Source organism: Anser anser (assembly GCF_964211835.1).
Source record: "Anser anser genome assembly, chromosome: 3".
Taxonomy (NCBI): domain Eukaryota; kingdom Metazoa; phylum Chordata; class Aves; order Anseriformes; family Anatidae; genus Anser; species Anser anser.
Genome location: NC_139722.1, coordinates 79,204,156 through 79,345,503, shown reverse-complemented (window position 1 = coordinate 79,345,503; position 141,348 = coordinate 79,204,156). Strand labels below are relative to the sequence as shown.

The 141,348-nt window shown below is 44.6% G+C and overlaps 7 protein-coding genes and 1 long non-coding RNA gene across 18 annotated transcripts in view; 2 read left to right on the top strand and 6 right to left on the bottom strand.

The window, feature by feature from the left end:
* Positions 1-1,242, bottom strand: part of LOC310897446 — a 16,424-nt gene extending 15,182 nt beyond the window's left edge. For both annotated transcript variants that reach the window (XR_014582331.1, XR_014582332.1), the window contains exon 1: positions 1-1,242. This exon is cut by the window's left edge and continues 4,964 nt beyond it. This is a non-coding gene — a long non-coding RNA (uncharacterized lncRNA).
* LOC310897445 (disrupted in schizophrenia 1 protein-like) overlaps positions 1-4,053 on the bottom strand; it is a 228,033-nt gene extending 223,980 nt beyond the window's left edge. The window contains 2 exon segments of the mRNA XM_083831104.1: positions 3,518-3,620; positions 3,623-4,053. Of these exon segments, the coding sequence (XP_083687230.1) occupies positions 3,518-3,620; positions 3,623-3,766 (247 nt within the window). The 5' untranslated portion in view covers positions 3,767-4,053.
* An 18,710-nt stretch (positions 4,054-22,763) lies between these two features.
* On the bottom strand, positions 22,764-72,301 carry TSNAX (translin associated factor X). Of its 9 annotated transcripts, none has more exons than XM_083831097.1 (8): positions 71,078-72,301; positions 52,579-52,644; positions 51,539-51,694; positions 43,468-43,575; positions 40,749-40,863; positions 39,034-39,164; positions 25,744-25,871; positions 22,764-24,579 (listed from the first exon to the last, which is right to left on the bottom strand). In XM_083831097.1, the coding sequence occupies exons 3-8, from the start codon at positions 51,663-51,665 to the stop codon at positions 24,205-24,207; spliced, it is 984 nt and encodes a 327-aa protein (XP_083687223.1). In that variant the 5' UTR covers positions 51,666-51,694; positions 52,579-52,644; positions 71,078-72,301; the 3' UTR covers positions 22,764-24,204. The 9 variants fall into 9 exon arrangements, with proteins under 9 accessions (XP_083687223.1, XP_083687220.1, XP_083687221.1 ...); XM_083831094.1 differs by lacking the exon at positions 71,078-72,301 and adding an exon at positions 53,209-53,281; XM_083831095.1 differs by lacking the exon at positions 52,579-52,644.
* Positions 72,302-72,661: 360 nt separating this feature from the next.
* On the top strand, positions 72,662-106,729 carry EGLN1 (egl-9 family hypoxia inducible factor 1). Its single transcript, XM_083831090.1, has 5 exons — positions 72,662-73,759; positions 98,600-98,719; positions 100,417-100,553; positions 102,031-102,098; positions 104,013-106,729. Exons 1-5 carry the CDS (start codon positions 72,839-72,841, stop codon positions 104,075-104,077), a joined length of 1,311 nt encoding a protein of 436 aa, XP_083687216.1. The 5' UTR covers positions 72,662-72,838; the 3' UTR covers positions 104,078-106,729.
* A 6,395-nt stretch (positions 106,730-113,124) lies between these two features.
* Positions 113,125-118,357, bottom strand: LOC310897444 (uncharacterized protein). The gene is made up of 3 exons (XM_083831103.1): positions 114,980-118,357; positions 114,351-114,631; positions 113,125-114,043 (listed from the first exon to the last, which is right to left on the bottom strand). The coding sequence occupies exons 1-2, from the start codon at positions 115,391-115,393 to the stop codon at positions 114,395-114,397; spliced, it is 651 nt and encodes a 216-aa protein (XP_083687229.1). The 5' UTR covers positions 115,394-118,357; the 3' UTR covers positions 113,125-114,043; positions 114,351-114,394.
* Positions 118,358-118,814: 457 nt separating this feature from the next.
* On the bottom strand, positions 118,815-125,789 carry LOC310897441 (uncharacterized protein). 2 transcript variants are annotated; one of them, XM_083831092.1, is made up of 4 exons: positions 123,501-125,789; positions 121,639-122,063; positions 121,010-121,290; positions 118,815-120,702 (listed from the first exon to the last, which is right to left on the bottom strand). In XM_083831092.1, exons 2-3 carry the CDS (start codon positions 122,050-122,052, stop codon positions 121,054-121,056), a joined length of 651 nt encoding a protein of 216 aa, XP_083687218.1. In that variant the 5' UTR covers positions 122,053-122,063; positions 123,501-125,789; the 3' UTR covers positions 118,815-120,702; positions 121,010-121,053. The 2 variants fall into 2 exon arrangements, with proteins under 2 accessions (XP_083687218.1, XP_083687217.1); XM_083831091.1 differs by having other exon boundaries at positions 118,816-120,702; positions 121,639-125,789.
* Positions 125,790-125,929: 140 nt separating this feature from the next.
* On the bottom strand, positions 125,930-131,719 carry SPRTN (SprT-like N-terminal domain). The gene is made up of 5 exons (XM_083831089.1): positions 131,383-131,719; positions 130,577-130,676; positions 129,690-129,818; positions 128,360-128,627; positions 125,930-128,090 (listed from the first exon to the last, which is right to left on the bottom strand). Exons 1-5 carry the CDS (start codon positions 131,658-131,660, stop codon positions 127,357-127,359), a joined length of 1,509 nt encoding a protein of 502 aa, XP_083687215.1. The 5' UTR covers positions 131,661-131,719; the 3' UTR covers positions 125,930-127,356.
* A 43-nt stretch (positions 131,720-131,762) lies between these two features.
* EXOC8 (exocyst complex component 8) lies at positions 131,763-137,418 on the top strand. The gene is made up of 2 exons (XM_083831088.1): positions 131,763-133,433; positions 134,087-137,418. Exons 1-2 carry the CDS (start codon positions 131,910-131,912, stop codon positions 134,693-134,695), a joined length of 2,133 nt encoding a protein of 710 aa, XP_083687214.1. The 5' UTR covers positions 131,763-131,909; the 3' UTR covers positions 134,696-137,418.
* The last annotated feature ends 3,930 nt before the right edge of the window (positions 137,419-141,348 follow it).

The window sequence follows — 141,348 nt, the reverse complement described above, 5'->3', positions numbered from 1 at the left end:
GAGCATATACACACATACCTTCCTTAGCAAACTACTGTTCCACTTGCAGTTCTGACTTGCGTGGTATTTGATCTGATCTAGAAGTGCAGGTGACGCATATACCTTTGAAATGGAGCTAGCTAAGCACTATTAAGAAAATGCATTTTCCAGCCCTAATTCTGAGAACACAACTGTTTATGCAGTAAATATTGACTTTTCGATGTGAAATCTAAATGTTTTCACACTTGGTGTGCCTAGGTGTTGTTACAAATAAACATACTGAGAGAAGGCAAAAAGAGCAGAGTAACTAGATAATCTCCTCTGACATCAGGGTCGCGCAACAAACAAACATTTGTAAGACAGCAAGAAAGGACGGAAAGGGAAGAGGGAGTGGGAAAGAATAGTAAGTACCACCAATCATACTCATTAGGCAACAGGGTCCCTGTTAGTAATTTATCATATAGAGATAATAAGAGACGTGCATGTTGGAAGGATGCAGGGCTGTTAAATGAAGGAGGGTCTGAAATAAAGACTGCAGTACTGTACTGTATGCAGATGCAGCACGTCACACAAAGGGGAGACGGAATCCAAATTTGGTGTGCCCCAAAGGAATCACAAAGAACAAAGAAACCATACTTCAGGCACGCACATGATCTCACGGCTCTGTCTACAGACTTCAGATTAGTCATTAAGCCACTTTACATCGCAGCATCAATAAACAGAGAAATAACTCCACATCAATAGCTAATTCAATTTTCATACAGCAAACTCGCGTTTAACAAAGTATGTCAATAGCTGATCTCTGCTTCCACAGCATCAATAGCTCGGAGGCTGAGAAAATAAATGTCTCTCCCCAAAATCATATTTCAGGTGAGCAGTTAATGGGATCTTTTAGCCTATATGCTAAAAGAAGAAAAAAATAACTTTAATGGAGTGTTAAATAGTTAACATTACCCAGAATTAAGTAAACAGCTCCAAATAAGAATACTACAGTACTTAACATAGGCGCAGTAGCCTTTGTTCAGTGCCAGAGAGCCAAGTTTTTCCTCGTGTGACTGCTGATTTACAAAGGCCACATTCATCCCTCATACATAAGGGTTTTGCAGCAGTTTTCCTTCAAGAATATTGAATAGTATTACAACATACCCTGGGCTCAATCCTAATCTAAGTGACACAGCATGAAAGGGCTGCTCTCTGGAAAAAGACACAACATGCTAAGGATGAACTTGGAAATCACTATGGCAACTCCACAGGTTCCTCTCTGTTTACCTTTAAGCCTGATACTCCAAAGGTGGTGTGAAAAGCTGTTTTCACACGAGTTGTTAATATGTATTATGTCCAAAACCAGGAAAGGCTGCAGACTGCCTGCCGCTCAATTAGGAAGAACGTTTGCTCGAGGAAGCCAAATGCTGAAATGAAAAAAATCATAACTCCTGATGAGCGCTCAGGAGGTGCTGCACACTCCAGTAGATCTCATTTGAAAGGTCAGGTAGTTCAGTAGCTGTAGGAGGCCCAAGTTATGGCGAGCAAAAAAAACCTAACCAAGTGTGCCTAATTTGCGAACAAAGTCGGAATTAACCTTTAGGGTTCTTTGCTTTAGTGAGTACAAAACATTGTTTGCAGTGCTTTCTGTCTTTCCGTTCTTTACAATTAATTTATACTGGTGCTAATAAATCCTCTTTTCTTACACAACCCCACTACAATTCCAGAAGCAGCAGCTTAGCCCAAACTTAGGCCCAAACTTTTGACTTCATTTTACTTCAAGAGAACAAAGGCTGATTTATCTGAATTTAAAGAGGGAGGAAGCCAGTGGCAATATAGTACTTGCCTGTGACCACACTTTCATGCTGCTGGATAAGTCAGTAGTATAGTGTACAGGAACAGGTTATTTTCACTGCCCAGTCTCAAAGAACTGTAGAGAAAATTTATAACTTTCATAGTATAAGTACTGGGAAGTAAGAAAAAAAAAGGCATAAATGGACATAGTCTTAATCTCAAATGTACAAAATATCAGGGGGTTCACATTCCCTCACCCTGCATTTTAGGGGACCACAAACCTCTAAACTCTACTATTTTTCTTTTTAAACCACATATTTAATTTAAACATCCCTTCTTAAGTGCCTAAAAACGCTATCAATGGAAAAAAAAATGTACTAAAACTTCAGCCTTAAAGCACTGTTAATCTCTTCCTAGAAGAAACTACAACTTTAACTTCAGCAATGAGAGGGGGGAACACCAACACAACGTAATTAAAGGGACTTACCACTTAGACAACATGAAAGTTTTAATACAGTAGAACTTCTCCCATTTTTGAGTTACTGTAAGGCCAATTGCAAATTAGCAAGTAAATGAACAAACGCAAAAGGACAAAAACAGAGAATGCATCCCAAGGTACTTTATTCATTTCTTTGAAAACTCTAATTTGCTTTTAATTGTCGGCAGTGCTTGCTGGTATATGGTCTGTAGTATATTTTGGAGAAGCCTTTATAACACAGGCACTTCACTGCAGAGCTCTTAACTCGCTATTCGGAAGCATACCAAAAAGTCACTCAACCACTTGTACACAAAGATTAGTGTGGATTACCAAACCATGAATGAGCTGCTTTCTACTGAAACGTTGGCACAGACAACCAACGTGTTTGCAGAAAGTTTCGCTCGGCTACCAGCCCTTGGAGAACCGCACATCCGAAAAACCAGAAAGGCAGCTGACACACCCCAAGAGCGATCCGCCTTTCTTCCTGCACTCTCCTGGGAAAGGTGAGCTATATTTTTCCAGAATTTCCCCACGGCTGCAGCCCTTCACCAGCACCGGCGTGGGTAACGTGGGCAGCCCCCGCTCAGCCTGACAGCTTCCTGACGGCTGCTGCTCCGCGGGAGGAGGCGAAGAGCGGCTCACCTATGCTAGAAATCACACTGTTTTAACACTCGGTTACTCACACAAGCGCAGACACATGAAGTTGGCTTCTCTGAAGATGGCAGTTTCTTTTTTGTCCTTTAGAGTGAGTTAGGACAGACGCGACTGTTGACTTCTGAGAGTACAGTTATTTCCCTCTTTAAAGTCAGTTAGTTAAAAATACATATATACAAACACATACCTACACATATGTATCTTTACAGCAATATAACTCCTTCCACGCCGGCAGAGGCGAAATTATGCAGTTTTCAGAGTTTAAAAACTGAAGGTTACTTCAGCGCTATAACAAAGTTTCCTAGGCAGCACTCGCTGCGCTCACCCTCCCTGCGAAACAAACGCGAAAATCGCTGGGGCCTAACGGACCAAAAATCAAAACTTTAAAATAAATAAATAAAAATCGACAAAACCGGCTTGGCGCTGAGAAGCGGGAGCGGAACGCTCCGCATGCCGCAGCCCTGACCCCTTCCCTGCCCCACGCAGCCCCCCGACCCCGACCCGGCCGGCACTGCTCGGGGCCGACGCGGAACCCCTAAAACCCACCCCAAACCCCCCCGGGGCCCGGATCCCCGCGGGGGAAGCTGCCGGCTGCAGGCCGGGCCCCCCGGGGCTTCGCCACCCGCTCACCTGGGCTCACCGCCTCACTCCCACCGCGGCGCCGCCTGTCGGTGCCGCTGGGCCGGGGCTGCGGCCGCCACATGCCGACCCCGGCGGGGCCCCCCCCGCCTCGCTCCGAGCCGGGCGGAAAGCGGCGGCCACGGCCACTCCCCTGCCGGGGAGCCCCGGCCCCGCCGCCGCCCCTCCTCCGGCCCGGCCTCCAGCGGCCGCCGGGGAGGGCCCGGGGGCCTGCCGAGCGCGGCGGGTCGCTGCCGGCATGGCCGCAGGGGGACGGAGGGAGGCGGCGGACCGGGCTGAGTAAAGCGCTGGGAGAGCGGCCTCGGCCACTCGGGCAGGGTGTGAGCGCCCACGAGCCTAATTTCTGCTAAAATCCCTTCCCCAGTTTTGTGTTGTAGATAGTTCAGTCCTCCGTCATTTATCTTATCTGCCCTAGTTAACACAGTCCTCCATCATTTATGAAGTATCTTCTCTTCCCTAGTTGACACGTGCATCATCTTTTGCTCTCACTAGTATTTCTATACTTACAGTTCTATTTCTTTTGATAGCCATAATTATGAGCTTTATATAGACTTAGGACTATCCACTGACTGGCTTGGCACCAAGTCTGCTAAAATAACGCCTGCTTCAGTCACATACCATCACAACCTCTCAATTAACCCTGTACATGGAATCAGCATTTTTCAAGGTGCCCTTCCATCCTCGTCTTCAAGACGCTCTTGCCTTTTCAAAAACATTAAATGCTATTATAAGTTAAAAATACCACTTTGTGTACTGAGAAGTTTTCACAGCATTCAGAAAAGTTGCTACGAAAAACGCCTGGGTTTAGTTAACAGCTGACAGCCTACTGACGTTCTTGGGTTTCAGTCCGTTTATTAAGAAACACAGGACTTGCTAAAGGAGATTTGACCTCATATTCCAGTCTGTGCCCTTCCTGACTTGTGAGAGAAAATAACGAGCAGCTGCGCCTCACGTGCCAAAAATAGCCACACATCCTTCTTTCTTCAAGTTTGCCGTGCTGCTGCTGATTCAGATGATGTCAGCTTATATCAGTCCCAGCTCCCAACACTCAGAGATAAATTTGTTCTAAGAGAACAGCTGTACTGGTGCAGACAAAAGGCTCAGCCAGCACAGTCTTGCCTCCAACTCGAGCCCAAGGCAGCTCCTCAAGGGAAGGAACAAGGCAAGCACACAAAACACTTCCTCTTTGGACTCTCCCACCCTCTGAGCGATGTCAGCTTAGGGGTTTCCTCTGCTCAGTTCGTTTTGTTGAGTCGGTAACTTGCAGTGGGTCTCACCATCTCCCTGTTGCTTGTCCAACCTCCTTTGAACCCACTTCAGTTTGGTGTCCACAGCATCCTTCGGTGAGGGCTTCCCCGGCTCTCCTCCCACTGCACGTGGCGCCAGCTCTTGATGTTTGTTTTGAGCCTGGCTATGGCTAGCTTCCTTTGACAGCTGCCAGGTTTTTACGCTTGAAGAAACAGATTTTTCCCAAAGTGTCCATGCCTCTGATGCTTTTCATATGTGTTATCACATCGTGTGATCCTTTTTCCAAACTGCCTGGTGCAAAGCTGCTCAGACCTACCTTGTACAGAAACTGCTCCATATCTTGGAGTGTCGCTGTTGCCCACCTCTAAACCTTTTCTATTACTGCTTTTTTGGGGGTGAGGGGGTACGTAAGGGTGCAGGTTAGCCATGGATTTCTACAGTGGTGGCATCTTCATGTTTCCTGTTGTATTCTGTGTTCCTTTACCAAAAGTTTGTAACATTTGTTTTGTTTTGTTTTGTTTTTCTGACTCTTGGCATACACTTAGCTGATACTTTCTGATATTTAACTAATCCCCAGTTTCCTGCTCAGTGATAGTGATCATCTAATAGCTTTTCATCTAATATGAGAAGCTAAGATTGTTCTTACCAGTAGGTACCAATTCAGTTTATACACGGTGAATTTCATCTGTTGTTTGATTCCCCAGTCATTCAGCCTTGTAAGTTCCTCCTGCAGTTCTTTGTAGTCAGCCCTTGTTCACACTACCACAGATAAATCAGTATCGTCAGCAGACTTGCTTCAGCAGCTCCTATGTAGAACAACAAATGTTCCAGAGGAGCTAATCTGTCCAAAGCTACCAAAAAGTAGCTGTTCTGCAAGTTAATATTCATAAAAATCACGGCATGACCTGTTCTCAGAAAGAAGCCCTTTCTAATGATTTTTTTTTTGCTGCTACTCTGAATCTTCTCCAAGAGTTAAAGTTTAACCCAAACTTCAACACTTCACCTGAAGTGGCTTTGCCGTAACTTGTGTGTACCTATATCACTACAAATAAATAAACAAAATACACCATATTAGAATACCAAGCAGACTGTAATTCATTAGCTGGGTAGATAATCACCAGTATTTGTCTAATAGAGAGAACATGGCAATCTATTATTTTTTAAAATGAGCAGCTTTCCAACAAACACCCTTGTTCAAATGTCCGGCCGTCAGAAAGGGCTTGGAGAGAGATGGCAGGTAGGTTCCACAGAACACTTTATACATAACCAGAGAAAAAAGCAAAGGATGTAGACACTTATGAAGCATATACTAGTAGCTGAGAACAGCATTTTGGTTTTTAGTGCTCTTTGAATTGCATCCTTTAGGGAAGGTCTGATCCAAATGACTGGATGAGACATCCGGAGCTTACAAAAGAAGCTTCCCACCTACAGTTTAGCCCTGATGAGCTTACAGATGCTACTTAGGTGTTTAGTAAGATGGGTGCTGCAAGAAATTGCACAGAAGAGCATACTTATCAGTGGGTATGGTACGGCTGCCTTCTATTTTAGATTAGAGTGGAGGGAGTTGGAGTGTTTCGCTATTTCTTAATCTCAAGTTTTCATTAAGCTGGTATATACAGGCACAGCTGCCAAAAGACATGGTCCTGCCTGTTCCCCCCACTAGCCCTTCTCCAGTTGTGCCTTCCTTCCCTTCCCCCCCTGCTACTGTCTGCTTTGTGCTGGCAAGAGCATTTGTTTAGCTCTACAGTAAACTGGGAACAGATGTGGATTTAAACCTCCTTTTTTTTTTTTTCCACCAAAAGCCTTTCTCCAGTTGAAAGTGCCCATGAAACTACAGCATTAGATGCTGCACTAGAAATCCTGACAAATTTTAACAATCACTCCTGTGTAGTGAGTGCAGTGCTGCCGCCTCTTTCCTTCCCAGACCACTTCCTGAGCTCTCGTGCCAGTTCAGAATTGCCCTCTCTGTTTCCTATTCCTTGTCTCAGCCTCTGGTTCTCATCGTCTACACATGGCTGCTTCTTTGTATGGTACCTTCGCATCAAATCGACATCAGTGTATGAGAACTCCCCTCTGCACCTGCTGCCATCATGAACAGATTTCCTGTAGCTCTGTCCTTTATGACCCCTGTTTCGTCTCATAGCTCAGCTGCAAAATCTCCTTTTCTTCTTCTTGCATTCATCTTTGTGGTTTTTTTGTTTGTTTGTTTGTTTTTTTATTCTCCACCCAATCACTGCTGTACCAGAGACCTTTTCTATTTCAGTGGTAAATAACGTATTCATCAAAACATGCTGCTGCAGAAAAGCCAGCTCTATTTGCAAATTCAAGTCAAACCAAGGAAAAAAAAAATGTTTGCCCAGCATAAAAATTAGAAAAGCCCAGAAATCAGAAATCTTAGAGCTATTTATTTTGATTTTTCAGGATCAAGACATCTCGATTTTTTTAAGCTAGGTTCACAGATGGCACGTTTGCTGCCCTCTGCATAAGCCAGAACCCGATGGGTACCTTTCCATGGCATGGTCCTGCCAGAGCCACAACCTCCGAGCTGCTTCCTTTCCATCCATGCACCCTCGTGACTCAGCACACCACCATTCCTCTTCCCTCAGCAACATCCTTTGCATGGAAAGCTAACTCTTTCTGCCATGCTTCATTTTCATGTCCAAAACCAGAAGAACTGATTTCAATTTCAGTGCTGAAGTTCACTACCAAACATGTTTCTTCTGCCCCCCAAAAAACAGTAAAAATAAGTGCATTTTGGGTTTATCTGAAATAAACTTCAAATCATATGTATTTTTAGCTCATCCACTGATCTGAAGCATAATTTTTTGCACAGCTTTAATCAGTGTTGAGCTCAGATATATTACCATGCCCTATCCAAAATGAGACGTTTTCTATTTGATTATGCATTAGCTAACTCTGCAGGTACTTGCAGTAACTCTGGAACATGCTTTGTGATGAGATTTGCATAAAGATCATTTTCATAACAAATAAATAAATAAACAGAATCAGGGTCCTTAATGCGAAAGATGAAAGTCCCAGTTATTAAACCACAGAACTCCTGGAGACTTCAGCAAAGTCAGGATATTGTTAAAAAAAAAAATTGTAATATTTTAAAACCAATCCATGAAAATCCAAAAGAAACTGGTAGGATTTTAATGTTATTTTTGTTACAGGTGATTACATTTCAGTTTCCAAAATCTTCTTTTTCATTGTTCATCTACAGCTGTAAGGGAGCAGCAGCTGGTTGTCTTTACTGGCATCATTTTCTGAGTCTTTTCCAAAGACAGTGACTCAACTGTATGGGATTTTTTCTGGTGTCAGGGTAGACTTCAAAACAAGACTAAGGCTGATAGCAAATTACCAGTTAGTTCAAAATATTTATGGGATTAAGAGCCATGTATTATAGATAACTCAAAAATGTTTTAAGCCCTAATCTGGTGGATATACAAATCTAAAGAGCTAAGCCTTCGACTGTTTATTTTGACCAAATGCCTTCCTATAAACTTAAATTATTACAAGAAAAGATTTAGTTTCCCTAAAAGCACCTGATCAGTAGCCAGCAAAATGAGGATTCATATTGCTGTCCTCTAGGCTTCAAAAACGGATTTCAGGGACCTTCTGTCCATAGTACAGTATAGCCAATAAATAACCAACCATTTCTGCATTCACCTTTTTACATCTGGATATACAATTATTTTCTGTTGAACTGTCATTATTATGTGGTTGTTTTTTTTTGTTTGGTTGGTTGGTTTTTTTTGGTTGTTTTGGTTTGTTTTATAGCAATGTATAATTGGATTTGAACTTACTATTATTTGACTGTAGCATTCATTTTAATAGACCTTATAGATGATACATTCCCCTTTAAATAGCTCCTTACTGGGCACCGTATCTGCCTCAGCACTATCACTCAGTCGCAAAAAGGTTTCTGAAAGCTGCACAGGACAGCAAGGTCTCAGCAGAGGTGGAAGGAGCCAGACGATGGGCAGGAGGTGAGGGGAAGGGATCAGAGGGGGATCTGGCATAGGTTCCTCTCGTGGGAGCATGTAATAGCATCAGGGCATAGTGGCTGGCTAAAACTGTGTGGGAGCATCCAAAATGTGCTCACACATGGGTAGCTGCATACATACTCTCCTGTAATCGGCCTGGGCATGCTGGTGGGATTTCTGAGGAGATCAGTACTTCCCATAGTTGAGCTTCTGGTATCACAGAGCGATGATCCTGCCCCTTGCACATAGCTGGTCAATGCAGCTGCTGTGCCTGAAGGGACAGCAGGCACTGGAGGGTGAGCATCCTGGATTGTACCCTCAAGGTACCCACGTACCCAGCCGTGAAGAGCATATAAACATTCCAGCTTTGCCATCAAGCTCCTGATGCCTTTGTTTTTCCCATTCGCGTGCCAATATGCCTTATGTGTGTAGGAGCATTTAAACGATTTAAGCAAAAATACATGATATTAAAAGTGCAGACATGTAAAGCAACACAAGACACATCTTCCCTGCCAGACAAGGATCTGAATGCCAGAAATGCAAGGAGTACAAGTTTGGGACTACAGAGTCGTGATAAAGCCCAGCGTATTTCATCTCTAGCTGGATGAGGCAGCATGGCTTGAAATCCAGCCTGAAGCACTTGATCCCTGTATGACTGTACTGGGACCATCCTTACACTAGAGCCTGCAGGTTATCCTCTGACTGAATGTGACTGTGTTAGCAATAACTGCAATTTGTTTGTTTGGGCTTTGTTTGCTGCTCTGCCTTTCAGGGAACTCACTGACAGAGGAAGATTGAAGGGCTTTGTACAGGGAGCGCAGGCAGTGCCTAACTGTGAGCTTGTGGCATATCCAGCAGACTCCTGGGCGCAAGATTGGCATTTATTTAATCTTTCCCTCTGCCCAGAGGAGAAGGGAGGCACAGTTCTGGCATCTAACATGCTGTAAGTGACCACATTTAGGCAATCAAATCCCACGCTGGAATTTTACCTCAATAGCCATGTTTATACTCCTGGTGATGAAGACTAATATCTTCTTCCTCCACCTAAATAAAGTGAACTCTACAGCTGCTGCTGAAAGGCCTTTTTTACTAGTTCTTGAATTACTTCTGTGAGTCTTTGATGTGCTGTCAGAAAACTCTTCAGTGCTCTTTTTAAATGGGAACACTCCAGCGGGATACGTATTCCAGCAATGGTTTCATGTAGGGCTTTTGATCCCTACCCACTTCTCACCAATTGTGTTTCCAAAGACAGTCAACACCTTGTCTTCCACCACACTGGGAGCTCCTACTAAGTCGCTTCTCTGTTCTGACCTTTCTAAAGTGTTTCAGAGTCACTGCTTACCCTCCAAAACTCACTTCCTGTAAGTACAGCCTCTATTCCTTCTCTTCAGGTATCTAATTTATCGAGGGATCTTAGAGCTGCACTGGGACATCACTTGCCTGGATGGGCTCCCTACGGAGCAGGCCTGGCCACTCTGTGTGATTCTTGTTCTCATCATTATTTGCTACCTGGCAAGTGTTTTCACCATCCAGTTTCTCAGCAGAAATGTTGTGTTTACTCTCAGATATTGATAAAAACGTTGAATAGCAGTAAGTCTAACACTGCACCGTGCAGACTTCAGTAACTCTCATTCTTTAATAGCTCTCCTTGGATATCTGCATTTTTTCAATTCACTAGGTCTCACTAAATATATTGATTGAATATATCACTGAATATATTGATTTTATGTAGTGCTACCTTTTCTTTATACAACAACAAAGTCAGACGGTGGTGTGATACTTCTTCAAATACCTGACAGAAAGCTCTTATGTTAATAATGGTCCATGCCCACCAAACTTGTGCTCTCACCAAAGATGAGTACTGAACCTCAGCTCTGAAGATGCTTGTTTTCATTAATGCCAGCGAGCAGTGGCTACATCGGCAAGTTCGGTTCACTGCTGGCTGGGTTCCTTACCAGTAGTTCAATGATTTTTAATGACTTTGCCCAGGGCAGAGGTTGAGCTGACCCACCTGGAGCAGGCAACCCAGGCCAACCAATTTCTTAATATTCATGACGTCTCTTCCTAAGTTACCAAAGGCCTAGAAAGCACCTTAGATATCTTCATGAAGCCCACACACCATCCTCCCACTTTCTTATTCCTTGTCCTCACCGGCAGATGGAAGAGCTACGTCGAGAAATGAGCCCGTCCCATCACTAAGACTCGTCTGTGCCTATAATCCCTAAAACAATACCGTTAAGTCTCCCTGACTGCTGACTTCACATCCTCACTACTCCAGCGCTTGCCTGAGAATGTGCTGTGGGCGGTGTAGCAGGCATCCAGACATTTCTGAGGCAACAGGAAAAAACACATTCTCTTCTGTGACCTCCATGTGCCTTGTTGGTCACAGGTATTTTTCTGGCTGGGCTAAACCAAGAGCCAGTGCTGCTAGCAATGCTGTTGTTTCTGCCTGATTAGAATCGTAAAGGAAATATTTCTCTGTTCGGTGGTACAAACCACATGTAACAATTCTGGGAAGCCTGCTTGTTGAAAACAGATCTTTACTTTTTAAGAAATAAACTATATGAATTAAAAAATCCTCTGCATTTTGTTCACAAATTCAGGAAATGCCGTGAGATGACACAAAGATTGTCATTTGTTAATGCCTGGAAATAGGAAAGCTGGTTCCATTTCAGACGCCATCAGATAATACCTTTGCCAGAGGATGTTATTACAGTTTTAGGCTAAATATATAATATAAATAACCTGTCTTCTGCAGTACAAAAAAATGTCCACTGGCTGGAAGCAATTATTGTGAGATAATACATGGAAGTCTGCCAGCGGGGCTTGTTAGGTTTTCAAACTCTGCATTTATAATATACATTAATGCACAGCACTATCTCCTAGCATAGCCAAGGTCCAGCTCTATCACTGTATTTATGAACCTAATTTATGTATCACTGGTAAAATAATAGGGCTCAAGTAAACCATGCAGTGAACTAATCTAAACCAAACCCTTAGAAGGGATTCATTTCCATTCAGGAAATAAACAACACCTTTAAATGGACCGCTTTCCATGGGAGTGAATTATTATTCCAATTATTTGGCCAGCTTTACAACTTGCCAATGGCTCAGTGCCAGCATTTTGCTTAACAGGCTAATAAAAAAATTGATTACCAAAGCCACCAGGGCAGCTGCACACGGGATGGCAATCGGGGGGCAGAGAGGGAGAGCTGTGCATCCATGCCAGAACAGCCCCCTTGGTCAGACGTGAGGCTGTGTCACATCATTTCCTGCGGTCAGTAATAAAATTAACCAAAATTACTCCCAAGAGCTATCTATCCGCGCCAAGGAACATGGGGATGTGGACCCAGACTTCCCCCCACCAGTGACCTGCAGAGAAGGGATAAGGGTCCCACCGAGCCGCGCCTGCCCTGCGGACAAGGGGCCTCATCCTGTGCCCCCAGGTGGTCCCTCTCGTATTTAAATGGGATGGGAGGGCAGAGATGCACAGGGAAGGAAGGGGGATGTGACTTTGACAGATTTTTGTGTTGCTGGGCCAGCTGGTAACAAAAGCTGTGACCCAGACTCAGGGTGAAATCCTTGGAAAGCCACTGGCAACATCTCACGGGCAGGTGGTGGGACCAGATTCCTACCTACAGAAGGGACCTTTACCACAGAACAGCTTGTCTGCAACCTCGGGATACAGCAGTGTGCCTGCACAGACACTCTGGGAGGGTTGTTATAGTGTCTCGTGTAGTTTCTTGGTCTGATCACAGTGAACAGAAAAAGTCTCTCTGGGAATGAATGTTTGGATGGAGATAAGGCTGTATTTGGAGTTCAGTGCCTGAGTGATTTGCTAAGGAAAAGGCTAAACATGGCTCCATTTAAAATGTGGAAGCCAGCCCCTGGGAGACCTTCTGGTGAAGTGCAAGCCACTGAAGCTGTGCAGAAGCCTGCTTTTAAAGCGGCTGAGTAAGAATCAAAGTTGTGCTTCCCTTTTCACTTTTATTTCCCTATTCCTTACACTAGGCCTATTTTTAGAGCGAAAACAGAACAGGGCTGAAAATTCTCATCTGAATTTGGTCCTGAACGTAGGGCCAAATGCCACATCTGTAGCACAGAGACGAGACTTTGGGGTGGGGGAAAGTCGCTACAAGGTGCTGACAGCAAGTCTGCCGCTCCTCTACAGGTGCAAACTCCTAATTTGTCTGTGTTACTGTCAGACCGTGTCAGGAGAGCAGAGACTTCGCGAGTTCCTTCAACACCCTTAGGGGCTGAGGCACCTTCTGGAGGCTCCTGTCCATCCCCAAGGACCACAGATGGAGCCAGGGAAGATCACGTTCCTCAGCCCAGCACCCCATGCTGTAGGAGATGACTCTGGGCCATGCAAATGTCCATGCAAACAGAGCTGCTGTGGTTCAGCCCTTGGAAAATGATCTGCAAGGGAAAATGTGGTGAGTGGTTGGGCAGCAAGAGGGAAAAGCAAGAGAAACAGGGAAGTCAAAAAAGGGGAGAAATGGAACGAAATGAAGAAGAGTGGTAAGAGCAAAAGCAACTGCAGAAGGGAAAGAGCAAAGAGACTGCGAGAGAAAGTGTCTGAGAGAGAAGGTCAAGCAAGGGGAAGTCAAAAGCAGACAAGTAAGAAACCTGGGCATCACATGGAGAAGCCCTCACCACAAAACTCTCCCAGAGGAGCAGCGGCTGCCTGTGGCCACAGGAGCCCCTGCCTCGTCCATCCTGGGGCTGGAGGGAGCTCTCTGTGAAGGAGGCAGCAGCTCACCCCGTCCAGGCAACTCCTGCAATGGCCCCTTCTGCTGCTTCTGTTCACAGCATCAGCTTAGCCCCTGGGAGCCAGTGAAATAACCTCTCCACCATTACAGCATCTTTTGATGGACACAGGGCAAGGTTTCTGACGTGCGGTACCAGTGGTACACCACGGTTTTATGGTTTCGTTCTCTTTAAGATATGAAAAAGTTGGCAAATTATTGAGGGCGTTTTCCTTGCTCTGCTGCCAAAATTATCACAGCGTGACCAAGGCAAGGTAAGCACAGGGAAGCCTCCAAACACACTCTGTGGGTGCTGGGAATCTCTGGAAACACTTTTATTTTAATTGCTGAAGAGTCCTTCGTATCTACCATGTACTTGGAAAGTTACACAAGTGTGTATGTTATGGGAAGCGATTAAAAATCACTTACTACTTCGTAACAGTAAATATGCTGTTAACTGGCAGAGCTGAATATGGTTAACAGAAAGGAGTGTGGGAGACATTAGCAGGTATAATCACTTTAATAGAGCCTATTACCTTTAATGGGGCTTTTGCAAGTATGCACACGCACACAGATGTGCACACAAAGAAGATATACGGGTGGAAATAAGAGTCTACCAGAGCCAAGCCACAGCGTAACTGCTACAGACCATTGACAAAAGTAGTGTACGTGCAAGCCTGATTGCAAAGTCCTGTAAACACAGTGAAATGCTTTTTCTCTCTGACAGACCTTCCTGATCACTAATGCCATGAAGAAGCACTGCCTGAAGGGTGAGCCGGCACATGTGAGATGCAAACATCCACCCTGCGAGTGCATGGCGCTGCAATGTAACATGCCACAGAATCAGAGGAAATTCTCACAATTGCCTGTTTCCCTGCGCTGCGTTAAGCGATTGGGTGATCACAAACCACAGCTGAATTACAGGAGTGAGTCACGGAGTTCAAAACAAGAGCATCCACTAATTGTTCCGTGGAAGAGGCTCAGAGAAGTATAAAGGAGGATTTTGTGGGATATTCTTTTGCTCATTGTGAGCTTTGTATCCCCTTATGGCAAAGCTGGCTATTCTGATCTGGGAGTTTATGATTCATTGCGCAGGGGAGGCACATGTGAGGGTGGTGAGGCCCTGGCACAGGCTGCCCAGAGAAGGTGTGGATGCCCCATCCCTGGAGGTGCTCAAGGCCAGGTTGGATGGGGCTTTGGGCAGCCTGGTCTGGCAGGAGGTGTCCCTGCCCATGGCACAGAGCAGAACCAGGTGATCCTTAAGGTCCCTTCCAGCCCAAACTGTTCTGTGATCTCATGATTCTCTGTTCTAGGGTACGGCATCCCTCATGGACAGGGTTTTATGGTGTGAGCCTAGAACAACTTTGAAGTGGTCTGGAAGGAGCTCAGATACCACCTGATGGCAAACCAGGAGGATAAATAGGCTTACTCCTAATGCAGATTCCTGGCCTGCAATTGGTATCCTAAAGGCAGCCCTCAACTTTCCTCTGAGGCATGGAGTCTCCCCTCATTCTTGCCACAGGCTTTCTTCTTGAGGTTTCATAATATTCTCTGCCTAAAACAGAAAAAGGTCACAGCTGACATGCTGCGCTGGGATTTTCTGAGCAAAGGCTTATTCTATATCTCAGTAGGCTTCCCTGCAAATCAAGGATAGCCAACGTGCAGTTACCAATGGACTGGAGTCCTGTGCTGTTCACATTTCAGCCCCAACCTGGAGTCAGAAACATCAACAAAGAAAGCAGATGAATCACTAATGCCAAATGGGATTTGCACTTTGGTACAGAAAAGACCTGTGAAGGCAGATTTACTTGGCAGAAGCTCAGGCAGCTGGTTCAGAGGCAGATAGGAGACATTTTATGCAGAGATGGGGTTTTCTTCCCATTGAGATGGTACAGGGCATGAAAGATTTAATGACCAAGGACTAACCTCACCCTTGTCCCTTCTTGAATGAAGAAAACAGTGGCTGCTCCTGAACCTGTTCTCCTCACAGGTCTCATCTGGGAAAAAGGTTCTCTGGTGTTGGCAGGAAGTGACATCAGTTACATTTTTTTTCAAACCATCTGAATTGTTATAAAAAATGAAAACAAACTCTTTTTTTTTCCATTTGCAGAAATGTGAAAATATTAGCAGGCTGGGAAGGTGAACAAAAATTAGAGAACCTTGACAAAGAATGGAAATTTCCCATGTTTTACATTTGGATTCAATCCAAAATCCATTTATATTGAGAGTACTTGTCAAATTCTTGTCAGAAAAGTAAGAGTCAGTAAAGAGATTTGCCAGGAGCCCAACTTGGTGGAAAACTTTCCTGTTTGGGGACAATTTACCGGAATAGTAACACTTACGGTCTTAGATTTAAAACAACAGCTTGGTCTCAGCTGTCTAAAAAAGCCTTGTTGTATTACTGCCAAGTCATTAGCTTACAAAGCTCCAGGCCCTGTCTACACACCAGCCTGCCATCAGTTTAACAGAAATCACAATTTAATCCATTTAGAGCAATCAGCGCAACCCTTTTTTGGTAACCAAATTAACCTAAATCAATACAAGCCTGTTGCAAACAGAGACAAACAATTTAAGGACATTGACATCAAAATCTGCGTTGACTCAAGCAGTCCAAGTTTTGTGGGGAGAGAAAATCTTGGGTAAAGCCTGGGAGTTGCTGGGATGGTTCCACTCGTGCCATAGAGCTGTGCCTAAATCGCTTTGTGTTGAGGTGCCCCTGGGCATGATCCCGTTTGCTAACACTGTGTTTTCCTTTTAATTCCTAACATTTGGCTGTCTTTTTTGCTTGCTGACAAGCACTGAGTTGATATTTCCATGAAAGCAATCCCAGCATGTTGGTGGTGAAGCGGGGACACCGAGGCTATTTTTCCCCCCGAGTACCACATCACATCTACCTACGCTCAGCCTGGTTCCTCTCCTGCCTGCAGTCTCATAATCCACTTCTCCATTTTTTCAGTCGTCTGTTGTCTTTACTGCGGTGGGTCCCCTGTCATTAACAAACTCACTCACCTCACCGCTCACCTCCTGTCCCACACCTCTACGGACAGGCTCAGTGTGAGTGCACCTAGCAGGGGGAAGTGCCCAGGAAATAAACCCAAAACACAAAAACGTCCCCGTGCCCCTGCTGTTCTGTTTTCAGGTGCTGCATCAGCAAACCCTGGTGGTCACATTTTACAGCAAAACACAATTCCCAAAAGCAGAGGAGGCCAGCATCAGCAATGAGGCAGGGCCTCCCATGAGCCAGGGACAGGCTGCCGAGGTGCGGACACCCCTCATAGCTGCCTGTCGCGGGGTTTTCCTCATGCCCAGTGGCAGCATCAGGTTCAGAGCACAGATCCTGATGACTTCGGGGAGAGCTTTGACCTGAAGCAGAGCTACGGGATGTAGCCGCTGAGTTTCCCACCAGAGCCAGGGATTTCAAAATGTTTTTACAGAGGACACCAGCTGGAATTTCACTTGAATTATCCAAAAGACTCAGAGGACTCCAGCTCTCTCCTTCCTTTACACATGGTGTGAGTTTCATCCTATAAATTCAGAGGCTCGTACAAGATCTCAGCCTTTGTTAAGCTGCGGTGGAAAAAGACGGAAATCCCTCTGAAACCTGTGATCTTCCAAAGGCAAAGGAACTGCTCTAAAACAAACTAGCATCTCCTTCCTCCTGTGGCTGTAATCCAGAAAGCAGTTTACATGAATGGGGTATCTGGCCCCCAGCTAAGCTTAGCCAAAGATGCTCAGATATGACTGTGACAATATAACATAAAACAGGGACAATTTTGCATTGCAGAGAGTGCCTGGACAGCAATAGCTGTCTGCAGCCACGTGCCCAGGCGCACCAGTCTTGCCCAGTGCAAATAATGACTTGGGTTGTGTTATCCTGTTTCAAAGCTTGCTGTGTCGTCTCATGATGCCCCCCGCTATGGTGTGTGCCGGGTCTCTCCTTGTGGAGGAGAACGGGGCAAGAGAGAGCTGCTGGGCCATGCCAGGACAGTGAGGAGGTCCCACTCACCTGTAACATCAATGAGCAGCGTCCCAGGGCTGGAACAACCAGCCCCAGCCCCGCTCATCCACAGGGTGCAGCACAGCCCCTGCTTCCATGCTACAGACACAGTCTCACGGTTGTGAAGCCACTTGTGCTGTCTACCTGAGGGGTTTCTGTGGCAAACACGGTCACCGTAGGCGAGTAAACAGCTGCATTCACACATGCAGAAGCGTTTGATTTTATACCAGAAGTTCAGCAGCTAAAAGAGACTTGCGTTTTCTTATATGGGTAGCATGATTATAATACATATTAAGGAATTAGGACTCAAGTTTATGAGTCCTCATTAGCACCAGTACTCCTTAATGTACTACTTCAAATAAAAGTATTTGTATAATTCACAAGTCTGCAAGTACATGTCTAGTCAAACTTTCTCATGGATTTTTATTTACTTGTCTTCAAAACACCATGCACACATGAGGGGATACAAAATAATTTAGGGAATACCAGAGAATAGCATGTTTTCCACATAGCAGAAGGAGCCGAGTATAATTTATCACAATCCGAGACCTACCTGAGCCTAAAAATGAATCTTGCACTGCACCACTAATTGTGTTTATAAGAACTTGTGTTTATAAGAACTTAAATAGAAAACAAAAAATAATTTGTAACTCAAAAAAAAAAAAAAGCCTGTTTCAGTTATTTCTAGAGCTAGACACTAGGTGGCAGAACAAATATACGTTCTCTAATAATTCACAAACACATCCTTCTAGTAACAGGGCAGGACCAGATAAACTAAAATTAAGTATATATTTAAAATAATCTGAAATCTTGCAGCTGGTCTACTTTTCCTGACCAGTTCCTGTAGAGCACAGGCCCTGCTAAGACTGGATTTAAACCTTTTATGTTATTTACCATGAGCATTACTTTCAATTTAGTGATTTAGGCACAAACTCGTGTCTCTCTGCACAAATGCCCACAGCTCCCCCTTTCCTATACAACACAGTTTTAAAGTAGGATTTAGGAAAACTCTACCTCATAATTTAATGGATGACAGAAGTTTTATATGCAGATACGGACCTCAAATGTGCCCAGGTGATTTAGGAACATCGGTGTAACTGCTAATCGGTAGAATGAGCTGCACGGGTAGATACAATTAAGAAATGAGATTGTAAATTGTTCGCTCATCATTTCTTTGTTCCTGCAAAGCCACATTTCTTCCAGAGGAAGAGTATACCTGTCCAAATAGCTAATAAACTAAGAGTCACTGTGGGTAAATGCTGAGGTGAAAATGCTGGAAAAAAGGTCTGGAACAACGAAGCGGGAATGCTTTGCACCACGAGATGTCAGCAGGCACCCAAGGCCCGGAGCCGGGCCCCAGCCATGGCTTCGCCTTTGTGCTGCAGGGAGCAGGAGGCAAAGTGCCGGGCCTGGGGCCTGGAGGTGCAGGGGCAGCTTGATAAGCAAGGAAACTGCTAGGAAAAGAGGTTCCACCAAGAAAATAACACACGAGAGGAGTTTATTAAAGCTGGCTGGAAGTTCGGCGTGAGTGCTTGTGACGCAGTTGTCTGCCTGTGGGACGTTGTGCGTGCTTTGCACATGACAGAACCGCATGTAAGCAACCTTTGCATTTCAGTCCCATAAAAGGGGACTAAAAAAAGAGCTGCTCCTTGTGCTGGCTGGCTCTGGAGTGCAGCAAGAGCTCAGATTAGCAGCGGTGAGAGATGGAATGGAAGCTGAAAGAGCTGAACCTAATTCCAGGCTCCTGACCAATTTGCTGTACGGCCTTACACTGCCTCATCTTACTCATTTGTCCTCACAGTTTTGGCATCTCCTGTCTGTCATATTCCCCTTTAGGCGTGAGGTATGCAAAGGAAGACCTACCTACCACCAGCTTTGAGGAGAGAACCCCTCACACCCCTCAACACTTCTAAATCTGTCAGTGCTTAACAGCATTCCCATGACATTGAAACACCAAGGGCTGTCTATGCAAGGGCATCCTTCACCTATCTGGTTCCTGTCCCCAAGCATACAGAAGTTCATTTCAACAAAACCTGGGCTATTTCCAGATCCACTTATGCACAGGTTAGTTTTGTCAGCTATTTTTTCCTAAAGCCATGACAGGAGAGGACCTTGAGAAAGAACTAAATGGAAGCGGTAGGACCCTTCTAGAGCAGGATCTGATGATGGACTCAGGAGGTCATCTGGCCTGATGTGGCAGCGGAGGAGCAGAGCCTACACAACAACAGCCCCTTTCTTTGGGAGGAGTAAACATCTGAATGAAAACAACAGTAGGATAAACGTGGATGAACCCACTTGTCACTGGCCCGCAAAATCCAGCGGGGGGGCTGGGAGCTCAGGAGGCAGCAGGAGGAACACCAGAGCCAGCTGCAGGCCCGAGGGAGGAGCCATGAGAGGAGCCATCACCGCGCCTCTGGCCTGCGCTCAGGGAGGCACTGACTGGCTCCTGAAGAAGTCATAGGCAAGCCTCTTCTGCTACACCCTGCCAACAGGCCTTTCCAAGGGATAATGAGTCAGGTAAAGGGAGGTAGAATTGGTAGGAAATTATATTCCTCAAAGACAACCTTCCTCAGAACTGGAAAAGAAGCTTCTTTCATGTTTGTAGACAATTTGCCTTGGCTTGTGACGATCACAAACCTCAAAATAACTAAGGTTTGCTCACCTGCAAAGATCACCATGAGATCTGCGCGCCCATCCATCCTGACACATGGTGCCATGGCTGCTGTAGGACATGCACTCCGGGCCTTCAGACTGCAGGAGTACCAGACCTCTCTCCCCTCCCAGGCAGAGCGCCGTTTTCAAATTTGGAGGTGCAAGTAGACCAACCTACCTAAGAAACCAACAGACTCCTCTTCCTGCACTGAGATGGTTTACCTCACGATGCCAGCTAGATGCAGAAAGGACCAAACCATGCGATGGACGTGAGCAATGGCTCAACATAACTGTACAGCCTAAGAAAGGATAAGTAAACATAGGAAAGAAACAGATGGGGTTGAATGAAGCAATGACAACAAAATGGACATGCAAACAGCATACAAAGGGGATACAGTGGTCACCGTAAACATTCCTTTATGTCACAGGATATACCTAACCTTGATTCCAACAGTTGCAAACGCTGGCAGTTCGCACATCAAGGATTGTGCCTACTGATACAGGAGTGAAGGTAACGTGTGGGAAATGGGGTGGTATGGGAACGAAGAGCTTGTGGTTGATTTGTGGCAGCACCGCTGAGAGCCTGCAACCCCTGCTCAATGCAGGACCTGTTGGCTCTCAGCAGCTCTGAAAACCAAGTTCCCCTTATTTATTACCCAAGAAGATAGATGCTTTGGGGACCTTGTGGTCATTTAAAATTCAGTTCCTACAGCCTACTCCAAGTCTCTTTTATAGTCGAGTCACTCAGTTTCAAAGCGTTGTTTCTAAATTCTTGCAGGGCTCTCTTCCTGTCCCATGTCCTCCCCAAGTCCCACCCTACTTGCATATGTACCCTCTGTCCCACAGCTCATCCTGCTCTTCCTCCACGCTCTCCCACTCCTTGCCACTCTTCCCCCCTTTGTCTCTACCTCACTTCCTTCCATTTTGCCGCTGTACTGCCTTCGCCCTTCACAACTAACCCTTTACTGTCACACTTGAGACTTTGCGAAGCTTTGAAAAGTTCCCTTTCCAGAATGGGAAGTGGTAAACCAAACTGCTATCCCACACAGTCTTCTGGTAAAAATCCCATCCTCCCCATTTCTCTTCATCTCCCTCTACCATCTGCCTTTTGTTTGTCTTGGCTACTCCTTTGTCTGCTCTTAAATTAGAAACTCTTTGAGGGCAGTGCCAGAATCTGGTCCAGAGAAATCCATAAGGCACCTAACATGTTATATATTACAGAGGGTCTAGTCTAATTTTTTTGATTTTGGATAAACTCACTGAAAACCCAAGCAAGTAGGACTACATAGACACACGTGTCCTGTCAACAGGAAGTTTCTCTTACATAACTTCACTGGCAGTTCTGGAAAGCTAAATGTGGTTGGGCTGATTTTCCTCACTGCAAATTAATAGCCAGGACAAAAGTCAACCCACAAAGAAAAATCATTTCTGAGAAAGGAGGCTTTAAAAAAGCAGATGATTTTTAGCACGCAGAGCTGCCCTCGTGAAACATCTGCTATGACGTAGCCTTGTTCTGGCCCTAGACCAAGCATATCAATAGCTCCACAGAGTAATGGGATAAGAAATGGGAAAACTGCCATTGCTTGTTTAGCAGCTTGTTTTGCTGATAAATGTCTGTCATTTTTCAAATAGCTACAGTGTAATTGTTTGGGGGGGAAAATATTTCCTTGAGCAGGAGGTTTGCAGGCCATTACCTATTTCCCATCTGTGCTGGTGTTCTAATACACCACACATACACTTTGCTCCCTATTAGAAATTATTCACAGCTTTTGATTACAAACAGGCAGCCTGAATAAGTTTAGAAATCATGTCTGCCATTAAAAAATTTGTTCTGGGCATACAGAAAATTCAGATTTCAGAATCATTAGAATCAAAATGTAATTTCTGAAGGAATCCCTACTTAAAAGTCTGCTAGAAAAAAATACTTTTCACATATCTGTCTTTTTAAAATAATGAATGACTGTACAAAAGCAATAGTTATTTGACTAAAGCAGTGGCTCATTTCATGGCTACAGAGGCTCTAGTATGTCGCTCATCCCATCATCCCTTTTCAAACTGTGCCATGAAAATGTTCAATTTTTACCTGATAGCTGCTAGGACTGTTTAATACCACACAATACCTCTAATAACTATAGGCTTTCACTTCACACACATCATCCTAATATGCAATTACTTCAAGCAAATCTAGCTGCACTAAAAGACAGCACTATTCTCTCTCTTACCTGCGTCAACTCAAATACTAATGCATTAAAAAAAAAAAAGCATTCCTTATCAAATAGGTAACCCTCTCCTTTCTTTCCCCTCGTCCCATCAGGAAAAAAAAAGAGGAAAAACAAGGGGAAGAACGTGGGTACCACTGCAGATTTATTCCAGTGATAAACTTCTGTCATTTGAATCCCTTGAATTTAAAAGAGAAAAAGAAAAATTAAATAAAATGCAAGACGATTACACAAAGTTTCAAACCTAGCTACTTTTTAGACTTCACTGAATAAAATTAGTGAAAAAGAGAAAAGTTATTTGTGATTAGAAAGCGCATCAGTGGGAAACTCGCACATTTATTTACTACTAGGACTGACAGGCAAAAGAACCAACACACAGGCAGTGACTGCTTTTCAGAATTTATTGTAAAAAAAGTAATAAACAATAGGAAAAACTCTCCTTTTTAAACCCACCACATATTGCTTTATATGGAAACAATGGAAAAATGTGACAGAAATGTATTTACCCATTTCTGTCCATATATCAGATGATCCAAGCTACTCAGGACACACTCATGGGAAAAATATTGGCAGTATCACAGCATATGGAAGTGGAAATAAAAAACATGCAGTATTTTCAATTGCAGTTGGGAGGCCTATTTCCTGGAGTCTAAAGATCATGTTGTTTTATCTGCTTTCCTTTAGCATAACGTACATTATCAGACTTCCATAACTTCAGACACCGGCAGAAAGCCCTGATTTTTTGCCAATAGTGACATACCCACCTCAAAGATAAATGTGGAAGTCAGAATGTCTGCCTTATTTCTGTTTGCAATTTCCTTTCCATAGGAACATGCACATGATATAGTTCCTGCTAACAGATATTTACAGCTTGGCTAGCCCTTGTTCATTTATACCAGTTCAACCCCACTGGAGGTCCTCAGGGCAGCACAAACAACAGAGAACAGACTTCCCACACCACACTTGTTTTGACCAAGAAGTGCTTGCCCTAACACCAGATTATGCACGTTAACCATACTTGGCAGGTATTCTGCTTTTGTCTACAAAGATGGCAGATTCTGCATTAGAAGGTGTTACAGAAAATGTAAATAAATAAATTCCACTATTTCTAATGGATTTTCTAGTTCATATCAAAACATCTAAAGAACCTGCGTAACCTAAAGAGAGCTCAATTTAAACAGAGCCCCAGAATAATGAGTGCAAGGTAATATTTACCTGGTGTAATTAGCTTCACTACCAACTAGTGAAAAGTTGACTTAGCTTCAGTTTCATGCTTAAAAGCATTAATCAGAGAAAACTTACGTTACATGGCACCTGTGACACCACCTCAGCTTCAAGTCAAGGGATGAATTTACACATACATAGGTGTGTTGTTTTAGATATTATTTGGGGATAGAAACCAAATACTCAGAAAACAGGGCTCAGCAGAAACCTATGGATAGTGCTGAAAAAACAGTACCTAACCATTTTTTTTTCACTGCTGTGGTTGCTGGAAACTTATTGTAGTGACCACACCAGTTCGAGGTGACTCACACAACTGACAGCCACTGGTGCAGACCACTGTGGAACATTTGGTCATTCTGAGAGGAGATACAATGGAGCAATACAGGAAATTCCATGCTGAGAGGACAAAGTCAAACATTTGTTCTCTTGCACATCATAAAAAGTATTTTTGGTTACAAATTACTATTGCAAACAATCTTCTCATAGATAAAATTAAAATGTCTCTAACTAGAAAGCTTTGGGAGTCAAAACCCCGCAAACCATAACTAATAAGCTCTCTCTATGCAAGTCCTCTCCCCTTCTGGGCTGTGACAGTCTCCTTATTTTAAGAAAGACCTTCCTCTTGGTCAATCAATTCTGCTTTGGAGGAGAACACATCAGCCAGCATGTGCTTTGGGATTTCAGATCCCCGTACTTTTAACGTGTAGCAGGCATTCTCTACCTTTGCCAGACTCTGTTTCAAGGTATACAGCTTCTTCGATACTTCATAAGGTCCAGTGTTGCCAATAAAAGTAAAACCATCATAGATCTGACGTAAGAACTGGCTCAGTTCAAAAGGCGTGTCAATGTCACCATTTCCAACACTGCTGATGCACAGCCGCATCAGCTCTCCAGTTAGATCAGCCACTCCCAGCAGGTAATCTACGGGTGTTACCTTCAGGCTCCAAGTGTGTGGTTGCTTATCCTGGGAATTGGAAGTCTGAGGAGAGATCAGAACAAAGTCCAGTAAAGACAAGTAGGCAAAAAGCAGCATAAAATGGTTCAAATATACACTAGTTTATCTAATGCAACTGTAAAGCAATGGTAATTACAAACATTCTGGGGACTGAAATTGCGTGGCACTTGACAGTCTGATTTTAGAAGTATCATTTACTAATCTCCCTCCAGTATGCTGTAAGGTATGAAAGCATTCCTTCCATCTGAGATGTGATTTCCATTCTGACAAGCATGATAAACACACCATGCTTCTACCACCTTTATTTGCAGAGTAAATGCATCTTTGTACCCATGTTTATTTGCATTTGCTTTTTTTTTTTTTGCTCAGATCTCAGCCTAATAGATTTAAATTTTCATTGAATAGTCTGTCCAAAGCTACCAAAGCAACCAAGAATCAAGAAGAGAGTCTGTTACAAAAACAAGTCATATCATTTTGTAATAGCATCTTGAATTTCAAAACATTTTCTAGAAGAAGCTGATAGGTATAGTTCTCTCAGATCTATTTCATATCAACCAAATTCATTAAAGTATCTAAATAAATATTTCATGAAAAGTCATCACAAAGTGACAAGTTTGCTTTCCAAGTTTCCAATACTTTTTATTTCCAAAATAGTGGTGGATGGGAGATTTCTATTTCTGTTTCTATTCCTTTGCTCCCACAGTTTAACATCCACTCAAATTCAGCCATCTGGTCTGCAGGGTGTGCGCGGAAGTTAACAACTTCACAGTTTGTGAAAATAACTGTACCACTACTGGTAAGAACAAGAGAACATAAGCTAAAAGCCTGTCCTATTTGCAAATATCTTACTAAGAGAATGAAGAAGGAAAAGCCCTGTGTTTGGCCATTAAAAATCCCTCTTCTGTACTAGTTTCCTAGTATTTTGCTATCCTGGATGGTTCTCCCTACCAGGTGTTCAATTTGCCCTAAATAAAGGGGATGTGAAATGAATAAACTTGTATCCCACTGATTTAGTTTACTACTAAACTAAATAAGGTTTGAATACGTGAGTCAAAGCCCTCACGTGTATCTAACACCGTACCAGTCACTGGCCTTATTTAATCAGATGCCAAAAATGTGGCTGAGCCTAGTCATCACATTAACCATTTCTGAAAGATATTTGTCACGTGAGAAAAGAAAAACTTTTACCGTGTTTGTTGTTTCTTCCCTGTCTTCCGCTGTAAATATTAGTTGTTTATTGATCTCTTCAACACTAATTAAAGATCGTGTTTTAATAAAATACTGAAATGAAGCTGCCTCAACATACTCTTGAAGTCCTGCAAAAACAGCATAATTAAGCTAACAATTCAAACTTTACAGCAATGATCCATCCTTCATTTTTTTCAGAAATCTTTTAAGTAACACTATTTAAAGGTTACTAGCAGAAAGAGAACACACTCCAGAAATAACACTGAATCATTATTTAACATAGCACACTTTTGAAGTACAAACATCAGACCAAAAACAGAGCAGATAAACATCTTCAAGTTTTTACTCCAAGCAAACTTTTCATTCAGATCCTTCTGTAATATCAGTACAAAGCATCATGTTACTCTCAGAAACATACTGAACAGCAGCTCCCCATAGCGAAGCCTGTAAAATACAGCATTTTTATGATGGAGAGTGCAAATTACTGTTTCACAAGGTCACAGACACAGGACACAGTGCTGAGAGACTGCAAGTAAGTCAAAGGCACGGCAGCTGATTTACAAAAAAAAAACACAAATAAAATTTTCCTTTAATTCATGTTATTAGTAACAGTAAATACTTGTTTTAAAATTAATTTCCCAATTGTTTTGTAGGAATTAGTGAATAAGCTCCTTAAAACGTGCATGATAGGTGAAATTCACGTTCAGGACAAAGCATATGTTGTTACAAATAACTCCAGACTGAAAAAAAGAAAAAAAAACCCACCAGACAAGGCTGTGATGTTCAGCAAGATGAGTAACAGCTCTGTCCAAAAGAACTTACACTCTAAAAATAAGGCATGCAGGAGGAACAAAAGGTGTACTGGCAAGGAAATAAAAGATAGGATAACAAATATAGCTTGTACCAGCTTTATATGCCATCTGCAGCCACCTGTCACAACTGCCTCTCACTACCTACTTGACAGATGGTGATTTTCAGTATGCATTATAGCACAGGTGAGATCTATAAAAGAGCTTGAATGTTCAGACAGTGATTTCACAGGTTCTGTCAATTTTTCCTTCTGTGCACAGGGCAGACTTGGGGGAAGCATGCGGGAAAAGTTCATGGGCAGAAAATTGATGTTGGCACTGTTGGTGGAAAAAAAAGCAGAAATGAACCTGGAGCAAACAGCCATGGCAGGATGAAGCTAAAAAGTTTTGAAGACAAAAACAATACATGTGTATCTGACCTAGGGACAGAGAGAGAGCCAAAAGAGGAAGTTAAAGGAACAGACTGTAACGTGACAGATCTTAGCAGAAGAACAATTCTGAACAATTTTAAGGGGATAGTTTCACTTTGAGAGAAGCAGAGAGGTGACACTGCTGTATCATGCTGCAAGAAGGCTAGGCTTAGACAGTAGCTTTGCCAGTATGTATAGTGAGAAAATTTGGAGGTACGCAAGGGTACCAGAAGTAGAATCCTGGTTCCATTAGAATAACAATAAAAAGCAGATAATTTGTTCTTCAATGGGATTAAAGTAAAAGTCTAAATCAAAAAGAAGGGAACAGCAATTTGAATAAAAGAGGAAAGTGGAAATGCCCAGGAAAACTGGAGGAGACCTCCAGGGAAAATGTGATTGTAGGCCTTTCACATTACAATCACAAAGGTATGTTGAATGACCTGCATTTTCTCTTTTTAAATATGTATTTGCAAGGTGAGTGGATGCAATTCAGTATACGCCCCTTATGCTTCTATACAGCAGCAGTGGGAAAAGCAGAACAACCAACCAGAGCCACACTCAACACTGCTGTTCCCAAATGAGAACATCCTACTACAACCATTTGTTGTACACATGGAGCTGTAAGGGCAAATAAATGCAGCTGAATTCAAGTAAGGCACTCCGGGCACAATTCATAGAAGAATACTGGAGAAAAACTATTCAGTATCAATTATTCTAAGATTAATAACTTCAGAAGTTGCAGAGAGGTAGATTCATCACCCATTCTTCTCCTGACTTACCCTGCTGATATAACACGACCAGTAATTCATTATGACATTTTGGCTTTTCCTGTGGATAAACTATAAGCCACCAGACACTGCAGCACTTAACATGACAACATCTGTGAGAATCTCTCTGCCATCCGTGGAGATGATTATCAGCTATGAAGAACCAACTTTGCATTTACCCAAGTTCTCAAAGAGATCAAATCAAACTTTTCGATATATGCTCTCGAGCAATGTTAACTCCCATCTTTCACTCATTCCACTTTAACTCCTCCACACATATTTAGTCTTTTCCCAGGGTGTTTGGCTCCTTCTTTTCAGTTCATTTCATTTCTTATATATTTATGTAGACATACATATACCTGCATTTTCTGCCTTCTCTCTTCCCATCCAATCTGCTTTGACCCACTATTCTCCTCACTCCTGTTTAAGGCCACCACACAGAAGTTACGCACGCATTATGGTTTGTCATTTGCTTTCACCTTTCACAATTAGCAGCTCTACCTCCCTCCCAGGATTTACAAGCAAGCCTTACAAAACTTTATTTGACATTGTTACCATTACAAACAGACTGGTAACAACTTCCCTGAAAAAAATATTAATATTTTAAGCCCTTCTTCCAGACATAGCTACAACATAACTTCCTAATGACCCCAGACCTTGAAATAAGGTGTTTTCATGTGCAGGTAGAAGGATGTTTAAACATGGTATGTTTTAGCTTAACGGAAGGACATCCGCTAATTTCAGCAAATAATCCCCAAGGTGAAAAACCCCATCCCATTTCACTACACCATCCAACAATACCTTCCCCTTGTGCTCGTTTTGGATTTATTCCAAAGTTGGCTTCTTTACAGATTGAGTTGCCAGTAATAGAATAATTTGTAAGGCTACTTTTATGCATTTTTTTCTAGCATGCACACAAAAAATCCCAATTAAAAGTGTTGTATTATTTCCACTAGCATTTCTTAATATTACAAATGTAAGGTAGCACTTAAATATTTTATTATTTTACTACATTTACACGAACAGCTTGTACTAGTGATAAGCTACAGACACACAGTATCTCTTCCATATTTTCAAAATGTATTTTCTACGTAAGAATTGGGACGTTACATTGAGGTATCCTCTGAGCACCTATTTATAACGGAGGAGGTTTTGTGCCTGAAAATTTGTGCAATTTTTTTTCCATCTGAATCATCTGATATCAAAGATATTTACTCTTCTCTGCATATACAAACTCTGGGAAATATTAGTTAAGCAGTTTCTCTAAGAAACTCAGTATTGTACTAGCAAGAAATCAGGATTCTTTCAAAAACCTAAGTCATTGGAGCACTCAATGCAAGAGTCAAATTAATGTGTAAGGGGTAGGAAAAGATAGCTCTACTTTAAAAATGGGTAAAGAATTCCTTAACTGGAGGAGTCAGGTAAGGGAATCTAATTCTACCTGAGATATATGTGCCTGTATGCACTGAAATTTTAACTTTGAATGACAGATCAAACAAGAGGTGAGAGTTTCCTCCTACCATTTGATTTACTTGTTTCTTCCTCGAGATGATTAAGGGATTGGAGCATCTGTCCTATGAGGAAAGACTAATCAAAATACCTGAGGGGACAATGTGAAGTGGATGGGGCCAAACTCTTCTCAGTGGTGGCCAGCGATAGGACAAGTGGTAATGGGCATAAATTGAACCACAGGAGGTTTCATCGCCACATGAGGAAGAACTTCTTTTGAGTTCGGGTGACAGAACACTGGAACAGGCTGCCCAGAGAGGTTGTAGAGTCTCCTTCTTTGGAGATATTCAAAACCCGCTAGGATGCCATCCTGTGTAACGTGCTCTAGGTGACCCTGCTTGAGCAGGGGGGTTGGACTAGATGATCTCTGGAGGTCCCTTCCAACCTCAACCATCCTGTGATTCTCATTTAAACATCAGTTCAACAGTTAAAAGTGGGTTAAAATGGATTTCATGCCTCTCAGTTCTTGAAGTCAACAATGTCAACACTGTTAGCTTCCTGAATGACCTTCATCTCTGTATTTCTTAAGCTATTCTCCTTCTCTCCTTTCAACCCTTTGCTTTCCTCTTTCTCTACTTATTTTTACCCAAACTTGCAGTCTCTGTTGAGGGATAGGAAACAAGTACATGACAGCCTGTGTTACCTTCCCCTGCTCCTCCACTAAACCATGCACTAATCACGAATCACAGGCCAAAAGCAGCCACCAGAAAGACGGTAGGAAAATATATAGTTAGTTACAACTATTTTCTTCTGGCATCACAATATGATGGGTGAGGTACATTATTTACGAGGAGAGTCACATGAAATTACCAATTGCAAATTCATTCCAAAATCAAAACAGTCACAACTCTACCTTATCACATTTAAGATGCTAGGTTACCCTCTCTTAAAAATGAAAGAAAAAAAAAAGGGAAAAAAGGAGTCACATTCTTGTGGAAATCCCAAACTGAGAAAAAAAAGTTAAGCTGAAGCCTTTATTACTCAACTCTGCAGACCATGGGGAAGATGGTAGATTTAAAGAACCCACTGCTACAAGCCTGTTGATCAATGAATAGGAGAACTGGTAAAATAAGTAATTAATTAACCAAGTATATCAACTGAAATAAGTACAAGCAATAAATTTTAAAGTATTAATATACGAATTAAATCGTTATGCTTTAAAGTTAGCACTCTATTAAGATGAAGCTGACAATTAACACCTCAGTCATTTTAATTTGTCTGCAGCTTTGGCAACAATTCCCAGATTCACAGTTCTCTTTCCACACACAAGTGGTAAAAACTGAAGTAATTAAACTAAAACTGCGGCTGTGAAACAATCCAACAGCTGCTTAGTTGATCGTGAGTGTGAAGTCAAAGGTTAATTTTATAACAGCATACAGAAGAGTATGAAGCCAGCTATCCTCTGAGAGACTCACAACATAGACATCCTGTTGTGAAAAAGGCTTAGAAGAATTTTAATTCCACTCAGGAACAGATTTTATACAATGGGAATAACTAGCAAATACAAATAAAAGCACAAGAGCAAATGTCCATAAAAGGTTACAAACTTAAATAACAACTCTGCTATTTCTATTCACTGAGTAATACTTCAAAACCTGAGTCACTATGACAGGTAGACCGATGCAGAGTCCTTGAATTTTAAAAGGATCTGGGAAAGAGAAAAACACAGTTAAAACCATATTGGCAAAAACAAACTGCTCCATTGTAACAATTCAGTTTTGAAATCACCTTGGCAATCAGTGCAAACAGAGATGGGAAAGTTTGACAGAGAAATATATTCTGTATTACCTTAAATTGATTACTGATAGAACGTAACTAAAATAAGAATGTATATTAAATCTGGCAGTGATCTGTCTAAACTGGTTTACTTTTAAATCAATAACTAACTTGATGCAAATTTCTCTCACTAACCCCAATGTTTTATTGATTAGTCAGTTGCTACTTGACACATCCATAACTACCGCGAGGCTCTGTTCCCTTCTATCCGCATGCATTGAAGTGCTGCATTTCAGATGCTTCAGTGTTAGGGCTGTTTGTACTTTGCTTAAAGTTGAATACACACCAAAGTTAGGGAAAAGAAAAAACCAAGATTCGTCTTTTTTCCCAGTAACTGAATAAACAAATACAGGCTCACTGTTAAACAGGCACGGATGCCTCTGAGAGTTAAATCATTTCTCAAACAGGCACAAATACCCTGCAGAGAATATTTTATTCTCACATTGCAGAGAACAATTTGAGTCTTTTTTGTTATTGTTATTAGAAACATGTGTACATATGATAAATGCTAGTTTTCTTGTAGATGACTCATTGTGGATGAAAAGTTCACAACCTTTTATTTTGATTCTACTTAAGAACCAAGGGATATACCATGGTTACTTTTTAACAGAATGTTTTGTTCTCGAGGGTTTTTTTGGTTGGTTTCTTTTTTTTTTTTTTCAAAAAAAAGAAAAAGTGAAAAATTCTGGAGATGAGCCAATGCTCTACATGAGTTCTTAAATATATATAAATTCCTGTGACAAGTAGTCTTCCTGATCTTTGACTACCTCCGGTTCCTCTGAGAACTGATATCCAGTTTTCAAGTCATTCAGTTAGATGGCAAATTTTACACTAGTAACAGCCTTGAGGGCAACTGTTCAGGTACCAAAGAAAGGAAGCTCTGAGTCAGCCAGTATGCTGGACGATCAAAGAGCACCTAACACAACCAGCTTTCTCAGTTCAAAGCCAGTGAAAAGTCCTCCTCAAGATGAGGCTTTTTCTGTGTGAAAGTCCCGACTAACCTAACCTGATCAGAATTACTAATGGTAGCCACATATTGTCATAAATACAGATCAGCAGAGATGACAAAAAAGGCACATCATGACCCACCAACCCCTACTTCTCACCACGTGACTGTAAAACAAAAACCTAATCATGATGTGCTCTACTAGCCGTTTCCTGTCATGGAGCTTCTCTACGACACATTCTCCTGGGTGGTTGTAAGCATAAAAAGGAGCATACATTTTTCTCTAATCTTCTCTAATTCTCCACCAGCACTCAGTTCCTGTAGAGGCTGGAGAGCTCTGGTCTGTGAATGACTGATGTTAACAGCTGGAGGGTCTAAAAAAACTCCTGAGTCAGAGCGCAAGGACTCCTCCATTTGCTAACTATGAAACTAAATTAAAGGACAATGTCACTGGTTTCAGACTGTCATGTAAACAACAGCAGTATTTCCTGTAATAGTGCTGCACAACTTCAGGACAGTTAGATCTTATGTTAGAACTAGGAAATGACAACCCGACCCAATCCACAGCACACAACTTTAGGAGATTGTATATAGCTGCTCTTATGCTGCCCTCAATGGCCACTGCTGAATTTAAGGATCATGCTGAACCCAACAGCTCCTTCAGGGACCAGTGCTCACACAGAGCATGCTGTGTTCGGTCATGTCTCAACCCACATTCATTTTCCCAGGTTTAAGTTTTTGTGAACAGACATACAAATCCTGCAGCAGAACATAAAAAGTGAGAGGCTCTGCAATTGCTGAGTGTTTACTTTCCTTGGAAGAACCTAGAAAGAAGGCATGAGACAGAAATAAACAAAGGGCAGTAAAACGCAACAATCTGAAGATATTTCAAATAAGCAACTTGCAGGGTGAAGAAAATCAGTTTGACAGTTTGTTGGCACACTTGGCAGCTCAAGAACATCAAAGAAATGGATAAAGAAAGAAAGCAAACAGAGGAATTAACAAAATTATGTGATAAATATTGGCTTCTTCACTGCAAATTCCGTTAATTTTTCAGTATAATCAGGAAACTTTGTTTCCATTTCTGGCATTTTACCTCTCACCCACAACAGCAAAGAGATGAACTTTAATTCTTCAGCTACATCCTGTTCCTGTGTTATTATGTTTTCCCACCATCTTGCAGAAAGCTGATTGCTTCCTTCATGGATAGCTTTCCTTTCATGTTTTAGGTGTATTTAATTTTTTTTCCTGGGTGAGACGTTTCCAATCCACGACACCCTTCTTCATGCAGTAAAAAGCTTTTCCTTTGTACGTCACCCATTTTACCACAGTTTTTAAAGTTTAAGAGCAAAAAAGTCTTCTACTGTTTCTGATATGCAGAATTGTTCTTAACCTTGGTTTTATTTTAGAAATACATATATAGAAAAAGGTAGCTAGCATAGCTCAAGTACAAGATGGTCTTTCTATCCTGTGAGTGAAAAAAGTTAAGAACAAAAGATCAGGTAATACAAAAATCATTATGTGGATAGTTCGTTTAGTTTGTGCTCTAACCATAATCCTTTTTACAATACCAAAAGAACAATAGTACTTAAACAAGTGATTAGGACATCTAAATCTGGCCTACTTGGACAGACCTCGCCCATCTCCATATTATTTCTTACAGCATCATGTCTGGCAGTACTGCATAATGAAATTAAAATATGGTCCTCTAGCACAACTAAAGTATTTCCTTTTCATCCATGCAGACTAAACCGACTTTGTCCAATCCAACAACACGATTTGTCGCTGTATGATTAGACTCCTGAAGTGACTCTAGATGGGACAAGACAGGAGACAAAAATAAGTGACATTGTATCATTCTCTCAGAACACCAATAGTGCCTGCACGAGATAAATTATGAGCTAGACTGCGTCAATGCTGAACTTTTACACAGAATTTCCCGCACCATCATGGGCAGAAGCAGTCACGGAGCAATAGCTTTGACAAGGTGCTGACATTTTACAGCCTCATCATCTAATCCTATTCGGAGCAAGTGCAGACATGATAAAGAGCTAATGAGCTGCTCTGTGCAAACCACCCCATTCACCATTCCTGCTAGCACAGACACACAGCAAACAGCAAGGTCGGCCGGCAACGTTCTCCTTACACGTTATCACCACCCTACGCTGCCTTAGTGAGGAAGGCCCAAAAGAAATACGGGTTCCTCATTCCAAACCAGGTTTTATGCATCGCTTCCAGCTGTGAAGATAACACCACACCTATGCTTGCTCCTAGCAGAATCTAATGATCTCATTGTATAAACAGCAACGTGCAGCTTAAACTATCACTCCTAAGAGCTTTCTCAGTCAAATTGCCATACAGAAAACAGTTTAACACCTCAACAGCCTTATTATTCTCACACACACTGTCCTATATTGTTATGGGACAAATAAATGAGTAAAGCTTCAGCTAGAGCCTTTGTTTAACAAACCACATTAGAAAGATGCCCCACTCGACCCCACACACCAACCTACCACACAACTCTTGGCTCCCCTCTGCTTTAGGCAAGCTTTGCATTTGTACAGAACAAATTTCGATCGTACTTAGAATAGTTGCATAAACCCTAAAATGTCAGAGGGCATACTCTTTCTTGTCTTCAAGGCTTATACTTTTTTTTCCTGTCTACGACTGATATTTTACGTGAATATTTTAGAGTTTATATATATAATCCTGAAAAGTTTCCTCCCTTCGCTTCATGAATTCATAAAAAACATTCTCAGCCCTTCTCTTGCACAGCACCTCACAAGAATTTTAAAGCAACAGTACACACTTCCTCACAGGATATATAAGGTATACACTGCAAAGTGGGGCAAAGGAGCAGGAATTCTATATTACAAATAGTAAAGCTTTAAAAATATCAACAAAGCCGAACATTTCTACCAGAACAAATGAAGAGCTCCGCATTAAAAAAAGACTTCATTATTTCAGTATCTCTTTGTTTGCTTGTTTAATCATCCCCTGGGACAATCTGTACTGTTAAGAAACGTGTAGAAAACAGTCATCAGTTTTTGTTGTTGTTCAATTAGTGCTATACTCAGTGTTTGAGCTCATGCAAGTGTCCTTTGGGGAAACGTCCTGCGTGCCATTAGCACTATTCTTAATGAGGGAAAGCATGGAACTCCTTTAGTGCTCTGCCAGAATTGTTTTATCTTCAAGTCAAAAGAACAACTGCTTGGAGTAACCCCAAAAAAAGCATTCAACAATTACAAGTGGCAAACAATATTCCCAAGCATTATACTCATAGTACTGTTCTATTTATAGGCTAACAGTTATTATACTGAATAAAATATGTATTAGGCAGCTTTATTATGCAGACAGTTATGACTCCCCAGTTAAGGCTGCTACAGCAGTTTTCATTATAAGCCCAGTTTTGATCCCTTTTACTCTTTCTGAGAGATGTAGGGTGGGGAACAGGAGGATGTTTCATGTTTGGTTTCAAGACAAAGGAGAATATTTTTAGGAAGTTTGAGGTTAATTGGACATGCTGCTTTTGAGATATGGGACGTAGGCGTTTCTTTATTCTTTTTTGAAGAAAAAACAGTTTAACTTTTAACTAGTTCTCCAGAATTTCTTTAAAACACAAAATCAGAATAGAAAACTAGGTGAAAGCCAAGATTTACAGCTCTAGGAAATGCATGAAGACAAAAGATCTAGCACCTTTCCTAGCTTTGTATTCAGAAAGGCATGCAAACTGTTTCCACTGTGAAAAAAGCAAAGCAACAATTAAAACATTAGACTTAAAAACAAAACCAAAAGCAGCATTCTTAATTCTTATCATTGTTTGCCTTCCCAGTTACAGTTCTTCACAAACAGCAGGGGGCACGGGGATTAAGCATTCCCTCTCACTGTTTTTCTTTATCTAACTGTCCCTTCATTCATCATGTCTCTAGGTTTTCTATCTCAGCTTCATAATCCTGACAGCAAGCATCTTCACATCTCTGTCACCTCCTTGATCCTAGCATCAGCTCTGTCAAGATCTACAAGTCTTTAAGCCTGCACGTCCCTTTTTTCTTCCTTCCATACGACTAACTGAAGAGTGGAGGATTCAACAAACAAGGTGAGAGCAAAGCTCAGGCTAAAAGACTGCACTGCATACCTGTCATACACATGAGCTCATTTATACGATGCCTAAAAGCATTCCCTGTCTTCTCAGTGGCACACACACATATTTTAACATGTTCCCTTATAAAGCATGCATGATGGACACCAGCCAACATATCATACCTCACACTGGATCATCATGTAGGAGAGCTAGAAATTAAGGCGACACTGTGGATGACTTACAGAAATTGAATGAAGGCCACTATATTTCAGTCAGATTTTACATAGTCTTAATGAGGCAAGAACCACCTAATTGCAGAAACAACTGGGAGACCTCTGAGCCAGGCAGTATTACACACCTGAGGAGATTCCACAGACTGGCCACTAACTCATGTTACCTAAACAGAGGAGAAAGGTGAAAGTACAGCTATTGCCATTTCTAACTCCAAGCAATCTCACTCCAATCAATAACAACCTACAGTGGCTGGAGAAATGCAATGCAGGGCTGCATATTTACGATTTTTATATCAGACCACAAAATTGTGAAGTTCAGGCATTTGTTTGCACACCTAATCAAAAGAAGAGATGGACAGCAAAGCCTACTTCTACTCCACCTTGTTATTTAGTATACCAACACCTCTTTTCCTCCCCCCCCCCTTTTTTTTAAACCTAGAGAACTCAGTCAGATTCATTATCTGTAGATGTCTTAAGACTGTAAAAAGAAAATTCTTTATTCCAATGACAATCTCACTCCTCTGCAAGGCGTATGCAAGTGTTGGGGTTGTACTGAACATATGAAAGCTTTGCAGCCATGGAGGCACTGAGACATTATACACATGCAGCAGGCTGCTAACTTCCTCTACTAGAGATCTATCATAATTTGGCCCATTCTACAGTGGTCAGATATATCTTTATCATTTTAAGAGACATATTAAGAGCTCATATTTAAAACATTGGTGAAAAGTTTTAGAAATGCTGATTTGTGCCTGATAGAATATTTTCAGTTGTTTTGTGAAGAGCTTATTCCATTCTATTTTGATATTAACAGATATCTTTATGTAAGTCAGAAATCAATTATGAAGGAAAATTAGTGTAGCTAACTGTAAATGAGTATTTACTAAACAAAGCAAACTGGAACAGAAATTTCTTGGTAATTTCTTCTTTTTTTTTTTCCAAGTTGTTATTTCTGGCTTAAGTTTACATACCTTTCATATAAAACTAACTTTTCAAGTTGGCAAGGACGTATTTTTTAATAACTAAAACCAATTTTGTTTTCAATCAGAGGAGAAATCTAGAAGTAGAAACCTCAAGTAAGGTTTGTTCCCTTACATTATAGGACATGGGTATACGTATAAGTTAACAAAGGAAAAGTTTCCATGTCTGCTCTTTAGGCATCCCTACTACACTGAGATTAATTCCAGCTAATTCCAGGAAAGCTTCCCCTCAGTAAAAATAGAGGTGGGTATATCTCTGAATTTACCCATGGGAAGCCCCATCCTAAGAAAATAAAACTCTCCTGAAGCAACTGAGCATGGTAACTGGTTACCCTGTAATAATTCTGCCCACATGGCAAGGCTGATAGCTCGTACTGTGAGGTCTCACACAGATTTGTGAGGAAGCACACCTCAAATGCTGCCATTATACAGATAGCCAAGAATACTACGTGAGTCACGGGGCTGCGATCTTTACTTGTTTTTCAGACAAAGTTTACAGGTCTTAAAGATTTCAAAAAATTGTGTTCATAAAACCGAATGAAAGGATTCTCTGCTTTTATAAACAGAACTTAAAATGAAAATCCAAGCACTTGCACTAGCATTATTAACCCTTTGAGGTCACTTGTACTGTCAGAGCTTTCAATCATCTCTTCGTTTTCATTGCCTCATTAAAGTACTAAGCAATAAGTAGCAGCAAGATTCACACAGGTTGTAAGTGGCTCTTTTAAGAGTAACTACTCATATTTAGTCCGAACAACCCACTGTACCACAAGTGGCTGTGGAATTGAATTAGAGTCATAGAAAACTAGCACGGCAAACTCGTTCAGTTTCAGAAGTGCCAAACTGAACGTTCACTTAAGAGCTGACTCACTCTTACACAAATTTAAGTTCACATAGATAAGTAAAAGTTAACTTGTGCAGTATTTGTCTTGTAAAATACTTCCCTCCATAGATGTATTTCCTCTGGATTATAGAAGTAAATTATTTTTAAACAATTAAATCTGGGAAAATCTTCAGTTCTCCTCAACTGAAGAAGCCTTGCCTGAACAGGAAAAGATATACAGGATTCCAGTATGTCTAAAATAAGATAGGTAAATGCAAGACAGCTTTATAGTGTGACCAAGACATCAAAGAAGCAGTTACAGATTTTACTCATATGTTGCCACAAACAAGGCAAAAGAATTTTAGGTGAGAATCAGATTCAGTAGCAAAGAAACGTCATTTGTCAGCAAAAGTGATGAAAGCACTGATACTTAATATCTCAAGGATGTTAGTAAAGACAGCATAAACTGATTTAATGCTTGTAGCACCTTGACAGAAGTGCATTCCAAGTCTTCAGAAGAAAAAACGCTAGTTAGGGATTTTAAGTTATTAACTTTATCAATTCACAGTGGAGTAATTTCGCAGGTTAGTCACACACACGCACACCCCACCCCCTCCAAGTTATAACCTTTTCAGCTCAGGTAAATGAGCATGTTGCACATACTCCTCACCAAGGAGCAGCCAGTACATTTGTTAGAACTGCTCCCAGCTTTAGTTTAGGTCAAGGTCCAAAGTTTTCCAGTTGGAACGAATTCTTGTTTAACCACAATACTAACAGGACTGTAGGACAATAGCCTCCCCAGTACCAGAGCTAACTGCAAAGATGAATCTGAGTCCTGATTTGTAACTACAGATACATGCTAAATTCAAACCTGCTGCATGAAGAGCAACCACTGTTAGGTAAAAATCTAAGTTCAGTACAAAATACAATACTTTCCCTATTTTAAAATGATTTACCTGGAGATATAGCTCTGTGGAACTGATACATGTCTTCTCCAATCAGTTCTTGTGCAACCTGCTTAATCTTTCGTCTGACAGCATCTAACTTGACTTCAGATTCATTTAGTATTTCTTCCCCGTTGGGAGCACTGCAATCATAAAGCACAAACTGAAAGAGCAGCTTTCAGAATATGACCAAACAGTTAAAAAGAAGTTACAGATTTTCATTTACTAATACTTATTCAATGACTTCAAGAAAAAAAATGAAGTGGAATAAGAAACAGTTTAACACCTATTGTAGATTCCAGAAGAAAGATTTTGCAGATCATTACTGTGAAAATAATTGACCAGCCAAACCTAGTTCCGGTAGCATAATATTTATTCCAGATAATAACTGTAACACTTGCTGAAGAGAGAACAATAAGAAACACTTGCAAAGGCTTCAAAAAAGTATTCCAGAAAATGAGCAGCATTTGCAGAAGTTCATTAACCTCTCTAAAAAACATCACCATTTTGTAATATATTACAGAGCACACCTGACATACATATGAAGTTTTAGAAAGTAATTATGACCTACGTTATTATGAAACAACTGAAATATCTGATTTACAAACAGTATATACTTGGCATGTAAGTTTAGTTTATCTGATTTCCTTTTAAATCACCTCTCCCCAAACCCCAAATAATCTATGTGGTTTATTAGCCTTGCAGTCTATTTGGGGACTACATATAGACTGGTTTCAAGGAAACGTTTAAAAGCAAACAGATTTCTGAAAGTAAAGCCACATTAATGGCTAAAAGCGAAGGAGTGGGAAATAAAAATAACAGCATGGGAAGCTTCCACTCTCCTCAAAACACAAACATCTTAAACAGGTATCTAAAATTCAGAGTAAAGGGGAATTTTGTTGTTCTTTTTGTACCAGTTCCCAGCATACCTGGCCCCTGCAGTGGGGCTATTTACAATCAAGGCTGTAGCAGTTACTAGAATTATCATAACAACTCTTCGCAGAAGACCAAGTTAAAAAGGGAGCAACTTCCTAATCCCTATTTATAACTGTTACTACTACAGTACCTATAAATAGCTGCTACTACAGCAGAAGTGTGCTGGTAAGAAAGAAAAAAAAATCCGGGAGAAGGAACAGGGAGATCTGTGATAGCAGTTACACGTAGGACAAGTAAACATTCTATACAACGGGCTATGCAAAGCTTCACATTTTCCTGTTTTCTATTTTCTCAGTGGCTTTCAACAATTGCTTGAAGGTTCACGAGGACACAAAATATACAGAAGCTCAAAACCTCACACACGAGCCTCTTAGGTTGCCGATGCAGTGAAGTAAACAACCCAGGCTGCCTCCTCTTTGCATTGATGACCTAGGCCGGGGTTGCAAAAACCAAAACAGGGAAGTAGCAGCAGAGGCAACTAACCTGAAGGGAGGGTGCACGCTCTTTTCTCCCAGCTTGCTGGAAGCTGGAAAGCTCTCATCTGCTGCTACACTCTGCTACTTTGATCCTGTTTAATACTTCAGTAAAACCAACTACAAAACCTGAAGCAGCATCTATTAATTCTCTAGCTGAAGTGTGCGTTCGTTACCTCATATCCACCCTAAAGGATGTTTATGGGAAATTAATTAAGTCTTTCTCAAGGAAACGCTGCAGCTACTCATCACAAATACAGAACACTACAAGGCAGCTTCAAGGTTTCTGTGAACACCTTCGCTCTCAGCGTGACTCACCTGGTAAACCTGTGGAGCAGAAATATCGTTCTTTTGCTTTCGATAGTTATATCACGACTGAGCTTCACAAGCCGTTCGTATTTATCATGCCTGGTGTCAAGCTCCAGCTGAAATGCTGCAGAGTCAATGATTACAGAAACAAACACGGTTAGCACAGCATGCAGTGTAGGGCAAAAGCAGAGATCCTGTGCCCCAGTAACTGCTGCGGGCCTCAGCCCCACCAGCCTTTTCCCTGGGGTGCCTTTTCCCAGCGTGGGCGGTGCTGTGGAGACCACCATTGCCCCGTGCCTGCCGGAGCTGCTGTGCGACAGCTGCCTGCACGTCTCGCGCGGCTCACCACACAGCAAAGGCACAAAATCATTTCTGAACAAAACACAGCAAGTCCCATCATGCAGGAATGTGCCGAACAGGACGCTCACAAGCACGCAGGAACCTAGCTCTGATTTCTGGCTCTTCAAAGTCTCTTTGAGGGATGGACTTGTATCTTTTGACAAATACATGGCTATCAAACTTCAGTTTTGAATAGCAAAATTCAACAGTAATACTACATCTGTTTAATAAGTCAGGTTTAAATACGCACCAACTGTGATGATGCTTTAAGTAGCCCAAAGCATTATAGTTAAAATGCTTGTTTTAACTAGTAACATCTACTCTGCAATAGTGCTGTTGAGAAAACTGACTTAGATATTCACCCAAATATAGGAAGAAAATTCAGAAAAAAAATCATTAGTAAACAAGACTCATTTTCTAAAAACCAAGAACACGCACACAAAAGCACATACACTGTAAAAAATGCACAGAATAGTAAGAAGAAAAGGTTATGTTTTATTTCAAAACTAGACTTGGCCAAAAGCCAAGTATTTTAACGTCTTTAAGAACTAGAAGTAGCAAAGCAAGATTATCTAAAGTAAGATTTCTAACTTACTGCTGTAAATTCTCTCTGCCTAACTAGAATGAAGACAAAGAGGAAAGAGAGTATGCATATCTACTTTTCTTAGTGAAAACTATGAATGATTATGTTTCACATATAACATTAACATTTTATAGGCTATTATTCCACTAAATAAACTGTTAATAGATACTTAAAAGAATTTAAACGTATCCTGCATAACTGTCTGAGGTGTTAAAGTGTCTGTGCAAGAAGATGGTAGAAAATACACTGAGGTTACTTTTTTTTTTTTTAAGGGTCTAATAAGTGACTATCCTTTAGAAAAATGTAGCAGTTCACAGACAAGCAAGTTTAGATGAAGCTGAAAACCTGTACTTCTCATTGCCTTGACAAAAAACTGGATTCTCTTTTTTTGTTGTTGTTTCTCTCCCCCATCTTCCTCTGGAACACTAGGAGAAGCCATAAATGTTCCTACCGATCTTTAAATCTTTCACATGCCTGATTGGTGTGTCTCCACCAAATTCTGAGAGTTAAGTCCACCACTGAATTATCATCAAGAAGAAATACTCCATCACTACAGGGCTTATAAGCACTAGAAGAAAAAAGCAGATCTTTGAAAAGTCAGGATAGACTGCGTCCCTTACTCTATTGTGAAATAAAACCAATCACCACTGACAGGATCTCATGGGAGAGGAGGAAAATCAGGGTTGTTTTGAATTCAAATTAATAGCAACTTCAAGAAAAACTGATACATGTGAGGGTGAAAAATTAAAGTTGAAAGCACTGTACTCAATTTAGAGTGCAAATGTATGTATGTTATTCAAGATAAAAATTCAGTCAAAGTTTATCATCCACCACGCTGACTTATACAGGGACAAAAAATAAGAAACATCTGCTTAGAGACAGCAAGGAAATTACATGGTGTTGAAGGGACCATCTATAACAGTCACCCAGCTCTTACTTCTTCACACTCCCTAGCATCATAAAAGAAAATAGGGGAGACAAGGAAAATTCTGCACTGAGATTTAATCTGTTCCCTGTGTTACATCTCCTTCCTTCATCTGTTGAGGCTTCTCATTTCTAAAGACCACCTTTCCCTTGCCAGGGCTTGTTTAATGAGAAAGTTAAACTAAATTTACAGAAAATTAAATCTGATTTAAATCCTCTGAAAACAATTTGGTTTGAGGGAAGTTTACACTTGCTTATTTAAAGAAACTGAAATATAAGCTAGTTTTAAAAAGGCACTCAAAGTGAAATAAGTGTCTACATAAAGATCTACCTGATTTTGTTGAACTAACATTCTTCAAAAGTGCATGTATAAACAGCTCACAACTCACAGAACAACGCATCCAGATTTACATTTGACAGCTTAGCCACCTCTTCACCAGAGCTAGAGGCAACAGTTAAGAGCCTTCTTGGCCTCCCCACAGGCAGCCACATCCTCTTGTCACTATGGCTGAGATTTCACACCTGTGCAGGTCTTACATTTCTCTGCCAAAGTGCCTGGGCACCTTTTGTCTGCCTGAACACTTCTGCAGTTTACTTAGCATCAGGTTCTGCACAAGCAGGGTGCGCAGCGGGAACAGGAGGTAAGATGAAAAAGGGAGCAAGTCATGAGTCAGGTGCAGCCATGCCAGATCCTGCTCTTGAGACTTAATTGCACAGAAACCAAAAGACCAAGCTCTAAATGAATGAAGCAGGAGTCCAACTAGTTTCAAATCTCCACCCCCCACACCAAGAAAGTTGGCTTATTCCAACACTAAATAGGCAATTCTTAGCAAACTCCACAACACACATTTTTATTAACTGGCTTTCCAAATTCTTACTTACATTTAAAAGATGCCATCAAAGGTGAAGATGGATTAACATTCTCTTTTTCCTCCTTTCTTTGACCATGTTGGAAATTGTCATGCTTTCGTTTTCTGAACCCACCCGATCCTATTAACAGAAGAAAAAGAAAAGAATTAAAATAGTTTTGGCAGAACATAAATAACCTCAGATCATCGATGATTCTATCCATATTTCACAGACAGAATGAGGTAACCCCTATTGACAGTCGATGTCATCTTCACATTATCATGCTACTTGTTCCAGCACATTCCTAGTGAAAACTAGGAAAACTCCTACCAATTTCAATGGATGAGCACACTAGGATCCCAACTCCTTTCTTCATATAGTGTTCATGGCCTTTTATGTTTCCTTTCTGTAACGGAACAGCTGCGTGGAAATTCTTGCGTGAACAAGGGCCTACAGGATTACACACCTTTGTTTTTTTTTTAAAAAAAAAGGTATTTTAGATACTGAACTTAACAAAAATCATTAAAATCACTATAGGTAGCAGTAATTTATTGTACAATAACTGACTGTAATTTATGTTAATGGTCCTCAGTAAGCAGCAAGGTACTGAAGGAATATATGAAGTAGACTACCATTATCCAGATATCCAGGCTCTTATCTCCTGTGGTGTAGCATTTTAGGTCCTTACGCTCTGCCCATTTAGAAGTTTCTTCTCTTTCCGCCCAGCTACAGCTGTTCTCTTTGACTGGCCTTACATGCTCCTGCCTCAGTGTCCCCTTTCAACCCCTCACTAACAACCCGCCTCTAGGGGACTGCCCGTTACTACTGACAGGAGCTTTGTGCTGTTTCCTCCTTTGGTCACTCCTTCACATTTTAACCCTCCCTCCCTCGCTGTAACCGTGACAGCTGTAACCTGTGCTCCCAGCAGAGGCCAAAATCTGGCCAACTCCTGCATACCACCACACCGTTTTGAATACGTGGAGTTCTCCTCGTTTCCTTGAAAGGAAACCAAGAGGAAGCTACTCGACAGTTACACAAAGTAACCCGTTACCCTCCTTGCCGCTCATCCCGGCCCCGCCGCCACCGCCGCGCAGGCCGCGTCCCCCGGCCGCCCGCCCTAACGCCCCGCGAGGACCCCGCCGCGCCGCCCCGAAGGCCCCGCGGAGAGGCGTCCCCGCCAGTGCCTGATCGAAAGGCTCCCGGGGCATGATGGGAGTTGTAGTGCCGGGGGGGGGGGGAACTCCTGAGGCAGCAGTGCCCGGGGTGCCCTCACGGCGGGGCGCGGCCTGCCCCGGAGCGACGTGCTGGGGGAGTAAATGATAAGAGGATAGAAAGGAGTGAGGAGTTAGGGTAGGGAAGAAAAAAAAAAAAAAAAGAAGAAAAGAAAAAAAAAAAAGCAGTGAAATACCTCAGGACAAACCAACAAGGTTTTCCCAGACACTTAGGGTTACGCTGAGAGGTTGCACAAGGGCTGCATATGGCTGTGCTCCACATTCAAGGTCAATAACAGATTTCATATGGGAAAAAATAAAATAAAAAAATAAAAAACAGGAACTTCTTCATTCACTTTACCCCTGAGGTGTGCTGCTCTGGGCAGGGAGCTGCATTACCACCACTGCCACCCGATATCCTGCAGTGAGGCGCTTGCTCTGCCGCAGTACTGTCAGCAGGGGCCACCTGGAAATGATGCCCAAACTGAAGGAGAATGAATCTGTCCTCCTCTAGGAAAGCCCGAACCTGATACCAGCTCAGCTGGACGCTGTCCAGGGCAAACACAGCCAGCTGAGGGTCTGCATAGCTTTAGAGAGAAATGCTGTCCTCGTGATGCCCCCCCCCCCCCCCCAATTAAATAACCAGCTGGAGGATGTCTCTTTAAGTCACTGCTAAAGCAGTAACACTACGGACAGTCCAAGCTGGAATTATCTCCACATATCCTTTTGTTTTTAGCTCGTGACATGGTGTACCCTTAGAGCAAGACTGTGGGGTTGCCTTGGAGATGGAGGGCTTAAGCCATAACGCTCTCTGTCATACTGAAACATTCACATTGGGCGATCCAACCGTGAGCGCTTTTGACAAACCATCGAGTGAAGTGACAAAAAGCTTACGAAACTGTCACAGGGGAATTGCATAAACTGGGGTCAGATGTTCGGTCTGAGACTGTTACATGACCGAGGATGTTTGCAGCTGGCTGACGAAAGGAAGCGGGAGGTCAGCTGCTCTGCAGTTGTTATAACAACAACCTGTTATGTCTCTTAGGCAACAGAGATGCCCACAGTCTTTTGGCAGGATGGATCGGGAGGATGATTTCCTCTTTTCCTGGAATAATGTTTGAAAACAGCAAATGCTTCTCACTCGGTTGGATTTGGGAATTCTCTTGGAAGCCGCAGGACCCTGCCGAGTGCTAATAGAGCACCGTGCAGCCTGTGAGCGGAGCAGCAGATTTTGGGAATGCACCGCAGAGGCAGCTGACGTGTAGATGTGTGTGACAGAGAGGGCTGAGAGATCCTACAGGTCTGCTGCACCATCCAGCTGGTAAACAGAGAGAGAGACCCGACTGTGCATTGCCTTTCATCCTAATGTTTAGTTTATGTCTTCCAAGGGAAAACTGGCAAGTGACGGGCTATGAATAATGTACCTATGGGGAAAGTTTGTTTCTAAACATGAACAGTTAGTGCCTGGCTTATGTCTGGGTGGGTGTGCTGGCGATTTCATAAAGATTTCATTCTACTGAGGCAGCCACATGAAAGAATTGCTTTGGAGGAATTCGAGGTGAGACTATCTTTATCCTGCATCTACATCAACACCAACACCCTTAATGCAGTAAAAGTGAAGCGCAGAGACTAACCTTTCTCCCCCATCTCTCCCATTCCCCTTTCTGTGCATGAGCTCCCTGCAAATTACAACTGAAGCGATACGATCCTTCACATCTCCAGCTGCTTCAGTTAGGCAGGGGAATTGACAACTCATTGAGACTCTGGGCTTTTCTACCACAGTGACAGGACACAAAAAATGTGTGGGCTAAAGCACAGGTTTGTTGTAGTCTAGGAGAAGATGCTGATGGAGTAAGAGTGCAAACAAAAGAAAAACAAAACAGTTGCCTTCAGCTCTGGGAGTCACAAAATGGAGGTCACCTAAGCAAGAAAGTCTGAAGGTACAGTCCTCATCAAAAACGGCAAATCCAATCACATCACAGCAGAATCTGCATGCTATTTGGCATATACATAGGTCTCTATGACCTAGGTACCCCATGTTCCTCACGCTCAGTAATATGGCTAGCATAACCAACAGGACTTTATGAGGTGACTGGCTGTTATCTGTTAGCATGGTGATCACATAGACCACTCCCTTTCTTTCCCTGCCTTTTTGGAATTGTGACAAGAACATTTGCCCACCCGTGTTGTCACCAGGATGTGCAGACACCCGTTGTAGAACAGGAAAGCCTCCTGTCAGCATTGTGACAAGGAAGGTTGCCCACCAGCCTTGTGAAAGCCCAGGCGCTAGGTCAGCAGGATGTGATACAGACGTTATGGGACAGGGAAGCCTAACAGCACACCAGATACTGCCCAAAAAATCAAGCAGCTGAAAGTCCAGTGTGGGACTTGGACCAGAACTGCTGCTGGCTGACAAAACCCGTCTTCCCCTGCTGGCTGGGGATGCCTCCACCGTCATCGCCTTCCTCTGAGGACTGAGTGACTGATGTGCTTTTAGGTGTATGCCAAGTCTAGATCATGATTATTGTATCATGTGTTGATTATTAAGAATTTGACCCAAACTGCAGAGGGCCCCAGTGACTGAAAAGCCTAGGTGACTAAACATTCTGGATAAGGAAACTATGCTAATTTACTAAAAATTCTGTGTAATAAGAAATTACCCTGCCTGCTAAAGGTTCTCAATAACAATAAGCTATGCTGTTTGCTAATTTTTTTCTGTGATAATAGAGCTCTAATTATAGCCATAGCCCTGTGGCCAGTCCCCATTCTAACCAGCAACCCTAAAAGAACCTGTCTGTCCCCACAGCATCATGCGACAGTCTCTGATCTGAGCCTTACCCATCTTGAGGAGCTTCAGATGCTTTTCAATATCCTCAGTACCCCTCAGATAAGCAGTGCCAAATGCATATTCTCCTTCATTCTCTTGGTTCTCTCCAGTGCTGGAGGTTTGAGGTAATGGTTCTTAGCAAAAGAGCTAATCTGGTCCATCTGCAGTTAACCCTCCATATGAAGGAGACTGAGAATGGTGTTTGTGTCTACATCTGAGAGAGGCAAAATATTACATTACATATGGAAAACCCTCTTTCACGCCAATGTAAATCAGAAATAATTCCGTCTAAATTGGGTACCACTGAGATGACTATCAGGTCTTGAGAATTCCCAATGTACAGAATATTTTATGCTCTATTTTATGCTGCGGTATAGGTAGGGCTAAAAAGCACAGCAAGGCTCAGGTAGTTAGAGAAATGCTTTCCTAACAATTCCCACCAAAATATTCTGTTAAAAAGCAGTTAAGGTTGCTGCAGGGCAAAACACACCCACACAAGAAATGACAGGTTAGGGGAACCTTCTTCCCATAAGTTACTGTGCACGCCTCGTATTAACCACTCCCAGTGACAGACTCCAAACCCCAACAAGAAGCTTCCCTTGTTCTGCGGGATAAAGAAACAAACGAAACGAAACAAAACGAAATACCCATCCCTCCTACACATGCAGTGCAAAACCCTCCGGCTTCTGCAGCACTCACATTAGTGGCTGGTGCATTTGTAGTGGCTATGGCAATTTTGGGAGAAAACTGGGTATTAACAAGTACCCCCTGAGCATGCACTCTGCTGGTACTGCTGGTCTCAGGGGCCTTCATGGACATTGTCAGGCTCTTTTCTCCATATCTGATTCACCACTCCACTTAGTAGACCTGTTCCCCAAGGCAGAGATGAAGAATCATCTGTTGCTTTTTATTAGGTTAGATGATGAGATACTTGATATGTTTACACTGAAGTAAATCTGGTTGCCTTGCAGCAAAAAAGTAGCTACATCTGCACCAGCTATGTGTATTGGACTTCTTCTGGATGATTTATTCGCAGCTGGGGCCAGAGAATTTTTATGCTAATGGAGTTTGCACTGAAGAAGTCTTGTGTGCACACCTTTGTTCCTCAGTGTGCTGGTGGTCTTCCATCTATCTTCCCATACAACCTTATTTCTTCCTGCACCTAGCCACTACTTTCATCTAAGTCTCTTCTGCTCCATAGGGTCATGGTGACCAGTGCTGGCCAGGTTTCACCTCATCGTTCAAATGGTAATACAGAGCTCTGCCTTTTTGTACCCAGATGCTCTAGGAACAATGCCTTGGTATCGCACTAGCAGACTTTATCTGCAGCCTCTGTGCCATAGAGGGCTTATGAGCCTTCTCATACTCTGAGGGATGTGTTGGTCCAGGTTCAGAAACTAGAATCTTTATGTTGGGCCTCAGTGCCTTCTCTTTCCATACAGAGCTGCATCGAGACAAAAAATTAAAGGCAAACAGATGAAGTACAGTAGCACTCAATTGAAAATGAGCTGGAGAGGACTTGGTCAAGAAGTATTAGTCTCAGAATGTAACTTCATGTCATGGGTGATGACCCTGAAAATCCTGAGGATGGTAAGGCTGAAAACCTCCTTACTGAAGCTACCATACACACGCCAATGCTGTGACCTGGTCACAGCCTGTTTCTTGACCACGTCTCCAAAATTTCTCCCTGTTTTCCCTGGCCACTGTGCCATGTGGTCAGCTCCAACCGGATAACTGGAATTATAATGAAATTGTGTTCATTACAAGACTGAACACCTTGTTGTTCTGTCACAGTGCAAAGGCCACAAACAGGAAACTAACAAAGGTATGATATGTGCATTTACAGCCTCATCTCCAAAATGACAGCATGAAGTTTTCGTGTTCCTGTCCTCCAGGAAAATCTATTTATATCAACAAATCCTGGAGAATCAGCATTTCTTTAAAAAACTGCAATAAGTGAAACATGAATCCTAACATCTTTCTAATGCTAAATGCCTTCGTTAATAGTTTCTAACTTCACTGTGAGCTGTGTAAGGGTAATACACAACACTGAGTGATCTTGGAGCAGGGGGCTTTTCAGGATACGTATACACGACATACATATCTCTGTTCACTGCTCTAAGGGTATGAGATCGAAACGTGTGGAATCTTTCCTCTGTTTCCATAAAAATAACACTTCCCTGTCACCCGACACTATGGGGACAGGCAGGTTCTTTAGGGATCCTGGGTAGAATGAGGACACCACCGAGTTATGGCTATAATTAGAGCTTTAGTATCACATGGAATTTTTAGCGATCAGCGTAGCTTATTGTTACCTAGAATTTTTAGCACTCAGTGTAGCTTTATTTTTACCTAGGTTTTTTTCATCACCTGGACCCTCTGCAGATCAGGTTGAATTCTTAATAATCAGCACGTGAAGCAATAATTATGATCTAGACTCAGAATGCACATAAAAGCACACAGGTCACTCACTCAGTCCCCCAAGAAAGCAGGCAACAGCAGAGGTCCCTCTGACCACGGGGGGATCACAGGCTTTGCCATCCAACTGCAGTTCTCATGCAAGTCCTGCTTGGGACTTGCAGACACTTTGATTTTACGGGCAATATCTCATGTGCTGTTTCTCTTCCATACTTCATGATGGGGGTTAGACCATCCTGGTCACTCTGCGCCAGGAGCTTTCACGGCACTGGTGGGCAAATGTGCTTTTCACGGTGCTGAAAAGGGGGAAGGAAGGCAGGCGATATGTGATCAGCCCATATGTAGATAATTGCTTTTTGCTTTATAAAATAGCATTGGTTATGCTTCCCATATTACCAGGCATCAGGAGCAGGGGTTCTGTCACAAGCCCATATGGAAGTCATCAGCACCAATGCAAAGCTTCCCTGTAAGCACTTTTGAGCCACCGTCATTAAAAATACATTACATATACACCTGTACGAGTTGAAGTCTTGGAAGACCCCAGAAACCAAAGTGCTTTCCGTGGGGATGCCTGCGGGGGACAGTGATCATAAAGCAGCCAGAGAGCTTAAGGAATGCAGAGATTTCAGAGCCTGTATGATTACCCACAGCTGTACAAACAGTACAGTGGAGAAAACAGATTGACCTTGGCCATGTTTTGAGAGTGCCAGATAGCCAGGTCCTTAAACAAGCCCTGTTGCAACATGAAGAGGAAAGAAGAGACAGTGACCCTGAGGAAGGCCAGGAAACACGGTAATGACTAAAGCAGCAAAACTGCAAGTCAGCAACGTGAACACCTTTGAAGGACTGGTCTGGGATAGAACTGGCTGGTGATGACACACATCTGCCTTGTGTACCTGGCAGTGCAAGAGGTGGATTAGACTGGGTATATGACTGCAATATCTTAGGTACAAGCATCCTTCAAAGCACAAATTATTATGCTTTAACAGTCCCATAAATAGCCACGGCAGTGAAAATTTAGCCTGTTTTCAGGAAGTTTGAGACAGCATTTGACAGGCAGAGATTGTTTTAGTTTATTTCTAAATCCACAGGGCCATAGATGTCCTTTCCCAGCTTTCCAGATTTGTGCCTCTGTCCTAGTGTGGAGGGAACACTGCGAGGCCCCGTTTAGCAAATAACTGCAATGCTCATGTCTCTGACCTCCCCTTCACCCTTGCAAATAGATGTTTCCTTTGCTGTTTGCTCACATGACTGGGGCACACACCCTCCAACACCAGGATCACTTGCAAAAGTGCAAACACAATCACTAGGATGGCCTCATCCGCATCCCCTCTCTTATCTTGGGCTGAGCCCCACTAGGGCTGTTAAGTTAGATTCTTAACCGCAGGGAATCTCTCCCCCCATGCTGGATGAAATACTGTTTATCAGCTGCCTGGTAGAGAGACCATTGGATGTTAGACCCATGAACCGCAGAGGCCTGATGCAGGAGGAAAGCTAGAAATAAGCTTACTGCAGAACCTCCCGTAACGCGGAGCTGGCTGTGGAGACGATCCTAAAAATACTAGTGGGAGACAGCGTGAGGACTGAAGAAAACCTTATCTTTGCTAAGCTGGAAAACTGAACATTACACAATAATTGTTCTTCTCACCTGATAAATTCTGCCCTTGCAATGTGCAAATCCTCAGGGATACAGGTTCACTGCCATGTAGCATGTTGCTTGCTGGGGAATAAAGGAGAGATGTTTGGAAGATTGTGAAGATCTCTGTGAAGAACATCACTGTAGTTCAGAAATAAGAAGAGTTCCCTAAAAAAGAAAAAGATGGCAGAATGAAAAGGGAAATGAATCAGGAGATGAAGGTCACTATTCTGTCTTAGTCACTGGTGGGGGATTCCCCATCCAGCATAGGGACTATAAAAGTGCTTCCCTGTTGAAGCTTCACCCAAACAGCTACTGCTGGCTTGGCAGGGAGAGCATCCCTCTGAGGAAAACTAACTCTTATGTTCCCCTGACACTGCAGCACCGCAGCTCTCAAAGAACCTGCGTGACTTGAAGGAAAAATATTGTTTCTACCCTGGCCATTTTGCTCCCCTCCTTCAAACACTACTTTTATACTCGACAGTCAGCCAAGAAACTCTTTGCAAATTTTACAACCTGTTCTTCCCAGAGCCTGAGGGCATAAGGCATTCACACAGTGCACAACCTGGGAACTAAAGTATAAAATACGCACATAAAGGACATATAAAGCCTGTACAGAAGGTCCTGAATAAGGTCAGTGAAACCACTTACACTTTCAGGGGCAAGAACTCACCTAACTGATAAATAAAGCATTAAAAATAGACCATGTTAAAAGCTAATGAAAGCACAAGAAAGCACAGCATATTATCTAGATCTGTCACACAAAAATTCTGTATCTGATTTATGAACGTACGGAACACGTCCTCACAAGATACCTGCCAACTGCATATTGAGACCTTTACAACAAATTCAGAGGAATGAGTAATTACAAATTGCATGTTACGAGTAGCTGGGAAATAGGATAAGATGCAAGATGGGTCTTTCAAAACCAGATGATGCCAAACTAAGCAATCTTTCTTAGATGTGATAAGCCAATCTCTTTGGCAAAGGAAGCATAGTAGATCTCACCTATTGGGATTCAGTAAAACATTTGATTCAGTGCCACTACTTACCTAATTAAAAGGCAAACTGGAGAAGCTGGAGGTTAGTAGGCAAATCATGAAGTGGTGAGGAACTGCCTGAAGGGAAAAAGATAAGTAATGTTGGAAAGGTCCCGTGCTGGAATCAGGGGGTTCCACTAAGAGCAGTCTTAGGGATTTTAATATTTTTACTCATGATTTAGATACAACAAAATAAAAATAAATAAATAAAAATAAATAAATAAAAATAAATAACTAAATCAACTAGGAGTCTTGTGAAACCTGACTGATGTGTGATGAAATCTGTCAACAGCAGAAAGTTGGAGGGTGTTGCCAGTACTCAAGAAGTTATGGCTATCACAGGGAGAGATCCCTGAGTGCTGAAGTTATGCAAATAGAGTGAAATGCTGTAGTAAAACTCATATGTGAGAGAACTAAGAACAAGAATTTGTGCAACAAACAGGACTTGAAATGACTGAAGAGCTGAATTCGAATCCAGAAGATAACCTGATGATAGCATGATGACTGTGAGCTTGCAGAGTAAGACTGCCATTTAAAAAAAAACAGGCACTGGAGATACTTCCAGTGAGATACTTGTGAGAAGCTGGAAGAATTTCAGGAAAGCAAAGGAAGAGAGAGCTTATGATTTCTCTTCATAAATACCTTGGGGAGGCAGGGAGGGAAATGACAGACTATTCAACTTGAAGGACGGTCTGACACAAAACACCTGAGTACAAACTGGCCATCAACAGACAGAGTCCTGAAATGTGAGGAAAGTTCCTAGTTATCCGAGGCATGAAGAAACAGGTTTCGCACACAGGAAGACAGCAGCACAAAAATGTTACCGATCCTCAGTATGAGGCGCAGCTAGTTCCTGAGGCACCTGTACCTCATGGTTGCCTGAAGTGACTGAGGGCCACCGGGCTCAGAGGCTGGAGGGCTCCACTCCCACCTCTGTCTCCTGCTCCTGTCCTCAGAGCGGCCACAGATGGTGTCCCAGTGAGGTGAGGCGTTCCTGGACTTTGATCTTACACAAGCAGGTGCCTCACTGGTTGCACAGACGATGAGGCAAATCTTTGAACCGCTGTCTCCCAGCCCTCGAGGAAGGTCGCTCCCTTTTCTCACAATGCCGTGCAAAACACAAAACTCTCCTCTGTTTCTCCTGCTGCCCCGGGCATTGCTTAACACTTGCCAGTTTTCCAAAGCCGCTCTTCATTTTGATCTTCAGCGGTAGTTAAATGGCTCATTTCTCCAGCCCAGGTGTGTCCTCTGCCAAGCAGGAGGGAACAACCGGGCCGCAGCACGCCTCGCCCCCAGCTGCAGTGGCACAAGGGTTTTGGGGACACAGCAAGCAGCAGGCCTGGCTGAAACACACCTAGTGCTTTTGCCAGGAAAATGCAGGCAGACACGCAGGGAGAGGAAGAGGGGGAGGAGTAGAACTACTACAGGTTATACGTGCTGTGGCTACACATTCGTGGTGGGCCAGTCACCACCATGAGAAAGGAACATGTATTTTGATCAGTTTAATGTACAGTCTTTTCCACACCTGGATACTTTAAAAATAATACATTGGCCATGGTGGGCAGCCAGGTGCTAATACACATCACAGAGCACTCTTCCATATTTACGAACCCCAAAGCCTGTGCTTGGAAGAAGGGGCAGGGGGGAGCATGGCTCCTGTCACAGGACTGTGAGCGCTGCCAATTGTGCCCACACAGCCGGAGGACCTCAGACCTCCGAAGGCATCGGTCACCTCCTGAGGGCTGGCTTTGTCCCTGTGCTAGCAGAGGTGTGCTCTTCCACCTCCACCGCTTCAACATGGAGCTGGCTCCCCTCAGGCTTGAGGATGACCACAGCAAAACGCCCCTTGTCACCTTGGCACTGACAGCCACACCAGGTTACTGAACCGCCCGCTGTTTTCCTTCAGCACAGTTCTGGCCTTGCAGCAGCTGGAGCATCTCCAAAGCCTCTCTGAAGCCACCCCCTTCGCTCTCCCTGCTCCTTGGCTGCCGCTTTCTGCGGTCAGTGGAAGGAGTGGGCAGCTGCAGGGCATTCCCCCGCCCCGCTGAGAGCAGCCACTGCCGGGAAAGTAAAAGCACACCTTTGCTTCAAGGAGTTGTGCTGAATTTTTTTGTCCGCGGCTTGCTTGGATGTAAGCTCTGTTGGCGTGGAGGAGGCCCTGGGCCTGGGGCCCTCAGTGGGCTTTGAGACCTGGTGGGTCTTCACAGGGAGCATTCACAAGGGACAGACCGAGAGCAAGGGGATGTAGGGCAGGGCTGTATTTTAAATTCTCTGTCAGCAGAGTACAATCCTGGCCTGAGCCTGGGCCTCCTCAAAACATTCTGATACCCATATATATGGTGACGGCACTCAGAGGTAAACCTGTTTCTGGGCAGAGGGGACACACAATTGTGCCAATAAATAGTTCAGAAGTCTATTTTTAGAGCAGAAGTCCAGCACGCAGGGAGAAAAGGTGCTATTTATCACACTCCTTTAGATGTTAGTCCTGATGTCCTAGTCTGGCTGACCTTTCGCTACCGTAAAATCTCCGAGGGCTATTTTCGTCCCAGTGTTAATCAACATAGCTTCGGGGTTGGCATCACGGGAGGTTCTTATCTCACGGGGACTGTCCCAGCACAACCTTCCTCCCGAATGCACCTCTGGGCTGGAGACAACAGGATCTCCTCTGCATGCTGACTTCTGCTGGCTGCGGCTCTACCCCAGAGGAATCCTGAGCTCAGCATTCAGGGTGTCCCTCGTCCCCTCTGTATCTTCCCTCTGCCTCCCTCTCTGCAGCTGGACTTGTCCCTGGAGGCTGCTCTTCTGCTGCGATAGAGAGGGAGGGGGGTGCCTGCAGAAAGCAACTTATCCCTCCTCATGTCTGAACTGCAGCGCTCTCTCAGAGAGCACCCAGGATGCCCGTGCTCCTGACGCTGATGCTTCATTTAGACACCCGACATGAGGTGGGAGCAAGTCCATGCCCTTCTGCTTCTCAGGCACTGCATTTCACAAGCAGAAGCACTGCATGTTCTCCTCCTGCCTGTCGTTCTTGGCTGTTACGTGCTAGGTAGGATGTTAGATAATGTACGTCCTCCCACGTTCTGGCAGAGCTCCATCCCCAACTGGCATAAACAACGACTTTCATCTTGCTGCACTAGATATTCAGCATCACTTAGGGTAAAGGATGCACGTTTTCATATCTGGCTGTGATCAATAAACAGTTCCTAACTATTAGAGCAACTGCCTGCAACATCTAGGGGTTGAATTCTGTTGTGTAATGCCTGTTGAAATGGCTATCTTTTGTAATCAATAGCCGAAGAGTCTTTCTCAGGAAGATTTGCATTACCTGATCAGCAGCAACTTTAGTCCAAGGCAACTTGATGAAAGGGACAGTTAATCCCAAAGAGCCAAGTAATAGGAACATGTCCTCTCTGTGGGGCATCATTCAGCTGCACGCACACAGCTGGGCAGAGCTGGTACAGCTGAAGCTGGTAGTTAGCCAGAGGGTTTTGGGTTTTCTTTTCTTTTGTTTTTACTAAGAAAAACATTCACAGTTGTTCCACCGGAAAAGAACAAGTAATCTGCCCACATGGAATAAATGCAGTTGTCCTTGTTTCCTCTGTGCTTACTTTCACCTTCTGCTAATGTGATTTGGGTGACAAGATTTTTCCAAATGCCAAGTTAAGCTAAACAGCAGTTTGGTGCAACAGATAAAGAAGGAAAATGAGTATCTGGCAGGCTTTTGACAAATGACTAATGTGTGCATAGGGCAGATTCCGAAACGCATAACCCTTGCAGTGTTGTAGAAAAGCAGGCAAAGGAGCTTAACCCATGCACACAGGTCGAGTCCTGCCGCAGCGGGGGCTCTGCGCTTCACTTCCTACTCTGGCTGACTTTTGGCACTCCAAGGATAAAAGGTCAGGGCTGGGGCTGGCTCACGCCACTCATGGGAAAACACAAATGGCTGAGGGGAAGCAGGGAGCTGGAAGAAGACCTTGGCACATCGGGGATGCTGTCCCCAATCGGAGGAGGGGTGGGAGCAGGGACAGTAGCTGCTACCCTCCCATCCCAGCGTCTCTCTTGCAGCATTGCTACCCAGCCTGCTTCCCAAGCTCTGGTGTAGCTACAATCTGTAGCAAAGCCATCATCGTTTTTCAGATGCTTCCTTCACCGACAGTGAGAGCCAAACTTGACTTGTGGTAACAATCCCTGTGCCTTGGCATCTCAGTGCCCAGAAGAAGCTCCATTCTTCCTTGTGAAATGAAGACAGCGTTTTCACCTTTCTACTAGGCTTAGCAAACCCACAGCACAGCAGAGCAGACCCACAGCAGAGCAGATCCACCCATAGCTAAGACCCACAAAGAGGGCACTGGTGGGTCTGAGCACAGGGCTGGGCGCCCAGCATGCCACCAGCCTGTCCACTGGCAGGTCACCTTGCACGCCCCTCGCGAGGCCACCTGAGCACTTGTGGAAACCAAAGCACGGGGCTGGGAACTTGTGTAGCTGAGAGGGATTAGAGCTGCTGTGCCCTACGTGCTGTAAGTTTCCACTGCTTACGTGCTCGGAGGGAGCGAGTTCCTCCTGCCGAGCATGTGACTGTCTAAGTCCTGAGCTGCTCAGTGCCTAGCCCACACCTCAGCCCCATTTGGATCCACATACACTGCGCAATACCTTCACAGCAGATATATTTATCAAGCTAAAAAAAGTTCTGTTTAGCTGTTTTATTGGCTGGAAGGCCCGGCTGCACTATCTCGGAGGAAAAAAGAGGCCACCTGGAGCTGCAAAATAATACTGAGGGTAGCGCGCTCGTGGGAGGCTAGGTACTGGGTAGAGTGGCAGAATTCCTACAGTTCATAAATGACTCATTTTCATCCTGCAACCCCTCCCCCAACTGTACAAGAAAAAAAAAAAGTTCTACTTTTTACATATTTCCCAGAATGTGCGATTTTACTTGCAGCGCATTTTACGCTCTCGTTTTGAAAGGGATTCCAGTCTTGTGGGACAAACTCATTCTTGGAATAACTTTCAATGAAATCAGGAGTTACAACTGCACTGGCTTTGGCACAACAAGTCCTCAGGATATCGGTGGCTGCTGCAGTCATGTTTTTGTAGGCAGTCTGGATCTACTAGTTTTCCTAGTATAATAATTGCAGTAAGAACTGTGATGTTTTGTAACCAAACTAGTTTATACTGGCAAAAGCCCTGCTTTGGATGATAGAGGTGACTTACGCTGTTAAATTTCTTTCAGTTCTTATTTGGGAGTTGCTGTTCTATTATAAAATGTCTTTATGCTGTCTGCATAATAGGTGGGGATGACCACTTCTGCATTGTCACAACAGTACCATTTTCTACCACAAGCAAGATAAAACATCTAAACGATTGCTATATTTTGTACAACACTAGACAACACATTAGAACATGTTCTGGGGAAGAAATAAACTACTATCTTAAAAAAAATATAGTAGATTGACACCCTAGGTTAGTCTGCAAGGCAAATTCTGTGTGATGTCAATAAAACATTAGGCACAAAAAGTCTCATATATTTTTTCACTATTTCTACCAGGCTTGGAATCTCTATTTCATAAGCTCCGTGTATAGCCAGCTGCATGAAGCCAGAGCCCATGTATTTCTATTTTAATTTCTAAGATCTGAGCTAATCCTGTTAATAGCATGCAGAGAAATTGAGTGATATTCTGTACGTGATACTGCTTGGTATCACACCCATTTAGCAATACATCACCACTGTGGTACGTATTGTTATAGCACTGTCACTGTTGTCACTGCCTGGCCAGCCCAAGGGGCAATGCCAACATCAATTTGGCTGCAGACAGCCTAAAGAAGTTTTGGAAGAGGATGCTCACTGTGAGCATCTCCTGAGAAGTCAGTGTGCCAGACAGCATGATGTTGCAGGGATAAAATCAAAGGTGGCACAGGGATTCGTGTCAATGTCTCCTCAAAGGTGAGACTTCACCTTGTGTTTTGCCAGTGAGAGAATGGAGATGGGCTCTGAAGGTTTGGGGAAGCAAAGGCAAGCAGTTAGTTGTGTTTGATGGCTTAAGATTAGGGGAAACTCAATCTGTGCTTGCTGAGAGCAGCTTTATGGTATTTCTATACATACAAGATGTACTTTATAAAAACTACAGATCGGTGCTGTACTGTTGCTTAAAATAAGCCCCAAGGTAAGTCGCACAGCATCACAGCAGATACAGGAGCGCCGGAGAAGAAGGGGTCTCTGCAGGCTCCAGGCAGCCGCTGTCAGGGAAGAAGGGCTCGGAGCTACCTGAACATGCAGATTGCTTCTGCGCAGCCAGTCATGGATTACACCAGTGAGAATCAGGTCATTTGGCCCCGAGCCTCCCCCGGACGACCTGCTTCCTGAGGCGACTTGGAGCTCACAGCAATTAGGCTGCAGGCTGGAGGAGTTTAATGAGGGCTGGCAGGCTCTTCTGGCACCCTGCGGCCGCCTTTCCCCAGGGCTCCCTGCTCCCTCGTGGGAGTGGTGCGCATCCTCCCCGGGACAGCCACGGGACACGGGACAGGGAAAGGTGGTGCTGGTGACAAACAGCCCCCCCCCCGTCAGCAATTCAATAGCCCACGGCTCCTTCACACGGAGCCCCGAGGGCCGTGCTCCTTCCTGCAGCAACCTGCAGGGCAGCAAAACCACCCGGCCTGCTCTGGGCGTGCTAAAAGTCAACCTGCTTGCATACGTTCATCACAACATACGCGGGCTGAGAGCTTCTCCTCCTGAGATAAGGGTGTCAGGGGAAAGAGCAGCCCGGTGAGAAAATGTCAAGGAAGAGGCACGTGCGTGCCTCTCACAGCCAGAGGAAGGATGCTGCAGCAACCAAGGTATGAGACGAGGAGAGCTTAACACAGTTTGGCTTGTGGAGCTAGCCAGAAAAAAGACCAAGTCTTGTAGATGCTGTCCGAAAATAGTCTGCCAGACTAAAAATAGCGTGGATGTCAAGGCTTAAAAAGGGATCAGGGCTCAGGCCTCTGAAGAATGAGAAAGTCATGAGTTAGAGAAAATCAGCCTGAACTTCACAGCTCATAAAAGAGAAATAAGTGAATTACACTAAATCCTACTAGCTCATCACAATCTCCAGGCACCCGAGCCAAAACAAGCACAGTTTTATTTACTGTTTTTTCATTTTTCCTGGGATGTGCAAACTGAAGGCGCTGTACACCAGACCTTCTCATGTACGAACCGTGCTTCCTGCTCGCACAGGCCCCTCTTTTCAGCCAGCACCTCGAGCACCTGATTTCATGACTACCTCAAAAAAACACCCATAGGACTGAAAAGGGGAGAAGCAAGCAGCCAGCTGTGTCCGGAGGAGCAGGCTGTGTATGAATCCCACTGCTTTCTGCAGGTCGCAGGTTTGCAGGGCTCTGCAAAGCACTTCACGTGCCACTTTCTCCTGGCGATGGGTTTGGATGCCCACCAAGTGAGGTGTGCAGCGAGAGAACGGCTGGTTCTCGAACGAGATGTGAGCAGTTTGTGCTGACTTGGTGCCATGTATGGCTTGGCACCACCAGTGGTGTGGCTACCTGCTGGGGGGCATTTGGGACCCCGGCTGTAGACTCAGGACCCATAATTCAGCATAAATCCTGCTCAGGTGCTCCAATCTTTCATCTGATTTAACCCTGCATCCCTGCTCAGCGGTATTAAGGGTTTAATTCGTCATTTGCAACGGGACCCAGAGAAGTGAAGAGCTTAAGGTGAAAGGACAAGGTAAGCAGAGGAGCTGCAGCAGAGGCCGGTCCTCGTCCCTTCTGGGGGATGGCAGAGCCCGTATTGGTGCTGAGCACCAATACAAGCACAGGACACCAGCTGGCTCAGCATGGAGGACGCAGTGCTTGGCCCTTGGAGATGCCTCAGAGACACAGGGCAGCCGCAGGAGGAGCAGGCTGGCTGCTGGGGCAGCTGCAGCACCTCCTGGGGCAGCATCGCAAAGGAAGAGGGGGAACAGCCCTACGGAAAGCCCTGCCTGGGCTGCCATAGCCTGCACCTGGCCGCATGGCCATGGCCAGGCCGGAGACCCGTCTTCTTCCAGCTGCAGTTGGAGGGGTGAATGCCAGAGCGCACCTGTGCTCATTGCCTCCATTGCTGGGGGCAATGCCACACCGCCCACTGCACACTGCCAGGGGCACGGTCCCTCCCTGCTGGAACAAAATTTGGCAGGGCAGGGTGCAGGTGGTCCTAGCGATGCACAGTGTGCACTCTTCTGCCTCAGCAAGGGCGAGAGAGTGGTGCTGCTGAGCGACATCCTCGCATCAGCCATTTTCATGCACCTGGTTTCTGGCAGCTAGGAAGGAGTCGTTTCGATGCTGCTTTAAATGCTGGGATGTTGACTGCTGGGCGTTGGCAATGGAAAGGAGAAATCCTCTCCTCACTCACGTAGTAGTGTCCTGTGGTACAGACTGGTTTGGGTTTGAGTTAATGAGAGCAAACATCTGAATTGGCAAGTTCTCACCTCTTCCTTCCTTCTCAAGCACTCGCAAACCAGTATGCCACACGCTCAAACCAAACCGCTTCCTTGCGAGCATCTACGCTACAACAGCTTATGAAATTCAGACGTGCAGAATCACTTTCTCCAGGTACCCTGGTGCACAGCAGTGTGAGGCACTCTGATGAGGGATCTGAGGGAATCTGGTGTTCGCTTCTTTGGAAAGGCAAGAACCTTATTCTCTCTAAATAAGATGATTATCAAGGGGGTGTTTGTGCCCATTCTTGTTTTTGGGGACTCTCCTTTCCCTTTGCCACCATGACTCATTAAACTCGTTAAACCAGAGTATGCTTAGCAGGAGAAGATTTAATTACACGGCAGTTGCAGGACAGTGATGGAATTTCTGTTTGACAGGCAAAGATGGCTCGATCTCCAGAGCTGTTTAGATGTCAGTGTAGCCAACTCCATCCGTAAGGCTGGGCAAGCTGTACCAGGCACTGAACCAGCAAGGAAGAAGGTGAAATACGTGCCAGGAACAGGCTCAGGACACTGGCGGTTTGCATAAACAGACCGAAAATGTGCCTGTCGTGGCTGCGTCTGGGTCGCCGTGAGGAAACATTATCTGGTGAACCAACAGCCTCATGCTGCACGGTGACCTAGATAGGAAATACGATGCAGGGAGGGAGACGGTGAGACGGTGCACTGCTGTAACACACGTATCAGGTTATTTGCTGTTGCTTTTATCTGGCTATAAGAGTTTAATAGTCAATAAACCACTTGGAAGCAAGTCCTGGCCGCTCCCTTCCTTCTCAGGCACTCTCCCGACGACAGAGTGTGCAGCCAGACAAACTTCTGAGCAGCGCGTTGCAGCACTCAGCAAAAGGGTAACAAAATAGTCTGAAAACCACGCACGGTACACATCGCAGCTACATGTGCACCACTTAAAAAGTACAGCCTTAAGGTTTCTGTGAAGCTGCTCGGAGGGATTACACCAGCTTCAGGGTGACTACTCTTCTGTGCATGTAAGCAGGTTTGTTTACATAAACTCTTCCCACTCTGGCATCTGAGATCACAGCAGACAAGGAACCACACATCTTGAGAAAGGCAGAAAACCAGGACTCTAAGGCTGTGTCCTAGACACCTCCTCCCACAAGAGCGTGGGCTCTCCCAAATCCCTCAGTACACATAATCCAGACTTTTGTTAAGGTGTAGGCCTGCCATGTGTTCCCAGAAAAATCAGCCTAGTTTCAGGTAACCAGGATAGGGTCATTTTGCTCGCTGGAATCAGAAAGCATAGGGAATGGGTTTGGAGCTCATGCACACTGCTGCATGAAATCCCTTTCCGCTTTTTATGTTTTGTCATGGTGTATTTAAAAGCCACAAACATGACCAAGTTTTCTGTGATCAGTTGTTTTTTTTTTTCCTTTGCAATTTACCATTTAATTAGTACATATCATACACTCCAGCACATGTAAGATCAGATTGTTCTGATCTCAAAACTCTACCATCAAACCTTAGCGCACTGAGAGAAGTACAGTTCTGACACAGACAGCACATCTCCCATGCCTGTACAGAAACTGTACCTGGATGACACTTTGAGGAAGGCAGAAGGATGACAATCTTGCAGGGCAATGGCTCAGTGCTCCTACATTACCATTTCATAACAACAAAATAAAGATCTCTTTTAATGCTGAAACTCTGCTGGCAGGAAGAAAAAAGGTTTAAAGATTGTAGATCAAAGGTTTTTGGGCTCAAATACTAACTTACCTACAGCCCACTTTGCTCAATATGCAGTCTGTGAGCAGGCAAATGATTTTTCATTTTTCATTCTTCTGTAGCCAGAACATTGTCTCCCAAATTAGCTATGTTGGTTCCAAAATATGGCATTTTGTCCTATATTTTCAGATTTTCCCTCCAAATAATCTAACAGATAATAGAGTATTCCTCTTTCAGATGCATAACGGAGATACTGATATTTCGGTGATGCTGAGGTATCAGAAGTCGGACTCAAATTTTATTTTTCAATCACAATTTTAAAGTTACTTCTTTTGCAAATACTACATGAAGCTTGACCCCAACAAATTTTTGTCCCCATTGAAACTGTAGATAAATTTTGTAAGACATAGTGTAACTAACTTTTGTAAGACAACACTTTTTAATCTGCAGTCTCAGTAAAGAGACCTATGTTGATGAAAATGGGTAGGACCTTTTTTTTTTTTTTTTCCCCTTGGTTCTGTAGCAGTCAGCCGGTAGCTTTTGATATTTACATATGTTTTAGACACAAAGCTCTAAGTGTTTTGCTCTTAGAACTTACTCTAGAGTTACATTTGTGGTTACCCTGTTGGTGTATTATCTCACACGTGACAGTCCATGAGCAATTAAAAAAAATCTATGTGGTAATTAACACAGTAGGGAATGCTACATAATTCTTACAGCATTTATTGCTATTTTCATTCATCCCAGTGAAAGCACTTCTCTGTTCATTCTGGATAGGGAAAGATGTCTTCTCCTCTTCAGGAGCGCTTCTTGACTGCTGGATCCGTACGGGAGGAGAGGAACTGCTGGTTCTGAACTCCCCCTGCACGGGGCAAGCCAGTCTTGCCCTACCTATGCCCATGGTGTAAAATTGCCTTCAGTACCAGGAAGGCTCACATAGGGGTGCAGCTATTTTAAGTTGCTGCTCTGGAAATGTATTTCCAGCTCCCACCTTTTCATCTTTCCAAGTTGCTCCTTCTGCCTTAAATGCTCTAACATAAAGTATTGTTTCACGAGAAATGAAACATTTCAGAAAGGGAAGCTACTTCTAGTTCCCTTTCTCAGGTGTCTTTGTCACTTCCCCTGAAGGTCACGGTGGCTGGATTTGTCACTCTGCAGGCAGCAGTTTCTGTGTAGGACCTAAGTGAATTTCTCCCTTTTTGGGAGGCTTTTGGGAAGAGCCTTCTATCCCAATTCTCCTCCCCACCTGCCAGCAGACCTCATCTTTGACACGAAGAGGGCCCGGCGCCGGTTCCACCACATGGCTCTGTAACACCCCTTCTGCTGCCTCCATGGGAGCGCAGCGCTGAGCCGCGGCACGGCGTTGCAGAACCTCCTTGGGGATGAAAACCTCCTCTATTTATAGACCGCTGATGAGGCTAGATGAGTGTTTCCAGAGGTCGTTCTGGAAGGGCTCCCGTCTGGCTGTGCTGACAGCTGACCAAGGGAAACTAGTTTGCTACCTTGCTTCACAGCTTTGCCCTGCATGGAGCGTTCACTAGACCTCTGCAGCGAAATATTCGGTGCATGAGGCAAGCATTCAGAGTTATGCATTGGCATTTATGAACCTTCAAAGACGTTTTCTTCCTTACGTGCCTCTTCCATATCTGGATCACAAATGCAAAATCAGACCCTCTAACACGAGCCCACATTCGCAATTAATTTTTATTCTAGGTCTGTGATTCAGTGCTGTCTTAAGATAATATAGAGCGAGAATTTTTAGCTTCATGCTGTAGCTTTTTCTGAAAAAGATTCAGTCTCTCGAGGCCAATATTTTTAAATCAAATATAAGGTTCAATTAAAAAGAAAATGCAGTGCAAAATGTTGCTCTACAGAGATATGATTCAGCGTTTCTTTTACTCGTGACATATGAAATGAAGAATATTTCTTAAAATAGGGGAGAAATGGTCACCCTAACTAAAATAAGGTAAGGAGCAGGCTGGATGTGCAGAGCAGGCATATCCGCAGACACATGAGCCTTTGTGTGTATATGAGCTGGCCACGTTTGGCCTCCCACATTGATAAGTTGCTGTTTGTTTAGAAAAAAAAAAAAAAACAACTAAAATGAAAGCCCTTAACTACTCCTGCCCACAGCACATGGCTTTTATTGGAGGCTCTGTTTGCACAAGGGAGGAGCTTTGCCTCCCACCCAAATTTTGACAATGCTTACAATTTGGTAAATAGGTGAGGACAGTCGCTATCTATTCTCTGCCTATTCCCTCCAATCGAATCTCCATCTATATCCCAGAGTGAGGAAACTGTAATCTGAGGAACTCTCCCAGGAATCTGTTTTAACGAAAACTTCTAAACGAGGCCCTAGCACTGGACATAGCTTGAAATTAAAAACAAAGCAAAACAAACATATAAAACATCAACCAACCCAACAACAACCAAAAGAAAGAATAATGCCGGGGAGAAAACGTAGGCCTAATAAAACAGTAAGGAAAAAAGTGAAACCTGCCCCCCGGAAAGATAAGCATTATCGTCTTCCATTGCGCTGTGGGTGGATGAAGAATGTGCAAATCGCTTGCTGACCTGCTTTTTGCTTCTGCATAAAAACGAAAGGCCATTTCTTCTACTACCAATAACTGCCACCTTATCTCCAGGTCACTAATTAGCTAGCTGGGTGAGCAAGGAACAGGTTCAGGGGTAATACTTCTAGCAGTGACAAAACAATGCAGCCTGATAGGAAGACTCAGACGCAACCCAGCCCTAATTACAGCTCTGTAACACATACTACTGCTCCAAGAGAAAACCAAAGATGTTAATAATTCATATTCAGCTGCGTGTTTGCAGGAACTCCTGTTAAGTTTAATGTTCCGGGACCTGGTATTTAGGTACCACTTTGTATAAATGCACACGAAATCAACGTTATGTTTTACTAGTCACTAACAGCACCATGGCCATTGACAGAGATGAAATGAATAGTGTCAATTTAGATCGTGCAGGGGGAAAGCAACAAATTTTCATAGTAATATATGAATTTAAATTACTACACATCTATTGCACTCCCATTTTAGTAAATATCTGTTCTTGGTATAAGTTAAGTTGCTCAGGAAGTACTTTAAAACAAGTTGAAATTTCCTACTTTGATATTGGACTTGGAGTATTTGCACAGAGGGTCGTGCTTGTTAGCACAGGAGACAAGGAGATGTAGAAGCACCAACATACTGAGCATTTATCAGGATCACAATTTTTAATACCGTATTTGCTCAGTTCTAAAATCTTAAGAACTATTTTAATCAACAGACAGAACCTTTCAACTGCTAAAATCTGAAAAATAACCTGTAAAATAACCTGTAAAAGTCCTTGGCATGCTGTTCACGGAGCCAAAAGCACAAAGCACCTCTCCCCACATTCTCAGACAGACGAATTGGCTGATGGCAGCCATTACCGTGTCCTGGTATATCACAATATCCCGCACTTTGGACCTGCTGATTCTCTCCATACAATTTTAACAGGTCACTTGGGAAGACTTCCCTCTGTTACAGACGGAGTAGAAATGGGTCAAGTTATATAATACGAAGTAAATAAGGGTGAAGTTTCATGACACGACTGAGTCAGCTTACTGTTCTGACTTGGGTGGTCCTGCTTTTCCCTCCCTGACTCCTGGCCCTGCTGGTCCACACCCTCTCTTGCACCACATCAAACCACACGGTAAGCCGATCCAACTTGTTAATCCAACAGAAAACTATTCTCTTTCAACTGACTCACCAAAGGGCTAGACGAGCGTGGTGCTAAAGTAAGGCAGGGTGAAGGAAGATGCTGCTGGAAGCAGCCTCTTTTGGTGGGCAGCAACTCAACACCATGACTTAAACTTGCCCAGACTAAAGAAAATGTTGCAGGAGGGCACAGGAGGAGCACTGACAGAAAACAGAATGGCAAGGAATAAAAGCCTGTGTCTTTAGAAAGGGTGGAAAGCAAGAAAAGGCATCAGAAAGCCCTTGGGATAGGGGGGACAGCGAGGAGGGCAATGTAGGAGAGCAATAGGACATCCTGACAATGCATCAGAGAGGTCCCAGGCAGTCCTGGGACAAGGGGAAACAGGGAGTGCAGGAGAACAAAGTCTTGAGCTGTGCTGAATTCACCTAAATTGGGATGACTCTTTCGGGTTCAGGCTCACAATGCTTATGCACGTGAACACGTATGTAGGCAGCCCTGGCAAAGGTGAGCTCTTCAGGACAGATGTGCAAGCTTGATAGTTCTAACAAAACATCAACTGTTATATCATATTCCCATTGTTCAAGAAAAGGGGGAGGGAGGACACCATTGTTCACTTAGAAAACAAATAAAAATGAAGCTTACCCCCATTCTTCTCAAGAAATTGCCTCATCCAAAAAAAAAAATCAGAACCCAAAGTCTGTTGAGGAATAACACCTCAATAGTCGGTGTTATCAGTTCAAAAACTCCCTCACTATTGTCTTTTCCTTCCTCTCTTAAATTGCCGAGGCAGGTTTCTCCTCTCACAGCAGCAAGTGTCCTAAGCTTTTTCTTGGAATCTCTCTCGCTAGTACAACTGCCTTCACAAGAAAAAGACTTGGAGGATATCAAAAATTGTGCTGGCCAGCTGGAGAAAGGGAAAAGAAACTGCATCTCCACCCAGAGATAAAATGTCCAGTCCTTTAATAAAACACATCTTTGTGGCTCCAGGGACAGTTCTTGAGCTCCTCTGTTGTGCTCTGGATAATAGTTTCTAGGCAATCTGGAGAAAAACATGGAGACTGTAATAGCAGGTTATATTGTAACCCATGAGCTGAGGCTCTCTGGGTCTCCCCAGGTGCACAAAGCGAACTGCCCTTCTTGCCCACGCCCCAGGGCGTCCCTGTTCCCTTTTCCAAGTACAAGGCAAGGCACTGGCAGAAGAGAGAACTACGTGCCTGGCAGCTGGAAGAGGAGGAAAGAGAAAATATGATGTGCAATAAATCAGGTACACACACAAAATAACCAGGGCAGGCCGCCACACCATCCGAATGCTGCTCTGCATTGTTTCCACCGTGATGATCTTTCAGCATGTCACGATGCTGAGCCGTGATGACACAGGGCCAGGAAGCACATATCAGATGCACAGTAAAAAGGTCATGTAATGGCTGTGGCCCTCTGAAACACCAAAGAGACTTTCTTTACCTCCGAGTCCCTTGTTCCGAAGCTAGGAGATGTGCCTGTGTCAAAATTGAGAACAACTTGTGGAGCAGTTAAGATAAACATGACCTACAAGAATTCTGTTTTCAAAACTGCTTATCGCTGTATCAGAGCCTAGATTTCAAATAGCGTTTAAAAAATGTTCTTTAAAAGTAACTTTCTGTCCATAACAGGGCTTTAAGCACCCCGAGGGCCTGCTGGCTTGCTTAAGTTAGAGGCCAAAAATGTACATAATTGTCAATCTTTAGGGAGACAGGGAGTTCTTTTCTAACCAGAGCCAGAAATACTCCCTCTGGAGAAACCTCACAAACAATGTGGAAAAAGCTTTTGAACTTCTCATGGTACAAATTTTAAAATGAAGACAAGAATGGAATAAGTCAGTCTTGAGCTTTTTCTAAGCCCTGCTGCATTGCCGTAGCTTTACAGAAATAGATGTCTCGTAGCAGCATCTTCGGAAGAAAAAGAAAGAAAGAAAAGAACATTGTCTTATACTGTAACTCACTACTGTAACTCGCTTTTCTTTAAATATGAATACAATTATTAAAGCAGTCTAACATTTTAATCTGCATAAATCTCTCTTGATCAACCCCAACTGTATTTTTGGTGTAATAAAACAGGCTACATTCCCTGAGAAGCAAATGCATATCATTTCAGACAGATTCAGGGACAGCAAAAACAATTTCGGTTGAAGAGCCTGGAGGAATCCCGCAGTATTAAACACTTCAAGTTTACACAAAGTAATTGAGAATACTTCTCCTTATAATTTAGCCCAACCCTTATAATCTCAGATTATAATGAAAGGTTTTTTTTCCTTTCAACATTACAACATTATGATATTCAGTGATAAACAACCAAATTATTTCGTTAATTTCAGCAAAAACTTTTAGGGAGACTCTGCGATGGTGTCAACAAGCAAAAGGCAGGGTGCAACGTGGCCCAGAGGACTGGGGATTATTCCCAGGGCTGCGAGCCCGACCCTGCGTTGTCCCAAGGGCCGTGTGCCACCTTACACGGTGCTGAGCAGAGTGCGTTTGGTGCAGGACAGTGCAGGAGCACCTGGTACTCTGCGTGTAGGGGACGGTACCTGCAAGAGCAGAGCATCGAGCCCTCGGTGTATCAGAGCTTGGGCTGGCCACAGAGCGCCTTGAAGTGTCCCAGCTGTCACAGAAGGAAACCAGGTGTGCTCTTCTGCAGGGGTCAGAGCCAGGCAGCACCCTATGTGCTCCGCACCAACACGACTGCATGAACCCTTCCCGGCTCTGCAGAAGCGGGGGCAATATTTGAGAGGTGAATAAACCACGCTAACCCTTTGAGGGCCTCGGAAAAAGAGTGTGCATTCAGCAGAGGAGCACCTGCATAGCCTCGTGGATGTACTTTGTACAGTTTGTCCTGATTAGAAAGGAAGTGAGCTTAACAGAGAATCCAACTGAGACAAACAGTTCTCTGGTTTTATTTGGAAAAGCTGCAAACCTGCTACAGTTCACTTGCTAGTATGAAAGCTAGCTTGAAAAATGCCACTGTCGAGATCAATGAATAATGGCTTACGTGGAACAAGGGCAGCCAGGCTGAAGAACACAGTGGAGTGGTCTGGGGGGGACAGAGCAAACGCTACAGGCCCACCAGTCCTAAATACGAACTGTGACACTGTCATGGCAAAGCTATCTGAAAATGGGATGTATTTAACTTTATTTCTAAGCTGATTTTGTTCTGTGAATTTAACACCTGTAGTCTTGCTGTCCTGCATTCTTCCCTTCCCCTGGGCTTCAAAGATTCTTTTTGGTTGCTTGTACAACCATACCACTGCAGCACTTGAACTATATAAAGCACATGTAAGGATAGATAAATGCAGCTATTATTACTACTTAACGAAAACAGGAAAGTTATTCATTGACCAACCTATTTTTTTTTTTAGGTATTTCTAATAAACACATCAGATCTGTATCTAAGTGGTGATAAAAAAGAAAAAAACAAAACCCTCTGACCTTGCATTAAGTTTATCCCACATCCTCCGCCTCATGACTGGTACAACTTTAGAAACTTTTTATCTGCATTCTCTGCGAATCGATTGTGTCTCATCACTGCCTAGTCACCCTTCAAGCTCTTTTCCAGCCTCCACTGGCACACAGAAGAAATTAGCTCTCTTGGAAATGCCAAGCTGGGGAGCCAGTGGAGAGTAACTCACAGGCAAGAGAGGAGGCAGTACCCTCCCCCTCCGTTTTGGCAACCTTCGTGTTGGTCATTTTGCTTTGTATACTGTATGTTCCTTTCTGTCATGCTTTGCCCTTATGCTGTCTTTTAAGGAACAAGCTCTCTGGCAATGAATAGAGTCTTTATATGCTTGGAAAACATTTCTAGCACGTTGTAGACACAATTGTGGTATAAATAGTCATTGTTTTCAGAATTTCCCTACCACCGCTCTTTTCTTCAGTTTTGTCACTGGAGCACAACCTCTATGGAATTGTTTTGTGCCCCTGGTGATGCGCTATAAGCATAAAATATGGCAAATGTTTTGTGTATTTGAAGATGGATTTTGTTGATCTTGTTTTTTTCTGTTGACCATGCTGGGAACACAGTAGTACATCAAGACAACTCGAAGTAGTTCAGCACGTTAGTAACCGTAAAAATTAAGACCAAAACCTTTAATTGCATCCCAAAAGACATGTGGGAAAGAGGGAAAGAACAAAGGAGTTTTGAAGCCAAATTAGCCCACGAATTAATAACTATCATTTGGTTTTAGCCAGACACCATATTCGTGCCTTGGTCCTTATTTGTTTCATGGTTGGACTACTGAGTTCTGAGCCTGTGACTTTCATCTCCATTATGTTTGCTGAAGGAGTACACAACAAATGCAAAAGGTCTTTAACTCTTCGGTTTCCCCCTGGCATTGTTTGCATTTCTGAAGTTTTTGAAAATAACAGGCTCGACTCTTTTCTCGTTTAGCCTGGTTTAACAATGCTCTAAGTCCAAAGAATTTAGCTGTATTAATCTCAGCTTAAAGCACGCTAGAGGAATGCCTAGTATTTCTGACGTACCTCATATTGCTATAGTCAAAGAACAACTCCCATTAAGCCTAGATTAAAAATCTGTCCCCTTTATGCTCTGGACTTAAAACATCTTTTTAAATCATTTCCTTCTGCCTCTACCATTATACTTTCCTTCCTTTAAGAGCCATGAACAAAGAAATTACTAACCTGTGACTCTGTTTTCAGTTCCCAGCTTTTCCAGTTCTTTCAGCTCTTCATTTAAAAAAAAAAAAAAATCAGCCTTGGCACTTGCTGATCACATTCAGGAGATTTCATGGACATGACATGACCTTGTCCTCTCAGTCCCTCCTTTTGCCTTCCTCATAATTCACCCTGTTTTTCCTTCCCTTTTTCTGTGTATGTACCACAGGCATTTGTAGCCTTGGCACACTTTGTTTCTCCTTTGACATCCTTCACATAGCACATGCAGTGCCTAACATTCCTCTAAGTCCTACTAATATGTCAGTTAATTTTAAATCTAGTTCTCTATAGACAGATGGGGAGAATGATCCATTTCGATAGCATAAGTGTAGCCATCTTACCAGACTATATTACAGTCTTAGGCCTCACAACAGCCTGTGAGGAGTGAAATACTCATCTTGGGTTACCAACCGGAGTACTAATTTCACCTTTCTCCCTCCAAATCTAGATATTGACTCATTTCTTTGACACGTTTTGGATTTTAGGATGGATTTCTGACCAGAAGCGGTGCGTACCAGCTGAGGGCTGCTGCCTCTCACCAGCCAGCCCAGCCCAGGCAAACCCATGGAAGGAACAATTCTGGCCTGCTCGCGAACTGGCTCTCAGAGGGGTGGCCAAGGGAACCCCGGCTGCCCAGGAGGAATCGTTGTGGGAGACTGTGAGGTGCTGGGTAAAACACTGTCACCCCGGGCTGGGCAGGAAATTACAGAATATGCTGCATTTACTTGATGCCTGCTACCAGCTATGGTTCAGCTGGATCGATCAGAGCCTGTACGTCATCTTAGAAGTCCTTTCGTGGCTTCTGATAACTGATGTGACTGCATTAAGACCTTTCATTTGGTGGCTTCTGCACTCGCCATTCTCCCCATTCACCCTCTGGAGGTTCCCGGCTGCTCTGCCAAACCCATTTCCTTTTTCCCGTCAGGGGCTTTGTCGCGTTCATCGCGGCCCTAGCTCCTCACTCCCTGAGGTTTCAGCGGCCACATCGCCAGCTCCTTCTTCCTGCTCTCGGCGTTTATTTAAGCCGCCTGCCCCCGGCCTGGTCAGGTCGAACAGAAGTCACGTTATTTACCCGGCAGGGGTATTCCGGGGCACAGAGGAGCGACAAAACCCGCACCGTCCCCCGTCAGCCCGGCCCCGCTGCCCGTCCTCGGGTGGCCGCCCGGTGCACGGCCGAGCCGGGCGCCCCCCGGAGCGGCTCGGGGCGGCCTACGCGGCCCTGCCCGGCCCGGCGCGGCTCGGCTCGGCTCCGCCCGCCCGGTCGCTGCGGCCCCGCCCGCCTGACGCGCCGGCGGCGCTGTGGGGCTGGAAGTGGCGTACGTGCGGAGCGGGCCGCGAGTGTGGCGCCTCCTCCTCGCCCCGACACAGCGGCGGAGGCGCGGCGGGCGGAGGAGGAGGCGGCGGCGGCGGCGGCCGCAGCGGGCAGCGAGCGGGCGGCGGGCAGCGAGCGGCGCCCCCCGCACCGCACCGCGGCACCCGCCCGGCCGGCGATGAGGCGGCGCTAGCGGCGATCGCGGCGCACGGGAGGGAGGAGGAGGAGGAGGAGGAGGAGGCAGGGCGCCGGGGGGCCCCCGCGGCAGCCCCGCGCCTCGGCCGCCCCGGAGGAGGCCGCGGGCCGGCGGGGGCCGCGGCGGCGCCGGGCGGCCATGATGCAGTGAGCGCTGCCTCCCAGCGCGGCCGGCCGGGGGCCCGCCTCCTTACATAACCCCTCGGCGGCCGAGCAGCGCCATGGCGAATGACAGCGGCGGCGGGGCCGGGCAGGGCGGCGGCGGTGGGAGCAGCAGCAGCGGGAGCAGCGGGAGCAGCAGCAGCAGCAGCAGCGAGCGGGACCGGCAGTACTGCGAGCTGTGCGGGAAGATGGAGAACCTGCTGCGCTGCGGGCGCTGCCGCAGCTCCTTCTACTGCAGCAAGGAGCACCAGCGCCAGGACTGGAAGAAGCACAAGCTCATCTGCCGCGGCGGAGGCACGGCGGCGGCGGCGGCGGCCGCAGCAGGGGGCGCTGCCGAGGCCCGCGCAGGGCTCCCCCCGCCGCACCGAGCACACAGCGCCGGGGCGGCGGCGGCGGGGGGCGGCGGCCGCCCGGGGGGGGCGGTGGCGGCGGCCCCGGAGGCCCCCGGCGAGGCCGCCCCGCTGAGCCACAACCGCGTCGCCGCTGCCGCTGCCGCTGCCGGCGGCGGGGAGACGGAGGCGGCGGCCCCGTCGCCGGTGCCGTCCGGGGAGGCGGTGCTGCTGTACCGGGACAAGTCGAACCTGTACCCGGGCGGCGTGCAGGCGGGGCCCGGCGGGGCCGCGCTGCGCCCCAACGGGCAGACCAAGTCGCTGGTGCCGCAGCGGCTGGCGCTGGAGTACATCGTGCCCTGCATGAACAAGCACGGCATCTGCGTGGTGGACGACTTCCTGGGCAAGGAGCTGGGCGGGCTGGTGGCCCAGGAGGTGCGGGCCCTGCACCACACCGGCCGCTTCACCGACGGGCAGCTCGTCAGCCAGAAGAGCGACTCGTCCAAGGACATCCGCGGCGACAAGATCACCTGGGTGGAGGGCAAGGAGCCGGGCTGCCAGACCATCCGCCTGCTGATGAACAGCATGGACGATCTGATCCGCCACTGCAGCGGCAAGCTGGGCAACTACCGCATCAACGGCAGGACGAAAGTGAGTGGGGCGCGGGGGGGCCCGGGGGGCCCGCCGGGCCTTCCCCCTAAAACAGGGGGGGTGTAAAAGGGAAAAAGAAAACAAAATCGAAAGCAGCGCACGCATTGGGTCCCGAAAACGGGGCCCAGCCGGTGCTGGAGCTGGGCTGGGTTTTAGAAAGGTCTTAGCACGCTTTTCATTTCATTTTATTTTTTCCTGCCAAAATCTGATTTTTTTTTTCCTCTCTGTAGCCGTGTCTTGAGGCCGGAGAAGCCAGTCAAGCTCGCCCATTGTGTCAGGCTAATTTGCAATTCTCCCCGAGCCCTGAAAATGAAATTCACACCCCTTGGTAAAGGCCCAGCAATGAATATTCATCAGTAGCTTTTCACTTTTAAAGAAGGGCTTGGGGGGGGGGGGGGGGGTAGCCCTGCACAGTTCGCTGCTACCCCCGGTGCAGTATAAGGGAGGCAGTGAGCTGCTGAGCACCATCGCAGCGCCGGGGCCGCCCGGCCACAGACAGGCTGTTGTTGCTGCAGCTGCAGGACCTCAGCTGCTGGGGAGCCTGGCAGGGAGGAGAGAAGGAACAGCCCTGGGTTTGTGTTGGGTGCGCTAAATCCCAGCTCCTCCGATGCGGAAAAGTGGGTGGGAATTTCCTTTTTCTTGTGTTTTTTGGGTTTTTTTTTGAAATGAGGTCTTTGTGTACCTCTGGTTGAACCGGTACCATGCTATAACTCTCAGCAGGGACGTGGTCTGGATTTCCCCCATATCCCCGTTAGGTTGGATTTTTTTTTAAGCCAACTTATCTTACAGACAGCTCTAAATCTCTTTAAGGCCCCGGCGCTTGAAACTTGGGCTCTAAAAATACCTGTGGCTTTACTGGGTTTCAGTTTTATGCAGGAAAGAGGAATACTGCTTGTGTTTCTATCTGCAGCGGTATGCTTCTGTAAGTGATACGTGCCAGGGCTTTAGAAAAGGACTTTTGGCATTGTAATGCCGGATCACGCGCGTGATTCCTGAGCTGCTGCATCTTGCCTTTCTAAGTGGTGACTGATACTTTTGCTAATTGTCAAAGAATGCCTGTGGATGGGGATGAGTCCCTTCGTACAGATAGCTCTACGTTTTTCTGGAGCAACGGTAAAGTAACAAAGGTTGTTTAGCGCTGCTTGGCTTTCGGTCACTGCTGAAATTCCCATGTATTTCAGGGATCAGAACAGGTGCAGTCCTTTGCTCAGTGGTACAGAAATGCATCACTTTGTCTTCTCGTGTTCCCTTGATCTTCTCCCAGCAAAGTTGGAGCTTGTAGCATACTACTGGGTTTGTCAGTGTTGATTCATCAGGTCTGCAGGGACAACAGCAATGTGATAGCCTTCACCTTCTCTCCTTCTGCTGTACCTTCCCTCTGCCCTTGCTGTCACTGTACGTTCAGGCCAAGGGCTGTGGCAGGGGGCAGCAGTCTGTCAGCCCAAACTTCTTCCACGTGTCCCTTCAGAGCTCCTGGCCCTCTGTAGGGGACTGGAGGAAGAGGAGTGAACGTGGAGACACCTGCGGGTTACCTGAAGTCATTTTTTGTCTTCGCTTCTTGCTCCTGCTTTTTCTGAATCTTGGTTTGATCGCATTCCTCCAGGAGTTGCAGCGTACGTGGGTGTTATTCTTAGCAGTACAGAGGAGTATGCAGTGGAGATGCTGTAATAGCCACAACAGGTTACTCTGGACCTTTTCTGTTGGTGCACTTTGCGTGGTGAGCCGCTCAGTTCATTTAGTCAAGTACAGCCCTTTTCTAAATCTTTATGGGTATGTCGGATTTTGCCACTCACAGCAACATTTTTTTTAAAGGAATGCTCCACGTGTAATCTTCATTCTTACTGGTGTTACTTCAAGTGATAGGACCAAACCAGATAGAAACGTCGCACGCACCGAGTAAGCTCTACCTAATAATTTACTACTCCTGCAAGCATATGTTGCAATAACCCTGTAGTTCGCTTAGCTGGTGCGTGGAGAGCTTAGCGTACAGTTTCACTGAGGGCACTAAATAAGCCAGTTGGCAGTGTCACTGGTGAGACTGGTAATTCACGAGCACCAGAACCAGCAGAAGAAATCCAGCCCCTGGGGCCCCCCCGCTGTCTCCGAAGGTGGAGGGTTAGGGCAGAAGGGGCTTGGGGGCAGCACGGTGCAAGCCCTCTGCGGTTGGGTGCCTCATGCGATTGGGGATGTGCTGTTTGTTAAGTGTAAATTATTTTTTTTGTTATTATTTTATTAGGCCTTTGTATGTAAAACAAGCAAAAACAAAAAAAAAAAGACCACTTGCAGCCTGCTTTTTGAAATACTTTTGTTGTGTTCACTGCAGTGTCTTGGAAAACTAGCTTCGTTTTTGGATGTTGTGCAAGGGTTGACATTATGTCCTAGGAGTCACAGGAGTGAATCTTCAGCCTTTACCAGGTCTAGTTTAAGCTGTGTAAACAAGCATATCCTATCAGAAGGAATGGATCATAAATACATCCACTCCACAGTGCGCTGAAATTCCCAACCTCTTTCTGGACTGAGCATCCAAAAGCATTTTTGTTAACGAAATAAACCTGTAAAGAGTTCTGTTCTCCGAGCCTCAACTGGCAGCTGGGTACTTTCACGGGAATGGATGGATTGCTGGCCAAAGGCTTTAATGACGCTGTTGATCATGGGTTGTTTTTGACAGTGGTGGAAAAATATCTGTGGATAAAATGGAAGAGATGATACGTAGGTTATAATTTCACCTTTAGCTATAGCTCGACTTCGGTACCTGTGAGCGTTAGGGCCTTGAACTTGCCATTGCTTATACTGATTCTAGATATGTTGTTTATGAAAGGGGAAAAGAAGTGGGTCTTAGTACACACCCTCCACTCTTAGCCTGTAAAACCATCTGTGTGGGGAAAAGCTACTTGTTTCAATGAAATTTATTTTATTTTAAACTGATCCACGTTCTCCAGTGGTAGTCTTTAAGGTAAAGGACACCAAGAAAGATTAAGTGTGAGAAATCTGAGATTTTACATTTAAAAACATCTTGTTAGGGATTTTCTCTAGACTTAACTAGGCTACCTGAAATTGGTCTGCTTCGAGGGATGTGGTTCAGCCTAGACCGGACCATCAGCAGATTACTCTCCAGGCTGAAAGGTATCTGCATAGCAATAGGTATAAACTACTTTTGGCATGAGTATACAGTGCAGTTGCAGGTATAACACAATGGCTAACTATTTACTCATCTCAGAAGGCCTGATTTACTACATTCCTTGCTTTTGTTCTGCTATTCTCTTTCTTTCCAGATTGTGTGGCTTTTTTTTTTTCTCCTAGCAGCACATGGCACGAAGCAGCATACGTGAGCTGTACTGTCTTTCTCCCGCTTCCTGTTATTACTGGTTTTACTTCTTCCATCTTCTCCCAAAATGTTAACTCTCTCTTTCCTTTCTCTTATCAGTTATCACACTCATACGTGCGCATATTTCTGTTTCCTGCCTGTCCTGTCCTAGATAGCCACTGGAGGTATAAACCTGCTCACCAAAGTCTGGGAGTGAACTACTCCTGAATCCCTCCCAGGTGAGGTTTTTCCTCCGTCCCAAGCAGAGGCTGCGGAGGGGCGAAGCTTCATGATTGTATGTTTTTTTGTTACGTGTTTGCCTCCTCTCATGTGAACTCTGCTGATTATCTAAAACTTCAAGCCTTTTATAAATCAGAAGCTTGCTTCCTTTACTGGTGCTGCAGTAATATTGGGAGATCGTAGCCGCATACAGGGACCCAATAATCACCACATAAACAGGCATCTGATCCATCAACTGTCTGTGCTTCAGCTCCCCCCAGCACCACGTCTCCTAACCCTACCCTGTGCCTTTTATTGAGAGGAGAGCACACAGATGGTTTGACAGTCCCTGTTACATTCCTTGAGGCTTTGTGTCATTCCCACCCCTTTGTAACCAAGCAGAAGAGCTGCAACTCAGACCTGCAACTCAGACGGCTTGATTTTAATGTTCTCCTGTCTCTACCAGTAGGCCAGTGGCAGCCACTGCTTCTCGACCACCGGTGGCTTAAAAAGTTGCTGTATAGGCTGCATGTGATGCAGACCTGCATCCGTGCTTTTACTTGAAATTATTGAATTACCCAAATGCTTCTCTCTTATTCTCTCCCTACCTCTGATCTCAAAATAAACTCACCCAATTGTAACTACTTCAACTGCTGCTTGTTATTTCCTGGGTACTGATCAATTCTCAACGTGATGCTGCATACTAGTATGTCCTGGAGTTTCCTGAAGACCCAGAGTGCTGTGGATTTGGACTAGTCTGACTGTGTCCTGTTAAATTAGCTTCTTTCAGAGTTAGTAATGCTCCTTTAGAAAATAATCCTCTAACAGTGAGCGGATTTCTAGCATCCAGCAGTTAGCTCTTCTAGAAACCGTAGAGAAGAGGTTCTCTGCTCTGGACACTTGTGTAGCAGCTTTCCTACAGACATGCTGGCTTAATGTTGCCAAGGATGTTAAAGTTTAACTGGGAAGAGGTAATCAGCTGGTACGGCTGAAGCTGCCAGCAGCTGGTGAAGCACTGAACAGGGGCAGGCACAAGAAGACACAGCTCTGAGTTTTGCAGGTGCTGTTTAGAACAGTGTACAGGTAACCCGAGCAAGACTTCTGGATGTTCTTTCCACTCGATCTTGTTCTGCAGAATATCCCAGTGGGTGTCTGTGCAGTAGTAAGGCGACGGACGAAGAAGTGGAGACTGAGGACTCGGCAACCATGCTGGTACCAAAAAGTGCTGACAACGTGGAGCGAGGACAGAGATGGGCACGGGGATGCTGCCTGCATGAGCCCCGAGGAAGCCCAGAGCTGCAGCTGGGGTTAAGCCTGAGGAGCAGCTGTGAAGCAGAGGAGCTTCCCCTCTGTTTGCCTGTGGCATGTTCATTTGTAGAGATCGCTCTGTACCCAGAAATAAATTCAATGCAAGAGCAATACAACTTGCTGATCTAACTAGTTCATCGTGCGTGCTTGCCTGGGCTAGAATTTGTCCCTGAGTTGCAGGAAAGAGCGGCTAGATCTCTCTCAGTCTCTCAGTATTTGCTTGAATTGCTCGAACCAGATAGAGTATTACAGATAGTTACGCTTAAGGATTTTTCCTGGTGGTGTTTTTGTTGGCAATGGCATTTTCTTCTAGACGTGTGTGCTCTTCAGCAAAGGATTGTGCGGTGACTCATGGATACTCAGGGCAGCCCACAGATTTTACATTCCTGTTGGGGTAGAGCTCTGAGCTGAGTACGGTTTCATTTTCCAGTCATGTACGAGTGTTTTGGGGCCCGAAATGAGCAAACGATCAGAAGAAGCCTGTTATTTCTAAATACCGATGACCTTCTGATTGAGAAGCAGAGTATCCAGAAAAGATGCTTGTTTATGGCCAGTGAAAACTAAAAGATGGGCATTTCTGAGGTTCTGGGAAGTTCCCACCCTTCTCTTCGGTGATTATAACTGTAAAGTGTGGCACAAATATAATGTGTCTGAGGGTGGGGAGCGCTGCCTGTGACTCCTACCAGCGTTTCAGTACCGACATGACTTAGGCTGTAGCCCAGTGAATACTTCAGGCTGGTGCTGCCGGAGAAGTAGGCACACTTCTTTGCCAGTACAAGTATTTACATGGCCATCCCGTGAACTGGTTTGGGGAACCGATCCATCTGAAAAAGTAAACTGGCAAAAGAAGTGCTCCTGGTTCACTGTTCGGATGTTTGTGCTGGCACAGGGGACTGGCAGATGGTGAGACTTTCTTTCAGCAGCAATGCAAAATTTATGCCAGCTTAAAGGATTTGCCAAACTACAGCCTTAGTTTAACACTTAGGGACTGATTATCCCAAAATTCGCCTGTGAAAATTTGAATAACAGTTAAGAAATCTTTGCTTGCTGTGTAATTTTTTTTCTTTCTTAAGCTTTCTTCTCTTTGTTCTCCCATGGTCAGTGTGAGGCTGTTTTTGCCAGCAGAAACGTGTTGTTCTGTCCTCCGGGCATCTTCCCTGTGACAGTTTTATGCAGAAGCTTTGCTGGACTACCCCATGGAACCTGCACAAGGGAAAGTATTTTCTCCACGTGATCCCCCCGCATCTCTGCCACACACAAACACACTCACAAAGCTCCAAAGCCAGCCAGCCTGCTAGTTGGGTTCCTTGTGCTCAGCGCTTGCCCCTCTCCTTTATCCCGGAGTTTTATTAGCACCAAGGAAGGTCCTGGTTTCCCTGTTTCGGGACGGAGCTGGGCTGGCATCCCCTGTGCTGTGAGCACTTGGCTCCCATCAGCAGCTGCCTGGGGCCGTGCGGCTGCAGTTAGATTTCGAGGTGTTGCTGTTTCAGAGCACCTGTAGCCTTGAGGTTTGTGCACATCAGTGCTTTCTGTGCACGGCATTTGTTCCTCTCAGTGGCATCACTGGTTTTCTGACGGTGTTGCTGCTTTCATGTACCATGCTGCCCGTCCTAGCCACGAGGGGCTCAGTGCAGCAGTTCCACCCCAAAATGTAGTGCTCTGCATCGCAGCTCTGCAGCTTGAGAGGAAGAGCTCCCTTCCCTTGCCAGCGGCCTCTGGGGCTGGAATTCTTTGAAAGCGGTGTCCTGCCAAGTCGCGGGGCCGTCCGAGTGCAGCTCTCCTCAAACTTCTTGGTCAGTTGCGTCTGTGACCTTGACTGCGTGTCTGGGAGATGTTTTTCCATTTTCTAGCTCACGCTTAATTTCTGAATAGTTTGGCAGCTGTTTCCTGCAAATAAATCAACAGCATATTATTCTCTTTCGTGGTGGTTACCTGCATTCATGAGGTTTGTGATTAAATTGCGGTGTTTTGCAGTTAATCTCTGACAGCTTTTGGTTTAAACAGGCTAGTTGCTATTGGAATTTGCTACTTGTTGCCCTCTGCTGAGTGTCAGTATGTATGTGTGTACGTACTTGTGTCTGCCAATTAAGCTACAGTTAACCTTACAGCTTAGAGGAAGGCTTTTCTGCTGCATTAGAAAGGAACTTGTTTAATAAGGGGAAATAGATAAGCTGTATAGAGCAATCAGCTTCTTGTTCACCCAGAAACTAGATAAATCAATTTTCCTTAGGCCACTTGGAGAGCTCTACTACAAAGCCAGATTTTATTTTTTGATTCAAAACTGATTTTTGGATTGTCTGACTGGGTTGGTTAGTTAGTTCTTCAGTGGGATGCTGGTGGGGTCCCTTTCTGTTGTGCCATTGTATTTTATTGTTGTACAGTAAGAGAATGACTGTGGACAATCTAAGGACTCTGCAAGTAATTTTTTTTTGAATAAATTTACTTTGAATATATCAATCTAAGTTTTTTAGTCATTGGCATGTTTTTTTCATGCTGCAGTAATGAAATCGAAGAACGAAAGCAGTATTTTTAGTGAACAGAGCAGTGGGGTTGTTTGACTTCCCAGCCACTACTAAATGCAGTAAGCATTATTTATGATATCCTTTTTGTCTTTCACTCTCACGGCTTCCTCCTTCTGAAGGGTATAAGAAGTACAAGTGCTGATCTTTGTGGCCTTTTTCAAAAGTCATTTGGTGCTCTTTAAGTCCTTGTAAACTGTTTCCAGAGATTATTGGTTAGCCAAAGCTGATCAAGCACATTTTCAGTGCAGGCTTGTGCCAGAGCTGGTTGGTAAGTTGCAGTCATAAGCGTCAGGTTGAAAGCTAATTCACTCGCTGTTCCAGAACAGCGTCTGTCAAAAATAGAGCAATGCTTTCATGCACGTAACAGCTGCTTGCACTTGAAGACTTTCTTGTTCTTTGGTATTTAACTTGAAATTACTCAAGAGTATTTTTGTTCGTGCATAATGTTATAAATAGGAATTGGGTAGGAATGTGAGTGCCTGCCTGTCTATATGGTCATTGTGTGTGAATGTAGGGCAGGGATATATGTGTTGTATGCACAGAGCCCTAACGCATACACAAACGCCATACCTGTAGGGTAATTAATGAGGCCTTACAAAAAAAAAGACAATTTTCCACCCAAGGATTAATTTTACGCGTTAATTTAGTGTTAGACCAGCTTGGAGCACATGGTTCGACCATGAATGAAGACCTTCTGAACTCTACAGATTACTTAGTATTTTGAGGAGATGGTGCTGTGAGGCCCCAGTGCACTGTGTGTGAAACTGCCTTGCCTTGTTGCAGCAAAACCAGGTGTCATGTTGAAAAGAATACAAAGGTAAATGCACTGAGGGAGTTCAGGAAGCCTGTTTCTGTTTTGGATGTAATAGGGTGGAGGAACTGGTGATATGATTGTCAGATGACTGTATGAGGTTTTAAGATGCAATGGACCAGCTGAAGGTTTGATTTTTTTTTAATATATTTACTTTCTGTTGTTGTTGTTCTTGATGGTTGTTTTTCTTTTTATATAAATATATTTAAAATCTATTTACAGGAAGAGCTTGTATTGTCAATTCACATCACTTTGTTGGTAGCCCAAAATTCTTGGTGAAGTGTCAGAGGATGGAGGCTTCTCTGTTGGGCATACTCTTCCTGTGACTTGCTGACCTTTTGGTGTGCCAGGGTCTGTTATCTGTGTGCTTCCATCATTCAGAAAGCAGCAGATAGGTATCTAGAACTGTCCTGAAGTTACTAGTGAAATTGAACTAAAAACTTGTAATAGAATAACCTGACTGATATGATAATGTGGACTTTAAATTGCTGTAGATCAAAAACTTGGTCTCTACTCAGTTTGAGGCAGAAATCCTCATATATTAAAGTTCTCTGCAGCTGTGCACTGTGGGAAAGACAAAGTGATGTAGCACACGAAAGAATTCCAGAGCAGTTTTCAGTTGACTAATAACGTACTTTTCCTGTCGCTGCTTTCTGTCCTGTTCAGACATCTGCTCAGCAAACTTTTGCCGTGGACACCAGCCTGTGTGAACAGCTTCTGCCGTGTGTGAGGAGCGCTCGGTCGGCGCTCAGCTGAAGGCGTCCGGCCCTCCTAGTTGCTGTTGGTTGCTGCATTGTTGTTTGAGCAGCTGGCACGCAGCCTTGCCACTGTGAGAAAGGAAACTGTGGCCAGTTGATAAGGGCATCTCAAACTGGTTCAGCTTCAGCAGGCATATGATATGATGCCCTATGAAATAGATGTTGGCTAATTGTGCCTCTTTTGGGCTTAATGTTGTTATTGACTCCTTTAGAGGGCATCATCCAGTCAAAAGTAGTTTTCTTTGTAATAGTGGAGTCACTTTTTCAGGTCATACGGAGAGAGGCTGGGAGAGCTGGGGTGAAGAGAAGTCTCGGGGGGACCAAATCAGTGTGTATAGGTACCTGAGGCGGACAGTACAGAAGATGGTGCCAGGCTCTTCTCAGTTGCACCCAGTGACAGGGCAAGAAGAAAAGGGCGCACATTGGCATGCAAGAAATTAAAGTTATGTATAAGAAACTTATTCGATGGAAGGGTGATGCAACGGAGAGATGGGCTGCCAGAGAGGTTTAGGAGTCTCCCTCCTTGGAGGTCTTCAAAACCCAGGACGACCGGCCCCAGTGACCCTGCTCCGAGCAGGGGCTGAACCAGGACATCTCCGGAGGTGCCTGCCGGCCTCAGCAAGCCAATTTTTAGTCTGTCAGGGTAGTTTTCTTCCAGCAAGATACAGCCAGTTGGAAGTCCTGCCTACTGCATCTCTGCTGGAGTGAAGTGTCCACAAGTCTGTCTTCCTGCTGTCATTTGCTTCTTAAAGAAATGTTGTTGGATGTCTAAGTAATGTAACAGTCTGAAATGTTCCTGACTTGGATCCTTTTAGTTATGGAGGTGGTCACTTGTGCTGTAGTCTCTACTGCTGCTTCTTCGTGATTTTCTGTGTTAACACTGCTTCATGGCCACTATCAACTCTACTCTACTAACTCTATTTCCCATATTTTTACTTACCTTTATTTTGTGCGGTAAACTTGTAACAAACATCTAGACAAAGGTTTTTTTCAGTCTGTTTTAGTTATCCTAAGAAAAATGGCACCCACTTCACATAAAAAGCAGTTTTGCAGAAGCGTGCGTAGGGAGCCCCTGCACTGACAGGAGTCAGGCTCATGTGTTTTGCCATGCTGCTGTAAGCTGCGGTCCTCCACCCTTCCCCCTTGTAATTTCTAGCCATTTTTTTGTCCTCCTATATTCCCCACACATGCTGCTGCTGCCCGTGATCCCCTCGAGGCCCAGGGCAGCCAGGATGGAGCCCCTGCCTGGTGAATGGGTGGAGAAGGAGCAGGCGCCGCAAGCAGGGCTGCCCGGCCCGGGTGCAGAGGACGAGGCTGTGCTCAGTTCCTGGGCTCTGCTGGGTGTTCAGCAGTTGCAGACACCCTGCCAGCTGTCCTCCGCAAGGACTGCGTTGGGAAGATAAGAGCTGCGTGCCTCTCGTGAGGTGCCACTTGACCATCCGTGTCCTATCTCTATCCGTAAATTGAAGCCAGATGGAGTCGTGCTCATCTGAAGGAACTGTTTATATACAGTCGATGCTAGACCATCCCTGAGCTGTAGGCTGAAGCTACAAAATTTCCTGTGAAGAGGTTAAAAACAGCCGTTGTTAGTGTTCAAATGCTGGCAATCCCTTCTGCTCAGATCTTACCCCATCTCGCGGGCTGAGTGATCTCGTTTCAAGTTCTAGTGTCTTAACTTCTCGTGTTCTTCCTTATCAGATGTCTCCTTTTCACATAAGTATGTGAACTCGTTGTGCCATTATGCATTTGTTGTAACTAATCAATAATCAGCGTGTAGATAAAGCTTCAAAATACTGACAAAACGATGCTACTATATATGTCCAGTTTCCAGCAATTCAGGAACTTTCTGAGCCAGAGGTTGCATCTGAACCACTGCTCTCAGTGCCCACAGATGGATGGACATACTTGCTCTAAATTTATGTAATCTTGTTGTAAGAGCCATTTGTACTTTTGGCCTCTGCGACATCCTGTAACAATGAGTCCCACCGTTTGATTAGATGGGGAAGGAACTTCCTTTTGTTTAAAGCCTACAGCCTGATGATTTCAATGTCCTAGAGATTCTTTATTGTGAGAACTCATTTCCCAGTAGTTTTATCTTTCACGGTTTTAAGAAGTCTGACACTTGCTTTCATACATTTTTCAGCTGACACTTTTTCCCTCCTAAACTGAAGAATCATAGTCTTTTTAGTATTGTTTCAGTTGGGTACTGCTTCGTGCAGTCTGAATGTTCCTATTGCCCTTTTATGCAGCTCTTCTGGTTCTGCTAACCCCTCTTTAAGGTAAGGCAACCAGGATTGCATTGTTTATGTACAAATAAATCATGAATTTGCATAGTGGCATAATGTTGTATTCTGTTTTGTGACACTAGTTGCCTCTGCCGCTGTGCTGAGGTTATATTCTGCCTGTATTTACTACAGTTTTTTCTAAAGTGATGCTATCCAGCTTACGAGATAGCACTGTGTATAAGGCCTTTTTTTTTTTTTTTCCTTCCTGGGGGCATTCCTTTGCACTTAACTCTTTACTGAATTTTACCTGCCATTTTGTCGTCCTGGTGCTTGGTATCATTCTATTCTGTGCACCTTTCTGCAGTTGGTGTTAGAAAGTATTCTGCAATGTATTTCTGTATTGCATGTGAACACTGTCAGCCCACCACTCGCCCCCCTCTTCCCAGGTCATGCAAAAAGTACAGACCCCTTAGGGATCCTGATGGCAGCTGTCATTTTTTCACTGAGCAGAGGTTAGTTTGCTCTGATGAAATTGCTACTGCAATTTACTGTTTTATTGCTATTTGCGTTTACCTGTTCCAGTATTTTGGAACGCCTTGGGAATAAGGGCCGTATTTAAAGTGCTTTATACCTAAAATTTTCTAATTCTTGCATTAAAGCTAATGCCTTGAGTAAATCTCCATTATAGCTTGGAGAAAATGACAAGTAGTGACTCCCTGAGGCCTCCTAACACTTGGCACAGACTCAAGAACAACACAGGAGTTCCTAGACTGGAGTCCTGACTTTGTCATTTTCCTCAGAGAAAATAGAAAACAGGAGTGGTAATTTCTCATGAGCCAAAGGCTAGGCCAAAATTGTATTGTAAGTTATGTTTGTATTAATGAGTTAAGATGGTTTTGGTTTTTTACCCATCTAGACCCTTAATTTTATAAGGAGCCTTGCAAACCTGGGAAATAAATACACTTCTGCAGGTCAAGTGTAGATGAAGATACTATCTACTAGCTTTATTTTCAGTTTAATCTTATCCCATCTCAAGAGAAATGTTGCAGATGTGCTGTTTCTCAGTTTTACTTTTTACTGCATCTTTTTGTAAACACACATCCTGCTACTTTGAAGATACACCCATGGAAAGACAATGCTAGTAACACATAGCCCTTCCTCAGCATTAAGGCTTCAGCTCCTACAGCTCAGTTAGTAATAGCTGCATGGTAGAAACGCCAGAGAAAAAATAGCCTTTGAGGGAGTGAAAAATCCGAAGCACATTTTTTCTCCGTTTGGGGACAGCTTTCCAGAGGAAGTGATGGAATTCTTCAGGGACTCGGCGGGGAACAGAATTGGCCGGTGATAGGAAGATGCAGTCCCTGTGAGATTTTCCCCCTTGAAAAAATCTTATACTTCCTTCCCCACCCTCTAGTCTCCTTGATTTCCAGGAAAGGGTTATCTTGGCTTTGGAACCCTAAATTGAGGTTGTCTTTACAGAGGACGAAAATTCTTGTTTTCTGGAGCAACTTTTAGCAGTCTTTCTGGTAACTGCATAGCATTGCTCGCTGATTCTGGGAACGAAATACAATGCTGTCCTTCCCCGCTGCCATGGCTGCTGTTGGCTCCTGGTCAGCATCCTGGGCTGTGTCATTTTCACACGGCATCCTGAGCTCTGTTTTCCTATTGGAGAATTTAGTTTTAAAATGTTTTTTAGTAACTAGTTAGCATTGCTATGTGTTACTGCCCATAGGCCTGAATCCCATTTTGCTTATTTTGCCATACAAAAGCAACAGCTTCCCTGGAGAATTTGTAATTCAGTGTTAGTTCAGTCTTTACATACAGCAGTTCTGTGATTACCCATCCTCCAGCAAAAGTTAATTAATTATTTAGAACACTAAGTAAGTCAGCTTCAGCTAAAACTAATGGAAGAGTTTTGTTAGGAACACTGCATTTATCTGCTGTTACAGCACCTGCCACTTGAATTGATTTTTTTTTGTTTCTAGTTAGCTTTCTGCAAGGCCAGAACATTTTATCTGGGAGACAGATTACGTGGACGGCCTTCTGCATACAGTGGGTGGGTATGAGCATGACAGTAGTGTGCTAGGCGTGTGGTGGCTTTTTTTTTTCTTTTTTTCAATCGCATTTCTGTGTGCTAATAGTAACCTCCAATATCCAAGATGCGTTGTAGTGCAGTTGATTAAGGGGCTGGAGGACGCAGAGAAGCAATTACAGCTGAGGCTTTCTGGGGTATCTCAGTTGTTAGTGCTTGCGACTCGATTTCATGGGGTTAGTAACAGGGCAGTGACAATTACACCCCGTGCTTTGGAAGTTGCTCCCCTTCGTTATCGCAGCGCATGTTTGGCAAGCGCCACCGCGTTCCACGAGTTCTTGCCCCGCTCCTCCTTCTCCCTGTCTTTCCCTTCAGTCATGCTCTAGTTTTGAAATTGCTTTTGCTCTTCTTTGGTTGTGTACCCTGGATCAAAGGAAGACCTGGAGAGGATGCAAAGTTTTGGGAGCTGTATTACCATTGTTATGAAAATATGTGTCCATCACTACATGTTACCAAAGTTAGTAAATCACCTGGCTGTCAGCAGGAAATTTCCTGAAATGTTTTCTCCTACTCAGAAACTATTGATCACCAGTGGTGTAAAATAATAGGTGCACGTTTTAAAAGAGCTGTTGCTCGTTTTCAGCAATGATGGAGAAATTTCCTTGTAAAATATGGTCTGTGGCTGAAAGGTTCACTTCTGCCAACCCTGAATTCTGTGTTGGTTGCCTGCTGACTTGGACAGGAAATTTGTTTCTTGTATAGAAATCTGGAATCTAGCATTCTAAAGAACTGGTCGTTGTTTCACTTGTTCCTTGGCTCTTGTGGTGCTCAGCATTATTTTCACCCTTCTGGTAACTGCTTGTGGCAGTGCTGCTGTTACTTCTGGTAGCTCTTTTTGCTTCACTGTACATCTTTACAGCACTAATTTCCACTGCTGTTTCTTAAGATGATGGGGAGTTTGTGAGTTATTTCAGGATGTTTCCAGATTTATATTCTTAAATACAGTTTTGATTTCTTTTCTTAGTTACAGCTTAAAGCTGGGAACAGGCTTTGAAAAATAAACCTTGTGCTTTGCAGATCTTGCATGTAGGTTGCATAAATACATCGTACAGATCAGTTCTGGTGGGCTGACGTGATACCTCTGGCTGTTACTGCTAGTTCCTGCAATCTTTCCCCAGCAAGTGCAGGATATTGTAAAACAGTAACTGTCACTTGGTTTACCAAAAAAGATATTACTCGTTGGATTTCTGGGACACACACAAAAACCTTTCTGCAGAAGCACACATTTTGAAAGGATAGAGGTGTGTGTTCTGTCTTGAAATCCATCGTTTCTGGGTGCAACCTGGAACAATGTATTTCCCTTTTTTTAGTAAATGCAGTGCTTTTAAGAAGTGTAAAGTAAGCAGTGGCTACTTGCTAACTCAGCCAGGTGTTAGCTTTTCTATGGTAATACGGGGCAGAAAGGGAGAGGGGTTCTGGTTCTGGGTTCTTCTGAATGCCTTGAGAAAGGGGAAAAAACCTCAGTGATAACTTGTTTTAGGGAGGTTTTTTGTTTTGGGTTTGTGTTTTGTACACCATAGCTTTACTTATTACGTTGTCATTCATGCAGAGTTTCAGTTCGGCTACCTTCTGAGTATTAGAGTGGAAAATGCAGTTTGAGTTTGAGGTTATAGCACCCTGCTTCTGCCCACGGTGCTTGTGGAGATCCAGTCAGAGCAATGGTGCTTGATGGGAATCTTGACAGAATCAGCAGGGGTTTTTTTAGTTGTTGTTTACAGAGAAAGACAGATCTGTGGAGGAGTCTGCTTGCCTTTTAGGAAGGGCAAATACTTCAATTTGATAATGATATAAAATATTATTTTCATTATCATTATAGTGGGAAGGAGGAAAGTCGTCTTTTTTTTTTCATGGATTGTTTTTTTTTTCTAGCAGTTTCATAATGCTATCTATAAATGGACAAAGAACAAGCCAGATGGGTTCCATTTAATCAACGGATAGTGGGCAATACAACACATTTTGTTTCTCCCAAGGCACGAGGGTGATGTGTTTTTCCACCGCGCTGCTTGTTTGCTCTCTTGGGGCAGAAGTGGTTGCCGCGGCTGGGGAGGTGACTTTCAGGAGGACTGGGAAATCCTGTTCGAGCAGCACCAGTTCCTAAAGTAGAGATGTTATTGTTGCTGTGAACTTAAATTTACTGTAGAGTCAGCTGAATTGGAGTGTAAGGAAATGGTGGGGCTTTTGTATCAACCAGGCCAGGGCAGGCAATTCTCTCAAGTTTTTCTGGCTGCCTGGAGTCAGTGCTTGGTACATTCAGATCTTTCTCATGTGCACACGGACATGTACTCGTAAAGCAAATAAATCACATTCCTGAGACAGTCTTGTCCGGGAGTTGCATTGTGCCTGCCTAACTTTCCCGTCACAACACACGCTTGTGTGGGCTTGGTGGTAGGGCAGCAAGCAAACGCCGTGAATGAATATGAGGCCTGGTGGGCCTAGCGCTGCGTGCTCAGGTGTGGCTTGTGGCATTTGGCTCCATGTCTGTAACTGGTAATGAAAAACAAGTTGCGTGTCTTGGTGTCTGTGGCCGGTGTGTTTCTACCTTTTGTTTTGATTTCTCATGTGGAAATCATCTCTCAGGTAGTCAGGGCTGGATTTACTACCGCAGAGCGCTTCTTGAAGCTAAAATAATGACTTGTGTGTTAACATCAGAAGTCCTGCTCGTGGCATTTGTGATCAGCCTTTAATTCTGTGTGGCCATAGCTATTTCTCAAGACTCTCCACCGGCACTAGTGGGAGTTGAGCACAGATGGATCTGTATGATGCCTGCCTATGTTTGAGCTGCATACACTGGGTCATCTGGTTAAAACCAAAAAAACCCTAAGTATCGTTTATACCAGTTGTGAGAGAGGCCCTGTTACGCTGTGATGCTGGGACTGTAAAGAAGAGCTTGGGTAAAGACAGTTTGTGTGTGAAAGCCCATAAAAACCAGTATGGACAGAGTCAGCATTTCTTGGGTTTCAGTTGTAGGTGGTTTGAGAGCATGTTACGGGCTGTTTGTTGTTATTTGGCTGTAAACCTCAGTAAGGCTTCTACTGAAGGTTAATACGAATTAAAGCAGCACTTTGTCTATTAGCATTTCACTGCATAGCTATTTTGTTTGTTTGTTTTTAATAAATAGTTTATAAGTCTGAACTCTTAAACGTAGAAGTGAATGCTTTAGTGTACTTTGTCAAGTTGGGATACTGTGGGTGTTGCTGAATACCGTATGGCCCCTTGCAAGTGTCGCTGAAAAAGATTTTTTAAATCATTATTCATCTACATATATAAATAAATCTTTCATACAAGCTGAGTTTCTGTTTCATGGTTATTTTGCTCCTTAAAGTGGAAACAAATTGATAGTTTCAAGTAAGACATGAAGTCATCAGTGTGTCTGCTGGTGTCATGTGGTTAGATCTGAAAATCTGGTCTGCACAAAACACTGCAAGAATACATTTTAAGTGATGTAGTTGAATGAGACAACCTCTTACTATTTTAGTGCACTATCATAATTGGTTTTAGTGTTGTATTATTTTTAGTTCATAAAGATGCTGCTTTCTTGCACTTCTTCTGTATGGTTAGTGATGAATTAAGTTGACTGGAGTCATGCAAGAGCAGAACGCTCTGCCTCTTCTTGGAAAAAAGTGGTTTCAAAAGTTTCTTCTTTTTTTTTTTTTGGATGGTATTATTCTTTTCAAAGCAATTATGATGTTAAATTAAAAGCAGACTCTTAACATTTGTGTTGATTGACTTACTTCTCTGTCAAATTTTTACATAGCGCCAAAACACTGACTCACTAGTCTGCTTCTCTTGGAGTGAATGGGGAGTTATCCATGGAGGCCAGCCAATTGAAGAAACACATTTTACATTTTTCACCAGCTGTTTGAATCTGAAGTCTGTTGGTCAATTTATTTAACCATATTGTAGAGAGATTTAGGCTACTACCATTCAGAGTATGCTTTAAACACCTTTCTCAGCTGCAAAGTAGAATTTTGTGTTTGAGCCTAGGATTTTAAAGAGAACATTCTGCCCTTGGTGACAGCAATTTTCGTCTACCTTCTTTGGGAAGCTTCAATTAGTTTTTCTGTGTCTGTTGATTGTTGAATTTTAAGTTTGTAGTAGGCCAGTATTAAAACTCAGAATGTGTATGTTGAACATCAAGGAAACTACTAGTGTTTTGAAGCACATCAGTAAATAACAACTCAGATGTAATTTTTTTTAAGGGGACACGGGCATTTTAAGCTTGAAGACATTGTCTATGTTCAGAGTTGCATTAGATAAACATTTTTATTTTATTTTTTTTAAATCCTGTTTAAGTCAATGCACAATTATTTGTAGACTTTCTTAATTAGATTTGAAACCAGTTTTATTTTTCTAATACGGAGTTAGATTAAGCTGATGGAAGCCAGATCTTAATCAGATTGAAGGACTGCAAGGGTATTTGCACTCATTTCACTGACTTGGTTTTAAAGCAATGTCTTTTGGTTAAACTGGCATAATTTTGAGAAAAGGCAAGACTTACCTAACTTGGCTAGCAGCCTGGAAAATGCCAGTGCGTTAACTATTAAGGAAGATACCATCTGTATTTTTTCCCCTGAAGCTTGTAAGCTGGCTTGGCGATCTCTTCTCTTTGCATTTGGAGATCTGAGACTAGTAACTTTACAAGCTCAGGTGTGCGAGGGCAGAGAGAACCTTGTTAATGTTTCAGTGCTGTTATCTCAGTTAAGTAGTAGACTAGTTGGCGGCTGTAAAACATTACAATTCTTGTCTGGGAGGTAGGAAGCGTATTTTAGGTCTTCCTGTTATTTCTGTCTATAATGTGGGTTTCAGTTGCTTATCGGTTCGCCTTTGGAGATATGTTTCTCTGATTGCCCTGGTTTCCTCAGGGCTCCGTCCAAGTGCTCTCTGTCAAAGCTTCCAAGAACCTTCAAGATCTCCCCAAGGTTAATGGCTCCTGTTTGATTGTTTTAAGGGAGCTTCTCTTTCCTAGGTATGCTTTTTTAAAAATTTATTTTAGATTTATTCGTTAAAGTGTGAGCTCATCCTGTGTTCACAGTCGACTCCTGAATATCAGACTTGAGCAACGTCAGTTCTTCCAGTGCCGTTTGGAAAAAATGCTGAGCTATACAAATTTATATGGAAATTTATTCATCAATTTAAGAGCCTATGAAAGTTTCTTAGAGCCTATATACATGCATGAATGAAAGGGATGATATTTGGAAATCAGCTTTATGTGATTTGAATTGAACGGTGAAGAGGGGGTACCACTGACCTTCATGAAAGTACCCCAAAAGATGCCTGAGCTCATTTGCTAAGCAGCATCTTGCTTACATTGAAGGCATTTGGTGTAAATTCAGAGTAGGTGTGGGGGAGTTGAACATGGCCAGTTAAGCAGCATGAACATTTCTACTTGCTGATTTGTGTCAGTTTATTAGGATGGGTGAAGTGGATGTTTTAAGTCCATAATTGTCACTTAAAACTGATGGCAATTTTAATGAGTAAAGCAATGAGTTAACTTGAGGAGAAACTGAGGAGTCTGCTGCTAAAGAGACATACTGCTAACTGGGCAAAGCTTTCTCTGAGCTGAGAAATCATATGATTCCTCATGTGTCTTTGTAATATGACTAGAAAGCGAGAAATAAGTGAAGTGGTAAAATCATTTAGCTGTTGTGCCAAAGTTACTTACAAGTATGCTTCTGTCAGAGCAGCTAGAAAGCTTGCAATGGGCGTTGCACCGAAAGAGGCCTGGGGAAGGGTGAGACAGGTCAGCTTGCCATTACTTTCTGGACTGCCTGGAAGTTCACGGAAAATATAAACCTCCCACATAGCTGTGTGCTTGACTCTATTTATAGAGCAAGAAGCTATTTCAGCTCTTGTTTTCCTTCTCTCCCCACCTATCTGAGTTTGTTTTTCAACTTTGTTCTCCGTTCGGTTTGCCTACAGTGTGCCAGCTGAAGGGCTGGCAGCTTTGCCAAGCCTGCTTTCCTGATAAAACTGCTGCTGCCGCCACCTTCTGCGGCCACCCGAGAGCTGTCCCTGTGGCCTGGGGTGACCCCTGCTTCTCATCCTTACCCTCAGTTGGTTTTTCCTAGAAGAGCAGCTTGCTCTGCGCTTGCCAGAATAGGATCCAGATAGCTGGTGGTTTAGGCAGTGAGGGCTTCAAAGCTGCTGCAGTGGGTGAATCTCGTGTTTTTCTTAGTTTCTAACTCAAATATAGAGATTCCTATTCTCACTTGTGGATATGTGAACCACCATTATTTAATTTTTAAGCCCGTAACAAGTACGATTGCCGCCTTCTTTTAGGTTCTTCGGTTGACAGTGATTAAAAGGTGTAGATCTTTACTGAGGGAATCTTTGCCAAAGTTGATATTTCTCTCCGGCTTTTCTGGTTTCACAGTTCTGACTTCTGTAAACACCTGGTGCCCTGGCCTTACTTGCCAGGAGTACTTGCAATACATGGAGTATATCAGCATAAAGTCTTACTCGGATGAAAGTCAGTATTGAAATACTTGGATTAGCTTTGACCCAAAGAGTTTATTTTGCCACTTTCAACTTCCTCTGTTTTGGGTAGAACTGGTAGGAGTTTCTCTCCAGTTGATATTGTCTTTGTTGAAAGCTTCCGTCTCAGGTTCTGAAGAACCTGCAGTAGAAGAGCTATGAATTCAAGCCAGTTTGTACCACGTTAGCATGCTGAAACAGTAATCTTGACTGTGCTCACACCAGGTGGTACCAATGCAGTCTTTTTTCTTTCAATCAGTTGTTATTTTGTACACCTTGTGAAAAATCTCAGACTGACGAGTGCTCAAACTGAAATGTCTTTCTTTGGGACTGCTGTTTGTCCAGGATGAACAAATAAATGCTTGAACTAGAGATGCATTAGATCGACCACAAAGAGACAAGTCAGATGTTTTATTCTTTACTTTGGTTCTTCATTCCTGTGGTGTATTTTTTTTTCTTCGAATAATCTGTCAAATTACCCACGCCAAGGATTTCCAGTGAAGTCTTTGTGAGAGTGTCTGATAAATTTTGCTAGGAAGTCATCGGTCTTCCATTTAGACATCTTGTTTTGCTCACTGGGATTTGCAGTTCCTCCAGCAAACAGCAAAAGTGACATCTCCTTGACTGATGCAGCTTTCTTTAATCTGAGCTAAACAATAAAGTTATTTTATATTAATAAATTAATGTGACATAACACACATCCTCTCTCCATTTTATTGTGGGTTATTTTGTTGTTGTTGTTTGTTTGTTTTCCTGGAAGAATTTAATGTTGTCATGTAACTGGTATTTTCCTCCCTTTCCTAAGAATTTGATATTGTTCCTTAAAAGAAGGAAGGAATAGCAAGTATCTAAACGTGTCAGTATCCAGCTGTGAGAGGAATGGGAGAGGAGAGAGAAAAAGCTTCAGTCTGTTTACCTGCAACTCTTCCTTCTTTATATATGGGTTAGGCTCTCATTCTTCTCTGTGAAGGTGGTTGAGACTGCTTCCCCTTGAACTCAACTTCACATTTCTTTCATTTTTTTCATCACAACTCTGCTGAATTGATGTGCTGTGCCTGCCAGGGTTGGGTGTCTTAGCTGATGCCTCTTTATGTAGTGAACAAAAACTGTGTGGACTATGGGTTATTCCCTCTGTTACCTTCATTTAATCCCTAATTACAGTAGGGGTTGACACACTAAGGATGAAGATGCTTTGCAAAAAAAAAAAAAATGTGGTTTCAATTAATTCTTCTGGTAACAACTTAGTGTTGCTTGTTTGGGGTAAAAGCCTAAAGTTAATTTTCCAGAGCTGAACAGTTGGAAGCAGAACGTGTGTGAATGAGCGATCAGCAGCTGCTTAAGTGTGTGATTAATTTCGTTTGACAGACCCAAGTTGTGCTGATCGCAGAGCTGCTAGGGCGCTTTCATACTTTTTCAATTACTCATGAATTCCAGAGGGTATCTTAGGACAGCGCTCATGTGCTAGGCATGAGTGCTCGGGCAGAGGGAATGCTGCTGCTGGATTAAAGAAGGTTAACACTGGAAGTGTTTTGCAGAGGGTGGACAAATCCTGTGTGTGACTTAAATACACTCTGTGCAGAAGTTAAGGTTGCTGAACGATTAAAAGCTGTAATGCCTGAGAAGCACAAAAGGGGAGACCTTGTCAATTATAAAAATGGAAGTAATGTCTTAAGTTAAATTTGCTAATTATTTTTATGGGAGAACGAATGAGACAGGTAGCTTTGTTTCGAAGAGCTAACAGCCGTATTGTTCATAGTCTAAAATGTTAAGGAATTTTGGACATTCTGGTCTCAGATGCCTGTTTCTTTTGGCTGCCATTAACAATGTTTAAAAAAAAAAAGCCACAAAACCAAAATTTTCTCCCTGCCTGACATACATATTTGCACGCTTATGTGTATTGTAAAATGGTTTAAAAAATATATCATTATTTACATGGGTAACTTTTCTGTCCTTTCCCACAGAACAGAAACGTGACTAATCTTGCAGTCCATGACAGTTTGACACGAGCTCAGTTTGCATTGTTTCACAAAGCAATGTGTTTCTCACGTCCTGCAAATTGTTAAGTTTGTAGCTTCTCTTATCACAGTTCAGCTGGGGAAAGGCAGTTGCCGCACTAGCTGGAGAACAACGCCATGTATATTGTGCTGCGCTGGCTGATGTGCAAATTTGTTTGCTTTCCAATTTCTGGCTAAAGGCTGAGTCATTGTTACTGTTATAACAAACACATATAGTTAACTTATCGCTGCAACACTGCTTCTCCTCTCTTGCAGTTAACGATAGCAGAAGTTTCAGGCTCCAAAGTCAAAAACAAGTGCTTTTTTTTTTTTTCCTTCCAGTGACTGTATTTTAGACTCAAATGGTACGAAAGGTTTCTAACACCGATCTCTGTGGCTGATCTTGATGTTAAGCTGATAGCAGCAGCTGATGTTGCCCCAGACTTTCTGACAAGAGCTGCTAGTCCTCTGCCTTCAGCAGGTTTGAGGTTAAAAGATCCTCTTTTGCTTTCCTGGGCAGAGCTCAGCTTTGGGGGATGCAGGTGGGGACTTCCCTTAAGTGAAGAAAACAGTGCCTTCCTTGGAAGGAGATGAGAAAAACAGGATACAAATTTATGCTCAACTAGCTGCAAAATTAACTTTATTGAGAAACAGAAGGCAGGCAATCGTGCCCTTTGGAAAAAATATGGTGTCGAGTAGGGTGAGCTGGGAACAGTGCTTCCTAACCTTGTAACTGTAGGGTCTTTTAACGCGCGGACAGATATTGAGGTCGCTTACATGCCTGGAGACGTTTTCATATCTGAGTCCAACTCGTGATTTCAGTGAAAGCTGAAGTTGCTGTGGCTGCTTGGCCTCAATCTTTTCCTCGTTCTGAAGGAGATTTAGCAGCTGTTTCACATGGGTGCTGAGGAGCAGTGAATGACAGTGTTTAACTTTCATGATACTTCACAGCAGAACTTTTAAATTTAAGTTTTCACGTTATTAGGAATGCTGGTACAGGCTTGGATCCAGGAAAACTCAGGATCTGTGTTCAGCACTGCATACGTGCCATGGGAGCCCGGCACGGGCTCTGTGGTACATAGGCCTTTCTTCAAGAGGTTTGGCTTACAGTGGAAACCAAATATCTTCCTCTTCCAGGCCAGCTTCGCTTTTGTTTTCTTCCCTTTTTCTCCCTAAGAAAGGAAATTACAGAACGCTTATTACATTATTTGGTATCTTTAACTCAGTGTTTTGATTTTTGTGGGTTTATCTTCCTGCAAAACTGATAAGTAATAGCTTTGCCAAATATTAGGTCACATTATTTGATATATGTAATATGTTTACATAATGGGAGACCTGTAATGATGACTGTGCTATGATTACAGTAAAGGGACTTGGAAGCTGAAATGCCTAATCTCAAAATTACAAGTACATTTCAATTTTATACTTTTGAGTAATTTTTGTGCAAGGCCCAATCAGGGTAGTTAGTTCCATTTCATGTGAATAGTTTGGCCTATTTTTTTTTAACTGTTATTTATAACCACTACGCTGTTCTTTAGAAAAAACATGTTCTCATAGATCCTACAAAGATTTAGTAAAAAATTGTTTCTTCCCTTACTAGAGTGTATCTGGAAATAAAGTTTATAAAAGTTTACTGCTATAGTAAAATACATTCTACTTGCATATCATATACAGATATTTTCCTGATTGAAACACAAGTACTTTATTTCTCAGCCTGCTCAAAGAATTTTCTTGCAAGTATTGGAAACTGTGGAAAGCTTCACTTTATTACAATTTTTTAAAAAGGGAAAAAAAGTAAATCAGTATAAAGAAGCAAAAAATGCACTGAAACAGTTTATTTAAAATTATTTTAATCTGGTGTGTTACATTTTCACAGTTAACATTCTAATGGGAAAATTATTTTTGATATTTTACATAAGAGTAGTGTGGCTGAATTTTGAACATCTGGGGGTCTGACTTCAAATTCTAAGGAAACCAGGCTAAATTTGTACTGTAATGATTGTGCTAAAACTTTTTTTTTTTGGCAGCAGACCTTCATTGAGGTTCGTAATATACTGGATTGTTGGTAGAAAGCCACTTTTTTTTTGCGTTTCTCTGAAATTCATGTTATGACTTTTTGCAGAAGTTGCATTGTCTCTGTAGACATTTGGGTATTGTGGCAGTGAAATAACATGAATAATAATACATGAAATAACTTGGCTTGGAAAACTTTGTTCTGATCTCCTACAAAAGCCTGAAATGATTACTTTTTCCAGGAAATTTATAAAGATGTGCAGATGTGCTGGTCACAACGGGCCATGCTCATGAAGTGGCAGCTAATCAAGCTAATCAGACCGTGAGTGAGCAAGACGGCCAGTTTGTTGCACATGCACATCCAAGTCCTAACGAGCTAAACCACCTTCCAGGGGTCTTTCAGTCGCCTTGGATAAGTGCGGCATAGGAAGTTATATATACTACTGTACTGAAAATAGTTTGATGTTCTAAGGTTATTGGATATTACTGTTCAGTGTCTATTTTCAATTTCTCACTTGACTGAAAAATATGTTTTTGTTGTACATGTAGACTTGTTCCAACAAAGGTTCAAAGACCTCCTATGTACAGGACAAAAGACAAGCCAAAGAATGCACTTGGAGTGATTAAGATGGGCTAATTGTGTTGTCTAACAAGTCTCCTACGATAAAGTTTGGCACTACTTTTTGGGGAGGAACTCTTTACATTGGAAACAGAAGAAAAAGAAAAAAACGTGAAAAGGATAGCTGTGAACTTGAGTCTGGAGAACTAGTACCTCTATCACAAGAAGAAGCGTGTGCTACTAAATTATAAACAAGATGTTTTTCCTCTCCTATATCTCAGTCAAGGGAGGGAAGTCTGAGCAACATGGGAGCAACCTCACCTCCAATACCTTAACAGTGTTCCTCGCAATGTGTTTCACGCCTTTGTTGTAGACATCTGCTCGTGTTCAAAAGCTATTCTTAACTACAAAGAAAACTTCATTAGAAATAGCGGTAAAAGAATTTTTATCTAAATTTTGTGTTGCTTTTGTATGGATTATGTAGGAGCCAATACAGATAAAATACAGACTTTTCCCCCAACACAGAAAAAGTAATTATCACTTCTGCTTCCTTGACTCTAGGCTATGGTGGCTTGTTATCCAGGCAATGGAACAGGATATGTGCGCCATGTTGACAACCCAAACGGAGATGGAAGATGTGTTACATGTATATATTATCTTAATAAAGACTGGGATGCCAAGGTATGCAACTTCTTTCTATAATTTTTTACATGTACTTGCTAATGCATCTTTGCTGTAGGTTTTTGTTCGTGTCCTTTCTAACGTCTGTGCTTAGTACTGTTCTTACATTTTGTTATTTGTGGATGTCCTTTGCCTTGTTGATCGAGCAGTTAGTGAGGTGCTTTATAGATGAGGCATTTATTTTCAAGGTATCAGTATAATTCAAATCAGCCTAAGTCTTAATGTTACTGTGGGTGCAAGGTGTAGAATAGATGAGCATTTATAACAGTTAGAGTGGTCTAAGAATTTACTGCCATCGGTTTAAAACTCTCCATAGATGTGATGACTAACTTTTTAATAAGGATTATCCTTGCAATCCAGTGGTTTAGGTAGGTTTGGAGAAAGGATATAATTAACTGTGTGTGTTGATAGCATGAGAGAGTAATGCAAAGATAGCTTTGTTTGTTCTGTGACTGCTGTGCAGTCAGCTGTACAGAAGTTCATTCTCATTGTATATGGGGAAAAAAAATAAAACAAGTGATATTTCTGTCATAATACCTAGGAAATAAAAAGTGGAAGAGTACTTGAGCATTCAGTTTCTGTGTGAATCGGGGGCACCAAATATAGATAACAAGTTGCAGCTAGAAGGTTTTCTTTTTTTCCTTATGGGTGCAATCCATTTCTTACAAGAGCTGGATGAGAAAGTGAGACCAAGAACATGCTCACATAAAACTTGCAGATCAGAAAGCTGAGTGAGAAATGGGTGCACTTGAATCTTTTTGACTGCTCTTGGAAATGTCAAATTTCATCCTTCAATTAGGAAATAAATTGTTAACCTTCTTTGCTATGACAGCATCTTGACGTGTACTTCCCCTGTACACTTCACAAGTGTACTGGCTGGACAGAACATCTTAACGTGCATGGATTACAGTTTCTCTCCTGGAACAATTGGATGCATTTCAAACTCTAGAATTAAAACAGATTGCATTTTCCCAATAACTTTAAAAATTTACTAGCTGGTTATTTAATTTATGAACAAAGGTATGTGATTTCCTGCAAAACCTCTTTTGCATTTAACAACATCAATACTGTCAGTAGGAAGAAGTTAACGTGACTTAAAAAGTCTGATCTCGTGATACTTTGTAGGTGTGTATAGGTAGCTCCAACTGTTTTTCAAAGCCTGTAAGGGATCTAAATTGGAGTAATACAGGTTTTAGCTTTAAATTGTAGTTCCCTAGTCTTTCCTCATCTTAATTATAGAAATACGACATCAAACTATTGCTTCTGCTGCTGTTAAATGAATTGATCCCGTTAATGGGAAGGGGTGATACTCAGATGTGAAATACAATGTTTCTGTACTGTATGGGCATATTTTTAGCCACGTGCATCATATCATTCAGTTTTGTTCATTTATTTTTTGCAAGTAGGTGATACAACTAAAATCCAACCAATCTAAAACCATGCCTTTTATTTAAACATGAATGGAGGTTTAATATTTGCAAGTATTTTGGAATTACTTGGTGAAAAATATGTAAAACTTGCTACATGAAGTGCATTTACAGGAAAGCCATAGGATCATTATTTCTGTAGCATGTATAAAGATAAAGGCTTTTATTTCAGCTCAATACATCTGAAATATTTTTAAATATGATACTCAGTACTTTGAAAATAATATTTCATTATATTTAATGCACTGCTTTTAAATACTTAATTTGTAGGTAAGTGGAGGCATCCTCCGGATATTTCCAGAAGGTAAAGCCCAATTCGCAGATATTGAACCCAAATTTGATAGACTGCTATTCTTCTGGTCTGATCGCCGCAACCCTCATGAAGTACAGCCAGCATTTGCTACAAGGTAGGGCTCATGGACTCAGATACATTGCACGATGCTTCTTTTATCAAAAGGTGAGGGATTCCTAACAAGAAATGTATTAAACTGTGAATTATGAACCCGATCCTAGTTTTTTCCATCCCAAATTCCAGTTACGCTATGGCAAAGGGTTTGGTTTGGTTTTGTTTTCCTAATGGTTGGATAGACTTCTGCTGTGCTGCTGAGTTGGTACCGATGTCTGATCTCTCATTTTGGAGAGAACATTCTCTTAGCCAAGGTGGATAGGGGGAGGTACTTGAATCCTCAGAAATTTCTGAGCGTGTAATTCACAGAGCTGGATGACACCGTGCACAGCCAAGAGGTATTGATCGTCTGCATTGTTTCTGTGTAATGGCTTTATACTGTGGTCCCTTCCCACTGTCATTAGCACAGTTCTGTGTTTTTTAAAGATTGACCAGGAGCTTCAGTTTTATGCTTGCTTTCATTGGGAAGGAGGTAGTTGTTAGCAAATAGGTACGTTCACTCTCCCTTTTCTTTACTCGACAGGTGACTTAGTTTGGGAACTGGGAGAGGGCTGTGGGGCGGTAATAACCATTGATACACAAAACTCTTCTTTTTCTTTGGAGTATTGCAAGAGTTCGTTCCAGTCTGAGTCACGGATGGAACTTGAAACCTCTTTTGTCCCTGTTTTGGGGAGAGGATGATGCTAAATGTGAATGCATTCACTGCCTGACATTTTAAGTAATGCTACCAGATAGTGTTAATAGGTAAATCATTGGAGTCGTTAATCCAAACTTCCTGTCGCACATGTTGCAACACGTTTTGATGGTCAGAGCACTGAACATTAACTGGGGCTGTGAGATAACACAAGTACCTTTGCAAGAAGTAATTTGAAACTGCAGTCAGCACTTAGAGCCTTTCCCAAGGCTGCCCCACTCTCCCTTCCCCCTTCCACGCTCTGGGCAGAGGCAGAGGGTGAAATGCCATTTACTAAAGCTCCTTAAAGTCTTTTCTCAATAGCTGGCATTTCATATTTAAATCCTCTGTGGGCCGTGGAAAACCAAAGGAACTGTGTAAGAAGGGGGTAGTTAACTTTCCCTTATGGCAAACGTCCAAAAAAGATTTGTGTGACTCAGAGATGGACTTGACAAAGTAAAATAAAAGCTGAGGTAAAGCAATAGTTGCGTAAAGTCAAAGATGAGGTCACAAGGCAGAGACTGTATTACAGTTCCTGGGCAAGAACCATAATAACAGCTCACTTGGGGGAAAAAAAAAAGGTGTACACTTAAAGCATCAGTGTCACCCTTTCAATGACTGGTCAGACAATGCCTACTAGCAGGAAAAAAATTAAAAATTGCTTGCTTTATGAAAGCTTTCATCTGTTGTATCTGTTGAACTGCAGAATTGTCTCATTTAGTCTGAATTGTATGTCAAGTGCTTCACTGTAGTATGTCTGTTTTCCTTCATAGTTCAGGAGTTCTTTTTTCATCCCTCTCCCTAGGTACGCAATAACAGTGTGGTATTTTGATGCAGATGAAAGAGCACGAGCTAAAGTAAAATATCTAACAGGTAATCTCTCATTAATATCTCCTCTTCTTTTTTTTTCTTTTTTTTTTCTTTTTTTTTCCCCTGGAATAATAACACTCCAACCTCATCTCCCTTATGCAAAAAAAGCAGGAGGAAAAAGCAAGACTTAACTCATATAGGCTTTACAGGGAAGGTGATCCAGTGGTTAAGCTGCTAGCCTGTGACTTGGGAAATCCAGGTCAACCGCTTGTTCTGCACACACTTCCTGTGGGACCTGAGGCCGGTCAGGCTTTTCATATGGGGGATACAGCTTCTCCTTACTCGTGTCTCTCTAGTAGGTGTGGAACACAACAAATACACCAGAGTTTGTGAGGCACTGCAGAACTGAGAGCCGTGTAAATACTTTTGGTAGGATACAGTGATCTGACAGGTGAATGCAACTTAACTTGACTAGAATTTCTGTACTGGAAAAACAAAAGCCTAAAATTAAAGTCTGGAATCAAAGAATGGAGTGACTTCCTCTATTTCCAATTCCACATATCTAGCATCTGTTTTCCTTTTCTGGCTTCTCCCTCAAGAGGAAGTTGATCTAATTTTCCTGTTCAAATTAGCATTATAAGTAGAAATGGTCTCGGACTTCTGTCATACTTGTAAATGCATCATGATTTTGCATTTGCTGCGATAGTTTAAAAATAAACCACAATCAGGTGAACTGCAGGTGCACATACACACACGGCCAGTTTCTCGACGGTTTCATCAGATGTTCTGAAAATGATGATTTTGAACACGTTAGGCCAGTCGCTTCCAAATCAGATTCCTGTTCGTGTCTTTTTGGTGCCTGAAGCGCTTTGTTAGCGAGTCTCTGGCCCCGAGGCCTGCGTGCGTTTGGGGTGGCAGTGGCACTTTGCAGGCCATCGAGAATGCCAGGTGACGCCTGCCTGGCCCCGCGGGAAGTGTGTTGGCGTTTGTAAGTCAGGCTTCGTGTCACCCGCGTGTGACCCTGCAGCTTTCTGAGCCAGCTGGAGCACAGCCGGAGCCGTTTTGGTCATCTCCACGTAGCTTCAGCTGCTACTGTTGGAGAAATGCACAGAAATGGCTCAGGTGAGCTTGTATCTGCTGCTGCCCTCCCTCTCCAGTGTCCCCCTGCACTGCAGGCACTTCAGGAAGGAAGGAAGAAATTTAAGTTTTGGTACTGGTTTGCTCTATAACTTATTCCTGTTAATCACATTGTTGTGATTTTGGTTTCATTGGCAATTAAAATTGCATTCTTTATTCTGTGTCCATAGCAAGAATTGTACAAGAATCTTTTTATTTTGTACTGATAGGAAAGTATAAAGTTATAAAATAAAAAATTGAAAGCTATTAATTTTTTGGCTTAGTGTCAGTCTTACCAAAGCCATGCATAATACATGTGAATTTTCGTGGATATGGAATATTGTCTGTTAATGTTTTGATAGCTGAACTTTTTTGTATGTACCTGAAGTTATTAAGGTTAATTGTTAGGAAAAAATGGACAGAAGAGGTGTATTTTTTCTTTAGGAGCAAGTCAAATGCAACATTGCGATTTAAAAATCCCTCAGAGTTTCTTTAAAAGGATAAATACCCAGAAACTATGGATATGGTGATCAAGAACAATAGACCAAATCCTCAGATTCTCACACAGCTGTTCTTAAAGTTCACCTTCGTTGAGATGGTGAATTTCAAACTGCACATATGATGTGAAGTATTCCATTTTCTATTTGGGCAGCCAAATAATTGCCTATTTTCAGAGGTGATGAATAACCACAGCTCATTGAGCATACAGAGCATATGTGCAAAAATGATAGATCATGTGTGCTAGATAATCCTGGAAGATAATTTTGTAGAACTAATCTGGAAAGTGGTGTAGCAATTCTGTAAACTATACTTTGATAAATGCTGAAAAGTAATACTGATTTCCTTTTCATGTTTCTGCAGGTGAAAAAGGTGTGAGGGTTGAACTTAATAAACCTTCTGACTCGGTTGGGAAAGACGTTTTATAAGCCTATGATTTAGCAACTCCCCTTGCTATTTTCCCTGATAAATCTTGATGCTATCTATTAACTTTTGAATGTGAATAACAAGATAAAGGAAAATCAACAACAAACCAACATTTTAATAAAGAAGCAAACAGTGTTTCAATGTTGCATCAAATAGAAGATTTTTTGACTGCTGAAGCATTGTACTATGTGATTGTGACTCCAGGCCTGTGACTGCTTATGTGAAGAAGATAAGCAATCAGTATGAAACAGCATATGCATCTGGACATAAACAAGTGCCCTACATAGAATTTGTTCATCCTTATATTTTGCCAGACCTGTCATCCAGCTGAATCCAATTCATCTCTCCCTTTTTTTATATGGTAAAAGTTTGAATTTTGGGTAATTTTTGTATGACCAGGTACAGTTTATCAAAATTGAGTCTTAAAAAAAAAAAAAAAAAAAGAAAAAAAAGAAAAATGGGGGAAAAAAAATTACAGTATTCTCCAAAATAACATGAATCTATTTTTGTAAAACTGTTCATACTGTTCTCCTCTGCCATGAAAGACCTAATTTAATATAAGGGTTGCCAGTAACTGATAATCACTTTAATTTTCTTTACAGCTTAAGTCAGAAAAGGAGCACTTTAATTACCAGCTAAAAACCTGATTGTTTTATATCATATCTCACACTAATCTTAACTTTTAAAAATTGCTGCTGTATTGTTTTTTGACTATGTTCTCTTGAACCTTATTAACAGAAGCAAATCAGTATCTTGCTATTAGTAACATTCAGTTTGTGGTTTTGTATGTTGAATCCACGGAGGGGAAGTTTCAGTCTCTGTTTTTTTGGTTTTGTTTTGTTGTTGTTGGGTTGGGGTTTTTTGGTTTTGTTTTGTTTTTAAGTGACTGGCACTAAGTGAACTTGACACTATCGGTTGCTGTCATTGGCTTTGGGGACCTGGTAAATACCATCAAGTTACAAGAACATACAAGGGCTTTCCTAGGCTATCAGAGGTACCCAGAACCTCCTTATGTACTTGACAGAAAACTTTGAGCTTTCTCCCTTTTCTAAAGAATACTTGCCATCCCCTTTTCCTTTGTATATAAGTTAATAGAATATCTAAAATTCACTTTTTACAAAATTTCCTTTCCAAATGTTGGTGTCCCATGCAGTCTTTAAGTTGACACCTTGATCTATTATATAGTATCAAGGAAATGGTCGGCACACTGAAGCTGAAGTGCATCACTGTAGGCTCCTTGTGCAATACACCTTTAGATTTTCACTGTGCTGAAGGATTTCCCCAAAAAGGCGCTGGCCTTTGATCAATACTGAGATATATATTTAGTAAGAAAACCTTTACTTTCTTTTACATTGTTTTCATTTTTTTGAAGGAGAAGGGGACATCACAGAATAAAAATGACGTGAGAAACTTTGATACTCTTAATTTTAAGAAATAGATGTTTTGGACACTGTTTTTTTCTTCTTTTTCCTGAGCTTTAAAAGCTTCAGAAAACAAAAGCAAACCTATAAAAGACAGCATTCATATTTACAGGAGTTTGGGGGTTCATCAACTTACCCACTGCAGTTTTCTATCTGTCCCTTATTTCCTTACTTAGCCAAAACAATGTGAGTGTACAGAAATATTTCTGTATATATTACAACTTGTGACAATTTTAGCATCTGTATAGTTTGTATTCAATTAGAGACCTTTTCTATGGAAAGCTCAGTAATTTTTTATTAAAAAGATTACTATTGTTCATGTAAAACATGAAAAAGCTAATTGTTTAATAACAAACTGACAGAAAGGGGAAAAATTCAGTATTGGTATATCATTTAGGAGAACCAACAGAAATCCCAGTTTTGTTTTGATTTTGCTTTTCCTTTTCTTTAATAAGTTCTTGCCCTTTACAGTACTCTTCCTCTTTCCTCATTTCTTCCCAGAGAGAGAAAAAAAAAAGAAAAAAGGAAAAAAAAAAAAGACAGGATTCCTTTACTGTAAGTGCCTCTGCCAACCTGGCCAAGGAGTGCAAATCTTCATTACTGTCTTGTCTGCCGTGCATTTAGGCTATCAATGAGACAAGCAAAAAAGCCACCTCTTCTACTTCATCTTCTTTAATACTACTTTAATGGAGGTTTGGTTGGTTTTGATTTAGAAATGTACAGCATAAGCCTTTAAACTCTTTTCAGTCCCTCTGTAATTCAAACTTTTGCAGTTACACAACGTATCAAATTCTAATCACACTGTAGGTTTGTGCTTGCCAGACAGGTTTAAAAAGTGCTTAACTTTTCACTCCATGTAAGTCATTGCAATAGGGTCAACAAATCAGGTCAGCCATTTCTTCAATGTCCTTTAGAAACTGTTCATTTCATGTCGGTTGAATATTCAGTCTTGAGCATCACCAAGCAGGTCCTTGTTTTAAAAATATTTTTTAAACTGTCTTATGATCTGTATGTGTCTAGTCCTGGTTAAAGATAAAGCTTCATAATGCTATTTTTATTCATGATGTTAGCCAGCTGTAAAATATGAGACCTTTATCTATAGCAGGCAAAGAAATTCAGGATTCATTTACAGGTTGCCTATAAAGTTGTGTAATTTGAAAAGCAGTGTTCATTATGAAAGAGCTCTCAAGTTGCTTGTAAAGCTAATCTAATTAAAAAAAGATGATGTATAAAGGTTCTTGAAAACAATGTGGTTATTTGTGATCTATGTGACTTTTAAAAACTACTCCATAGTAACTAATTTATAAATGCCCCTGGTAAAGGGGCATATGGATTTTTGTGCTTTAAATCAGAGCTGGTTTTAATCTAGAGGAGGGTCTGTTTCTTTTTGAACTGTCCTAATTACGTGGGTGTGGTGATCAGTTTTCATGTGATGGACTTTCTCCATCAAAAACAGCATCAGGTTTTGACCGGTTGGAGTAATGACCTACACAGAGACAGCTCTTGGTTTTCACCACTTTCTGATATGTGCAAGAGGTAGGAAATGAAAGCCCCCTTCAGATAGGCTTTAGTAAGGTTTAATGGGAGCTCTTCAGTTTTACGTGGCTCCTAGGGAATAGTGAGCCCTCTGAAGATGGCCGGAGAGCAGTAGGGTCGACAGAAGGCAGCCTATACAAGATGCCACACCATTTTCCTACAGTTTTCAATTGAGTCTTAAAGGGCTATCCAGTAATCAAGGAAGCATCTGAGTGGAGCCGTTGCTCCAGCTCCTGTGAAGCACTCCTACGTGCCCTTGTTTGTCCTTGCGGGCCCAGGAAGAGTTGCCTGGATCTCTGGCTGAGTCTGCCAGCCGTAGTGCACCTTCTGGCACACCTATCGATACCTGCTGGGCTCAGCTCTGCTCTAAGGTGGTGGCTTTTGTCAGCGTGCTAGGCTCACACCTAAGTGCAGCAGCACTCAGCTGGTCCAGTGTGGATTGAGGCTTTTCCATGCTTCAGTGACATCTCTTGAAATACTCTCTTCCCCGTCTTTCTTTTCTGTTGAACAAGTTACAAGTCTAATAGCACTCACAACCATCTTGTGCAGACGCGATTTTTAATTATCACATCGTTGCGCACAGTATGCAGGGGGATCAGTTTGCATTGCAAAGTCGAACGCCGCACCAGGGAACGATGAAGTAAGTCTTTTGGCTGTTGCTCTAAAGAAAACCACTTGCAAATCTGACAGGAAGCTAGCTGACAGCCCGAGCACGGGAGGCAAGTATCTTATGTAAAACATCTGGCTGTGCTGGCCACTCTAAGGTCAGGAGTGGAAAGACCACATCTCTAAGTCATGCTGATAAGTATAATCAGCCTGGAAAGTACCGCTTTTGTGCCTGCTGAATCCTTTGAAGAAGAGGGGAGATTGCTAAATGACAAAAGCAAACTCAATCTGAAAAATCCGGAAGTCTAGCGCATGTACTTTGCCTGTAGGCTTGCAGATAGCTGCATGGACTTGCAAATGCGTAGTGGGAATTTATGAGTACTCAGCAGCAAAGACTTTGAAGACATTCATGGGACTTGCTTGGATTTGGATCTCATCTGCATTTTTGGGAGGTGGGTATGGATCTGCAGAAACCTTGGGGCTCTGACAATCGGCTTTCATATAAAATAACAATTTAGCCTTTTTTGGGGGAATGTGAAGTAAATGTGAACGATTGCTGCAAATGCACTGAAGCTTGTTTGAGCTATTACACTGCTGAAGGAGCTCTGCGAGGTGCCTGCTGCATCAGAGTTGCCTGACCCTGCCAGGTGGGAGCGGACAGCAGCTGAGAGAAGTGGGTTCGAGGTCCTCTGCCCTACCAGACAAAACGAGTTCCAGAGAACTTGCTCTGTTGACTTTTGCAACCACTTACTCCGTTCCATTGAGCTTTTCCCCATAGCTTTGAAGATGACTGAGTGTAAGCACATTTATCCATTTCCTAAAAGAAGACAAGAAAGAAAAAAAAAAGCCCATAGCTCCTCCCCCGCATAGAAGTGGAAGTAAAAAAGTGGAAGGAGCACATGAGATGTAAATCACCAACCCACTGGGGATAAACTGAAGTCCTTAGCATGACAGGGAGGAAGGAAGAGTTTAATAGAAATAGTAAAGTAGGACAGGAAGAGAATGATGCCTGAGCCCAAAATAAAAGGCACGTGGAGTGGGTGAGAGGAATATGGAATATAACCAAGCACAAATGTTATATTTGTACTGGTTATAGTTCATGCATTCTTTGGGAAAGATTATTATAACTATCTTGTGTACAACATGGCAATAAATGCTGGAAAAAGTGACCAGGTAGTTTAGCTTATAAGCCCCAATACCAGCATCTTCATGTGGCTGAAGGTTTGCAGGGCACGGCTCACACCTGGGAGCTGAGGGTTGTAAAATACACAGGTGGGCTTCTCTGGGGCAGTGCCCAAACTGGAACCCCATTTTTGTCTTCAAATTTGGTTGGACATGGGAAACAAAATTTCATCTCAGAATATTCCGTGTGAACTGGGGGGCTGTCTGGGTGTTGGGGTGGTTTGTTAGGATGGAACCACTTCCTTGCCTATGCTCTTTTCAAGAGATGACGTGGTTCAGCTTTCTTTTTGCTTTTAAAAAGAAACTTAGCATTAACTGAAATGCAGAAATTTGATTCTTACTCACAAATGGAAAGCCTAATACCTGCATATTGAATTGGGTTGTGAGTTGGTATTTCACTGCCTAAAGAAAGCAAGGGTCAAACAAAGGTCCAAGGAGGAAAAAAAAAAAAGAGAGAAAAAAAATCAGAACTAGCATAAATCGTGTGTTATAAATATATCTTGCTTGCATTAGTACATGTAAGCAAGCTTTAAAAATAATAAAGTTTTAAAAGTAATAAGGATTACATTGTAGTAGATGACATGTTGAAACATAAGGCTAAAAATGTAAGAAAACTAGAATTTGGGGTTTTGCTTAATTGCTGTTGCAATCCAGAGAAGGTTTTTCATACAGTGAGAAAGGGAATGAATGCATTAAAAAAAAAAAAAAAAGGGCAAAAAAACCCACCTAGTTTTAGAACAAACTAAACATGACCAGCCCCAAACCTGACAAATACGATCTCAACTGTTGGTGCCTGCAGTACCTTGAGTTCCTGGAGCTGAAAGATATTTCAGAACTGTTTTTATTTGAGCACTTGGCAGCATCTTTGGACATCAAGGAGTAACCATTTCTCCAAGGAAAATGTGGTTCTGGAAACCACTAACATTTGGTAAAGGGACGCAAGGCCACGTGTAATAACTGGATTTGTTTTCTGAGATGAGAACCCAGCTGACACTGCTCCTTTCAGCAAAGATGGTGTGCCAACAGAAAAACGCAAAAAGTTCCAGCTGCTGGAGTGGGCATATTTATTTTCCCTTCACTTCCCCTTCCCCAGCCGCAACCTAATAATGGGTGCATGTTCTGCACAGTCATATTTTAAAGAACAAGAAAGAACTGTAGTAGTAGCTTAACTCTCTTTGGACCTAAAGTTTTGTTCTATGTAGAACTCTAAAGGGAAGTAGGTAACACTTCTAAACTTCTTAGGTTAGCTTTTTTTCCTCATGTGCACTATGAGAATATATATTTTTTTCTTTTTAAAGCTTAATTTAAAATAGCACAAGTAGAAAGCAACTTTACATAGCTAGAGCCACAATTTTGTATGAAATAATCTGTAAGGGAACATATTTACAGTAAAAATTAGGCTTCTACAGAACCAGGAGAGCACATAGAGTTCATTTTTTTTCTGCTTTTTTTTTTTTTTTTTTCGTGATCATTTTCACTTATGACTCAGCAAACCTGCCCGCATTAGCTGTTATCTGTAGGGCACGTAGCAGGAATGCAGAAACACGTCGGGAACAGCGGAGCGAGCCAGAGCGAAGCAACAGCGAGCAGCTGGGTCCCCCTAGTGCTGCCACCGGCAAGAGGGGGCCCGAGCTGCTTTAGCTTGCAGCAGCCACAGGGGGGGCATTTGGGCTGGGAGGCTTTTGTCGATGCAAACTCTTCTTTAGGTCCTTGTGAGGCTGCTTCACCTTGATGTCACCTGCAACCTTACATCCACTGGGGCTGGGAATGAAGGAGCTGGGAGCAGAGGAGGCACCTCCAGTGCTAATAGGAAGCTTGAAAGTTTGTTCCAGCATCCTTGGGCAAGAGTGTATGGAGAACAGCAGCTCTGCCCAGCGTGCCCCATGCCATTCCTGCCAATGCACCTGCCTGGGGGGCCCTGCACGCTTTTGCATCCTCGCCTTTGTCCAACGAGAGCCCTGGTTTCCAGGCGGCGCTGAGTCCTGAAGCATTGTCCCAAGCACTTTCAGCTGATCTCCAGGAGTTTCTACTCTACTTTCATGTGGGCAGTGGATTAAATCATAAAATACTTGGCTGAGGGAAATATTTGGGGTTGTTGGGCGATTCCAGGAGGTCAAGTGGTAGCTAAGCCCTTGAACGAGGAGAGAAAAAAAAAATGCCTACAGAAGAGCCTGTGCCAAGTCCCAGCCAGGAGTGTTGCCCCCGGCTGCTGCTGTGAGCCCCACGTCCCTGCTGTTGGACACCCAGGAGCCATTTCACATGAAGTTTGGGTAGGGACCGACTCCAGGAGACTGGAAACTGGTGCAGGATCCACAAACAGAGCATCTAGCTGTAAATCTCCTGAAAATGACAACACTTCAACACAAAAATAAGTGCCTGTGCGCACATGTCCCAGCATGGGCTGGGATCAACAAATCATACAACAACCCAGTGCTGGGGATGCTTGCTCAACAGCAGAGATTTCTGCTGCCCCTGCCCTTTCTGAAGAAGTTAAGGCCCATTTCTCTAGGTATCTGCTCCAGGGTGGGCACAGACTGCCCACAACCCTACAAGTGGTTCAGCACATGCACTGCTAGCGGTACAAAGCCTTACATTTAGTCTGGGAGAGCTCAGCTACAGGAGAGTCCTGAGGGAATTCAACATTTCTAGAGCATGTAAAGGAATTGGGAGGAAGCCTGGATTAAGGCAATTTTATGCATCCTGCCCCAACCTCAGGTGTCCTCGTTTTTTTCTGGAGAATGCTGGCATCCAAAATGCCTTGCAAAAAGCTCCAAAGCCATTACTTACCACTAAGGACATGTGTCTGCTTTGACAAAACTGCATTTCAAGAAGCAAGTGCCTGCACAAATGTTAGCAGTAAAACCTCTTGGGTGGTGTCCCCTTAACTCTGTGAAATTGCCAGGGAAATGTTGCCAGATAGCTTGAATAGTCTTTTGGGGTTTTGCAGTGCCTGAAATCCCTCCCACTTCCTGCCATCAGATGCTTTTCCTGCCTCCTAAGTCTCTTACAGGTACATTCCAAGTTGGTTACATCTAAGCTTTAATTCGCGTCATCTGAAGCACTGATAATCCTGGCTCCCCCTTCACGGCTTATTGAAGAAGCAACAATTAAAAAATCGCCTTTCCAGCCAGGCAGTGAGGAGTGGTGACACAGCTGCCCACTCCTCTGCCAGGCTTGGCAGGGCAGAGCTTCCTTTCACCTTTTTTTCCTGCCTGTCATGCCACGTGCCCGGCTCCGCCTGGCGTCTCTGATGCTCGGGCTGGGGCTTTGTCCCTCCTGGTTGTGGCCTGGGTGGGGGCAGTGAGGAGAGCTGCCTGTGCTCAACCTTGCAGGGAGAGAACAAAACAAAAAGCAGCAAAACAAAAGCAGCAGCTGGAAACAGACCGATGGCTGGAGATGGTGTGCGCACTGCTAGGCTATTCCACTGCGAGGGCAAGATGGATCTTAACTGCCTTCAGCTGTAATTTCGGTCCATCCTGAAGTGCTTGTGGGGTAGTAAGGCAGAATTTCAGGGCTGTGGAGGTAGGAAGTGGCTCCTGGAGAAGGTCTGGTGCAGGTCCCTACCCTTGAGCAGTCACCCTGACCCAGCTGCTCAGTCAGGGTTTGAATAGAGGGAGACTCCAACACCTCTCTGGGCAAAATCACAATCAGAATCATTAAGGTTGGAAAAGCCCTCCAAAATCACCTGGCCCAACCACCTACCTACCACCAATATCACCCACTAAATCACGTCCCTAAGCACCAGGTCCAACCTTTCCTTAAAAACCCCCACAAGGACGGTGACGCCACCACCTCCCTAGGCAACCTGTCCCAGTGCCTGACTGCTCTTTCTGAGAAGAAATGTCTCCTCATTTCCAGCCTGAACCTCCCCTGGCGCAACTTGAGGCCATTCCCTCTAGTCCTATCACTAGTTATCTGTGAGAAGAGGCCGACCCCCAGCTCCCCAAACCTTCCTTTCAGGTAGTCGTAGAGAGCAATAAGTCTCCCCGAGCCTCCTCTTCTCCAGACTAAACAACCCCAGTTCCCTCAGCCGCTCCTCACAGGACTTGTGTCCCAGGCCCTTCACCAGCTTCTTAGCCATTCTCTGGACACGCTCCAGGGCCTCCATGTCCTTCTTGTAGTGAGGGGCCCACAGCTGAACACAGCACTCGAGGTGCGGCCTCACCACAGATGAATGCAAGGAACGACCACCTCCCTGGTCCTGCTGGCTACGCTATTCCTGATACAAGCCAGGCACGCTGGTGGTCTTTCTGGCCTCCTAGGCACACTGCCAGCTCACGTTCAGGTGAGCATCGACCCCCCCCGATCCTTTTCCTCTGCACAGCTTTCGAGTCGCTCTGTCCCAAGCCTGTAGCGCTGCATGGGGTTGTTGTGGCCAAAGCGCAGGACCCGGCCCTTGGCCATGTTGAACCTCATCCCCTTGGCCTCTGCCATTGATCCAAACTTTGCAGGTCCCCATGCAGAGCCTTCAAATGCAAAGTGTTGTGAAGTAGGAGCGGAGTTAGTCTGGAATTAGTCCCCCAGGCACATGACTCACAGGGTCCTGGGCACTCACCAGCCACTGCCACCTCCCAGGGCCATGGGCACCCCCAAGGAAACCTCAGTGGGACACGGGCACCCTGCCAGGATGTGGTCTCTCCTCCTGGGGCATAGGCGCCTGGGCGGCACCTCACAGCTCTCCTCTCCCAGCCCAGCTCCCTCATTCCTCTGCAGGTGTGTTCTCTAAAACCCACACGCAGCAGCCCTCACCTGCCCCACTGCCTCCCGTGTGGCTGCTGCCCCAAGCCCCTTGGTGCCAAAAGGACACAAGTTCCTGTACGGATGATCTTTATTCAGCTGGGAGATGTGGTCTGCTACCAACAGAAATGTTCAGGAGTCCCCCAGCCAGCTCTGCTGCACACGCATGCTCCTGCTGTCCTCTGTGGAGCAACAAAGCAGAGCCATGTCCTTTGGGATGCCAGCAGTCCCAGCGGTGCCTCTGGGAGGATGGAAAAGGGAACTTCTCCTCGGAGGTCCTCATGAGATGAATGCCGAGTCCCCGCTGGCTGTTGCGCTGGCAGAGCACGGGCAGCCCACCAGGGGACAGCTGGCATTGTCGGTGGTGCCCGTGCAGGGAGGCGGTGTTCAGGGCGATGTTGGCATCCGGTTGTCAGGGGAGGTGCCTTCACCGCAGGAGCCTTCGGAGGGCTGAGGTGTGTCCTGCCTCACCGGCTCGCTGTCAATCTGAAGAGAATTGACTGTCAGATGGGTGAAAAATGCTGTGCCAGAATTATTAGCCAGGCACTTCCTTCCACCTGCCCCTTTTCCCGGTGCGATGCCTACCCTCCCACGGGCCTTGGAGGTCCTAAGTCCAAGGGCTAACCCAACAGGTCATGGGCATTCCCTGGCCACTGCCACCTCCCAGGGACATGGGCCCCTTCTCCTGGGTCATGGGCTCCTGCGGCGCAACCCGCAGCCGTGGGTTCCTAGCTCCTCTCCCCCCTTCTCCTGGAGCATCAGCCTCCCCAAACCCATGGACAGCAGCACTCACTCGCCGCACTGCCTTTCCTGTCACCGATACACAGCATGCACGCTCTAGATGAATTTGCGGAGGGTATGCAAGAGGACTGTTCTTTTCTTGTGCTTGTTTTGTGCCTTCTTCCTGGGCAGTGGGAGCCCAAGCTCTTGCAGGCGGAGCTGGTAGAGGTGCTTCAGGCACCTCACCACGACAGCAGCATTGGCCTCCATCCGGCAGAGCGAGGCACAATCACCCAGAGCGTCCTTTCCCCGGTGGTCTGTCCCCACGGAAGCTGAGGCCCACCGGACCGTTCCCTGGAAGCAAAAAGAGAAGCAGCACAGTGAAGGGCATGGCTGAGGGCTCGCGGGGTGGAGAATCGTCCTGCTGGGCTCGGCTTCCTCTGGAGCGTCCAGCCTCATAGCACTGCTCCGGGCAGTCACGGGGCCTCACAACAGCACCGGCAGGCCCTGGCCCATGCTTGGGGCTCCCAGCGGCTGTCAGCCGTGCGGCTGGGGAAGAGGCAGAGGGCCTCTCGGGGCCTGCTAAGGCTTCTTTATGCCTGCTGGGTTTTGTTCTTTCCTGGGAAGCCTTGTGGCCAAGGTCCTTGTGGTCCGCTCGCCACAGGTTGGCCCTTTCCTGCACACTGCGTCTCCACCACTCACCTGTCTGCTGTATCTCTTCGCACTTCTCCAGAGGCTGAGGGCAAGCAGCCCCACGCCGAGGAGGCAGATGGCGTCCCGGTTATTGCACAGCAGCCAGACGCTCCTGCCCTGGGCAAGGTATTCCCAGTAGTGGCCCAGGGGGTAGGGCAGCTCGGAGGGCTGGCGCTCGGTGCCGACGGGACGTTGCTGTGGGCCCTCTGAAGGGACCATGGTGTTCAGCCTGAGCCGGATCCGGCTGGGGCAGCTGGAAAGGCCGAGGCTGCAGGGCCAGTTGGAGACCTGGTGCTTGATGCCAAGGCTCCTGCTGACCCTGACCCTTTCCCAGCGGCGGTGGCCGCAGAGGCCAAGGCCACAGGCGCGGAACACAGCCACGGCCAGAGCCATGGCCAGGAGGAGAGCCAGGTCGAACTTCATCCTGCTCTCTCCTGATGAACACAAAAGAACACTGGAGATGGCTGTCACGCTGAGCAGAGCTCCAGCAGTGACCACCAGCACTAGCGGCAGTGACCAACAGCTCTCGCAGCAGTGACCACCAGCACTAGCGGCAGTGACCAACAGCTCTCGCAGCAGTGACCACCAGCACTAGCAGCGGTGCCCAGCCGCAGCCTGCTCTTATGCCCGGCCCTGTGTGAGGTCACAGGGCCTGTCGCCGGGAGACCGGCAGGCGACAAAGGCCGCGGCGAGGCTGGGGAGGACGCGGGCAGGCGGTCTTCGAAGCCTGCTGCTGCCGCTGCAGTCCACACGGGGAGAATGCCTGACCAGCAGGGCGGTGGGCTTGAGCCCCCCATGTTTGTTTGGGACTGTGCCCTGGATTTCTCAGTGAGAAGGAGCCGTGGCCAGAGCCACATCCAAGCTAGGCAGCCGTGGCACGGTTCTCCTCAAAACCCCTCTTGGGGGCAAAGTGGAAGCCCCCATCAAGAGGAAAGCCCCAAAATGGCTGTTGGTTGGATAAAATCATGGAATCATTAAGGTTGGAAAACACCTCCAAGATGATCTGCTCCAACCACCCCCACATGACCAATATCACCCACTAAATCACGTCCCTAAGCACCATGTCCAGCCTTTCCTTAAAAGCCCCCAGAGGGACGGTGACGCCACCACCTCCCTGGGCAACCCGTTCCAATGCCTGACTGCTCTTTCTGAGAAGAAATGTCTCCTCATTTCCAGCCTGAACCTCCCCTGGCGCAACTTGAGGCCATTCCCTCTAGTCCTATCACTAGTTATGTGTGAGAAGAGGCTGAACCCTAGCTCCTCACACCTTCCTTTCAGGTAGTCGTAGAGAGCAATAAGGTCTCCCCAGAGCCTCCTCTTCTCCAGACCAAACACCCCCAGTTCCCTCAGCCGCTCCTCACAGGACTTGTGTCCCAGGCCCTTCACCAGCTTCTTAGCCATTCTCTGGACACGCTCCAGGGCCTCCATGTCCTTCTTGTAGTGAGGGGCCCACAGCTGAACACAGCACTCGAGGTGCAGCCTCACCACAGATGAATGCAAGGAACGACCACCTCCCTGGTCCTGCTGGCTACGCTATTCCTGATACAAGCCAGGCACGCTGGTGGTCTTTCTGGCCTCCTAGGCACACTGCCAGCTCACGTTCAGGTGAGCATCGACCCCCCCGATCCTTTTCCTCTGCACAGCTTTCGAGTCTCTCTGTCCCAAGCCTGTAGCGCTGCATGGGGTTGTTGTGGCCAAAGCGCAGGACCCGGCCCTTGGCCATGTTGAACCTCATCCCCTTGGCCTCTGCCACTGATCCAAACTTTGCAGGTCCCTATGCAGAGCCTTCAAATGCAAAGTGTTGTGAAGTAGGAGCGGAGTTAGTCTGGAATTACAGAATCACAGAATCACCTAGGCGGGGAGAGACCTCCAAGATCACCGAGTCCAACCTCTGACCTAACACTAACAAGTCCTACACTAAACCATATCCCTAAGCTCTACATCTAAACGTCTTTTAAAGACCTCCAGGGATGGTGACTCAACCACTTCCCTGGGCAGCCTATTCCAATGCCTAACAACCCTCTCAGTAAAGAAGTTCTTCCTAATATCCAGCCTAAACCTCCCTTGGCGCAACTTTCGCCCATTCCCCCTCGTCCTGTCACCAGGCACGTGGGAGAATAGACCAGCCCCCACCTCGCTACAGCCTCCTTTAAGGTACCTGTAGAGTGCGATAAGGTCGCCCCTGAGCCTCCTCTTCTCCAGACTGAACAAGCCCAGCTCCCTCAGCCGCTCCTCGTAAGACTTGTTCTCCAGACCCCTCACCAGCTTCGTTGCCCTTCTCTGGACCCGCTCGAGTACCTCGATGTCCTTGTAGCGAGGGGCCCAAAACTGAACACAGTACTCGAGGCGTGGCCTCACCAGAGCCGAGTACAGGGGCACAATCACTTTCCTAGACCTGCTGGCCACACTGTTTCTTATGCAAGCCAGGATGCTGCTGGCCTTCTTGGCCACCTGAGCACACTGCTGGCTCATATTCAGCCGACTATCCACCAATACTCCCAGGTCCTTCTCTGCCGGGCAGCTTTCTAACCACTCATCTCCCAGCCTGTAGCGCTGCTTGGGGTTGTTGTGCCCCAGGTGCAAGACCCAGCACTTGGCCTTGTTGAACCTCATCCATTTGGCCTCAGCCCATCGGTCCAGCCTGTCCAGATCATCCTGCAGAGCCTTCCTACCCTCAAGCAGACCGACACACGCACCTAACTTGGTGTCGTCTGCAAACTTACTGAGGGTGCACTCGATCCCCTCATCCAGATCGTCAATAAAGATATTAAAGAGAACTGGCCCCAGTACTGAGCCCTGGGGGACTCCACTAGTGACCGGCCTCCAACTGCATTTGACTCCATTCACCACAACTCTTTGGGCCCGGCTACCCAGCCAGTTTCTAACCCAACAAAGCGTACGCCAGTCCAAGCCAAGAGCAGCCAGTTTCTCGAGGAGAATGCTGTGGGAAACTGTGTCAAAAGCCTTACTGAAGTCAAGGTAGACCACATCCACAGCCTGTCCCTCGTCCACCAAGCGTGTCACTGTCATAGAAGGAGATCAGGTTAGTCAAGCAGGAGCTGCCTTTCATAAAACCATGCTGACTGGGCCTGATCACCTGGTGGCCCTGCAAGTGCCGTGTGATGACACTCAAGACAATCTGCTCCATGAGCTTCCCTGGCACTGAGGTCAAACTAACAGGCCTATAGTTTCCCGGGGCAACCTTCCGGCCCTTCTTGTAGGTGGGCGTCACATTTGCTAGCCGCCAGTCGACTGGGACCTCCCCCGATAGCCAGGACTGCTGATTGTCCTGGTTCCAGTTAGGACAGAGTTAATTTTTCCTCCTAGTAGCTGGTAGGGTGCTATGTTTTGGATTAGGATGAGAAGAGCGCTGATAACATGCTGATGTTTTAATTGTTGCAGAGCAGTGCTAACACCAGGCCAAGGACTTTCCGGCTTCTCGCTCTGTCCTGCCAGTGAGCAAGCTGGGGGTGCAGCAGGAGCTGGGAGGGGACAGACCCAGGACAGCTGACCCAAAGTGGCCAAAGGGGTATTCCATACCATCTGACGTCATGCTAAACAATATATAGGGGTGGCTGGCCGGGGTGGGGGGGCCGGCTGCTCGGGGATAGGCTGGGCATCGGTCAGCGGGTGGTGAGCAATTGCATTGTGCATCACTTGTTTTGTACACATTATTATTATTAATACTATTATCATTATCACTATTATTATTATTATTGTTATTATTATATTCCTGTCTTAATAAACTGTCTTTATCTCAACTCGCCGGCTTCACTTTCCCGTTTCTCTCCCCCATCCCAGAGAGGGAGGGGGGAGGATGAGCGAACGGCTGTGTGGTGTTCAGCTGCCAGCTGGGTTAAACCACAACACTGATAAATGATGGAAAGCGGCTTGGCCAGCTCTTCCGCCAGTTCTCGCAGAACCCCCGGGTGGATCCTGTCCGGCCCCATCGACTGGCGTACATCTAAGTGCTGTAGCAGGTCACCAGCCATTTCCTTGTGGATTGTGAGGGCCACGTCTTGCTCCCCATCCCCTTCCACCAGCTCAGAGTACTGGGTATCCAGATAACAACTAGTCTTGCTGGTAAAGACTGAGGCAAAGAAGGCATTAAGCACCTCAGCCTTTTCCTCATCTCTCGTCACTAAGTTTCCCCCCGCATCCAATAAAGGATGGAGATTCTCCTTAGTCCTCCTTTTCGTGTCAATGTATTTATAAAAACATTTTCTCTTATCTTCAGGGACATGACTCACGAAGCACCATGTTCAACCTTTCCTTAAAAACCCCCACAGGGACGGTGACGCCACCACCTCCCTAGGCAACCCGTTCCAATGCCTGACTGCTCTTTCTGAGAAGAAATGTCTCCTCATTTCCAGCCTGAACCTCCCCTGGCGCAATTTGAGGCCATTCCCTCTAGTCCTATCACCTGTGAGAAGAGGCCGACCCCCAGCTCCCCAAACCTTCCTTTCAGGTAGTCGTAGAGAGCAATAAGGTCTCCCCTGAGCCTTCTCTTCTCCAGACTAAACAACCCCAGTTCCCTCAGCCGCTCCTCACAGGACTTGTGTCCCAGGCCCTTCACCAGCTTCTTAGCCATTCTCTGGACACGCTCCAGGGCCTCCATGTCCTTCTTGTAGTGAGGGGCCCACAGCTGAACACAGCACTCGAGGTGCGGCCTCACCACAGATGAATACAAGGAACAACCACCTCCCTGGTCCTGCTGGCTACGCTATTCCTGATACAAGCCAGGCACGCTGGTGGTCTTTCTGGCCACCTAGGCACACTGCCAGCTCACGTTCAGGTGAGCATCGACCCCCCCGATCCTTTTCCTCTGCACAGCTTTCGAGTCGCTCTGTCCCAAGCCTGTAGCGCTGCATGGGGTTGTTGTGGCCAAAGCGCAGGACCCGGCCCTTGGCCATGTTGAACCTCATCCCCTTGGCCTCTGCCATTGATCCAAACTTTGCAGGTCCCCATGCAGAGCCTTCAAATGCAAAGTGTTGTGAAGTAGGAGCGGAGTTAGTCTGGAATTAGTCCCCCAGGCACATGACTCACAGGGTCCTGGGCACTCACCAGCCACTGCCACCTCCCAGGGCCATGGGCACCCCCAAGGAAACCTCAGTGGGACACGGGCACCCTGCCAGGATGTGGTCTCTCCTCCTGGGGCATAGGCGCCTGGGCGGCACCTCACAGCTCTCCTCTCCCAGCCCAGCTCCCTCATTCCTCTGCAGGTGTGTTCTCTAAAACCCACACGCAGCAGCCCTCACCTGCCCCACTGCCTCCCGTGTGGCTGCTGCCCCAAGCCCCTTGGTGCCAAAAGGACACAAGTTCCTGTACGGATGATCTTTATTCAGCTGGGAGATGTGGTCTGCTACCAACAGAAATGTTCAGGAGTCCCCCAGCCAGCTCTGCTGCACACGCATGCTCCTGCTGTCCTCTGTGGAGCAACAAAGCAGAGCCATGTCCTTTGGGATGCCAGCAGTCCCAGCGGTGCCTCTGGGAGGATGGAAAAGGGAACTTCTCCTCGGAGGTCCTCATGAGATGAATGCCGAGTCCCCGCTGGCTGTTGCGCTGGCAGAGCACGGGCAGCCCACCAGGGGACAGCTGGCATTGTCGGTGGTGCCCGTGCAGGGAGGCGGTGTTCAGGGCGATGTTGGCATCCGGTTGTCAGGGGAGGTGCCTTCACCGCAGGAGCCTTCGGAGGGCTGAGGTGTGTCCTGCCTCACCGGCTCGCTGTCAATCTGAAGAGAATTGACTGTCAGATGGGTGAAAAATGCTGTGCCAGAATTATTAGCCAGGCACTTCCTTCCACCTGCCCCTTTTCCCGGTGCGATGCCTACCCTCCCACGGGCCTTGGAGGTCCTAAGTCCAAGGGCTAACCCAACAGGTCATGGGCATTCCCTGGCCACTGCCACCTCCCAGGGACATGGGCCCCTTCTCCTGGGTCATGGGCTCCTGCGGCGCAACCCGCAGCCGTGGGTTCCTAGCTCCTCTCCCCCCTTCTCCTGGAGCATCAGCCTCCCCAAACCCATGGACAGCAGCACTCACTCGCCGCACTGCCTTTCCTGTCACCGATACACAGCATGCACGCTCTAGATGAATTTGCGGAGGGTATGCAAGAGGACTGTTCTTTTCTTGTGCTTGTTTTGTGCCTTCTTCCTGGGCAGTGGGAGCCCAAGCTCTTGCAGGCGGAGCTGGTAGAGGTGCTTCAGGCACCTCACCACGACAGCAGCATTGGCCTCCATCCGGCAGAGCGAGGCACAATCACCCAGAGCGTCCTTTCCCCGGTGGTCTGTCCCCACGGAAGCTGAGGCCCACCGGACCGTTCCCTGGAAGCAAAAAGAGAAGCAGCACAGTGAAGGGCATGGCTGAGGGCTCGCGGGGTGGAGAATCGTCCTGCTGGGCTCGGCTTCCTCTGGAGCGTCCAGCCTCATAGCACTGCTCCGGGCAGTCACGGGGCCTCACAACAGCACCGGCAGGCCCTGGCCCATGCTTGGGGCTCCCAGCGGCTGTCAGCCGTGCGGCTGGGGAAGAGGCAGAGGGCCTCTCGGGGCCTGCTAAGGCTTCTTTATGCCTGCTGGGTTTTGTTCTTTCCTGGGAAGCCTTGTGGCCAAGGTCCTTGTGGTCCGCTCGCCACAGGTTGGCCCTTTCCTGCACACTGCGTCTCCACCACTCACCTGTCTGCTGTATCTCTTCGCACTTCTCCAGAGGCTGAGGGCAAGCAGCCCCACGCCGAGGAGGCAGATGGCGTCCCGGTTATTGCACAGCAGCCAGACGCTCCTGCCCTGGGCAAGGTATTCCCAGTAGTGGCCCAGGGGGTAGGGCAGCTCGGAGGGCTGGCGCTCGGTGCCGACGGGACGTTGCTGTGGGCCCTCTGAAGGGACCATGGTGTTCAGCCTGAGCCGGATCCGGCTGGGGCAGCTGGAAAGGCCGAGGCTGCAGGGCCAGTTGGAGACCTGGTGCTTGATGCCAAGGCTCCTGCTGACCCTGACCCTTTCCCAGCGGCGGTGGCCGCAGAGGCCAAGGCCACAGGCGCGGAACACAGCCACGGCCAGAGCCATGGCCAGGAGGAGAGCCAGGTCGAACTTCATCCTGCTCTCTCCTGATGAACACAAAAGAACACTGGAGATGGCTGTCACGCTGAGCAGAGCTCCGGCAGTGACCACCAGCACTAGCGGCAGTGACCAACAGCTCTCGCAGCAGTGACCACCAGCACTAGCAGCGGTGCCCAGCCGCAGCCTGCTCTTATGCCCGGCCCTGTGTGAGCTCACAGGGCCTGTCGCCGGGAGACCGGCAGGCGACAAAGGCCGCGGCGAGGCTGGGGAGGACGCGGGCAGGCGGTCTTCGAAGCCTGCTGCTGCCGCTGCAGTCCACACGGGGAGAATGCCTGACCAGCAGGGCGGTGGGCCTGAGCCCCCCATGTTTGTTTGGGACTGTGCCCTGGATTTCTCAGTGAGAAGGAGCCGTGGCCAGAGCCACATCCAAGCTAGGCAGCCGTGGCACGGTTCTCCTCAAAACCCCTCTTGGGGGCAAAGTGGAAGCCCCCATCAAGAGGAAAGCCCCAAAATGGCTGTTGGTTGGATAAAATCATGGAATCATTAAGGTTGGAAAACACCTCCAAGATGATCTGCTCCAACCACCCCCACATGACCAATATCACCCACTAAATCACGTCCCTAAGCACCATGTCCAGCCTTTCCTTAAAAGCCCCCAGAGGGACGGTGACGCCACCACCTCCCTGGGCAACCCGTTCCAATGCCTGACTGCTCTTTCTGAGAAGAAATGTCTCCTCATTTCCAGCCTGAACCTCCCCTGGCGCAACTTGAGGCCATTCCCTCTAGTCCTATGCACTAGTTATCTGTGAGAAGAGGCCAACCCCCAGCTCCCCAAACCTTCCTTTCTGATGAACAGCCCCAGATCTTTTTTCTCTTCGCAGCTATTCTGCACAAACACTCGTTGCCTCACAGTTTATGAAATGACAGGTCTAAGGCGAAAAAGGATGTTGATGAAATGACGCCAATAGTAGGGGATGGCTGGGACAGACAAGGCGAGATAGTCAGGCCAAGCTGCTGCACCTTCTTAGATAGAAACTTAATCTAGTCTTAAATGGCCTGGCAGAAGCTAAAAGGGAAGTGAGGGATTAAGGACACTGCCTTCTTCCTTTTTTTTTTTTTTTTTTTTTTAAAGTTTTTACACACATACAGCACACTACCCTGTCACACCCCTTTGGCTCCCAAGCTTGGCCAAGGAGCAGGAGACAAGCTTTTTATTTTGTGACCCTCTCTGGCTCCTTAACAGCTCAGTCCCGCCTCTCTTGTAGAGCTGGATTGATGCCAAATTCTGACAAAAAAAAAATTCACAGCAAGAGGCATGGTATACATGCACCACAAAAGGATGCCCTTTGCATTATTTACTGAGTTCCTGAAAAGGAGCTCCTGTTTCATCTTCCCAGTCCCTCTCGTAGAGAAGTTAAACTCTCATAGAAAAGCCACTTAGCTGTACACTTTGCTTCTTAGCTCCCAGATGGCAGCAGACCTACCTTCCTTTCCTCACCCTGCCTTTCCTCCTCCTCTACCTCAGCTATGGTCCAGTCTGGGGCCCTGACCCATCTTCAGCCTGGAGTGCCGGTATAGGTGGAACAAGAAGGTGCTAATTCCACACTTCCTGCTCTCTCTCTGTAAAGGCTGGAAAGGAAAAAATAAGGATTCCTTAAGTGTAAGGAGTGCCATCTAGTGGCCCGCTGGAGAATCCCAAGGTGTCCCACACAGCCTGCCGTCTTGGTGTTTTTTAATATATAGGAGTACAGAACATACTGAAATGCAAGACACTTTCATGGCTGTCTACCTGTAATTTACATTTTAAGGGCAATTTAATGCAGAGTCTTCGAGTTCATATACAAATTGTTTAATCAATCTTCAGACTTCAGCAGTAATAGATCAGACGCAAGTCAGAACTTGAATATTTTAGAGCAAAAAATGAATGAGTGCTGGCTCGCATGTTCTGTGTGGATGGAAAAGCACAACAGAACCAAGGGGCTTCAGAAGAACACACAAGGAAGAAAATCCTTACAGTAAATTTACTCCACAGTACATCTTGCTGCTGCGAGAAGAGAAGCTTGAAGTTTGAAAAGCCACTTTACATTTCTGGGATTATTCACGAATTGCCCAGTTACAACTAAGCCCTCCCTACCCCTTGTATTTTATTTTTTTTTCTGGAACACATCATTACACAGTACAGCAGCAGGTGGCACATGATAGGATAAGCCCTGCTGAAGGCTGTTCTACATGAACGTTGAGCTCTCTTGAAAGCATTCCTAGAAAGGAGGCTCACGTACCTAATTCCTATGCAGGGCAAGCAACAGTACCTCCCCTGAGAATCATACTTCCACCTAGACATAAATAGCCTGCTCATCAGCTTACTCAGAGGAATTAGGGTTGAACTTGCTGTAAGATTATACTTCCTATAGCACCTAGATATCCCAAGTGAATACACAGTGGCTGTACTACGGGAGATAGTACAGAATGGCACATTATCACTTTTTAGACATGTTATAGAGCAGACTATTCCTATTACACATCTTCTGGCAAGATGCTCATTTATTAATCTGGAGAAAAATTCTGCTTTGGTGGAAACAGGAGCTCCAACTTCCTAGATAATGTTTCCATTAAAAGTAAAAAAAAAAAATACTTGAAAATATTTGACCTTCAGGGTTTCTTGCTCAATAACCATTTTCAAGGCAACTTAAGAGCACAGTTTGTTCAATATTCATTACTCTACCAGCCTGTGTTGTTATAGGCAGTTTCCAAGCTCGCTCAGGACAAAGACAACTGACACAGAAAGCAAAATTTTTTCCCTTTGACCCAAATTTACTAGCAAATTCTAAAAAGCATGCATGGTGCTCATTATCATAATGCTGTAATGGAAACTATTCAAGAACTACATCTTACTGAAATAGCATTCACAGTAACATACCCAAAAATGAGGCCATGAACTGTTAAAAACAGCTGAAAAAGCTGGGTGGATATGAAGGATGTTTTCTGACTCAAAATTGATCTTTTTTTTTTTTTTTAAAAAAAAGATATTTTACTGCATCTTTAGGACATTTTATATTTGAAATGGGACTTTCCAATGTTAATAGTTAATACTATTTTTCCCCTTCATAGGCTATATTATTCACTGAATACTACAGATCAATTCCCACATTTGTTTTCTATTTGCTGTTCAAATAAACGTTGTTGATGTAAAAGACAACATTAAAAAAAATTCCATTCCAGTATGACAATACATTTGACAGTACCCATAATCTGCTCCTCTCCTTTACTCTCACCAGTTGCAGTTGGGAAGACAAACTATTGTTCTCATCAGTTTCCTGATAAGAGAAACATCTCTCAAAAAACAATTCATGTGAGAGACTTGTAGTCCTTGTCATAAAAAGAAAAGAACACCACCACCACCAAAAAAAAAACACACCTTGTCGTCCAAATACTTCCGAGTAATGCTGTCCTTGTAAATGTCACGTTTCACTGGAAATACTAATAGACACTGTGGCTTTAAGAACAATGTATGGAAAATGAACATGCCAAATTAAGTTTTAGAAGCAGTTTGTGTAAAAATCAGCGTTTTTCAATGAAATGCAACACAAGTTAAACTGGTCTATACATACAGCAGACATGGCAGAGGTCAATACAATTTAAAAATGGGTATTGGTGAATATAAAGGGAAATATAAAGAGGGAAAATGTTGATATAGAAAGGATCTATTAAACCAGACAGCTACTGGATAAGCAATTGAAAGCACTGATGAGTAATGTAAGATGGCCATGACTGTCATGTGAAAACCAGGATTAATGAAAATGTAAAATTAACAATTTATTCAGGAAATGCAAGAACAAACTGATTCATATTAAACATCTGTAGCGTCAAAACTTTAAAATACACCATTACAAAAGAGTAAAGATAACTTACCAAATTCTATTGCACATCAGTTTATTTGTCTCAAAAAAGAACTACAAGTATTGTATATAAAGATAAAATACGTGTATCTAAGGCTAATATAGCCATTTAAAGTTGTAGCATTGGTATTATATGAAACAGCATTTTTTTTTTCCCTTTTCTAACAAAAATAATCATAACCAGTTTTACAAGTAAGGGATCAAACTGTTAATCGTTTAACCAGTTAAGTACTTTCAGCAGCAAAAAGAACGGTAAACATTTCAGAAGGTTTATATTGAATACACATCTGCTCAGCAGCCACAATTTACAGCACAATGGCTTTAGTATTCAACTGCCTGGCCTGATGAATACTAAACACCAAACTGGCTGACTTACTGAAGTAGCAGAACAAAGACTGTCAGCTAAAGTCAATTCAATGCCATTTTGGTCTGTAAAGCACTGGAAGCTTAACTGAAAACTGAAAAACTGTGAAGCCTGTTATGACATGGCCAGAAACAGTCTTTACCAGTCTTGCTCCCAATATTCCTCACTTTCACTTACCAGAGCCAGCCCACGTGGGGCAGTTCATGTACATAATACCTGTATGCTGAGAAGTAGTAAGCTATCAATAAGTTTGTGCAAAACATCAGAAAAAAAAGTGGATGGAGAACCTAGCTGGGATCCTCGACCAAAAGACGCACAGAAGACCGAAGTTTATTAGCTTGCATTTGACCACTGCAACTTTTAACAGAATAGCTAGCTTTCAAATCCTCTTGGAAACAAAGCCCCGTTATTTATTTATTTTTAATTGAGCCCTCATAGCCTAGAGCCTCCTCCTAATCTACCAAGTATTCTGTGTTTGATTTCTTAGCATCTTTATTGCCCCTCTGGATTTCCCGTGAGTTTCTCATTCACATCTATCTTCTCTAAAAGGTCAGAGGTTAGAAGGACCACTTGAGAGTGTAAGGGTGGCTTAAGCAAAATACTTGCTGTTCTAAAACTATCTGGTGTTTAACTACGTTACAGTAGACAATGTTTATCTATTACAAGTGGTTAACTTTAAGAACAGCCAAAAATATGTAAAAAATGGTCCTAGGAACAAAGATAAATTAGCAGGACTTAAAATGTCTTCATTTTTAAAACTGCCTTGAAAACTTGCAGTTCAGCAAGTATCCACCTTCTCTTGCAATACCCAGGCTGTGCAATAAGAACGTTAGCACAAGCATCCACCTACTAAAACATGAGCATTAGAGTTTTTGTAACACAACTAGCAGCTAGTTTTCCAGTCAGTGCTGATGTGCAGCTCCACAGAACTTACTCTTCAGCATGCTGACAGTAGTTTAAATTGCAGTTCCGGACAGGCACACAGAAACAACTACAGCTAAGCAAACCCTGAGCAAACTAGTTTTCAAGCAGTGTTTTCAGCCTTGGTTTATTTTTTTCAAGGCAGCCCTCCGAGAGGCTTTACACAAGACAAGAATCAAGGTGTTCATTTATTTTAGGCTCCAAAACCTCAGCCTGGCAAACAGGACAACTGACTTTTTTTTCCTTCCATTCAGTAGCACTGGAACTTGCAGAAGAGGACACTGTAGATTCAGCTTTGGTTTTCACGGGTGTATTTATACTTAAAGTAGTATCAGTATTCTCTTTTTTTATGAAATAGTTTTCAAAGGCAGTTTTGTCTTCCTTTTTTGGCCATTGCTGCACTCTACTTTCCAAACCTTTCTTCTCAGATGCTACCTGACCCGTTGTTGCCTGCTCAAAACAAGTTAGTTTTGGTGGCCTGTTATTATAGCATGGTAAAGCCCTCTTGCCTTTTGCAGAGCCTTGCTTTGATTGCTCTTCCGTGGCACGAGAAATTTTAACAGGTGATCCGCCAACATTCTTGTACGCTTTTGTATCAGCAACAGAGAGTTTAGGGAAATCACGCTTCGAAGCCAAGTTCACCTTCTTACTGGTATCATCAGTATAGAACGGAAAAGAGATACCATTACGGGGTGATTTTTCAAATTTTATCTCGTTTTTAGGGATTGGTATTGTGCTTCCTGCTGATCGATGCTGCCAATCAGATTTTTCACTGTTTTTAATGCTGCTGATGAAATTTATGTTTTTTTCTGAGAGTCCATCTCTTCCTCCAAGCCGATAGCCATTTCCACTAAAAGGAATCAGATCTTTCTTAGCACCCACGTGTTTCTTGTCTGCAAAAGAGAAAAGCTAGTAACTTTTTCATATACAAACCACTGGCTTAGAATTTTATGCTTCACATGAAAAGTCTGCTGCTTGAAAACAGTGCAGCAAAATAAGTCTTCTGCAAACACTTGAGAAAGAGCCTAGAAATGCACATACAAAATAGGCTCTGTTCTTTGCTACGTAATAGTAACAAAGTTCACATAAGGGTGGACGTGTACGTGTTCAAGGAACTGTTAGGACAGAAACAGTTTGGAAAAGAAAAGAATATTTTAAATACCTTTGTTAGTTGACTTGGAATTTGGAAGTTCTGCTGGCTCGTTTTTTTCCTTGGATTTCTTAGAGAAGTTCTCTGGCTCCTTCACTTTTATGAAGGTACCTCCACACTTCTCTTGATGCTCAGCCCACCAGAAGTCTCGTGCAGAGGGTGCTCTATTCATCGAACGTTTCACATACCCAAAATAAGGTTTTCTATTTTGACAGGGGCCATTGCATCGCCACCAGTGCTGGCGGTACAAATCTACCTCATCATGAAAATTGTGATAGATCTAGGTTTAAAAAACAAAAAGGAGCACCAGTCATACAAAAATTTCTAATTTTATTAGTCACTATCTCTACAAACTTCATATATACACACACACCATCACTCCATTCTTTCATAAAACAGGTCAAAGATAAAGTACTTCTGCACATCAATAATGCGTCCAGAAGCAAAAAGAGAGTTTATCTGCTAATGGAATAGATATAGTATAAAGAAAGTCCTTCTCCAAGTGCCTTCTTCGCAAAATAAACATGATTTGTTCTTCTAGGGGACCTGAACACTGACAAGTGCTCTGTGATTTGAAAAGCCCTTGCATTGTTCCACTGAATTTTACTGCCCCGCTTTGAAAAAATTTTATTCTACCACTACTGTGAGAAACAACTTTTCCCTGTTCCCCACACCTTGGTTTTACATTTTAATCCGCAAGATATATTACTGCCACGATTTTCACATTACTGGTTAAAACAGGTGAACCTGGCTGGTTCTTTAGATAATAAACAGTTTTAAAAATGAAAAGATATATTGCTATATGTCCTGGCTATCTTGCTTGAACTGCAATAAAACCACTTTAAAAGTATATCTATTATTACACCCTAAACAACACATTGTTTAGAATGGATTGTACACAATACTAGTGTTGCATTCTCCCTCCAGCTATTATCTGAACTGATCTTACCAGGGACACGAATTTTAAGTATCATCCACTCATCAGCCTCTACTGATACAAATCTGAACTAAAACAGACTGCTCTTCCACAAATACTATTCTGTCTCTGAACTCGTAAGTTGTTTCGAGGTTAAAACAAACTTTACAGGAAAATTTGTACAGAGGGTATGTATGGTAATTATATGACTAAAAACTCACTGCATCTTCCTCAACTTGTTCCCTCCATCACCCCCCAACAAAATAGCTATGTAATTGTCAGAATTAGATGCAAATTTATAATGGTGTCAACTGCGGAGGTACCAAGGAAAAACAACTAGATTACTTATACCACATCCGGAATATCGAAAAACTTGTTACTAAATCAAGAAAAAAAAATATATTACATCAGGTGGGTTATGCTTACCGTGACATTGGCTCCAGTCAAGCGATTAATGCGACGCATGTGTTTGCAGAACTCTGGCCCATGAGATTCACGATCTCTGTCATTATTAGTGACAAAGAGCAGCGCATGAATCATTTCATGTAACAGTGTCTGAAACGACGAAAATTATTAGTTATTAACTGAAAAGCATTACATATAATTTCAGAATTAAGCTGGAAGTATTTTACTCCTTTACATTTATATTGGTACTGATCTAATTTTCATGCGTTCGCATGTTGAACCTGGGTCATAAAAACACAATACTTAATATGATGGGTAGAATAACTCAATTTCCATAAAATACTTACAAAGAGACATTCCAAAAAGGAAAAAAATAATCCTCAAGCCCAGTCAGATCTTTAAAGGGGTCATCCCCTCCACAACGAAAGAAAGAGATACTTGTAAAAAGGTTGAGACTCTATTTCATTGAGCAAAACTGAATGTCGAGCCAACTCAAATGAGTAGTCTGACAGATGCATAACAAGCAGCACAAAAATATATTTACAGTCATACCCTATATCCTTGTTTTCTGCTACTGGCCTAAAGATGAAGCTACAGCCATTTTCCCACTTGCACTTTCAGACTATTCTGTTTTCAATATTAAAGAATAATTTAGAAGCAAAGAAATGTGTTTTTTTGGCTTTCAAGTGAGTAAAAAAAGTGTCTTTAGACTCCTACTTGGAGCTGCTCCTTTAGGAGCATGCAACTAAAATGACACTGCCCACACAAGCAATACAAACACAGCAATAGTCACCACTGTTCTATGATCTCTAAGTCACCATACATAAAAATTGCGTTACGAAATGTAAAACATGGGGGGTGAGGTGCACTATGTTTTATGTGCAGGTTCATAAGCAATTTTCAAATACCTCAACAAGATCCCTCCTCGGTCTTAACTTAAGGAGCGGCTCACTTAAACGAATAGAACACATTCCACCTTTTCCTTCATATCTACACACTCCAGCACAGCTGAAAGAGACACAGAAACAAGATATTGAAAGCTATGTGTTTTTGCAATACACGAAGTAAACTGAGAACTGGGAGTTAAAATGCTGGCCCCTTCCAACACACGCTAAGTAGCTTTGAATATGAAACACGCTTTTGGTAGTTGCTCCAAGAACTCGACATCACTAAGCAAGGAATAAAAGCTCACAAGTTGTTCTTAATAAACTGTGATGGAACTACCAAAAGATAAAGTATAATTTATTAGAACTCTTATGAACATTTTATTAATAGCTGGCAATCCTGAAAATAAAATAAAATAAAAGAATATTCCAAGCTAACGTGTCCATGAAGGAAAGCACTGCTTTCATTAAAACTCCAGATGGAGAGAAACATCTAAAGCAGGGGCTGTGGGTCCACACTGGGGGCTGCTGCAATTTCATCCTCCCTCTACTTCTTTTGACTCTCACTGAACCTTTACGCAGTGGGTTGACCTATCAGAAAGCGTTTCAAATTTTGGTGTCGGTACCGAACTCTGCTTCTAGCAGCTCAATACCCCAATCTAAGGAGCAGAGGGGGTAAGACTCCAGCAGCCTGAGCTGCACACCTGCTGCCCGCACCCCAAAGCTCCCCAAACCCTGCGACAGGGACCGAGCGGCGCCCCGCACGGTCCCCGCCGGCAAGACACGGGGCTGCCCGCGGCTCCCAGCCCGTCCCCGTCCCGGAGCCGTACAGCGTCATGCGGGGGCTCCACGCCACCTCCACGGCGGCCAGGCGCCCCCAGAAGAGCGCCTCGTTGAGCTGCACGAACAGGCCGCGCACGTCGGGGCTGGGGTCCAGCAGCTCCCACGCCTCGTCCACCACCGACAGCGGCCGGAGCGGCTCGGGGACGGCCGGGGGCTCGGCACGGGCCGCCACCGCCTCCCCGTCCTCGGCTTCCCACAGCTCCTGCAGCTGCAGCGCCAGCGCCAGGTCGCCGTCCTCCCCCTCCGCCGCCCCCGCCGCCGCCATCTTGGCGGCCCCACGGCCTCCGCGCACGCGCACTGCGCCACAAACGGCGCAGCCTCGCAACTACGCATGCGCCCGCCTCGTCGCCCTCCCTCCGCCGTTCCCCCGGCGCCGTCGCCCGCCGGCGGCGTACGCAGCGCTGCGTGCGCAGGCGGCGTTACGTAGCGCCGGGGGCGTCCGCGGCGCTCTAGTGCGCAGGTGGCGTACGCGGCGCTGTTTGCGCGGGCGCGGCGGCGGAGCGGCGGCGGGGCCATGGCGCTGGGGGAAGGCGGCGGCGGCGGCAGCCGGCTGCGGCGGCAGCTGGAGTCGGGCGGCTTCGTGGCGGGCGAGTACGTGAAGCAGCTGTCGCAGCAGTCGGACGGCGACCGGGACCTGCAGGAGCACCGGCAGCGCATCCAGGCGCTGAGCGAGGAGACGGCGCAGAGCCTGAAGCGCAACGTCTACCAGAACTACCGGCAGTTCATCGAGACGGCGCGGGAGATCAGCTACCTGGAGAGCGAGATGTACCAGCTCAGCCACATCCTCACCGAGCAGAAGGGCATCATGGAGGCCGTCACGCAGGCCCTGCTCCTCCAGGCAGACCGCGACGACCCCGCCCTGGGCCCCCGCCGCGCCGCCGCCGCCGCCGACCCGTTCCTGCCGCTGTCGGCCAAGGAGGCGGCGGGCGGCGGCGAGGAGGGGCGGCAGCGGACGCTCACCACCCTCCTGGAGAAGGTGGAGGGCTGCCGCGACCTGCTGCCCGAGAGCCCCGGCAAGTACCTGGTGTACAACGGCGACCTGGTGGAGTACGACGCCGACCACATGGCGCAGATCCAGCGGGTGCACGCCTTCCTCATGAACGACTGCCTGCTCGTGGCCACCGCCCTGCCCAACCGCCGCGGCGCCTACCGCTACGACGCCCTCTACCCCCTCGACGGGCTGGCGGTGGTCAACGTCAAGGACAACCCGCCCATGAAGGACATGTTCAAGCTGCTCATGTTCCCCGAGAGCCGCATCTTCCAGGCCGAGAACGCCAAGATCAAGAAGGAGTGGCTGGAGGTGCTGGAGGAGACCAAGCGCAACCGGGCCCTCAGCGAGAAGCGACGCCTGGAGCAGGAGGCCTTGCCCCGGCCCGCCCCGACGCCCCCCGAGTCCACCAACCCCTTCGAGGAGGAGGATGAGGAAGAGGAGGAAGAGCCCTCTGCAGAGGAAGAGGTGGTCGACCTCTCGCTTGAGTGGATCCAGGAGCTGCCGGAGGACCTGGACGTCTGCATCGCTCAGCGGGACTTCGAGGGAGCGGTGGACCTCCTAGATAAGCTCAACGAGTACCTGGGGGACAAGCCCGTGAGCCAGCCCGTGAAGGAGCTGCGGGCCAAGGTGGATGAGCGGGTCCGGCAGCTCACGGACGTGCTGGTGTTCGAGCTGTCTCCAGACCGCTCGCTGCGAGGAGGGCCGCGGGCCACGCGCCGAGCTGTGTCCCAACTCATTCGCTTGGGTCAGTCCACCAAGGCGTGCGAGCTCTTCCTGAAGAACCGGGCGGCTGCGGTGCACACGGCCATCCGGCAGCTGCGCATCGAAGGCGCCACGCTGCTCTACATCCACAAACTCTGCCATGTCTTCTTCACCAGCCTTCTAGAGACGGCGAGGGAGTTTGAGACGGACTTCGCTGGCAACAACGGCTGCTACTCTGCCTTCGTTGTGTGGGCCCGCTCGTCCATGAGGATGTTTGTAGATGCCTTCAGTAAGCAGGTGTTTGACAGCAAAGAGAGCTTGTCGACCGCAGCGGAGTGCGTGAAGGTAAGTGTGACCACAGAGGGTGGTGTGACGAGGTGGCCTGAACGCAAGCTATAAGGTTTGCAAATCTTCATTTCTAACCCTAGAAATTGTTGACAGAGTGTTGCTGGAGAGGTTTCCTGCATTGAACAGTTCATAGTCACGTGGGGTTGGTTTGTGTTTTTTTCAGTTTATCAGAAGAAAGTGTTAAGATGAGAATGCACAGTAAGAAAAACCCTGCCCTTATCAGAAACACAGAATGTGTTCGTTCTTAATTTGCCGTTGACCAGTAGGAGATCCTAAAACTTGTAAAAACCCATCTGAATGATGAGTATTTTGAAGGCTTTTTGTTTGTTTTCCAAGCCTACTCTGGACTATGCTGCCTTGATCTTTTTGTGGGACTAGCTCTCTCAGGTTATGGTATCTTTACTTATAGTAGCTACTGATGGGGGGGAGGAAGGAGTTGTAAAGTGATTGTGCAGAGTATTTTTGACATGCATGGCTTGTCTTTCAGTTATTGATTTCTTTATTAATAAGGATTTTCTTAAGGCAGAAGAAGTAAATGAAACATGACAAATGCTTCCCTGCTTTCTGAGAATGATTGAAAAAAAGTTAATGTTTGAAGTGTAAAGGGGGCACGCAAGCTACTAACACTTTGCTTCTCATTAATACCCAAGGTAGCCAAAGAGCACTGCAAGCAGCTCAGCGAGATTGGACTGGATCTCACCTTCATCATTCATGCCCTCCTGGTAAAGGATATCAAAGGTGCTTTACAGAGCTACAAGGATATCATCATCGAGGCCACTAAGCACCGCAACTCTGAGGAGATGTGGAGAAGGATGAACCTCATGACCCCAGAGGCTCTGGGGAAGCTCAGAGAGGAGATGAGGAGCTGCGGGGTGGGGAATTTCGACCAGTACACTGGTGATGACTGCTGGGTCAACCTTAGCTATACCGTAGTAGCTTTCACTAAGCAGACTATGGCCTTCTTGGAGGAAGCGTTAAAGCTTTACTTTCCAGAGCTACACATGGTTCTTTTGGAGAGTCTTGTGGAAATCATCCTAGTGGCTGTGCAGCACGTTGATTACAGTTTACGGTGTGAACAGGACCCTGAGAAGAAAGCATTCATTAGGCAGAATGCATCCTTCCTTTATGAAACTGTCCTTCCTGTTGTGGAAAAAAGATTTGAGGAAGGAGTTGGAAAGCCAGCCAAGCAGCTGCAGGATCTGAGAAATGCTTCGAGGTTGATGCGTGTGAACCCAGAAAGTACCACCTCTGTGGTGTGAAGTGAACTAACTCTTCTTATTAACAGGGCGTGAAGGCACTTACTGAAAATGTTGTACAGTGAATATATGAACTAAATGGTTTTTTGAGTCCCTGAAAAATGTGGAAGGCTAGCTGCAGCATTACAGAGGCTGAAAAATTACAGTCATAGCCTTCAAGAGTTCAACACTTCTTTTGGGAGGGTGTATGGGAGTGAGAGGTAGGACTGAGGTTGCTTGGACAGCATATCCTGTAAGAGTGGTTGGTGTAGTGTTTGTGACTTGGGAAATACTATGATGTACAATTTTTGGCCAAATGTTTGTGAAAGTCTTAAATATATGTAAACTGTGCAGCAGGAAAAGATCACTTCTCGTCACATTGTCCGAGTTCTTTTTTTAAGGCAGTGTTCTGGTGGAAGGGGAAATGCTAAAACACTCCCAGGGTGTGGTATTTGGTGAGGCACATCCACCATCTAGATGTGACTCAGCACCGCAGATAATGTGGATTTGCACATTGTGATTCCTTTGGTAGCAATGCAGACTCTTCAGTTTCTCCTACGTGCAAAATCTCTTCATTCATTCCAGAGACAGATCTAAATTAAAAATCTCATTTGGATAGATTTTTTGTGTTTAGGTGAAGGGGCTTTTTCCTCTAATAAGCTTGCCTGTCAGCTTAAAATACTGCTCTTAGAAGACAAACCCACTGTTGTCAGAAACGCGCGATCCCTGCAGAGAACAAATGAGGATAGTTTTCTTCCCTTCCCCTTTGCGTTCCCCTTGTTTTTTCATGGACTTCACTGGGCTCAGCTCCACGTGGTGAGGTATGCGCTCTTGCTCAAGGTGCTGTCGTAAATGATTTATGGGCCATTACCTGCTGATAGAAACCACAGCGAAGAGGCATAAATGCTCTTGATATGCTCAAACAGGGAGAGAATCATAAGATACTGCTCCGCTTGGAAGAAACTGGATTCTAGTTTTGCTGTACAGAAGCAGCAGAGAATAAGAAGACAGGGTTTAGGGCTTTTTGTAAATCACGTCATCTTCAAAATACACACCCTAACTCTCCTGAAAATATTACTGTTTCCTGTAATACAGCAATAACCAAGAACAATCCTTTTTACAGAAAACACAAGGACTGTTATCTGGTTGAGAACTCAGGTGTAGGTGGGGGAAGTTTATGCGAATGCTTTCTTGTTTGGATTGAATGGTGATGCCTATCTTGTTCAGTAAGTGGCAAAATATGAGATAAAATAAGCCAAGTCTTACATAAAGCCTGCCTTTAGGAAGCTGTCAGCATCACCTTCTAAACTGCACAAACTTCCCTTTTAGTGCAGACCTTAATTGTGAGAAAATTGCTGCAGTTTAACATTGGATTAGACCCTCAATAAGTGATCTTAACTGGAATAATTGAGTATCCTATTCCTCTTGTGTTTTCAAATGAAAGCTTTTGCAATTTGTGTCATGATAATGAATGCCTCATGACTGCGTGAGCAAACAAAAGAAACCACTAGTAAAACATTCTGTCTCCATTATTGCTTATACTGGAGGTGTATCATTTCTCCATGTTTTCACACTTCTGGTTTAATGCAGCCTTTGCTTTGGTGACTAGTTTTCATTCTCTTGATCTTTGGATGCATTTTGAGCTGTCAGGTTTTGCGAAGTGTCTGCTTGCTTGCTCTCCAACGTTTGAGTATTTTGCTAGAAAATCAAAAAACAATGTTTTTTAAAGTGTAACTCAGTGCTCTGAGCTAAAACTGTTTGAAAACCACTGTAATAACTATAGTTTTAATTTAAAGTACAGGGCTGAGGAGAGTTAGCACTCATGTGAATGTTAGCTTCAAGAGAGCACCGAACAGGCGTATTTTTTTTTTTTCCACTAGTGGACTCTCTCGGATACCAGAACCTGGTGAATTGTATTAAAGTAATATATTTTCTGTCAACTGTTTCAAATAGGCAAAGGTAGAAATCCGGATTTACTTAATTTGAGAAATATTTTCAAGTGGATTTTAAGTGAGAACTCTGCATGATGGTGGGCATTTTGGAAGACAAGGAGAAGGGAGGGCATTAATCTATTTAAGGCATGCAGGTCCTCCTGATCTTGTATCTGCTGTTATCTGTGGGGCAGTCGGCTTACGTGGATGTTGGCTTTAATGGATCAGGGAATCTGACCTTTCACTTTGGTGATCAAATGTCATTTTCATGTGCCTGTTACAAATCCACACATTTGAATTGTATAAGCTGGTGTAAGGAGCACTGATAATTTTTAACTTGCAAATCTATTAAAGTCATATGGAAAGAAAAACAATGGCTTAAGGAAAATGGTGTTTAAATTACATTAGCCCCACTTTGTGTGTTAATTCAGTTACAGACAAAGCCGACACATGCTGAAAGTCATTGTTTAATAAATACGTTTCAGATTTGCAGACAGCAGTTTTGAATGTCACTTTTCTTTTCCTGAGCTGCTCACTTGTGGAGGTAGTGTGGCTCAAATTGGGATTTGCAGTAACTACTGAACAATACAATAGCAGTTTTGTTGATTTGGGGAAGAGCTAGCTGTAATTTTGCTAGTTATTATTTCTCTTGAGAGAATTGCATATAAAATCTGGTTTCCTTTAGCTGCTGTGACAAAATTGTGATGTGTAAAATGATTTTTCTTTTTAAATTCAGATGAATTTATGTATTAGAATTTAATGCAATAACTTTTCTGAACAGTGAGGACCATATATTAAAACCTTTTGGACATACAACACCAGTGGTGTATTTCCGTTATTATTACATCATCATCAGAAGGAGAATGTTGAGGGCCTGTTTCAAAGTCCAAGTCCATTAATAAATCTCCAGTGATGTCGAAGAGCTTCAGGTCAGTCAACATTCGTGAGGTGGATGTATGAGGCAGCAAGGTGATAAAAGCCAAGAGATGCTAGTTACACTGTCAGTTATGTTCTTACAAAGTCAGCACATAGCGTAATAAGGTGAAATTTAAAAATAATGTTTCTCAAAATCTGATTAAAATTAAGAGGCTCTGCTGTAGTCTACTCTGATCTGGGCTAGATATACGAGGCCTTACCAACATCAGGACACTGTAATATCATAAAGTTTACTATCTTCCAGAGCTGATTTTGCCATTAGATACATTCATACTTAACGCTGAATATGCAGTATGCCCCATCCTCTCACTAGGTGGAGTTTTGTCAGTTGAATCCTCCGCGAGCCAGGGGCAGGTATGGATGTTAAATATGTACTGCCTTGCAGCTTGCCTGGGGACGTTTTTATAGTACCATTGGGAATGAAGATGCTGCAACAAATGATTTGAATTTTAGCGTTAACATGTCACAACTCCTTGCTTGGTACTGCTTTTCTCATGTGCTTCCTGATTTTTGTACCACCAGTCTCATAATTCTTCATGTTTCCGTTTCCTGCAGTGTTTCTCCACCATTAGCAGGCATCTTGTGGAGGATCTTGGTTTCTCATGTCTACTTTTTTTAGAAGTATGTACCAATATGTGACTACTGATCTGCCTCAGAGACTTTCTGCTAGACTGCAACCCCCTGCAGGGGTATGGAAAGTTGCTTGTCCCAGCTTCAGCTATCTCATGGTTGCTGCTAACTCTTTACAGCTAAGTGAATGGTATTCATTTTAGTGAGTTCTCATAGCCAAGCCTGCGTGGCCTGTTGTCATTTTACTTCAAGACTGGACTGAAATTCCAAATGAGAGCTCAACCAATCTCATTCATAATGCAGCTTTGTACTCTTAGCACAGTCATGCAGGACCCTAACACCAATCTTCATAACTTACACACTCCTTAAACTCCTCTTGCACAACTCATATTTTAATTGGGCTACCTTTTACTTAAAAATATTAGTAGTTCTGCAAGCTCGTTCTATGAAGAAAGTCAAATCCAGCATGTAGCCTATCTGTCAGAGTTTTGTGAGCATAGCGTGCAGACAAATCCTTTTCCTTGGAGGTTCAATCGTGGTGGTGTATGTTCAGTGCTTACAAACTCCGAAAGCCAGTGGAGAGAGAAACACCACAAACTGTGGAAAGATTGTTTCCCAATCACTTGTAGTATACTGTTTTTATGAAAATAGATTTACGCCCTTTATAACTACAAAGGACACTAACTAGTGTAATAGATCAGTTTTTGCCTGAGCCACCACAGTCACAGAGAGAGTAATTACTTCCTGAGTATTTAGGAAACTTTGCTAATGCAATTTTGCTGACCTTAATGTGTCCCATAATACGGACCTGGACTTCAGAGTTACAGGCTCTTCTCTGCTGCAGATGTCCTTGGTCTGAGACAGTAGAGAGCAAGTACTAGTAACTCCCCTTCCCAGAGGTTTACATGACTGACAGGACAGCTTTATGGCAATTTTAGATCACCCTTCTGTGACCCCGTGTTGTTTATGCTCTCTCCCTCCCCATGCTGTAGCTGGATCATGGTTGCATCTCTTTTGATGGGCTGAGCATCCCACTTCTCACCCAAGCAGATTATATGGGAGGATGGAGAGAGGGTCTGCTCCCCAAATTACTTGAAGGAGCTGTGATGGCACACAGTTACCAGTGGGTGTCCCACAAGAGCTCTGCACTGGTGAGCTGTACCTCTGAAGGGAAAACATGCATCTCACATAAATGCAAGCAGATATGATTGCGTTCAGCTTGCTCTCACAGACCAGGACAAGAGCTAAAAGTGCATATGAAAGCTGAGATATGAATCTCTTCATGTAATGGCAGGAACTGGATTCTGAGATATGGGCTTAGATTGCCCAAAAGATAATTTGGCCCTGCATCTCTTTGGAATCTTGTTCCAACGTGCTAATATGTTGCATGTGACTATTGAACCTACTGAGTTAGGAAAGTGGATTAGGGAGGCAAGAGGGCAAATTAATTTCACTGCTGTTGGGGAAGTCCTTGGAGGTGCTTCAATTAATGATGATTTCAAGTCATTAAAAAATTAAATAAATCACACAGCTGTTCCCCAAATGAGTCAAAATCAAAGTTCTCCTGAAGGAGAAAAAAGGTTAGCCAAATCTTTTGGAATATAAGGCATGCAGATCTAAACACCTGTACATTTGTGCAAAAGTGAGAACTGAAGTTCAGATGGCCCCCAGTCTGACTGGGGGCTGAAAGAAAACCTCGCCTCAGACTCTTCCAAACTTCGGTTCTCTGGTCTCAGAGTCATCCCTTCCCTTTCAAAAATCACAGTTCATACACAGCTCTCTGTGCCAGTCAGATTTGTTAAGACTAAGTCTGTCTAATTACAGCTCCAGAGCCCTGCTGCAGTCCGGGGACTCCTGTTGCATTCACTTGCAGCTCTCCAGGCCCAGTTTTCACAAGAGGAAGGGGCCCAGCTCCCTGCCACAGCTCCTGCAGGATAGGGCTGTCAGACGGGTACTTGAAGCTCTGCAGGGCATCCTTCCTTCCTCGGGATTCAGGGCATTTTCCTCTCAAAATGTGGGTCTCTGATAAGCAGGTCCTATTCTGCTCTTTTTTCTTTTTCCAATAACAACTGGCAGGATTGTTTGTTTTCCTTCCCCACCACCTAACTTCTGTAGAGGTGCGAGATTGGTTTCGTGGAGGAGGCAGGCCTAATGGCATGTTAAATCGTGATCCATGCATTAGCCTTCCATAATTCAGGCCATACACCTCCCTGCCTGCACTCACTGATGTCCGTGTATGTGGGGAGGAGGGGGACTAGGGGCTTAAAAAGAAGGTCTGTCACCTTTGTCCCCCCAAACTTCCACCCAGCAAGGTGCTTAAGAACATCCTTAAAGACCTATATCATGCTCCCCTGAGTCTGACAGGCCCACTCCTATACTCAGAGTTAATTAGATGTTAAAATGCTTTTCTTGCCTGGAATATCAGTGTATTTCTGTTGAATTTCACAAAACCAACTGGCGAAGAAGTGATAGTGGGGCAATACTGGGGCAACAGCAGCACACACTGGCGAACAAAGTGTGCATTTCTGTGACACCCCTCCTGCAGCGTGACAATTTGTGGTGCCAAACAAAGCCCTTCTCCAGCAGGAGCAGTACTGCCCATAAATCACCAGCGCTGCGGCTTCCCAGGAGGCAGCAAGAACAGAGCTTTACGTGCTAAAATACCCTTGTTTTGCCCTTCGTTTTTCCCCTGCTGGCTTCCCCGCAGAGCAGCAGGCCTACAAGCCCAAGAGCTCGGATCCCAAGAGCTGTCCCCCTGCCCGAAGCAGGTCTCTGTTCTCCCCGTGGGGCCAGGCCCCATCTTGTTTGCGTGGACCCTCGCAGGGTGTGCAGCGGGCAGCAGGCCTCCCCGCTGTCTGCGTCCTCACACAAAATAGCCCCTCTCCCGCTGTGCCTGCAATCAGTGGCCATTTTTTGTTTTGCCCTGAAGTTTATTACCATTTAAATAGCCTTCCAGCCTGAAACGTCCTGGGGGGTTTCTGCCTCTTCTGCTTCACAGCCCGGGAAATTAATTCCAGTAGGATCTTGGCCCTGCAGGAAAACCGTGCTGGTTTAACCAAACCGGCTTAGGAAATGCTTTAGTTAAACACACGCAAAACCTTTTGTCGGCCTTTAGTTTTGACTTTTAGCAGACTTGGCTTGGGGTATAATATGCTTAGACAGGGAAGTGTTTATTCACAATCAAAATTACAGCACCAAACTCCGCTGTCTGGGGCAATGTTTTCTGACTACTGTGGGCAA

What these genes read in the sequence shown, in the direction of transcription:
- TSNAX (XM_083831093.1), bottom strand. Translation starts at nt 44,642, where the DNA reads ATGCCCCGGGAGCCTTTCGATCAGGCACTGGCGGGGACGCCTCTCCGC. An exon ending in CTGCTCCACAGGTTTACCAG is followed by an intron (nt 39,165 to 40,748) that starts GTGAGTCACGCT and finishes TTATGATTGCAG; the next exon opens with TGCTCCCAACGGGGAAGAAA. An exon ending in GGGAAGAAACAACAAACACG is followed by an intron (nt 24,580 to 25,743) that starts GTAAAAGTTTTT and finishes ATCTCTCCTCAG; the next exon opens with ACTTCCAATTCCCAGGATAA.
- EGLN1 (XM_083831090.1), top strand. Translation starts at nt 72,839, where the DNA reads ATGGCGAATGACAGCGGCGGCGGGGCCGGGCAGGGCGGCGGCGGTGGG. An exon ending in ATAAAGACTGGGATGCCAAG is followed by an intron (nt 98,720 to 100,416) that starts GTATGCAACTTC and finishes CTTAATTTGTAG; the next exon opens with GTAAGTGGAGGCATCCTCCG. An exon ending in CAGCCAGCATTTGCTACAAG is followed by an intron (nt 100,554 to 102,030) that starts GTAGGGCTCATG and finishes CCCTCTCCCTAG; the next exon opens with GTACGCAATAACAGTGTGGT.
- LOC310897444 (XM_083831103.1), bottom strand. Translation starts at nt 115,393, where the DNA reads ATGAAGTTCGACCTGGCTCTCCTCCTGGCCATGGCTCTGGCCGTGGCT. An exon ending in CGAAGAGATACAGCAGACAG is followed by an intron (nt 114,632 to 114,979) that starts GTGAGTGGTGGA and finishes TTTTGCTTCCAG; the next exon opens with GGAACGGTCCGGTGGGCCTC.
- LOC310897441 (XM_083831091.1), bottom strand. Translation starts at nt 122,442, where the DNA reads ATGTGGCTCTGGCCACGGCTCCTTCTCACTGAGAAATCCAGGGCACAG. An exon ending in CGAAGAGATACAGCAGACAG is followed by an intron (nt 121,291 to 121,638) that starts GTGAGTGGTGGA and finishes TTTTGCTTCCAG; the next exon opens with GGAACGGTCCGGTGGGCCTC.
- SPRTN (XM_083831089.1), bottom strand. Translation starts at nt 131,660, where the DNA reads ATGGCGGCGGCGGGGGCGGCGGAGGGGGAGGACGGCGACCTGGCGCTG. An exon ending in CGAGGAGGGATCTTGTTGAG is followed by an intron (nt 129,819 to 130,576) that starts GTATTTGAAAAT and finishes TCGTCGTTTCAG; the next exon opens with ACACTGTTACATGAAATGAT. An exon ending in TTCCAAGTCAACTAACAAAG is followed by an intron (nt 128,091 to 128,359) that starts GTATTTAAAATA and finishes TCTCTTTTGCAG; the next exon opens with ACAAGAAACACGTGGGTGCT.
- EXOC8 (XM_083831088.1), top strand. Translation starts at nt 131,910, where the DNA reads ATGGCGCTGGGGGAAGGCGGCGGCGGCGGCAGCCGGCTGCGGCGGCAG. An exon ending in CCGCAGCGGAGTGCGTGAAG is followed by an intron (nt 133,434 to 134,086) that starts GTAAGTGTGACC and finishes TTAATACCCAAG; the next exon opens with GTAGCCAAAGAGCACTGCAA.